The sequence below is a fragment of the Doryrhamphus excisus genome, linkage group LG17 (genome assembly GCF_037039965.1).
Source record: "Doryrhamphus excisus strain RoL-2023G ecotype Guam linkage group LG17, RoL_Dexc_Guam_v1.1, whole genome shotgun sequence".
Classification (NCBI taxonomy): domain Eukaryota; kingdom Metazoa; phylum Chordata; class Actinopteri; order Syngnathiformes; family Syngnathidae; genus Doryrhamphus; species Doryrhamphus excisus.
Window position 1 is genome coordinate 12,745,147 of NC_136373.1, and position 132,855 is coordinate 12,878,001.

General features: G+C 39.8%; 5 protein-coding genes across 8 annotated transcripts; 2 read left to right on the plus strand and 3 right to left on the minus strand.

Moving 5' to 3' along the window:
• Nucleotides 1-2,131: 2,131 nt before the first annotated feature.
• Nucleotides 2,132-8,414, minus strand: LOC131137216 (endothelin-1). The gene is made up of 4 exons (XM_058084899.2): nt 8,335-8,414; nt 6,576-6,732; nt 5,502-5,621; nt 2,132-2,678 (listed from the first exon to the last, which is right to left on the minus strand). Exons 1-4 carry the CDS (start codon nt 8,411-8,413, stop codon nt 2,648-2,650), a joined length of 387 nt encoding a protein of 128 aa, XP_057940882.2. The 5' UTR covers nt 8,414; the 3' UTR covers nt 2,132-2,647.
• A 5,910-nt stretch (nt 8,415-14,324) lies between these two features.
• hivep3b (HIVEP zinc finger 3b) lies at nt 14,325-86,013 on the minus strand. Of its 4 annotated transcripts, XM_058083364.2 has the most exons (11): nt 85,733-86,013; nt 63,787-63,838; nt 49,430-49,476; nt 37,553-39,901; nt 35,614-35,900; nt 33,704-35,536; nt 31,060-31,202; nt 21,965-22,140; nt 21,670-21,771; nt 17,541-18,190; nt 14,325-15,870 (listed from the first exon to the last, which is right to left on the minus strand). In XM_058083364.2, exons 4-11 carry the CDS (start codon nt 39,546-39,548, stop codon nt 15,223-15,225), a joined length of 5,835 nt encoding a protein of 1,944 aa, XP_057939347.2. In that variant the 5' UTR covers nt 39,549-39,901; nt 49,430-49,476; nt 63,787-63,838; nt 85,733-86,013; the 3' UTR covers nt 14,325-15,222. The 4 variants fall into 4 exon arrangements, with proteins under 4 accessions (XP_057939347.2, XP_057939348.2, XP_057939349.2 ...); XM_058083365.2 differs by lacking the exon at nt 63,787-63,838; XM_058083366.2 differs by lacking the exon at nt 49,430-49,476.
• Nucleotides 86,014-97,119: 11,106 nt separating this feature from the next.
• serinc2l (serine incorporator 2, like) lies at nt 97,120-103,382 on the minus strand. The gene is made up of 10 exons (XM_058083647.2): nt 103,252-103,382; nt 102,369-102,530; nt 102,025-102,212; nt 100,532-100,611; nt 100,310-100,447; nt 100,039-100,208; nt 98,573-98,663; nt 98,057-98,201; nt 97,751-97,960; nt 97,120-97,580 (listed from the first exon to the last, which is right to left on the minus strand). Exons 1-10 carry the CDS (start codon nt 103,288-103,290, stop codon nt 97,442-97,444), a joined length of 1,362 nt encoding a protein of 453 aa, XP_057939630.2. The 5' UTR covers nt 103,291-103,382; the 3' UTR covers nt 97,120-97,441.
• Nucleotides 103,383-105,193: 1,811 nt separating this feature from the next.
• LOC131136596 (stathmin-like) lies at nt 105,194-111,901 on the plus strand. Its single transcript, XM_058083649.2, has 7 exons — nt 105,194-105,347; nt 105,978-106,024; nt 107,765-107,934; nt 109,029-109,181; nt 111,081-111,233; nt 111,303-111,494; nt 111,561-111,901. The coding sequence occupies exons 2-7, from the start codon at nt 106,009-106,011 to the stop codon at nt 111,597-111,599; spliced, it is 723 nt and encodes a 240-aa protein (XP_057939632.2). The 5' UTR covers nt 105,194-105,347; nt 105,978-106,008; the 3' UTR covers nt 111,600-111,901.
• Nucleotides 111,902-114,971: 3,070 nt separating this feature from the next.
• Nucleotides 114,972-125,808, plus strand: paqr7b (progestin and adipoQ receptor family member VII, b). Its single transcript, XM_058083648.2, has 2 exons — nt 114,972-115,124; nt 122,002-125,808. Exon 2 carries the CDS (start codon nt 122,008-122,010, stop codon nt 123,064-123,066), a length of 1,059 nt encoding a protein of 352 aa, XP_057939631.1. The 5' UTR covers nt 114,972-115,124; nt 122,002-122,007; the 3' UTR covers nt 123,067-125,808.
• The last annotated feature ends 7,047 nt before the right edge of the window (nt 125,809-132,855 follow it).

Here is a 132,855-nt window from a genome sequence, read left to right on the forward strand (position 1 = left end):
ATGCATTCCGCTAAATAGGTACAGAAAATACAGATCATTTGTCCAGGTTTGGCCACCATGCTGTGGAAACGCCATTACAGCTTGACTCGAGTTTGCCATCTAGTGGACAACTGCCATTACAGTAGTTTTTAAACTTATTTTTCATTCATTCATTTTCTACCGCTTTTTCTTCGCAGGGGGTGCTGGAGCCTATCCCAGCTGTCTTCGGGCGAGAGGCGGGGTACACCCTGGACTGGTGGCCAGCCAATCACAGGGCACATATAGACAAACAACCATTCACAATCACATTCATACCTATGGACAATTTGGAGTCGCTAATTAACCTAGCATGTTTTTGGAATGTGGGAGGAAACCGGAGTACCCGGAGAAAACCCACGCATGCACGGGGAGAACATGCAAACTCCACACAGAGATGCCCGAGGGTGGAATTGAACCCTGGTCTCCTAGCTGTGAGGTCTGCGCGCTAACCACTAGAACGTTATTAACATTTTTACATTCAGTAGTTGAGTTTTCAACACTTACATGTTTAAAACCATCAAAACAATTAAAATATAAGTCAATGAGAATACAAATTGAACACAAAATGCCTTTTTTTTTTAAATAAACATTTTATTATTACGAGAGAAAAAAATATCCAAACCTAAATGACCCTGTGTGGAAAAAGTGATTGCCCCCTAAATCTAATTGGTTGGGCCACACTGAGCAGCAAGATTAACAAAATCAACAGTTTTTCCCAGAGTTATATACAATACAGTATGTAGATAATATGAGACGAGATGAGATATATGACTAGTCTATACACTGAGATCTTGTTAGAGAGTTAATATGAGGCATTATGGAAATACTTCACATAAAACTTAATATATTGCATTTAAAGCCCTTAATATTGCACATGGAGGTTGATCAGATATTGCACCGTGAATGGGGTCTGGATTAACTATACTGAGTATAAAGGTTCCATTTATTATTTAGCAAGTCTTCCAGGTCCTGAAGCAGCAAAACAGCCAGACCATCACACTACCACCACCATATTTTACTGTTTGTATTATGTTTTTTTAATGAAATGTGGTGTTACTTTATGTAAATTACATTATGATGTAATGGCACAAGGCGGCACGGCGGACGAGTGGTTACCGCACAGACCTCACAGCTAGGAGACCAGGGTTCAATTCCACTCTCGGCCATCTCTGTGTGGAGTTTGCGTGTTCTCCCCGTGCATGCGTGGGTTTTCTCCGGGTACTCCGGTTTCCTCTCACATTCCAAAAACATGCTAGGTTAATTGGCGACTCCAAATTGTCCATAGGTATGAATGTGAGTGTGAATGGTTGTTTGTCTATATGTGCCCTGTGATTGGCTGGCGACCAGTCCAGGGTGTACCCCGCCCCTCGCTGGAAGACAGCTGGGATAGGCTCCAGCACCCCCGTGACCCTTGTGAGGAAAGAGCGGTAGAAAATGAATGAATGTAATGGTACACACACCTTCCAAAAAAAGGGGGGGGGTCACCTTTTCCCACAGGGCCTCCCTAGTAACAAAAGGTTTCATTTAGAAACAATATTTTGTGTTCAGTTGTGTTGTAATTGACTGATATTTGATTTGATGATATGAACCATTTATGATTTGCTGGCCACCAGTCAAGGGTGTACCCCGCCTTTCGCCTGAAGTCAGCTGGGATAGGCTCCAGCATACCACCCCATAACCCTAATGAGGATAAACAGTATATGAAATGGATTCATGGATGGATAAGAACAATTTAAGTGGGACAAGTATGCAAAAAACATAAAGTTCCACGTTCCTGTGCAAGCATATCGCAGGGCGACAGGCCGCTTTGTACGTCCCTTTCCACCCCTTAAGCAATGTTACTAAACCGCGCATTCTTTGCCCGGGATCCTTGTGATAACAGCGTCTGCACTGGCTCTGAATAGCAAGTCAACTTATTATTGATTCATGCGTGCATTCCTGGATCATTCATCCATTCCGGGGCCTCCTTTTGAAGTCACAGATGTGTTTGCTCGTCCCCCATGAAGGTCCTATGGGACCCTGTAGGTGATTTTGCTCATTGACGCGGTACATTTTCCTAAAGCAAACACTAAAGGTCAAAGGTGACAAAACAAGCAACCACAACATGCATCAGGGCGCCGGTTTATTTCGGTAAACAAAAGAGATCAAGCCTACAGATTGGCTCAATTAGTATATGCAAAAGTATTGGGACAGGAAGTTTTTTTTTTACTCTTCTGGGAAGACTTTCAGTTCCAGGATGAACATAAACATACAAAGGGCCAGTTCTCAGTTTTGTGTCTTCTGTCCATTCGGTGTTGATGAAACCCGATCCATCATGCACCACCAGTCCCCCTGAGCAGGCAATGGGACTCCACGCTCTACACTATTCCGCCCGTTATCTCGTTCCGGTGACAGAATGACTTCGACGACACTTTGACAACTGGAGGCAAAGTGCTCTATTTGCGTGGTGTGTTCGCAGACCTCTGTCTTTTTGCACCGTTCACACATTTCCAGAACGGACGCACGTCCTTATGGTCCATCAGCCTCCCCTGATGGACGCGTGTCAGCTTGCTTCGCCATCTAAGGAGCATCATTGGGTTTTTTTTTTTGGTGCCGTTTGGTGGATGTTTGGCATATTTTGTTTCCTTTATCAATCAGTTTTGGACCTTCTTGCTGCACCTCTGTGGGGGGAAAATAACAAAATGTTTAAAGCTTGAATTTTTCTTTGTGTTATTACTAGAAAAATCACCTCAAGATGCTAAGTGTTTTGAACTGTCTCTTTAGGAATATGATTTCAAGGAACAGCAGAAAGGACACGTACCAGCAAATACAAATAGACGGTGTAGACATTGAAAGGGTGAAGGAAAATACATTTCTGGGGATCACAATAGATGAAAATATGAGCTGGAAACCTCATATTACAAATATACAACATAAGGTGGCCAGAAATATTTCAATATTGAACAAAGCTAAATTTGTTCTCAATCAGAAATCACTCCACACTCTTTATTGCTCTCTGGTTCTACCATATCTTACTTATTGTGTGGAAATATGGGCTAATAACTACTATAAAAGCAATCTTCACTCGCTAAATGTACTGCAAAAAAGGTCAGTAAGGATAATTCATAATGCCGCCTACAGAGAACATACTAACTCCTTATTTCTAAAATCACTAATACTTCAACTTGCTGATATAGTTCATCTTCAAACAGCTACAATAATGCATAAGGCTAAAAATAACCAATTAGCTAAAAATGTCATCCAATACTTCTCTACAAGAGAGGAGAAATATGATCTCAGGGAAGAAGTACATTTGAAACACTTCTATGCTAGGACTACGTTAAAAAGCCATAGCATTTCAGTATGTGGAATCAAACTATGGAATGGATTGAGTAAGACCCTCAAACAATGCACAACGATGAGCCAATTCAAGAAACAATACAAGCAGTTGATGTTTGCTAAATACAAGGATGAAGAGTCTTGAACCAGTCATGATGTGCTATACATATCACTATATTGACACTTACTATGGTACCCATTATGTCATTGGATGGTCAAATCACCTTGTACGTACTTCGGTACATGACAAAAATAAAAAATAAAATTAAATTAAATTAAATAAAAAAACTTGAACGATATTAAAAATTATACAAATAAAATATATATATTTATTTATTTTATTTATTTTTATTTTATTTTTTAAATAAAAAATATCTATTTTTTAATTCAGAAATATTTTTTTATTTAAAAAAATATATATCAGGAAAGAAGGAAGTGAACAAATGTAACAGTTACTGATTGCAAAAGTACCAGATGGAGGGGTAGGATTTAATAAGCTTTGCTTCTTCCTACTCCTTTTGGACATGTGGAACTATGAACTGATTATGGGATGCATTCAATTGTAATCTGATGCAGGTTCAAATGAAATAAAACCATTACCATTACCATTACATGCATGCACATGGTAATATATGGAGACCACCAAAATGAGTCAATTTGCATTAATCCTATGATTAATTAATACATTTATTACTATATTTTCTGAACAAGAAATGTCACATTTAAATCTTGACATCTGTGTCATCAGATCTCGAGAGATAGTTTCGAGAGATTGAACAATGGCGACTGCAGTGACAAACAAGTGGTGTGAAAAAGTGGTTCCCCCATTCCCGATGTTTGTCACACTTAAATGTTTTAGTTCAATTTTAAATATTGGTCATCGATAACTCAACTGAAAACAAAATGCTATTTTAAAATATAACTTTTTATTATAAAGGGAGAAAAAAAGTCCTGTGTGAAAACATAATTGCCCCCGACCCATTGAGCTCTTTTTGTAAACATCTTTGGGATTCCAGCAAACCACAATGACAGCCATTATCCACAAAAGGCAAAAAAACATTCACAGTGGTGAACCTTCCTAGGAGTGGCCGGCCAACCAAAATGAGGGCAGCGACAACTCATCCGAAGGGGGTCACAAAAGACCCCACACAGCAACATTCAAAGAACTGTAGGCCTCACTTCCTTCAGTTAAGGTCGGTGTTCATGACTCCATCATAAGAAAAACACTGGGCAAAAACCAAATGAAGACTTTGTAGTGGCCTAGTCCAAGTCCTGACCTGAATCCTATTGACCTTAAAAAGGCTTCATGCTGGAAAAGCCTCCAATATGGCAAAAATACAACAATTCTACAAAGATGAGTGGGCAGGAAGTCATCCACAGTGCTGTAAGACACTCATTGCAAGTTATCGGCAATGCTTGATAGCAGTTGTTGCCGTTAAGGTTTTATTTTTTTTCCCTTAATAATAAAATATTTAATTTAAAACCTGCATTTTGTGTTTACTTGTGTTTTCAGTGACTAATATTTGAATTTGTTTCATGATCTGAAACATTTAGTTCTGACAAACATGCAAAAAAAAAAAAGAAATCAAGCACTTTCTCACACACCGTTTTTATGAGTGCATAATAACGTGACACATTTCAATGTCAGTCACGGCCTAATAAAGTCATTAGTAATTACTAATGAGTAATTATCATAATAAGAGTTCCCATTACTGGAAAACAATGTCGGTGTTAGTCATGTTCCTCTGTATGCAATACAGATTAGAACTGAACTTTTAAAAAATCCAGATGTTTGTGTACATCAGGAAAACACCTTTACTTGTTAAAAGTATGTGATGCTGCGTTTTCAACATTGTCACACAGTCCCTGACACTATCCCGAACGCCTACATAATTGACACACTTACTGAGTCAACTTTATATAAATCTCCTCCCTGTGACCTCAACTGTTTTATTTTGATGATCCCGACCTGCAGGGCAAGTAGAAAGCACAGTAACACTGGCTATTAATAGACCAACAAAGGATGATAAATCAAAGCACCACTCCTTGGTGTCCCCGTTGGAAAATTGTGTTTACCTTTGGAAAACAACACACGCAAGCTCTCATACCTCATAGAGTAGGTCGTTAATGAATTCTTGGTATCATCTGATTGGTTTTGGACTTACTTGTGATGGCAGAAGCCGGCACAGGTTAGGTCATCCAGGTTTTCACAAGTACACCTGCCTGCGGATCTTCGTCGTCGTCGTCGTGATAAAGTACCACCGAGGCCATAAATTGTGGTTTTACTGCACAAAGACAAAGTCAATTTCTTCATTCGCTAAATGTACTGCAAAAAAAGGTCAGTAAGGATAATTCATAATGCCGCCTACAGAGAACATACTAACTCCTTATTTCTAAAATCACTTGCTGATATAGTTCATCTTCAAATAGCTAAAATAATGCATACGGCTAAAAACAACCAATTAGCTAAAAATGTCGTCCAATACTTCTCTACAAGAGAGGAGAAATATGATCTCAGGGAAGAACTACATTTGAAACACTTCTATGCTAGGACTACGTTAAAAAGCCATAGCATTTCAGTATGTGGAATCAAACTATGGAATGGATTGAGTAAGACCCTCAAACAATGCACAACGATGAGCCAATTCAAGAAACAATACAAGCAGTTGATGTTTGCTAAATACAAGGATGTCTTGGTACACATTATGTCATTGGATGGTCATATCACCTTGTACTTCAGTACGGGACAAAAACAAAAAAAACAAAACAAAAAAAACAAAAAAAATTTTAACTATATTAGAAAAGCAGGAAGTGAACAAAAGTAACAGTTGCTGATTGTAAAAATTAAAAAAAATAAAAATAAAAACTTAAACTACATTAGGAAAGCAGGAAGTGAACAAAAGTAACAGTTACTGATTGTAAAAAATTAAAAAATAAATAAAAAAATAAAAACTTAAACTATATTAGGAAAGCAGGAAGTGAACAAAAGTAACAGTTACTGATTGTAAAAGTACCAGATGGAGGGGTAGGATTTAATAAGCTTTGCTTCTTCCTACTCCTTTTGGACATGTGGAACTGTGAACTGATTATGGGATGCATTCAATTGTAATCTGATGCAGGTTCAAATGAAATAAAACCATTACCATTTCATATGTTGCATTCAACTACATTGAATATACCATGATAATGTGTGTCTATATGTTCTTTGGACTACCATGCTATGTTTTGCCCATGCTCACCTGGCAGTATTGACCCAGATGATGTCCAGGTGGCAGAAGTAATGACACTCAGAGTCCAGCACGCTGCTGCATGCACAGCGTTTGCTCCTCATCCTCGGCAGTGGGACGTCATCACTAGAATGCGCTTCCTGGGTCTTCAGCGGCGGGACTGCTGAACCTGTTAGTGACAAGAACGACACATTGAAAAAAAAGTCTAGCAAAGATTGATGTTGTTATGCAAAATAGACTTTGACTTCCTTTCCCTCCGTGGGTGTTGAATAGTCACCTACGACTAGTATAGTCGCATATGCATACATGAAATATTACAGTAAATTCATGACATTGATGAATGATAGAGGCATGATGTTGGTCTGCTATGATGGTTAAGTTAAAAAAAACTGTTATTGCACACTTCACAGACAAAAAGGTATAATTAAGTTAATTAAGTAGCTATTTATAATACAAAGAGCATATTTTTGTGACTTAAATGTGTTTTCTCCTTGCCAATTAGAGAACCAAGTAAATAATTATAATAATAATACAAATTATACAAAAAATAAAAATAAAACCCATAAGACAATTTTTTGTCTTATAAATAAGACAAGAAGAAAAAAATAAATAAATAAAACCCATAATAAAACCCATAAGACAATTTTTTGTCTTGTGTTTTTTTCTGAATTTTAAAATAAAACACATAAGTAAATAATAATAAATAAATAATAAGTAAATAATAAAAATAAAAATTCAGACCAAAATAAAAATAAAACCCATAATACATTTTTTTTGTCTTATGTGTTTTATGTTTTTTCTGAATTTAAAAATAAAACCCATAAGACAAAAAAATTGTCTTGGGTTTATTTATTTATTTATTCAGCATTTTAGCGTAAGACAAAAAAATTTGTCTCATGGGTTTTATTTTTTAATTTTTTTCTGAATTAAAAAATAAAAATAAAACCCATAAGACAAAATAATTTGTCTTATGGGTTTTATTTTTATTTTGTCTGAATTTGTATAATTGTTGTTTACTTGGTTCTCAAATTGGCAAGGAGAAAACACATTTAAGTAACAAAAATATGCTCTTTGTATTATAAATGGCTACTGAATTAACTTTTTTTATTTATTATTTTTTTATTTTTTAACAAAGACAATACTTATTATTGTTTTTTTTTAATAAAACCATAAATGTCAGAAGCTCCCATAGGTCATAAAAGCCCTTTTAAAAGTCTTTAAATTGTCCATACTATTTAAAGCAACGTGTTGTATTCTATCTACAGTCATGGAAACTATTCTTGGATCACTCTTTATTTACCTTTATTTGGATAAATATGATGATGACAACAAAAACTGCTCATATGAGTAATATATAGCTATAGTTATTCTCTAGAAAAGCATGGAAGTTGCTAGACATCAGCTCTTAAATTAAACTCATTAAAACTAATGTACATTTAGTTATACCAGGCATACGTTTTTTCCATGACTATTGTATTTATTCTATTTTTGCACAACTTGTTGGTCATTGGATGAGCTTGTTTGCAAAATGGTTCCTGTGCTCCTTGACCTGTCAAAAACATGCTTGCACACGGCGTGTACAACATGAAAGACAATTTATGCTGAGCAACCGCCACATTTGAAATAAATCAAGTGTCGCACTGAACAGGTGACACACTTAAAGGTGGATGCGATGCAGGTGAACAGCTTGTGTCATGTCGACTACATCCTCCCTGGCCTGAATGAGCCAATATGGTGTACGCATAAAACAGGATGCTAAAAGCACACTCACCATCTTGCACAGATGCCCAAAGCGTGATGAGAAGTAAAACAGTCACGTGAGACCACATGTTGTCCAGTTGTGTGGTCATTGCTGTGTTGTCACTATGCCGCTGTTCAGTTTGTGGGACTCTTTTATACTCTACCTCTCCCTGTGATGTCACAACAAAGGCTCCGCCCACAGTTGCCTGCCATGGAGCCTTCATGGGATGGATGGTTTGATAGATAGATAGATAGATAGATAGATAGATGGATGGATGGATGGATGGATGGATGGATGGATGGATGGATGGATGGATGGATGGATGGATGGATGGATGGATGGATGGATGGATGGATGGATGGATGGATGGATGGATGGATGGATGGATGGATGGATGGATGGATGGATAGATAGATAGATAGATAGATAGATAGATAGATAGATAGATAGATAGATAGATAGATAGATAGATAGATAGATAGATAGATAGATAGATAGATAGATAGATAGATAGATAGATAGATAGATAGATAGATAGATAGATAGATAGATAGATAGATAGATAGATAGATAGATAGATAGATAGATAGATAGATAGATAGATAGATAGATAGATAGATAGATAGATAGATAGATAGATAGAGAGAGAGAGATAATAATAATAATAATAATAATAATAATAATAACAATAATAATAATAATAATAATAATAATAATAATAATAATAATAATAATAATAATAATAATAATGTGGTGAATAAGTATATGACATCAAATATGAACAACAATGTACAGCGTGAACAGTAAATTGCACAAATAATTTAAATAATTTTTAATAAATAATAATAATTTAAAGTTTTGCGTGCTGCGTCTCTCCTGTATATGTCTAGAATCATATTTTATTTTCATTTTTATTCATACCATTATATTACATATTTGCATTGCATATATAATTTTTGACCTTTTACCCTCCCCTTTTGCTTTTCCCACTTTTCTGACCTATAAATATAATTAGAATGTTGTATTCTCGTGTTAAACGATGCCAAAGGTTCAGAAGTGAGCCCTGAAAGAAGTTTGGGATAGCTCAAAACGCTCGGTTTCAAAAGGCGTGGTAAAACTGGCCCTTTGTGATGTCACAGAGGAGTGGACACTGATTCCCGACCAGCAAAACAAATGCATTTTAATCAACGGCAGTTCACAATGGGCTGTTTTGGAAAATGGGTCAATATGATAAACTTGCTGAAGCCTAGAGCCTTTCCAATGTTACTTGGTTGTTTGGAAGTGTCAGAAGAGCTAAAGAACGCTAAAATGCTAAAGCGACTTACCATTGAGAAACGTCTTGAATTAACGTCTTTTCTTGAGAAACTTCGGACTGTCCAGTCTCTGCTTCTGGATCAGATTCAGGATCCAACACATACAGTATGGCTGCATGTTAAAAGCATTGTCTACATTGCCGTTTATTAGCAACTCCCATATTGTTTGCAGCTAGCGGCACAAACCGGACGTCCTTTTAAGTACTAATGAGTGTGACCGACCACAGCGGAGCGGCTGTGCCTGGAATACATTAAAACAGATCGTTTTCACAGGAACGGTGAAATCCAAAGAAATACAGCTGAATAGGTGCAGATTCTGGAAGAACTAGAAAGCTTTTTGTGATGCTATTGTGTGTAGCTGCTTTACAGGAGTCCACAACTCAATACAAAATGAACATCATAGGTCCCCTTTAAGGAAACGCTATTGTATTTGCTGGTATTGTATTATTGTATTTACTGTGTAGCTTAGCAAACATTCACTCAATATGAACAAAAAAAAACAGGGTCATCGACTCAAACCACTAGCTCACAATCAGCATAAACACAAATCATGTTGCTACCTTGTGCTTCCTGCTGGTGGCACCACATCACAGGAAAGGAGTGGCGGAGAAAGGTAATAATACTTCAGCGGATAAAGAAAACATTTTACCGCCATGAGTCGCATCAGAGACACTATATCACTTCAATGTTTGTAAAGTTTAAAGCAGGGGTCTCAAACTCAATTTACTTGGGGGCCACATCAATCAGTAATAAATAAATATAATAATAATAATAATAATAAAACGGCAAATAATAAAAACTTCAGAAACCACATATAGTTGGTGGGTAGACAAATTATTTTTTTCAGATTAAAATGAACAAAGCATTATTAGAGCCCTGTAGACATGACAAAACACGACTATAGTCACATTTATACTCTTTTTATTTACAACATATTGCGCAACTGCAGGGTCTTGAGACACATGCTAACTCGCAAGCTAGAGAGCTAGCGACCTAAACGGTAGCCTTCAAGTTATTTCCTTTAAACTTAAATCGCCAAAAACTTACCACTTCCACACGGATAGGGAGGATAACTATTAACAGTTATTTAACCTTTAACATGAACATTAATCAAACGTAATAATTTTTTCTGGGTACATGATACCATACAGCATCCATATCAAACTTGCGCGGGCCACACTAACATTAAACTTTCATATCAAGGCGGGGGCCTCAAACTAGTGTCCTGCGGGCCACATTTGGCCCGCGGGCCGCGTGTTTGAGACCCCTGGTTTAAAGCATCAGTTTGTGCTGCATCAGTTTGTGCTGCATTAATACAATAACAATAAAATCTGGACAATAATAAATCTCATAATGAATCTGATTTGCGGCATTCCGTACCTCCCATGTCCGTCCATACAGGAACCACAAGGAGGAAGTTACGTAAAGCTCAACCAGCATCACCACTGAGTGTGGCCCAGTTGTGGGACGCCTGCTGTGACGTGACATGACAGAGAGGGCTTCGCACAACATGCTCAACCAGAAGGTTACATTGAACACCTGCTTTAAAAAAAATCCATCCTATACCAGCTGAAGAGCTGCTTAAGTGATGGGATGCCTGTGGAGACCAGAACATCTGCACTCCTGCGGGAACTGAACTTGTAACCTCTGAAGCAAGAATGTGTTGTCAAATCTATACAGTGCTGATGCTGTGTGGCCATGTCACACATTCCACACATCCTTATGTTAAGAGGAAAATAATATCCCCTTCCCTAAGGAATTCGGATGGGCTATGCTTTTTACAATAACTCACAGTACAGTGAATGCCTCACAATAGCAACACAAGCCGATGCTTTATACAGTAATCCCTCGTTTATCACGGTAAATTGGTTCCACACCTGTCCGTGATAAGTGAATTGATTTCAGTGATGATTTCAGCATGGAAAATCTGTTTAAATGGCTTTTACCGTGATTAGAGACCAGTACACATGAAATAACACCCCTATGTTCATCTCAACATATGAGCTGGAAACCTCATATTACAAATATACAACATAAGGTATATAAATAAAAAATAAAAAATAAAAAATAAAAAATAAAAAATAAAAAATAAAAAATAAAAAATAAAAAATAAAAAATAAAAAATAAAAAATGAAAATGAAAATGAAAAATGAAAAATAAAAAATAAAAAATAAAAAATAAAAAATAAATAAAATAAAAAATAAAAAATAAAAAATAAAAAATAAAAAATAAAAAATAAAAAATAAAAAATAAAAAATAAAAAATAAAAAATAAAAATAATTAAAAAAAATAAAAAAAATAATAAAAAAAAATAAAAAAATAAAAAATAAAAAATAAAAAATAAAAAATAAAAAATAAAAAATAAAACATAAAAAATAAAAAATAAAACATAAAAAATAAAAAATAAAAAATAAAAAATAAAAAATAAAAAATAAAAAATAAAAAATAAAAAATAAAAAATAAAATGAAGAAAAAAAATGAAAAATATGGAATGGATTGAGTAAGCCCCTCAAACAATGCACTACTATTACAGTTGCATTACCTAATTATAGTCGACATAATAATAGAAAATAAGCCATTTTAGACATAAATATGTTAGCATTTACAGCGTACTTCCTAGTGGTTATAGCCTATATCACTAGTCACGTAGACATGGACCCAAATATTTCAATTTGCTCAAACGGAAAGAATGTAACCTTTGTATACACCTCATTCCAAAAGAAAAGTACCAATAATATAAACTTTTTCTCCTCAAAACAATAAAGTGGGTATTTTACATTTAAAATGTCCAATGTTAGCGACTCCCTTAGCTTATGTACAAAGATTGCTATGGGAACGGACTTGAACTGTCCCAACGATGACAACCACTCGCGTTGCTTTCGAGGAGGCGATCAGCCACCAGCTGCTTTCGGTAAGTGACTGAACGAGGACCTCTAGTGGTCATGCTGGGTTTGTGCTACACTGCATGTGTGTGTGTTACCATGACAATGATTCTTTCAGAATCAGAATCAGAATCAGAATCAGAAATGGTTTATTGCCATGTATGATCAAACACATACTAGGAATTTGTTTTGGTATAGTAGGTGCATACACATCTATTAAAAAAGAATGAAAAAGTACAAAATATGAAATACAAAATATGAAAATACAAGATATACAGAATAAATTTCTTTGAATGATGCTGCAAGAAATAGATAAGGGATCATATTTGCAACCATGAAGAACGTATGACTTCTTAAAATTATCATACCTTTTTTTTTAAAAAAACAGTACACAACCTTTTTCAACCTTGAAAAAGAAAACTAAAATTAAAAACTTTTCCCAGTGAAGGATGCATATAAAATCAAAGAATATGGGATAGATATGCTAACAAGTTATATATACTTCAAGTACATTGTGTAATATTATATTATTACACAAAAACTTTATTCTTTGTTTTGTTACTAACAATGTAAAAATTGTTGTGATACCCTCACAACGTTAAGATGGTAAAACAAATGTCATAATGTTACCATTCTTTATAACAATATCATGACTGTATTTCAATATTTCTACTTTATTCTCATAACATTACTGATAATTTCAATGTGTTGGTTTTCTTTTCATTTTTTTCCCCATTTATTGTTTTATTTTCAACCATTTCAACTTTTTTCTTGTGAATGATCTTGTGGTGGTGATGTTATTCTCATAATATTTGGACATTATTCTTTAAAAGAAAAATGGCAAACTTATTTATTTCTCACAAAACTACAACTTTAAAAAAAATATGTTTTTGTTCTTATTTTTTCTTTGTGGTACCAAAATAATTTTTTCCATAATTTTACAATATTCTTGGAAATTAATCACTTTTTCTTGATAGATTAAACCTTCTTTCCCCACATTTGACTTTATTCTTGTAAAAATTTGTGATTTTTAATTTTTTTTACTTTTGTTGAATTGTATTTTTAAAATGGAAATGTGCTGGAGACTTGCCCTGCAGTATAATAGTGTGCAGGAATTAAATAAAAATAATTATACAGAAATAAAAACATATAATGGTTTCATTAGTGTGTATACCATAATTAAACATCACTACTACAAATAGCAAACAGTCCTCTCTGTTCCGCAAATCCGACTACCTATGTGTAGTTGCTCTGAGCTAAAAATATTTTTTGTAAAATACGTTTTGGTCAAGAAACGTATTTAAATTTGTTGACAAGAGGTTTTCGGGTCGAAATAGGATATTTTTAGGTTATTTGGGTTATTTTGAAAATAGGGTTAGGGTATTTTATCGTTTCAGCCTTCTAGAGTGTTAGCTTCAGTGCAGCTAGGCTACACGAGAACGATGACGTCACACACGTCGTCACGTGACCAGAAGTGAGCGTTGACAAAAAATCCATCATATCTGAACATTTAGACGGACATAACTCACCCCAGTCAACATTCTTCTTAGATTTCGTTCCCTTATACTCCATAACGAGTTTGTGGAAGTAATAACACGTCCATAAGCGGTAGACAGCGAAGTTACGCGCGTTATTTCGTTCTTCTTCTGTTTTGGAAAGTCACTCGGTTCAATCTGCGTGGCTGTTCACAGCGCCAAACATAGGTGTATCTGGGGTATTACAAGTTAAATATACACATCACGTATCCTCATTGCTTGAGTATATGCAAAATTCCCTCACACACACTTCGGCCACTCTTACAAACGATACAAAAACTAAATAAAAAACACAAGCCAAAGACTGTTTGGTGCAATGTTTTTTTTTGTTTTATTTTTTTTCCCCAATGACTGCAAATTTGGTTGTGTGACAAATTTGCAGGGCACTTGATCCGTCGGTACCAGTCAATCCCTCATTTTTGTTCACCAGTTCAAATCACACGGACATCATGAAAAATAGTAAGAAAAGAAAACATGTTTTTCTCCAATAACAAAGAGTACAAAATAAAACAACAACGACCATTGTCATCAAATAGCAATAAATAAGGAGCGCTCGTCCCTGTAAAGACATACCTCATCCAAAAGTCTCTTACAATAAAAAATAGAACTTCAGTGCATTTCCTTTGACGGCTTTCTGCTGCTCCTTCAATATATCATCAATGTGACGCTTGGTTACCCTGGAATTAAAGCAACAGTATTAAGAACAAAAACAAAAAACACCAAATATAAATCTTCCGTAATGACACAAAATTCCAATATAAAGTTTTCACAGCCTTCTCATGTTCTATCTGTACTATACATCTCAAAACACAAACCCGGACAGAAAAGGCACAAGTAACTACAATTGGAGTAATACTGGAAAAAAAAACAACTTGATAAAGAAAAATGTAATTCATGATTAAAGATTTTGGTCATTTACAAATGCTCATATTACCTTGACGCATATTTAAACAGACAGTAAGATTACCGGTATCAATACAGATACAGGAACTTTATATTTATATATCATTTTCATATATACATTTACAGAAACATTATTTCACAAAGAAAAAAAGTGCATTTTTTAATGACAAACCTGAATATTGCCAAACATTTAAGTTAAGTTTTGAAAATGGTATAAAAAAAGAAAGCAAATTGTCTCACGACTGATAAAGCAAACTTGGAGATGCATCAAAGTAATCGACGCTATTAGGTGCTCTGGTGTCTTCTCGCCGCGTCTACTCTACTTCCTGTTTCCACCTGCTCACGCCCACAAGGTGGCTCCTCCCCATCTGGCCGCTGTCCAATCAGCCGCAGGGAACTGAACGACGATTCGGGGCGTCCGTCTTTGACACAACGCTCGCTCGTCTCATTAGCGGGCCGACATGTGTGGGCGGAGCTTTGTGAGCTGCCATATTGCTTTGAGTCTGTCGTCTCTAATTCCAGTTTGGAAGTCAGCGCTTGTGCGCCGACGCCGCTCTGTCCTGACTGACTGGCTCCTGCTGTTTGGAAGTCTGACCAGTCACTTCCGGGAGTCCTTCTCCCTTGGGGTCCTGGGGTCCCGCCCCAGAATAAGTCAAACCTGGCCGGTGAGGGCCCCTCCATAGAAGGAGACATAGGGGACAAGGGGGTGGAAGGATTGGACCGTGGCCTGGCTTGTACCATTTGAATTCCTCCGATGGGAATCATCAGATAAGGAACCTTGGCTTGCTGGGAGTGCATGGGAAGATGGCTGAAGATGTTGTCTGCTGCTGCTGCTTGGTGGCCGGGGTAACCTTCACACGTGGAGAGACGAAAAGCAGGCGGAAACAAGGCGTCTGACAATAGCTGCCCTTGCCCTGCAGTACCACTTCTGTCCTGTGGAGGGAGCACAGAATTCATTCATCAATGTGACTGATGACACACAAGCATCCATCCATTCGTTTTCTACCGCTTATCCTCAACGGGGTGGCTAATATGCTGGAGCCTATCCCAGCCAATCACAGGGCACATATAGACAAACAACCATTCACACTCACATTCATACCTATGGACAATTTGGAGTCGCCAAGTAACCTCACGTCTTGTGTGGAAGGAAAGCGTAAAAGGAAGTGAGAGAGCGTGGAGGAGTGTAGCGTGCAGAAGGTTACAGTAAAACGTTAACGTGAAAATGTGGAAATTGTAAATAGTTCATGGTGTTATATTTGTAAATACATTTATAATTTGATGTAAAACAACCCTTATTTGTGTTTATGTTGTGGCTGCATGGCGTAGAAGTGGTTAGCACGCAGACCTCACAGCTAGGGGACCAGGGTTCAATTCCACCCTCGGCCATCTCTGTGTGGAGTTTGCATGTTCTCCCCGTGCATACGTGGGATTTCTCCGGGTACTCCGGTTTCCTCAAAGCTTGTCTAAATGCTTGTCTATATGCGTGAGCATTCACTCTCTAGTAATTTGACAAATACTTCTGTGCTGTCCTCACAATATGTGTCTGTATGCCGCTAAACAGCCAGCGAACCAATGAAGAAAACTCCGCACACAAGGCTTGCTTTTCTTGCTTTATGAAGCTTTCTTGTAAAAAATAAGTGGTAACTGAAACATAAACAAAAAAAATAAAATAAAATTCCAATACTGCTCATGTTGCAGGCTAAATACACACCAGCTAACAGTTAGCTAACACACGTACATCAACTACAAATGCAAGCTAGCAGTAGCATGAAGTTAGCAAACTTGACAAAACAAGTACAACTTTTGAAATAGAAAATTTGCTTTAAAAGTGCTTTATACACCAATATACTTACAAAGACGATCATTTCCCAAGAAACAAGCGTTTAAAGCAACTTTCAGCGTGTTTGTGAGGTTTTCCCGTTTAGTTTCTGCCGTGAGGACAGCCTGCTTTTCACCGAGAGAAAACGACAAAGCTTGTCTATTATATGTGAGAGCACTCACTCTCTAGTGGCCCAAAAGGATACTTTCTAGAGAAGATGTCTCACTCTGTAAACTTTTTAACCTTAGCGTTTTTAACAGTATTTATTAGAACTTTTAGCTATTTATTACTTTCATTTTAACTCACTTATGAAACGTATGAATTATTAATGTCTTTGACCCAAAGACATGACAACTTCAACTCTCTTCTTGTCAACATTGTGAACCATAAAATCACACATTTTTCCTAACTTGATTTTTCACAAGTTACAATTTCATTCTTTGTTTTGTTACTAATATTGTGAACATTTTGTGCTATTATTATGAAAGTGCGCTGCATGGTGGACAAGTGGTTAGCACGGCTAAGAGACCCGAGTTCAATTCCACCCTCAGCCATCTCTGTGTTGAGTTTGCATCTTTTCTCCAGGTACTCCGGTTTCCTCCCACATTCCAAAAACATGCTAGGTTAATTAGCGACTCCAAATTGTCCATAGGTATGAATGTGAGTGTGAATGGTTGTTTGTCTATATGTGCCCTGTGATTGGCTGGCCACCAGTCCGGGGGTAAGACAGCTGGGATAGGCTAGAAAATGAATGAATTTTAAAATCCAGAAGCCGACTTACCACTTTCACGTAGCTACCCTTTGTACCGAGGTGTTCCCAGGGAAGATATCCAAGCGTCCTCTGCTGCACTCCAACCGGCAAGGGCGGCGTCCTCGCTTGTGATAACCTGTAGCAGCCCGACAAGATGGGACGGAGAGGAGAGATGGGTCTGACGGGAGAGGGTCCTCTTTCAGGGGACGGTGACACTTGTCGGCTGGGTGAGGGTAGCTCCGTCCTCGGGGAGAGGCTGTGGACGGGTGAGGACAGCTCCAGGCGCGGGGACAGACTCTGACTGGGGGAACAGCTCTCACTGCTGGGGGAGAAGGTTCTCGGTGATGCCTTCCAGCTCCGTCGGGAGAACAGTGCTCTTCTGCTGCCCGGTGAGGCGGCACGTCGACTGTGCCAAGTCCCCCTTAGGGGGGACTCCAAGCCGGGACTGGGACTTGGGCCTGCACGCTCGGGCTCTGGAGTACACTGCCGAGAGCGCCCGCTGCATTTGGAACGACCCCCTGTCGATACATGGGTGTCGGATGAACAAGAGGAAGGAGGGTCCTCTTCCTCGTCTTCGTCATCGTCATCATCATTGTCGTCTTCGTCCTCAGACTCCTCGACGTTGGAAAACTGGTGTTCTTCCTGCTCCTCTGAGTAACAGGCACGCTCCTCGCGCCCCCCTGAAAAACATAAAAATACTCTCCATTATTACTACATTAATACTCCATTACACCAGGATGGCACCCTACTTGACGTCAGACATTAGCGGAAGTACGAGCCATTTTAGAGGCCATTTTGCTCTCGGCCTTGTCACACAGTGACGACAAATAAAGTTGTCAGTTTTTGAAAATCGTGCAGAAAGTTATAATTATGAAATCGAATCAAATTGTGAAAATCGACAAGAAGAAAGTTTGAAAAAAAAGCAGCAAAAAAACAACAAAGAAAGCAAAAAAAATTTAAAAATGTGAAAAAAAACAGCAACAATTTTATGAGAATAAAATAGAAATATTTGAATAAAGTCATAATATTGACATGAATAAAATTGGAACATTATGACAAAAAACGTATGAGCATAATATTATAATATTCATTTTCTACCGCTTATCCTCACAAGGGTCACGGGGGGTGCTGGAGCCGATCCCAGCTGTCTTCAAGCGAGAGGCGGGGTACACCCTGGACTGGTGGCCAGCCAATCACAGGGCACATATAGACAAACAACCATTCACACTCACATTCATACCTATGGACAATTTGGAGTCGCTAATTAACCTAGCATGTTTTTGGAATGTGGGAGGAAACCGGAGTACCCGGAGAAAAGATGCAAACTCCACACAGATATGGACGAGCGTGGAATCGAACTCGGGTCTCCTAGCCGTGCTAACCAATCGTCCACCGTGCAGCCCACTTTCATAATAATTCCGCAAAATGTTCACAATATTAGTAACAAAACAAAGAATGAACTTGCAACCTTTGAGAAATCAAGTTAGGAAAAATGTGTGATTTTATGAGTCACAATGTTGACAAGAAGAGAGTTGAAGTTGTCATGTCTTTGGGTCAAAGACAATAATAATTCATACGAATCATAAGTGAGTTAAAATGAAAGTAATAAATAGCTAAAAGTTCTAATAAATACTGTTAAAAACGCTAAGGTTAAAAAGTTTACAGAGTGAGTCATCTTCTCTAGAAAGTATCCTTTTGGGCCACGAGCGAGTGAGTGCTCTCGCATATAGTAATAGACAAGCTTTGTCGTTTTCTCTCGGTGAAAAGCAGGCTGGCCTCACGGCAGAAACTAAACGGGAAAACCTCACAAACACGCTGAAAGTTGCTTTAAACGCTTGTTTCTTGGGAAATTGTTGTCTTTGTAAGTATATTGGTGTATAAAGTACTTACATAGATGCATTTTCTATTTCAAAAGTTGTACTTGTTTTGTCAAGTTTGCTAACTTCATGCTACTGCTAGCTTGCATTTGTAGTTGATGTACGTGTGTTAGCTAACTGTTAGCTGGTGTGTATTTAGCCTGCAACATGAGCAGTATTGGAATTTTGTTTTATTTTTTCTGTTTATGTTTCAGTTACCACTTTTAAAATTAAATTAACAACACAATTAAAAAACACCAACATCAATAATGGAAAAAAGGATCCGTGAAGAAAAAGTAATACAACACTTTGTCACCTATTACACAAAATCTTTAGCATATCTACCTATCTATTGACAGAAAGAACCTGAGAACGCCATGGTGTCCTCCTGGAGATGGAGGAGGTGGCTGGGGACCGGGAAGTCCGGGCTTCCCTACTGAGACTGCTGACCCGGTGACCCGGACCAGATAAGTGTTTGTTTACAAAATGTAAAATATCAAACTGGCCCCCCCTATACTTTGATTTTATATTATGCGGCCCTCTCTGGGGTAAGTAAACACACATAGGGCAACTACTACTACTATGGGGAATAATAAACAACTATGTTAACGCTAAACTTTAGCAACTTTTTACAAAACAGGGACAGCAAAGCTCTCCCTTCTCTTGCAAGGAGGCAATTTGGCAGAGGATTAGCAAATCTTGAGGCTCATACTCCAAACTTCACCGGCTGATCCAACTTCTGTGAACATCTTCAAGACAACTCATTAGAGTGTATGGCCTCCATCTGCCTGACTGCACTCCCTACAAATACTTTGGAACGGCCCTGACGAGACAACAGTTGGTCTCCTCGGGACGCCATTCAAGCCTGAATCATCACCGCTTGCATGTAACCATTCCTTAAAATGGGATCTCTCATTTACTGCTTCAACTTTCCATCTGTTATGTCACATTTTCACAACAGCAATCACAACACATTGACACTTATTATTGCTTCCTAACTATATATAAAATATGAGCTGGAAACCTCATATTACAAATATACAACATAAGGTGGCCAGAAATATTTCAATATTGAACAAAGCTAAATTTGTTCTCAATCAGAAATCACTCCACACTCTTTATTGCTCTCTGGTTCTACCATATCTTACTTATTGTGTGGAAATATGGGCTAATAACTATAAAAGCAATCTTCACTCGCTAAATGTACTGCAAAAAAGGTCAGTAAGGATAATTCATAATGCCGCCTACAGAGAACATACTAACTCCTTATTTCTAAAATCACTAATACTTAAACTTGCTGATATAGTTCATCTTCAAACAGCTAAAATAATGCATAAGGCTAAAAATAACCAATTAGCTAAAAATGTCATCCAATACTTCTCTACAAGAGAGGAGAAATATGATCTCAGGGAAGAAGTACATTTGAAACACTTCTATGCTAGGACTACGTTAAAAAGCCATAGCATTTCAGTATGTGGAATCAAACTATGGAATGGATTGAGTAAGACCCTCAAACAATGCACAACGATGAGCCAATTCAAGAAACAATACAAGCAGTTGATGTTTGCTACATTAAATAAAAAAAAGAAAAAAAAAATAAATAAATAACAAATGAAAAATAAAAAAACCTCATACTTCAATATGTGACAAATTAAAAAATAAAATAAATAATTAGGAAAAAAACTTAAACTATATTAGGAAAGCAGGAAGTGAACAAATGTAACAGTTACTGATTGTAAAAGTACCAGATGGAGGGGTAGGATTTAATAAGTTTTGCTTCTTCCTACTCCTTTTGGACATGTGGAACTGTGAACTGATTATGGGATGCATTCAATTGTAATCTGATGCATGTTCAAATGAAATAAAACCATTACCATTAACTGGACAGGTGAATATAAGTGTGTTGGAGTCACACTGTGTTGAAATGTTAAAACGAAAAGGCCAGGATGTAAATGAAAAGCAGCAAGCCTCTATTCACAAACGACATGAAGGAGTGAATGAATGAAGTCACGGTTTTAAACGCCGCGTCCTTGGATGTGATGAGTGCAGTCTTGTCAGCAAAGACGACATGATGGCGGAGGAGATCATGAGCCTTTGCTGCTAAAGTAGATGCATGAAAAAAAAAAACAAGAGCAATGTGGAAGGGCTCTTCTCACTTCATTATTTATATTATACTTTTTTCTTATGCAAGGGTGAAAGGTTGGGGGAATAGTACATTGTGGTTGCATAAGCTGTCGGCGCTGAGCAGCTACACTTCTTCACATTCAGTCACGTAACAGCATTTCCCTTCCTTTTTGAAGTACCTGTTTCCTCACTCTCTGGCTCATCCGTGGATGGTTCAGATACTCCCATTGCCTGGCACTTTTTCCCATGAGCTTTTGACTTCATGTGTTTGGTAAGGTTCCCTGCGAAGGAACATGAAAAGCACATTAAAACTTGCCTCCTATTTCCACAGGGCATAGAAGTAGAACTAGGGCATTTTTTTTTTCAACAACATTGATAAAAATGAAAAAAAGCAGACTTTAAATTGATGGATATCATTTAACACACAGAATAGTGGAAAACAAATCTGAAATATGTCGTGAACCGTTCCCTAACCTTTGGTTTTGAAGGCAAAGTTGCAGTGTTTGCAAATGTATGGACGGACATCAGTGTGTGTTCGGATGTGCTTCTTCAGCATGCTGGGCTTCTTACAGCGGATGCCGCACTCCCCACATATGTATTTTCCTCTGCCACGCCCTCGAACGTAAATATACTCTTCGTTTGACTTATACCTGACAGACAGACGGGATGGGCATGCGTTATTGATACAGAAAAAGAACCAACATAAAAAGGCACAAAATCACAAATTAAACATCCATTTTAATATACATCACTCATCTCGCTGCCTGGTAGATTGTGCACAACCATCATCAGTACCACACATGATTATAGTCAACATATCAATTGGGAGTTGCTTCACATTTGTATGGAAATAAAAAACACTAAAATTGGATTGATTTAGCAAAAACTTGCATTTTTATTATTATTATTACTATTATTATAATAACCAAGCAGACAGAGAGCATCAGTTCATCAGTGCAGGAAATAAATAGGCAAAAAGAACCATACTGTCACTGGCCACAACAATAGAAATAATAGATGCACTTTTGGTAACTCATTTCAAATACTTGCCATCGACTGCAATAAATATCATATTGACCCGAATATCAGAAGCCCCCCCCCACGACACTTCTTGGTTTGAAAAAGAAAGTTTGAAAGAAAGCCAAAATCGCACACACAAAAAAATGACAAAATTTAAAATTTTAAATAATTTTAATAATAATATAATTATTAATTATTATAAAATAATTATATAAATTTTAATTATATATTATAAATAATAAATTATAAAAAATTATTATTACAAATTATTAATTATATAAAATAATTTAAAATAAGACTTCCCCCTCAACGGACTACTTTTTCCAGCTCCTTTGGCATTGTGGGTCTTCCCCAAGTCCTCCTTATCAGTTGACATGCACTTATATTTTTCTCCACTACAAGCAAAACAAAGCAAGTGACGTCACGCTCTCTCGGAATCAGACGTGGAATTCAATGTTATATAATGCTTCTGTGCAGTTTGGGTTGTTTTTCTGCTTGTTGCTAGGCAGACTTTTGCTCGAACATGTGAGCAGACGGTGTTAAGTCTATTGACTTTTCCAAAAAATTACACTAGCTTATAAATTTTTTGTACTTGATCCCCCTCTGACAGAAAAGTGGCTGAATCATTTATTTTGATAAGATAAACTAAAAAATAGGCTGCATGGTGGACAAGTGGTTAGCACGCAGACCTTACAGCTAGGAGACCAGGGTTCAATTCCACCCTCGGCCATCTCTGTGTGGAGTTTGCATGTTCTCCCCGTGCATGCGTGGGTTTTTTTCCGGGTACTCCGGTTTCCTCCCACATTCCAAAAACATGCTAGGTTAATTAGCATGCTAGGTTAAATGAATGTGAGTGTGAATGGTTGTTTGTCTATATGTGCCCTGTGATTGGCTGGCCACCAGTCCAGGGTGTACCCCGCCTCTCGCCTGAAGACAGCTGGGATAGGCTCCAGCACCCCCCGCGACCCTTGTGAGGAAAAGCGGTAGAAAATGAATGAATGAATGAATAAACTAAAAATCAATTGATAAGTGTGCTGGTTAGCTAATGTATTCAATTACATGAAAAATAATATTTATATTTTTAAAATATTTAAATTGCACTTTTTTTTAACTGGTCAAGAAATATCTCATGAAAAACAAGCTAAGGTTTTTCATGCCAATTTTCAAGGCTAGCTAACAAGGTACCACTGTTCACTCGTCTTGTATCTTGCAGTCTCGGCATACATTTGTCATTGTTGATCATGTTGCCATGGCGCTTAGAGTGCGGATTCTGGAAGTAATGAAGATGCTAATACTACGTTTTGAAGGCTAATGCAACGATCGTGTAGAATGATGTTGGGAACACAGAGTGTAGGTAGGATTGCAAGGTTTATTGTGTGTCTTTCTGTGTATGTAACCTAAGTGGACACCTGCGATGTATAGACAAGTGAAAATTGCACAGTATATACACAAAAATGTGTTCTCCTGCGTCTTGTATTAAGTTGCGCTCAAGAGTCTGGAATTTATGGTTATGTACGTAGTAACATTGCACAATGTATTACCGTCACTGTCTGAGTGACAGGAAGAAAAGCTCTTGCAGTCTCGGTATACATTTGTCACTGTTGATCACTACCACTACAACAACATAGCTTTTGTGGCCATGTTGTTGCCATGATGCTTAGAGTGCGTATTCAGGAAGTAAGGAAGATGCTAATAATGCTAATGCTAATAAAAGGCTAACGCAACGATGGTGTTTTGATGAAGTGTACAATGACTACAGCTTCACTGCTGCAGCTGGTGAACTCCAATGATCTGCGCTGACGCATAATGTTGGGAACACTGAGTGTAGGTAGCATTGCAAGGTTTATTGTGTGTCTTTCTGTGTATGTAACCTACGTGGACACCTGTGGCGTATAGACAAGTGAGACAGTATATGCACAAAAAGTGTGTTCTCCTGCGTCTTGTATTAAGTTGAGCTCAATAGTGCGGAATTTATGGTTATGTACGTAGTAACATTGCACGATGTATCTGGTGAACGATCGTGTTTTGATGACGTGTAGGTAGGATTGCAAGGTTTATTGTTTTGTTACAAAAAAATTGTTACTGTTGATCACTACCACTACAACAACATAGCTTTTGTCGCCGTGTTGTTGCCATGATGCTTAGAGTGCGTATTCAGGATGTAATGAAGATGCTAATAACTAATGCTAATGCTAATAAAAGGCTAACGCGACGATTGTGTTTTGATAAAGTGTAGAATGACTACAGCTTCACTGCTGCAGCTGGTGAACTCCAATGATCTACGCTGACGCATAATGTTGGGAACACCAAGTGTAGGTAGCATTGCAAGGTTTATTGTGTGTCTTACGCGGACACCTGCGGCGTATACACAGTATATGCACAAAAAATGTCTTCTCCTGTGTTTTGTATTAAGTTGAGCTCAATAGTCTGGAATTTATGGTTATGTATGTAGTAACATTGCACAATGTATTACCGTCACTGTCTGAGTGACAGGAAGAAAAGCTCTGACTGGCTTAGGGACTAGTCGTCGGTTTGCATGAACAAATCTGTCAACTCTAAATTTGTCAGACTTTCTAGGGGGAAACGACCGTCTTATACTCGGGTCAATAGCGTAGGCACCAATTTTGGTTAAGATACATGAAAGTACACAACCAAGATGGTGTAATAGGTATACTAAATAATACTCAAAACACGATGGAGTGCAGTTCTAACACTCCGGTATCTAAAGTTGTGGCCAGTGAGCATCAATTCCACAATACACTGTTCAAAATAAGAAATGACATAAAAGTTAAAACAAAAAGGCACATTTAAAAAGCAATTAATTAGGAGCTTTGGTTAAGGATTAAAAGAGTAAATAAGAATAGCTTGTGTCGCTTATGGGACAGATGCAGACACAGCTGCTGGAGCTGATGACATTGTTTTTTTTTGTTGCTTCTAAAACACAATATGGTAATGAGGGACAACAAAACGTGCTGGTGGCGACGATGGATGAAAACGGATGTGGCACACAGCACAAACATTCAGCCAAAAAAACACACACACACACACACACACACCACACTGAAACAAGACCGTCTTTATGGGGGTGGATTGGGGATGCCCCACCAAATCCCTCGCAGCCCTCAGTCTCGTGCTGTTCCCTCTACTACACCCTTGGTACACACACACGCACACACACACACACACACATTATTAGCAATTTGTGTGCTTGTTTTCTCTCCCTCTCTGTTTAGCAGCAGCTAAAGGAAAGGGAAGCCTAGTCATTGCCACTAACCTAAAATAGACACAAACCAAGTCGCACATTTAGTTCTATTCTATAAAAAGTTCTATATACACAATCCTCATGTTTACCAAAAGCTTATTTGTGGACAAAAAAAACACAGACATATTTAATCTGAATGAACTAAAATTAAAAAGTCCGTCTGTCACAATCCATTCTGATGATTCCGTAAATAACCAATATTTAACTAAAGCAGGGGTCTCAAACTCACTTTACCTGGGGGCCACTGCTAGAGCTAGGGTCTGGGTGAGACTGGGCCACATCAGGTTTTCCAAAAAAAACCCCAAAAAAACGCATTTATTAAAAACAGAAAAATTAATAAAATTTGCTTTGGTTCCGATTTTCTACAAGAAAAGCTCTGATAAAACATTCCACTGTTCTCAAATATCTTACTTTTTATTTTTCTACACAAAATAAGATGAAAAATAAATAAACAAATCAAGAATAAAGAAAATCAACCAATCAGTAATAAATAAATAAATATAATAATAATAAAACGGCAAATAATAAAAACTTAAGAAACCACATATAGTTGGTGGGTAGACAAATTATTTTTTTCAGATTAAAATGAACAAAGCATTATTAGAGCCCTGTAGACATGACAAAACACGACTATAGTCACATTTATACTCTTTTTATTTACAACATATTGCGCAACTGCAGGGTCTTGAGACACATGCTAACTCGCAAACTAGAGAGCTAGCGACCTGAACGGTAGCCTTCAAGTTATTTCCTTTAAACTTAAATAGCCAAAAACTTACCACTTCCACAAGGATAGGGAGGATAACTATTAACAGTTATTTAACCTTTAACATGAACATTAATCAAACGTAATAATTTTTTCTGGGTACATGATACCATACAGCATCCATATCAAACTTGCGCGGGCCGCACTAACATTAAACTTTCATATCAAGGCGGGGGCCTCAAACTTAGTGTCCTGCGGGCCACATTTGGCCCACGGGCCGCGTGTTTGAGACCCCTGCTGTAGGCCATAGTGTACCAAAAGCAATATTAAAAAAAACAAAAACGGCAGCATAGTCTCAACAGTGGCATTGTGTTGAAGTGATTCAGGGGCGGGTTGCTGTTCACTGGCATGTATTTCTAACCACAGCTAAAAATATCCACCTACATCTCAGGAAAAAAACAAGGCAGAAGCTGTGAGACCACCGTGGTAGTTTTGTGGAGCCAGCATCAAATCGAACCAGCTCCCGATTGATTGCATAGGAAAGAAAAACTATTCTATCATCGTTGCCCCCCCCACCACCCCCCCAAAAAAACCAAACAACAAATTCCCCTGGTGTTGCTGCAATCTGTTTACAAACTTAGATAAATTTGTCCAACCCAAAATGAACACTTTCTCTTTTCAAAGACAGAAATAACAACTAGCCCTGAGTTGCCTTGATGCCACATGTACGTATTTGTGTATAGCACACATTGACAATTTTACACATTGCATCAAAGAAATAGAACGATAGAAATAGAATCCACACAACAAATCCATCCAACCATAGAAAACTGTCCAGAAAGTCACGGTTCTTCAACATTGCCTATTTTTATATTGCAGTATGTTCCATTTCGACTTTTCAGATTCTACTAGGGGTGTGTATTGGCAAGAATCTGGCGATACGATACGTATCACGATACTAGGCTTACGATACGATATATCACTGTTACTGATATTTTTTTGTTTTTCTTGTAGTTAAAGATTATTTCCTGGAAAAACTGAATTACACCATCAATATGCACTTACTAAACACATTTTTATTCCATTAGAACAGTATCTTATGCTGTATCACAAACTTTCCTAAGTGTAGCATTTGGATAAATAAAGCTTTAAATTCCAGGTTTAAATTTACACAAAAAAAAAACATAAAAACAAATAAATGAAATTATGTGTCAAGATCCAGCTCAAATGTTCACATTCTATTAGCTGTGAAAAAATGCAGAGTATACAGTCCCTGACTTATCCACCATCAGAACAGTATTTTTGTGGAACAAAGTAACTAACATCAGTAAAAAGTCCTTTTAGGATGCTTGAAATAACCATTATTTAACAAAATAGCGATATCAATTTGAAAAACAAAATACAGTAAAGTCTCGTTATATCGATATTCTCGGGAGTCGGAAAAAATACCGATATAACCGGACTATCCATATATCCGATCCTGCGCCGAACTGCATTAAAAGTGGGCGGATCTTTGATATGGCATGTAATTTTCTCCATGAGTTCATGGATTGCTTTTCATGCTTTTGTACTACAATACATTTTGTACTACAGTAAATAAAAATAAACTTACGCTGTAGTGATTACCGGTTACCGGGACATAATTCACCCCGGAACATAATTCACCCCGGAACTATCGATAGGGAAGGTGTTGCCACCCGGAGGGGTAGGCGCGAGGGACGGGTGTTTTCCGCTGTGTGTGCTGCACTCTGGTGGTGGAAGTGTGAAAAATAAAGTTGACTGGAAGCAGCCGTTCGCCGTGTTCTTTTTTGGTATTGAAATCCTTAAGCAAAGATTGATTTAAGCTGCTTTTGTATCGATATAAGCAGACCAAATTGGCTGGCGGGAGATGAAAAGGGCATCGTAGTAACCGGATTATCATAATAACTGTGTATCGTACTAACGGAGCTAATTATATCATAAAAGACTAGAAATTTGCCGGGAAATGAAAATAGTATCGTAATAAGTAGTAATTCGTTTTAACCGATATCAATATAACGAGACTTTACTGTACCTGCAATATCACAGTACTACTTTTGTAATATACAAAAGTACCTTCACATTGCTTGCTAGCGGCAGGTCCTCATGGTGTCTCGCAGATTTGTCGTGTTTCCCCGAATACTTTATTCGGGAAACACGACACATTTTAACAAACGACATGGGTTTGGTCAATTTCTGCACACCCTACTTTGTGTAGAAATCCAAAATGTGTCCACACTTCAGCCTTGTACGCCACAGGGGCTAAAAAAATCCATATCATACTTTTTAATATCGATACAGTATCGTGGAATGAAGTATCGTGATATATCGCCGAAATGATATTTTCTTACACCCCTAGATTCTACATGTGTTTTTTTCTCTTAGATTTTTTTAGTGGGGCAACCAAAGTATGATACCAATGATGGCAAAGTGTGATGATAACCATAGAACTGGAAAAATGATGACAGAGAAAAAGTGTGATGATAACCATAGACTGGAAATGAGACTTGCAAATGTAGGAAAGTAGCGTGCACGCCTCTGTCCTGGCTGCTCAGCGCAATGTGGCTATGTTGACAATAGTAAAGTAAAAACCCAAATAGAATTTTCTACAAAAGTAAATAATTAGCATCAACCATGTAGATTTTATGCCACGATATGGCAGTAGGAGGTGGTCAGTATGGAGCAGCTATATTTACATCTGCATGCGCTTTAAAATCTTGGTTGCTGGGGGAAAGCTGCACTGTAAACCCGAATGTTCAAAGTACTTAAATAAATGAAGTTACGCATACTCAAAGTTGTTAAAAAAGTTCTAATAACTTAATTATGTCAAGTTCATTTAACATGTTGTTCCATTTTGAGTACTTTTAACTAATATGTTTTGATTAAATTGAACTATGTTCATATATTAAGTAAGATTAACTTAAAAATATAGTTTACATATAACAAGTGGAATGTTTTATCAGAGCTTTTCTTGTAGAAAAGTGGAACCAAAGCAAAGTTTTTTAATTTTTTTGTTTTTAATAAATGCGTTATTTTTTTTATTTTTTTTGGGGGGGGGGGAATCTGATGCGGCCCAGTCTCACCCAGACCCTAGCTCCAGTGGCCCCCAAGTAAATTGAGTTTGAGTATGCTTACTCAAAGTTCTTAAAAAGTTCTAATAACTTAATTATGTCAAGTTTATTCAACATGTTGTTCCATTTTGAGTACTTTTAACTAATATGTTTTGAGTAAATTGAACTATGGCTATATTAAGTAAGATTAACTTAAAAAACATAGTTTACATACAACTTAAAACACTGTAAATCTGAATGCTGAAAATAATTAATTGGTATAAGTATAGTTAATTTCAATTATTCTTAAAGGTTCTACTTATAAAAGTTGATTGCCACCTGCATTGTCTGTCTTTTCAATTTATTTAACTTGTAATTTTTGATTAATATGAACTTTTTTTTGGGGGACTCCAAATTGTCCATAGGTATGAATGTGAGTGTGAATGGTTGTTTGTCTATATGTGCCCTGTGATTGGCTGGCCACCAGTCCAGGGTGTACCCCGCCTCTCGCCCAAAGACTGCTGGGATAGGCTCCAGTACCCTCGTGAGGAAAAAGCGGTAGAAAATGAATGAATGAATGAACTTTTTTGCAGATTTGTGTAACCAACTAAAAATAATTAATCGTAGTTAATTAAAAAGTAAATCAAAGCAAGAATCAATTAAGAATAAATCAGATAGATTTGTACTGTGTAGGTTACACATGCACACCTTCTTTCTATGGAAAGAGTTGAAATGAAAACGAAAATGAAAGAATGGAGAATGCATGGCAGAGAGAATACGAAAAAGAAAGATATTTCTCTTTTCACTCCAAAATTAAAAAAGTATATTGAATATCAACTCCAAATATTAAAGCACTGATATACTCAAATGTTTGAGTTTATGAAGTGAAAAAAAAATGTGGCAAATGTGGGAAAATGTCTTCTAAATTCAAACAAATCAGAAGTCTACCAGTATCCTGGAATGGAGAAGTTCCATTGTAGGAAAAAAAAAAAGTGTTTGGAAACATTTTGGTCATTACTCGACCCTTTCCATCTGTCCTTCCTCTTCCTTTTTCATCTTATCTATTTCTAGACTTGCTTTCTTGTAAATAGATCCACACCTCCTGGGCAAACCTTTTAACTCCAAATGGAGCAAAAAAAACCCAGGAAAGAAGACAGGCTCTACTGGAAAAAGATCACTGGGGCATTTATGGAAAGTACACAGAAGATAGGTGGATAACGGTAGCGAGCCGAGCAAACAGAAAAAAAACAACAAGCCAATCATCTGTCTTATGTAACCGGTGAATTCAGGTATTCATCATATTGTTAAAGTGAACATGCACATGCACTAACATGCTGCTAGATCTCCAAATGAACACCTCCAAAGCTCAGAAATGTATGCCAACTGAGAAGGAAAAACTTGGCTGGGGGTACAAATGAAATCCCTCTTTCAAGTCATTTTCTGCAATATTTTTCTGACTTTTTTTCTATTTTAAATGCATCATTCCAATGAAAAGAGCTGCAATGGTTCTTACCCTCCTTCAAAAATGCGGACACGAGATGTTTCGCTGTGTTTTGAGGTGGAAGGTGCCTCTTTTTCTCTGGTCTCTTTATTGTCCTCCTTTTCATGCTGGTGATCTGTGACATCGGTGGAGGAACTGGTCGTAATGGGATGGACCTACACTCCAAACACACAGTGGAAAAACACACTTACTTAAATACAGTAGTGTGGAAAAGTGTCCTGGTTCCTTTTTTTTGGCATGTTAGTCACAATTAGATGCTTCAGATCATCAAAGAAACGACAACTAAACATAAAAATAAGTTTTTAAAAAAGTTAATGTTTTGGACTATTGTCCAGCTTGAGGTCACACACATATTTTTCCTATCAGGATTTTTTGGTAGACAGCAAAATATATGGTTCCATTTATCACAGAAGGTCTTCCAGGTCCTGAAGCAGCAAAACAGCCCCAGACCATTACACTACCACCACCATATTTTACTGTGGGTATGATGTTTTTTTTATGAAATGCAGCGTTACTTTTACGCCAAATGTAATAAGACACACACCTTTCAAAAACTTGAATTTTTGTCTCATCAAACCACAGAGTATATTGCCATCAAGATATTTTCTTAATTATTTCTTGGAACGCTCCATGCAGGCCGTTTTTGTTCTGTTCATGTTTTCGTAATTTGTGGATAATGGCTCTCACTGTGGTTGGCTGGGGTCCTAAAGTTTTAGAAATCGCTTTATAACCTTTTCCAGAGTCGCTTTTTCACACAAGGCCATGGCGGTTTGGATTTTTTTCTCCCTTAACAATAAAAAGTTTCATTTTAAAAAAGTGGAAAAACACACTTACTTAAATACCGTAGTGTGGAAAAGTGTCCCGATTACTTTTTTGGCATGTTAGTCGCACTTAGATGATTCAGATCATCAAAGAAACGACAACTAAACATAAAAATATGTTTTAAAAAAATTTATGTTTTGGACTATTGTCCTGCTTGAGGTCACACACAGATGGCCGGATATTTTCCGATCAGGATTTTTTGGTAGACAGCAAAATGTATGGTCCTTCCAAGTCCTGAAGCAGCAAAACAGCCCCAGACCATTACACTACCACCACCATATTTTACTGTGGGTAAGATGTTATTTTTCTGAAACGCAGCGCTACTTTTACGCCAAATGTAATGAGACACACACCTTTCAAAAACTTCAACTTTTGTCTCATTTTGTCACCACAGAGTATATTTCCATATATATAAGATATTTCCTAGAAAAACTGACTAACCTTAATGTTCGTTTTTGGGCGTCTTGGAACGCTCCATGCAGGCTGTTTTTGTTCTGTTCATGTTTTCGTAATTTGTGGATAATGGCTCTCACTGTGGTTGGCTGGGGTCGTAAAGTTTTAGAAATCGCTTTATAACCTTTTCCAGAGTCGCTTTTTCACACAGGGCCATGGCGGTTTGGATTTTTTTTCTCCCTTAACAATAAAAAGTTTCATTTAAAAAATGCATTTTGTGCTCAGTTGTGTTGTCATTAGCGATATCCGTGGAACAGAATCTAAACCCTTCTATACGCCATTCACAAGTCCAGTTTTATTAAAAAAGAAAATACATATCTATATAAAACATGTGCCGAGCTTAATTATAAAATATTAGCAAGATTGAACTTTATCTTTTCCTGTTCCCGGGTGCGTTCTTTCAGCGAATGCTGAGATATGACGTAACACGCAGCTCCAGACGTTCTTCGATTTAAAAAAATGGAGGCGAGCAATCGGCACTGGACTGCTGCAGAAAGTTTGTTTTTGATTTTGACTAAATTTCAAGACTGGATGAAGGAAAAACTGGCAATACGGAGTTATTCCAACAAGTGAAAGAAAAACTGGAGGAAGTCGGTATCACGTGATGTTGGTGTTTACGCTTTACTGCGCATGCCCCATTGACTATTCTGGTTGATTATAGCGGCGCATGTAGACACGCCATTGGAATATTCCTTTCCATGTATACCATTGCTTTCGGAAAGGTCATTTGGAAAGATTCCATTCGGAGAAAAGAGAAAAACTTCTCATGTAAACGTGGCTATTGACTAACATTTAAATTAGTTGGATTATCTGAAACAAGTGCGACAAATGTGCAAAGAAAAAAAAAGGAATTAGGAAGGTGGCAAAACCCTTTTTCAAACCACGGAACATTGTTAAAGGGATAATGTGGATTTCGACAGCAGTGTAGTGCATCAACAGTGACGTTTTGACGAGTCGGTTGGTGATGAAAAAAGTAGTCCAGGTTTGCTTCAGAACAATATGCATTCAAAAGAGCAATACGTATGCATCCCAAAAAAGTGAGATGTAACACTCGTTCATATCAACACAAGCTGCCGCTTCTCAGCTGTTGCATGCCTTTAACACAAATGCTGACTCGCAAAACACCTTTAAAAGCCCAAACAACAGCTGTACTGATTGGTTAATGACCCAATGCAGGACGTGAGCTTAAACATACTAAGATAGTCACAGTGATGGCAATGATAAGATAGCTTTGTTTCTGATAAAACTGATTTTACAGGTCCTGAAAAAATATCGCCAGCTGGGATAGGCTCCAGCACCCCCCGCGACCTGACTAAAAACAATCTGACTAAAAATGTGTTGAACAAGATATTAACATCCTTCGTGTGTTCATTGGTTTTACCTCTGACACTCGTGGAGCGCTGCTACTTGAAGGGGGCTTTTTGATTTTGGATGGATTCGGAGCCATGGCGATGGTGTACGTCTCGGAGCAGTGCTTCTGTTTGGAGCACAGCAGAGACAACGCCACCTTCGTGCTGAGGCCTGGCAAGTTCGGATTGTGTCCGCTGACGCTCCAGGTGGAATAAACGGAGGTGTCGGGGTCCCTCTGTGCGGTCGGGTTGGGTTTGACATAGTTCAGATAGCACCAGTTGACAGAGGTGGATGTGTGGAGGTTGGGGTACGAACGGGTGTTTGGTCGCTCGGGTTTCTTCTCCTCCACAGGAGGTTCCTCCTGCTTTTGACTTCTGCTAGTCGATTCTTCTCCCTGTTTTTTCTCCTGTTTCTTCCCTTCTTCTTTTACAGTCGCTACCTCAAGCAGTTCTTTTTTCTCTTCCGCTTTACCTCCTCCATCTCTGCGTCCCTTGCCCTCTACGTCGTCCGAATCTTCTCCAGACTTGTGTTGCTCCCCCTCTTCTTCCTCCTTCACCCGTTTCTGGTGACGCTGAGCCTCAGTGCTGAGCTCCAGACTGGCTGCAGGTGACAGCATGCGTTTACTCCCCCCGGCGCCAAGTGGACCGTATTCCTCAACTGATGTCCCCTCTCCGGGAAGAGACAACGGAAGTATGCTCTTCATGTCTGGTGTGGGGACCTTCAGATAAGACCTCTGTAACATGCTTCGTTCTACTTGGCTCATGACTGTCATGGCTGTGCAAAAAATGGGCTCCTGTGGACAAGCGGAGGTGAGAATCTGGGACAAGGTGGTGTACATGGCACGGGCGTAGGTGGGTATATGGGTTTGGAGGCGGACTGGCACCACAAGGGACACAGCTGGTGTGAGCTGCGCCACACAAGTGGCAATGACAGGGCGTGGGTAGGGGTAAGAAATTGGAACAAGGGACTGCTGGGTAAGAGCAAACGACGCAGGTAAAACAGCATGTGTGGAATGTAACGGAGGGGAAGGCAAATACAGAGCCTGGCTAGCAGTAGTTATGGAGGGAAATTGGACAGGAAGTTGATGGAGCGGTATACCCATCTGTTCGGACATGTGGATCTGCATTGCGTGTACAGGTGGAGCGACGGTTTGTGAATGTAAAAAGCTTCTGCTAATAAACCGTGGAGCTGTGGATCTTGGAGGGAATGTTGGATGTGGAGGAAGAACATCTTGAGACAGGATTTGTAAGACATTCTCTGTGTCGTCTGGCTTGAAGGGGGAGCTGGAGTAGACCAAAGGGTGGCTCGAATGAGAAGGTCCAGGCTTTGGACTGTCTGCTCTGGATGGCTGACTCAAGCCGGCCCCGTCCTCTTGATCGGGGTCTCCTAAGGTAGCATGCTTCACGAGGAGACACTTCCTCCGTTCCTTCCACGACGATGCCGACTGCTGAGATGACAATGAACCCAAGTCGAAAGATTTACTTCGGATTTCGGAGACCTGTTCTGTTTTCTGAGGGGCCTGCTCCGAAGCCGAACGCCTCATCTCCTTGTGGCTTTGGTTGTGTTGGTGGGAGGTGGATGGCACCGTCAACATTTGGGTGCTTTGGCTACTGGACCCCCAGACTCCAAGTTCTGTCCTTGTTGGATCTTCAAAAGAAGCGGAAAGACTGGATGTGTGGGACATGCTGCTCTCTTGACTAGGGCTGCGTGGTAGGGACACGGATTCAAAGCTGGACTCCCCTGAGGACTGCGCTGCTTCGGCTAAGCGGAGTCTTTTCTTCTTTGGGGGTAGTTTCTCCGCAGGGAGTTGGGCCAGAGTCTGGCTACGTTGGGGCCACTGGAACTCCTCCACTTTTTCTGCCTCCTAGAAAAAAACAAATCGTTTTGAACATTTATCATGCAAGCTGAACAAAAACTGTTATAATAAAGTTATCAATAAACCTTAGAGGAGGATGCTGTCGCTGGTGGTGACACAGAAGTCATGTCAGCATCAGGTTCCACTGTAACAAGGATCTCCGGAACTTGGATGTTGTGCTGGCGGATGAGGCGTGATGTAGAGGGTGATGGTTTTGGATGAGGCTGTTGTGCTTGGTGAACCTCCTTGACGTCTGACACGCCGCCGCTTTCCATGGATGTCTCCTGCTTTTCGAAGGAGCTTGTGTGTTGGATGACAGACACGCCTTTTCTGTCTTGCTGCTGTTGTCCTGACTCCGTCTCTACAGAAGCACCTAAAACGTTCAAGCATAATACGTATATTATAAAAATCAGAAGATAATACACTAAACCGGCGGCACGGCGGTCTAGTGGTTTTAGCGCGCAGACCTCATAGCTAGGAGACCAGGGTTCAATTCCACCCTCGGCCATCTCTGTGTGGAGTTTGCATGTTCTCCCCGTGCATGCGTGGGTTTTCTCCGGGTACTCCGGTTTCCTCCCACATTCCAAAAACATGCTAGGTTAATTGGCCACTCCAAAAAGTAGTAATAATAGTAATATTAACAATAAAGTAGTAATAATAACAATAAAAAATCCAGCTGCATGGTGGACGAGTGGTTAGCGCGCAGGCCTCACAGCTAGGACACCCGAGTTCAATTCCACTCTCGGCCATATTCCGTGCATGTGTGGCTTTTCTCCTCCCACATTCCAAAAACATGCTAGGTTAATTGGCGACTCCAAATTGTCCATAGGTATGAATGTGAGTGTGAATGGTTGTTTGTCTATATGTGCCCTGTGATTGGCTGGCCACCAGTCCAGGGTGTCCCCCGCCTATCGCCGGAAGACAGCTGGGATAGGCTCCAGCACCCCTCCCCACGACCCTCGTGAGGAAAAAGCGGTAGAAAATGAATGAATGAATGAATACACTAAACCAGTTCCCATTAGAATTTAGTATAACTTGAAATAGTGGGGTTACTTGAAACAGATTTTTTTTATTATACATATTTTATGATCTCGCTCTTACACCGCCTCGTAACTACTCTTGAGATAATTGTGTTTTCATTGCCAAATATTGCATTTTTATGACATCATATGCATGGCATGTCAACTATGTCTATGCAGACATAATGAACATAAGTAAAAAAGTAATGATTACCTCCAGACATTCATTCATTCATTCATTTTCTACCGCTTTTTCCTCATGAGGGTCGCGGGGGGTGCTGGAGCCTATCCCAGCTGCCTTCGAGCGAGAGGCGGGGTACACCCTGGACTGGTGGCCAGCCAATCACAGGGCACATATAGACAAACAACCATTCACACTCACATTCATACCTATGGACAATTTGGAGTCGCCAATTAACCTAGCATGTTTTTGGAATGTGGGAGGAAAGCGGAGTACCTGGAGAAAACCCACGCATGCACAGGGAGAACATGCAAACTTCACACAGAGATTGGTGGAGGGTGGGATTGAACCCTGGTCTTGATTGTACAGTTTTCCGATATAATGTTGAGACCAAAGTAAGTAATATATGTAAAATCCTGTACCTAACTAAAACTAAGCAAGCAGATTATTTATGGTTCAATGTGGTCATAAATTGAACCCTGGTTTCCTAGCTGCGCGCGCTAACCACTCGATCGCCGTCCAGCCCCATCATAATTATTATCATCCCAATATTTATTGAGAACCCCTAATAAATGACATTCATTCATTCAATTTGGAGTCGCCAATTAACCTAGCATGTTTTTGGAATGTGGGAGGAAACCGGAGTACCCGGAGAAAACCCACGCATGCACGGGGAGAACATGCAAACTCCACACAGACGGCCGAGGGTGGAATTGAACCCTAGTCGTCTAGCTGTGAGGTCTGCACGCTAACCACTAGCCCGCCGTGCCGCCCTACCTCCAGACAATAATGTTTTTATTCCAATGTGGAAATATGTGAGCACACCTGAGAGTGTCTGGCTGTGTCCTTGGCTTGCCACTGCAATGAGGCCTGCAGGACCCCCTGACACGGCTACGGAACCGGGGCTTGGAAGATCCTCTTCTATACTTTCCTCTTTCCTCCTCTTTCTCACAGCCATAGCCAGTGCTCGGAATTTATAGTGCATCATCATCTGGGGGCGATCCTCTCTGCAGGTCTTACTCGCGTTGCCGCTGTCCTGTTCCAGTGTTTTCTGCCCCGCGCAGACGCCTGTATGAGCCCTGTAGTTGTCGCTATGCTGGAAACATGTCCCGCATACTTTGCATTCAAATGGGCTCATAGTGCTTTGCGGTGGTTGTTGCTGTGGCTGTCTGGCTCCGTCTGTGCCTTTGGCTGAAGAAGAGGACTCGGGGGTAGTGTCCTCCAGCATAAGCTCAGCTCCCAAGGGAACCTCGATGGCAGGTTGGCGCCTCAACATACGGTGGGCATGAACAACGTTAATCTCTGCTGCAGCGGCTTGCTGCTCGTCAAAAGACTGGCAGAGACGATAACCTCTGGCGGATCTGTTTCCGGACAACGATAACTCTTGCTGGCTCGTAGATGATGGCATCGAGCGACTTCTGAGCAAGGGCGCTGTTGACAATGTTTGGGTAGATGATCGATCTGTTTCAGGATCGTGGGAGTGGCTCAAGCCGCTGGGACCTGGGGCTTCTCCCTTTGGATCAAATGTGTAGGGGTCTTTTTGGGCGGCTGATTTGGGTGACTCGAAGCTACTTTTCCTCGACAGAGACGAGCGTCGAGGCTTAACGCTGTCAATCTCACTGGTATCTACCACTGCTTCATTGATAGTGATGAGCTTTGTGATGTGTTCAATGACTTGGGTTTTGGGTACAGTAAAAGAAATACTCTTATCTTCTGTCCCAGATAATGCAGAAAGAGGAGAATGAGAATGTTGGGGATGCGGACTCCGCTGCTGCCCTCCCAACCTTCCATATTTCCCAAGAATGATTTCTGCATAGGTTTTGGCACTGGCGCTCGGAGGACTAACTTGGGAAAGGTCAGTGCTGCCAGATCCAGAAAAGTAACCAGACTCTGTGCTGCCTTTACTGCCAGGGCCGAGAGATGAAGACGAGGTGGAGAGAGATGAAGGAGCATCATCAGGAGAAGCCATGGGTCCGCGTTTTCTTTCACTAAGCCTCAGCGCCAACCTTTGCTTGACAGCCTGAGAATCCTCAGGCCTCTGGCTTTCTTCCGACCCCCCGAGCAGCTCCTTGCCACCTTTCTTCTGCCGTGCCAAAATCTCCTTTGACGATTTTCTGTGTTGGCCGGTCTCATCTTCTGACTCTGTGCTTTCTCCCTCAGTGGGCTCCTCGGGTTCCTCTCCAATACCGCTGCAGTCTGGTCCGCTTAAACTGGGCTCATCCCGACTGGACATGAGACCTGCTTTAATGCGATGAGCATGGGACTTGCGGTGCTTGTACAAGTTACTCTTGGTCTTGAAAGAAAAACCACAAGGGGCACACGGATAAGGTCTTTCTCCTGTATGGGAGCGAATGTGTTTCTGAAGAACACTTGGCTTGGCACATGGACGGCCGCAGTAAGTGCACACATATTTCCCTGGTTTTTGGGGTTTCTTCTCGCCTTTTCTCGGAGAGCTAACCCCTTCTTTAATCTCTTGGCTTGACTGAGATGGGATCCTTTGACCGTGCTCAACCTGGGTGGAGGATGTAGAAGGAAGAGATGAGGTGGATGCAGAACCTGGTGTGAAAAAGCTGCCTCCTGAAGGACCCGGGGTGTCCGTTTGCTGCCATGCTACCGCTTGCTGCTGTAACCGAAGAAGATCAGCGCGTTTGGGCTGACGATTCTGCAGTCGACCCAAAGCTCTGTGCACGGGACGAGGGTTTGAAGGCTGCTGGGGCTGCTGCGGCGGACAAGACCCGGGTGAGGATTCAGCTGTCACATGCTGCTGCTCTTGTCTTCCAGAGCGCTCCCCATCAGCCGGACGGCTGGGCTCAGCTTCCATAGAGTGAGGAGGAGGCCTCACAGATGCATAAGCAAGGGCCCTTGGAGCCTCATGGGCCTAACCGCATGGCAGCAGGGAGGTCAGAGACAAGGGGTTGTGGACAGCGATTGTAAATCCCAACAAAGGGCCTTTTTCAGCGTGGGCCTTAAGTTATTCGAGAGGACCAAGTGAGGCATTGTTAAAACGGGCCCTGGAGCAGCACTGATGTCGGTAAACATAGATCATTTCTCAGTGTACAGCGGCTATACTTCTGTCCAGCTGCAGCCATCCTAACAGCCCGCTCAAGATCTTCTCTGCATCTCCTCTCCTTTGCTGGTCCTCAATTGTGTTGCCAGGTCAAACTCTCAATGGTTCTAGATCAAAACAAGAAAAACAAGTATGAACAGACAATTCACAATTATTGGTTACTGACTAAACCAAACAAAATTAAGTCTCTTGATAAGAAAATCCATATACCGTTTCATGTTGAAAAACATGGTCAGAAGAAATACAATTTCCAAATTGTCCTTGAACATAAGTAAAACTAAAATCATGCTGTTTGGTAACAGCAGAAAGGACACATACCAGCAAATACAAATAGACGGTGTAGACATTGAAAGGGTGAAGGAAAATACATTTCTGGGGATCACAATAGATGAAAATATGAGCTGGAAACCTCATATTACAAATATACAACATAAGGTGGCCAGAAATATTTCAATATTGAACAAAGCTAAATTTGTTCTCAATCAGAAATCACTCCACACTCTTTATTGCTCTCTGGTTCTACCATATCTTACTTATTGTGTGGAAATATGGGCTAATAACTATAAAAGCAATCTTCACTCGCTAAATGTACTGCAAAAAAGGTCAGTAAGGATAATTCATAATGCCGCCTACAGAGAACATACTAACTCCTTATTTCTAAAATCACTAATACTTCAACTTGCTGATATAGTTCATCTTCAAACAGCTAAAATAATGCATAAGGCTAAAAATAACCAATTAGCTAAAAATGTCATCCAATACTTCTCTACAAGAGAGGAGAAATATGATCTCAGGGAAGAAGTACATTTGAAACACTTCTATGCTAGGACTACGTTAAAAAGCCATAGCATTTCAGTATGTGGAATCAAACTATGGAATGGATTGAGTAAGACCCTCAAACAATGCACAACGATGAGCCAATTCAAGAAACAATACAAGCAGTTGATGTTTGCTAAATACAAGGATGAAGAGTCTTGAACCAGTCATGATGTGCTATACATATCACTATATTGACACTTACTATGGTACCCATTATGTCATTGGATGGTCATATCACCTCGTACTTCGGTACGTGACAAAAAACTAAAAATGAAAAAAAAAAACTAAAAAATTTTTTTTTAGGAAAGCAGGAAGTGAACAAATGTAACAGTTACTGATTGTAAAAGTACCAGATGGAGGGGTAGGATTTAATAAGCTTTGCTTCTTCCTACTCCTTTTGGACATGTGGAACTGTGAACTGTTTATGGGATGCATTCAATTATAATCTGATGCATGTTCAAATGAAAAAAAAACATTACCATTACCAACAGAATAAATTGGTTTAATATCGAGCTTCTGAAGAATCAGAAAACAGTTTTCATTCATTCATCTTCTATACCACTTCTCTTCATTTGGTGTCACAGGTGAGCTGGAGCCTATCCCAGCTGAGCGAAAGGCAAAGTACTATGCACCCTGACCTGTGTCGCCAATGGAATGGAATGGCCTTTATTGTCATTATACAAGATGTACAACAAAATTGGAGATGAATCAATGACAGGGTGCATATTATATAGACAAACAACCACTCACACTCACATTCACACCCTTGGAACATTTTTGGAATCTCCAATTAGACTAACATCCCTGTTTTTGGGATGTGAGAGGAAGCCGGAAGACATGGAAAAAAAACCCAAGCATGCATGGGGAGAACACACACTGCAATTTATTGACTATGAGACCGACATGCTAATCACTCGGCTACCGTGTGGTCAAAAGCAATTCAATTCAAAATCCTGATATGCTCATTAAAAATGCACAACAACCTGGGCAGAAATATGTGCAATAAAACACCCAAAGTGGGACCGAGAGTGACTGACAAATCCATGGCCTACTCAGCAGCCCACTTCCACAGCACAGGTACCAAACAGGAGACCACAGCGTTGGGGCACAGAGTCAAAACAAATATTGAAATTAAAGATTACACTTATCTGATCTGGCACTACCGTTTAAGAGTCGAAGTGGAGGTGGTTGTTTTCTTTTGGATCAGTGGATTTAACTGCAAGGAAGGTTCAGGCTCTGCTACTGATAACAGCCAGCAGGGAGCAGGGCTCAGAGTCAAAGTGTACTTTGTAAAACCTTTCAGGTATAACACAAATACCAAATACCGCTAAATAGATGTACGTGTGGAGAAAAATAAGGCTGATAACTCCATGTTAAAATAAATATATTCTCATTCATCCAGGTCATTGTGTTCTCAGGGCATCCATTCCAACTGGACTGTTTGGGTTGTCCTAGAAGATATTTCACTTCTCATCCGAGCAGGCTTCATCGGTTCATGATTAAAGACTAGGTAGGACACACACCAGTCTGACTAGATGGAACAGCTCTAGTCTAGTTCATGCTCAAAGACTAGGTGGGCTTCTCAGCAGTCAGACTAGATAGGACACTCAAACTAAAACTGAACTAGACTAGAGCTGTCCTATCTAGTCTGACTGGGAAAGCTCTAGTCTGAGAGCCTCACAGGGTAGAGCTGTCCTATCTAGTCTGACTGGTGTGTGTCCCACCTAGTCTTTGAGCATCAACAAGACTAGAGCTGTCCTATCTAGTCTGACTGGTGTGTGTCCCTCCTAGTCTTTGAGCATCAAAAAGACTAGAGCTGTCCTATCTAGTCTGACTGGTGTGTGCCCCACATAGTCGTTGAGTACAAACTAGGCAAGCTGTCCTATCTAGTCTGACTGGTGTGTGTCCCACCTCGTCTTTGAGCAAAAACTAGACTAGAGCTATCCTATCTAGTCTGACTGGTGTGTGTCTCACCTCGTCTTTGAGCAGAAACTAGACTAGAGCTGTCCTATCTAGTCTGACTGGTGTGTATCCCACATAGTCTTTGAGCATCGACTAGAGCCGTCCTATCTAGTGTGAATGGTGTGTGTCCCACCTAGTCTTTGAGCATCAACGAGACTAGAGCTGTCCTATCTAGTCTGACTGGTGTGTGTCCCACCTAGTCTTTGAGCATCAACAAGACTAGAGCTGTCCTATCTAGTCTGACTGGTGTGTGTCCCACCTTGTCTTTGAGCAGAAACTAGACTATACTGACTGGGACAGCTCTAGTCTGAGAGCCTCACAGGGTAGAGCTGTCCTATCTAGTCTGACTGGTGTGTGTCCCACCTAGTCTGCGAGCATCAACTAGACTATAGCTGTACTATCTAGTCTGACTGGTGTGTGTCCCACCTAGTCTTTGAGCAAAAACTAGACTAGAGCTATCATATCTAGTCTGACTGGTGTGTGTCCCACCTAGTCTTTGAGCATCAACTAGATTAGAGCTGTCCTTTCTAGTCTGACTGGTGTGTGTCCCACCTAGTCTTTGAGCATCAACTAGATTAGAGCTGTCCTTTCTAGTCTGACTGGTGTGTGTCCCACCTAGTCTTTGAGTACAAACTCGACTAGAGCTGTCCTATCTAGTCTGACTGTTGTGTCCCACCTAGTTTTTGAGCATCGACTAGACTAGAGCCGTCCTATCTTGTCTGGTGTGTGTCCCATCTAGTCTTTGAGCATCGACTAGACTAGAGCCGTCCTATCTAGTCTGGTGTGTGTCTCACCTAGTCTTTGAGTACAAACTAGGCAAGCTGTCCTATCTAGTCTGACGGGTGTGTGTCCCACATAGTCTTTGAGCATCAACTAGACTAGAGCTGTCCTATCTAGTCTGACTGTTGTGTGTCCCACCTAGTTTTTGAGCATTGACTAGACTAGAGCTGTCCTATCTAGTCTGACTGGTGTGTCCCCCACCTCGTCTTTGAGCAAAAACTAGACTAGAGATGTCCTATCTAGTCTGACTGGTGTGTGTCCCACCTATTCTTTGAGCTTTGACTAGACAAGAGCCGTCCTATCTAGTCTGAATGGTGTGTGTCCCAGCTAGTCTAGAGCCGTCCTATCTAGTCTGAACGGCGTGTGTGTCCTAGCTAGTCTTTGAGAATGAACGTCTTCTAAGACATCATTTCCCACAATCCCTGTAGTATGTAAACTCAATGTTTAGTTAGATTACTGTTGAGCAGCCAACGCTAATCCCGCCTATCAACACAATTTTTTCCAGACAGTAAAAATACTCCAGTCAGCAAAATGCTCATCTCCTGAAACACCGACAGCCTAAGCATCTCTCTAAAAGGAGGATTATCAATGTGTGCTCACTTGACAGCTAAACATGCAGCTAAGAACACAACCGCTAACTTTAAGGCTATGAATAAAACGAAGAGAAAGACTGTGACACGGTAAGGTAGGAGAAATGAAAACTCAATGACCCAATGAATGAGTAAACAGGCTCATCAAAAGGCTGCAGTTTATGACAGGGAAGCATAGACAGTTTTTTTTTAATGAGGCTCACTTCAGTACCCCTCCATATGTTTGAGGAAAAACATTCAGCCTTCATTAGAGTCAGTTTAGAGCGGAAGCATAATAATAATAATAATAATAATCCTGCTGTAATTCTCTAGGAAGTCACTTGAAGGATACTCAAAAGTGTAGCCCACTAGCAATAAGAGGGCGCCATCACCGAGGCCAGTGTGATACATCAAAATACCGTATCTCTCAAATTATATCCTTGATGCAGTGTTTTAATGGAGGCCATTGCATCTTGAGAAAATTATAACAATGCATCAGCGCCTATATGTTATTCAAGCCGTCCTTATTCCCAACTATTCCAGTGCAGTCAAATCAACACAAGCAGAATACATTTTTTTGCAAGCAACAAAGTGGAAAAAGATGGTTAAAAATGGATATATGGAGGACATGGATGAGCATACAAAAATAAAAGGAGTACTCCATAATAAAAGTATTCGTTCCATCGTTGTATAAATGTAACAATAATGTCACATAGCTGTCGATGCCGGCCTTTAAACACTGCGATTAGAGGGATTTTAAGGTTAGGGGAGAACGCTGCTTACATTATTCATGGGAGTCTAGTCAGCCGGCTCAGAGCAGGGGAAACACAGTGAGGGCTTTGCCAGAGAGATGAGGGGAAGGAATGCCTGAGTGGAGCCTCCGTGATGCCAAAACATACACTTGTACACACACACACACATATACACATACACATGCAGCATGCATACAGCGTATAGCACAACCCCCACGAGGCTGCTTTTTAAATTGAGTATGGCAGCCAATCAGCTGCAGCGTCCTGGGGTGACCTTCACCGTCTCTTTGATCCGAGGGTTTTCCTTTTTCCTCATCCCCATGCCACACCAACGATACATTATCAAGGCGCATTTTTAAATAGTGTCTAATAGATGTCGCTGCCATATATGTCAATTTTTAACATGCTACGCTAATTCTGCCTTGCAACAAGTGGCTGGGAAAACTCCTATACAGTCCATAGTTTATCACGGGTAATTACTTCCTGTGAAGTGAATTTCCACAAAGTAAGATTCAATATTAAATGTAATATTTTTGTAGTTGGAGAGCATATAAAACCTTTTTATGACCTTGCAAATATGTTTTAGCATCATTAAAGCTCTGTAGACATGGTATAACACCCCTATAGTCACATTTCTACTTCATTCATTCATTTATTTTCTACCGCTTATCCTCACAAGGGTCGCGGGGATGCTGGAGCCTATCCCAGCTGTCCTCGGGCGACAGGGGGGTACACCCTGGACTGGTCGCCAACCAATCACATGGCGAAGGTTACTTCAAATGTATTTAAATGTCTTTGTATTTAAGTTTCATAATTCACATTCATACCTACGGACAATTTAGGGTCGTCAATTAACCAATATGTCTGTTCCTGGAATGTGGGAGGAAACCGGAGTACCCGGAGAAAACCCACGCACACACGGGATAACATGAAAACTCCACACAGAGATGCCCAAGGAAAAATTCCAAGCCAGGTCTTCCCGATCTCCTGACTGTGTGGCCAACTGTCATTATACATTATATAATAATTTATCTCATTTATTAGGGGTGCTCAATAAATATTGGGATGATAATAATTATGATGGGGCTGGACGGCGGTCGAGTGGTTAGCGCGCACAGCTAGGAGACCAGGGTTCAATTTATGACCACGTTGAACCATTAATAAACATCTTGCTTGCTTAGTTTTAGTTAGGTACAGGATTTTACATATATTACTTACTTTGGTCTCAACATTATATCGGAAAACTGTACAATCAAGACCAGGGTTCAATCCCACCCTCCGCCATCTCTGTGTGGAGTTTGCATGTTCTTCTCCGGGTACTCCGGTTTCCTCCCACATTCCAAAAACATGCTAGGTTAATTGGCGACTCCAAATTGTCCTTAGGTATGAATGTGAGTGTGAATGGTTGTTTGTCTATATGTGCCCTGTGATTGGCTGGCCACCAGTCCAGGGTGTACCCCGCCTCTCGCCCAAAGACAGCTGGGATAGGCTCCAGCACCCCCAAGACCCTCGGGAGGAAAAAGCGGTAGAAAATGAATGAAAGAATAATAATTCTGATGGGGCTGGACGGTGGACGAGTGGTTAGCGTGCAGGCCTCACAGCTAGAAGACCCGAGTTCAATTCCACCCTCTGCCATCTCTGTGTAGAGTTTGCATGTTCTCCCTGGGCATGTGTGGGTTTACTACGGTTTCCTCCCACATTCCAAAAACATGCTAGGTTAATTGGCGACTCCAAATTGTCCATAGGTATGAATGTGAGTGTGAATGGTTGTTTGTCTATATGTGCCCTGTGATTGGCTGGCCACCAGTCCAGGGTGTACCCCGCCTCTCGCCTGAAGACAGCTGGGATAGGCTCCAGCACCCCCACAACCTTCGTGAGGAAAAAATGGTAGAAAATGAATGAATGAATGAATTAATATATATATAGCTATTTGTGTCACAAAAAGCCTTTTTTTCTCACAAATATTTTTCTGAAACTTACCGATGTTCTACTGCTGCTTACTAAAGAAAGGAAAACGGTAGAAACAAACTTTTTTTCTGATGAAAAATGAGTATATTACCATTTTAATATAGCCCAAGAACACAATATTCTGTGTGCCTGAAAAATCAGTCAAAATCGAGAGGGACGGCTTTTGAAAAATGTGTCCTGTGCCTTTTTTTTTAATATGTGCCCTGTGATTGGCTGGCCACCAGTCCGGAGTGTACCCCACCTCTCGCCCGAAGAAGACAGCTGGGATAGGCTCCAGCACCCCTGCAACCCTCGTGAGGATAAGCGGTAGAAAATGAATGAATGAAATTTTAAATAATCCAACCTCTTGTGACTAATATGGCCTGAAATGAAATGAAAATTCCATATGAGGTTGTAATTTTTGTGGGATCTTACTACAGTTTGTAGCCGGAATGAACGGAAGACGGAAGTACTAACTATCAAGGTCTTGGTGCGTTTGATGACTTCAAAATTCACAAAATAATTGCTAAAATTCTGTAGTGCTTTGTTGTGTGATGTCATCTGAGAGAATACAGTATATGTGCCAAGTATTTAGGAAAGCCCTGGCATGCAGATGTGCCGGAGTACACGCACACACACGCACACACACATTGAACACCACATCACCTCTCCTTTGTCGAGTCCAGACACTCCACTTCTAGAGCTGCGTGTCAAATAAAACAAACACTTAGCTCAACTCCTGCTCTCATTCATTTCCTCATCAATACACACATGCATCCATTGATATCAATATGAGCTAAATAATAAATTATGTTGCGCCCTGAGGACAGATAAACTCTCTCAAGTGCTTTTTTTTTTAAAAAAAAGCTTCTGTCATCCCCCTTCACCTCCCCAAACACATGCCTCTTTCTCCCGATTCTCTAACTGGTGGTAGCCTGGTGCTGGTTCCCATGGAAACAAACCTACTCTGAGCAACGGCAGATGGAGAGGGAGCTGTAGGTCTAAATTTATCTCCCAGCATCCTCTCTGACTACAAACACACACTGGCAGCAGGAAGTGAGAAGGGGAAATGCTTGGCCCGCCGCATGGATTGACAAGCTGGCATGACCTTTGACATCCGCTGCGTGACAGCCGGTTGATGTCCGTGTATAGTACTGTCATGATTAATACAACGTAGAATAACACCTGAGAGGCTGAAATGATCATCTGTCACAGTTACGGGGAAAAAAAGCATACCTTAAAGCAAAACCATGAACGAGAGTCTCATTCCTTGAGGGACGCCACTCGCTGATGAAACAACATACCAGAAGCCCTCGGTTAGTCTCTAGATGCTTGGGAAGGATCATTCAGTCTGAGACCAGAGGATTTTTGACAAGGATTTTCCTCGACTTTCAATACGTGACGCTAAATTCAACACAAGAATCAGAGCCAGGTAGAACGCCAAGACTCAGATGCGGCCATGCTGACGTTATCAAGTGTGAAACTTCATTTTGGATCATTTTGTATGGAACTCAAAATCGAGAGGGACGGCTTTTGAAAAAACGGCTGAGATTGAATGAGTTAAAGAGGCGTGGCTTACTAGGAGGCATATGCGTTAATTATGCTAAAACAATTTGCTAAACAATATGCTAAAACGTAATTAATAACGTAATTAAAAACTAATTAATTAGTTACCACCGTTAATGCGCATCATTCATAATCCCTAATAAATATACCCAATAAATAATACTTTCAGGTACGGTAAAATTACAACTATTTTATATCAAAATATCACATTTGTATTTTTAAAAAATCATGGTCAACTTTAAAATAGGGCTGCACGGTGGTCCGAGTGTTTAGTACGCAGGCCACACAGCTAGGATACCCGAGTTTGATTCCACATGCCATCTCTGTGTGGAGTTTACATGTTCTGTCCATGCATGCGTGGGTTTTCTCCGGGTACTCCGGATTCCTCCCACATTCCAAAAACATGCTAGGTTAACAAACCAATAAAATAAAAAAACATTTATGTAATAATTGTATTATTTATTATTATATATTATTTATTTATTATTATTATTAATATTATTATTATTATTAATATTGTTATTATTATTATATATATATATATATTATATTATTATATATATTATTGTGTATGATTAGAATTACTATTATAATTTTTAATGTATTTAATTAATAATAATTCATTATTTTTTCATTGGGGCAAATGAAAAATAACATTTGAATAAAATAAATATATTAACTACTCAATATACAACACGAGAAGTACAGTTTTCCGATATAATGTTGAGAGCAAAGTAAGTAAAATCCTGTACCTAACTAAAACTAAGCAGGCCGATGTTTATTTATGGTTCAATGTGGTTCAATTCAATTCAATTCTTCCACTCCAGCCCTGTAGGTGGCAGTGTTGCCAACTGCCAAACAAATGAAGAAAAAAAAAAAGTCCATAAATGAAACTATATGGAATCTCTCTAATAATTCACGCATCATTCTTTACTTTATGCCCCCCCCCTGCAAAGTTTTATCAGTATCGGTTACTTTTGGTGTGAAGTTGCTAACCCGCACAAACAAACAGTGAAACACGACATGAGCAAAGGCAGCTACTGCACCAAATGTTTACACAATTTCCAAGAGTTGCGATGCTAAGAATACCCTTTTTTACCTTCATCTGACAGGTACTGAAGAAGAACTAAAAAAAAAAAAAAAAAGTAAAAAGTGAGACAAGTGCAAGACAAAGATAGATTTAAATGAGACGGAGAGAAATGGGAGAGGGGCGTCTCTCGGAGACAAGAGTTGAGATTACCTGACAGAGCAGTCTGGTCTTCCCCCCTCAGAGACGCTTCACAGGCTCTGTGAGACAAGCATGGAGAGCCGGAGAGTGAGAGCGGATATGACTGCTTGAGTGGGTGTGTTTGCGAGAGAGGCAGAGAGGGTGGGGGTGAGGTAAAAAACACAGTGATGGAGAAATAAGGGGGGGGACACCAAATGAATGTTTCCACTGTACTGTATAAATGTTAGGAGGGGAGGGGGAAACGTACGGTAGAAAATTAAGGGCAATTTATATTCTCCAAGTCCAATGATTAATTGTCTTTTTTTTTTGGTGGCATACCAGGAAAGTGAAACTAAAAGCAGACACAGCCGAGAGATGAATATTATTCTTTTTTTCCCAAAAAATATTCAGTAACTCCAACTGAACGAGATACAGTACCTTGGTTTTTGTTATTAATTCCTTCCAAAAGGTCCAATAAAAACGACCAAGACTGAGGCGATTTTGATTCCAGACAATGTAAATTTTATAGAAAATAATATATGCAGAAAATTCGGCTGCATGGCGGTCAAGTGGTTAGCACGCAGACCTCACAGCTAGGAGACCAGGTTTCAATTCCGCCCTCGGCCATCTTCTGTGTTTGCATGTTCTCCCCGTGCATGCGTGGGTTTTCTCCGGGTACTCCGGTTTCCTCCCACATTCCAAAAACATTCATTCATTTTCTACCGCTTTTTCCTCATGAGGGTCACGGGGGTGCTGGAGCCTATCCCAGCTGTCTTCGGGCGAGAGGCGGGGTACACCCTGGACTGGTCGCCAGCCAATCACAGGGCACATATAGACAAACAACCATTCACACTCACATTCATACCTATGGACAATTTGGAGTGGCCAATTAACCTAGCATGTTTTTGGAATGTGGGAGGAAACCGGAGTACCCGGAGAAAACCCACGCATGCACGGGGAGAACATGCAAACTCCACACAGAGATGCCCGAGGGTGGAATTGAACCCTGGTCTATAATTAATATAATAATTAGCATTAATATAATAATTATAATAATCATAATAGTTCTAATAATAATTATAATAATCATAATAGTTCTAATAATAATTATAATAATCTAATAATAATTATTATTATTATTAATATGTGCTTGTGTCCCTTTTTTCAGGAGCACTTTGTAAACAACAGACCATGTCAAAAAACAAAATTGATAAAACCATCAAAAGGTTGGCTCAGGCCATGATGCCAGGTTGTATGTTGAGTTTAAATGAAATACTTTGGAAAGATTGGGCGGGCCGTATTCAAACACTTGGCGGGCCGGATGTGGCCCCCGGGCCGTAGTTTGCCCACCCCTGATCTAGACTATACTATACAAGCTGTGTTTGCACCAAGCATTTGGTCTCATTTCCATTGCAAAGGGTCGCAAAATATCCATACAATATTATCCCACTTTTTAGCACTCTTTTCTTGGGTTACCAGTTGCAGTGGTACAGTAGAGGATACTTGTAGAGAGTGAAGAACACTCTTATTCACTGACTGGTTGACAAAAGAATGGAATATAAAAACAATGAAAAAAGCCATGTGAGCACTTACGTAGTCAATTAATAGGCAAGAATTAGGCAAGAACGTCCTCACACATAAACACAGTTCAACATGGCAGAATGCCAGCACATAACAGCAGCCCCTGCGGCGTACAAGGCTGAAGTGTGGACACATTTTGGATTTCTACACAAAGTAGGGTGTGCACAAATTGACAAAACCCATGCCGTTTGGAAAATGTGTCGTGCCCCAATAAAGTATTCGGGAAAACACGACAAATGTGCGAGACACCATGAGGACCTGCCGCTAGCAAGCAATGCGAAGGTCCTTTTGTATACTACAAAAGTAGTACTGTGATATTGCAGGTATTTTGTTTTTCAAATTGATATCACTATTTTGTTAAATAATGGTTATTTCAAGCATCCTAAAAGGACTTTTTACTGATGTTAGTTACTTTGTTCCACAAAAATACTGTTCTGATGGTGGATAAGTCAGGGACTGTATACTCTGCATTTTTTCACAGCTAATAGAATGTCAACATTTGAGCTGGATCATTGAGACATCATTTCATTTATTTGTTTTTATGTGTTTTTTTTTTAATTTAAAGATGGATGTTAAAGCTTTATTTATCCAAATGCTACACTTGAAGTTTTTACATAGGAAAGTTTGTGATGCAGCATAACATACTCAGGGCTGGACAATAACGATGTACCGATGGCCCGGGGCAAGTTAAAACAAAATTGGGGCAAGTAAATCCAATCATTAATATTCCCGTCGGGCAAGTGCACTTTGGCATGCCATACTGCCAAGAGTTTTTTTAAAGCGGTTCTTGTTGGGTGTTGGTAAAACCCGGACTGCGTAATTCCGGTGGTAATTTGCAAACCAATCCTTGCAAATCTTGAAATGGACCAATCAGAATCGTTTATTTAGACCGCGGTCTGTAATCCACAATCCGCGTTTTACCCACACCCGTTCTTGTGATCAACCAATCAGCGATGGTTTGACTACGAAAACATCTATCATGGCGTCCCTGCCAACATGGTCTAATTCTTCAACAACTTGTGAAGGAAAACAGCAAAAAGTGATGAACCAGTGCCTCCTAAACAAGTATTTTATTAGCGGCAGCAAATCAAATGATGGCACAGGTGAGTGAATCACATTGCTGTGACAATTTGAAGTGGTCACAATGAAACACCACCCATTAGATCCAATACCAAGTGCTGATTTTGCACAAGCTGCAAAATCTAGCGGTTCCATTTCTCTGTGTATTTTTCTCACCTTTGCTTCACAAATTATTGTTTGACCATTGAGCATTTTTTTCTGGATTAAAAACACTTTACTAGTACACAAATGTTTAATTGTGGTGCACAACTTATAAATATCGCTGCTTACTACGACTACGATGTGTAAGGTAGCATGGCTTGCCATGTTAACATACATCTCCACAAATTTTCAGACATTCCTCCAAATACAATGCATCAGTACTATTATCTGATGAATTATCAGCATATATTGATATATGATATCATTATGGCAGTCTTTTCATTTTACATGGGTCATGTTCAGGAAAGTAGTTCTCACCTTAAGGATTCCCCATGGGCAAGTCATTTTTGTTTTTAACATAGAGCCCTGATACTGTTCTAATGGAATAAAAATGTGTTTAGTAAGTGCATATTGCTGGTGTAATTCAGTTTTTCCAGGAAATAATCTTTAACTACAAGAAAAACAAAAAAATATCGCCTTGTTAACAGTATCGTGATATATCGTATCGTGAGCCTCGTATCGTGATATGTATCGTATCGCCAGATTCTTGCCAATACACACCCCTAGTTATTACCAAACACTATAGTCAGGTAACCCAATCAGTGCTGAAAGAATCTTGAATCCTGTTGTGTTGGGAATATACTGCATATATATACTGCATGAGTCCTACTAGGTTTTTATTACAAAACATGCCTGTTTGTCTGCTTTCAGCTCCCGGCTGGAAGTCATTGTTGTCCAGCTCTGTCTCCCCTCTATCATGTCATCATACGACATCATCCGGGCTACTCTGTAGTTCTTTGCAATTAACATACTCGCATTCTGCCATGTTGAACTATGTTTATGTGTGAGGACATTCTTGCCTAATTGACTACGTAAGTGCTGCCACCTAACGATTGGAGGTTTGAATTCAAATCACAAATGAACCTTTGCCGTGTCTGCACTTGAATAAATACTATATACAGTCTATGATAAATACCTAAAAAATCCATATCATACTTTTTAATATCGATACAGTATCGTGGAACAAAGTATCGTGATATATCGCCGAAATGATATTTTCTTACACACCTGGAATCCAGCCAGTAGAAACAAATCAGATCACTGTTTACACTGTTTACAAACAAAGCCAACAGGTTTTTCCCTGCATTATTTGGGGCATCTCCTTGCAAGTATCACTTCCTGGCTACATGTTGGTACTGTAGAGGTGGGCCTCCTTCGTGACTAATGAACCTTCTGCCTACATGTGTCATTTACGTATAGCTTCCCGTTCCTGCCGGCGTGTGCTGCATCTGTAAATGAATTCCAGAGTGTCATCCATTCAAGCGAGCCCCCGCATTACGCAGCAGCGAGGCCCGGGCCTATCAAGGAGAAGGAGAGACACGAGCGGAGAAAGAGAGAATTGAGAATGAACGCGTCTCCCGCTGTTCCATAGAGCGTTGCCTCACTGGCAAGAGTACAGGAAGTGTGACTCACGCGGGCCTAAAATAAACACGCTCACACAGCGACGAGCCGCCACATAGAACGGGGCTTATCAGAAAAGAAAAGGAGGCAGGAGGGGTGCATAGGGCGGCAACACATGGTGGCCTGGTGGGATGACGGGTGGGATGAGTCACAAGGAGCCGCTAGCGTTTGTGTCTTACTCCTTTATGACGCTTTCTTCATCAAAATATCCAACACTATCTCTCACCTTCTCTCTCTTTTTTTTGTTTATCAATAGGAGCGTTGTTCTGAGCGTTGTTGCCGACCGCTGCAAGCTTCGAGGCATCGTATTGTATCTACGTGAATGTGCTCATTGTCGACCATTTTGCAGCACCACACCTTCAATACTCTACTTCCCAGTGAGGAACCTTCACCCATCTGTCGTCGCTTTGTCCCTTTGTCTGTTAGACTGATGGCTTCTGACGGGAAAACGGAGCAGGGTGCCCGGGAACAGGAACAGTTCTCCATATCAGATTAGCAACGCGGAGCACTTTGGAAAGCGTAGAAACAACACAACACCATCAAAACAATCCCGGTTGAAAATTGCAAACATGTGCAAACACCTTACTACGCAACCACACCAACATTACGCTGACGGGGGAAATATTTAATGTTGTTTCGGTGCGACCGTGACATGTAATTTGACAAAATGACTAGTTACTGCATTTACAGGCAGTCACACCGATGATATATTTGGGACATTTGTGCCATAAATTGCAAACACATGTAGTAAAATGTGCAAATAAAAGGAGTGCTCATAGAGGGGTGCTTCTGTTCTGAGGGCAGATTATTTCAGTTTTGTGCGGTCTTCCGGTAAACTGACACACTCTGTCCATACGTGTGTGGTGTGTAGTGACAGAAAGGCGATCTATTTAAAGACGGAGCCCACCTAGCGCACAAAAGACTACTCCAACTGCATGCTTTTGGAAAATAACACAGTGTGGGGGAGACATCTATATAGAGCAGGGGTCTCAAACACGCGGCCCGCGGGCCAAATGTGGCCCGCAGGACACGAGTTTGAGGCCCCCGTCTTGATATGAAAGTTTAATGTTAGTGCGGCCCGCGCAAGTTTGATATGGATGCTGTATGGTATCATGTACCCAGAAAAAATTATTACCTTTGATTAATGTTCATGTTAAAGGTTAAATAACTGTTAATAGTTATCCTCCCTATCCGTGTGGAAGTGGTAAGTTTTTGGAAATAACTTGAAGGCTACCGTTTAGGTCGCTAGCTCTCTAGTTTGCGAGTTAGCATGTGTCTCAAGACCCTGCAGTTGTGCAATATGTTGTAAATAAAAAGAGTATAAATGTGACTATAGTCATGTTTTGTCATGTCTACAGGGCTCTAATAATGCTTTGTTCATTTTAATCTGAAAAAAATAATTTGTCTACCCACCAACTATATGTGGTTTCTTAAGTTTTTATTATTTGCCGTTTTATTATTATTATATTTATTTATTACTGATTGATTGATTTTCTTTATTCTTGATTTGTTTATTTATTTTTCATCTTATTTTGTGTAGAAAAATAAAAAGTAAGATTTTTTAGACCAGTGGAATGTTTTATCAGAGCTTTTATTGTAGAAAATCGGAACCAAAGCATGGTAACACATGCTAACTCGCAAACATTAATCAAACGTAATAATTTTTTCTGGGTACATGATACCATACAGCATCCATATCAAACTTTCATATCAAGGCGGGGGCCTCAAACTAGTGTCCTGTGTGCCACATTTGGCCCGCGGGCCGCGTGTTTAAGACCTGTGCTGTAGGCTATGGAATCGCAGAGCCAATCTATGCTCAATGTTGATGCCTGTGTAGATATTTAAAGGGATGTGTGCACTTCTTATGGGTTGTTTGAGGTTTTCAGTAATTGTAAACACGTTGACCTCAAATATGGGTGACTTGAAAATTAATTTTAATGGATAAAAATCATTCATGCATTTTCTACCGCGTTTCCTCACAAGGGTCGCAAGGGTGCTGGAGCCTATCCCAGCTGTCTTCGGGCGAGAGGCGGGTTACACCCCGCACTGGTGGCCAGCCAATCACAGGGCACGTATAGGCAAACAACCATTCACACTCACATTCATACCTATGGACAATTTGGAGTCGCCAATTAACCTAGCATGATTTTGGAATGTGGGAGGAAACCGGAGTACCCGGAGAAAACTCACCATATTGATGTTTTCAAAAATTAAAAATTGCTGTTTTGTGGATGAATACAGCCTATTGTTTGTAAAAAAAAATGCACACATTCATTGCCTAAATTAAGCATTTTCAAGCATAAAAATAGCCACTGATCACTAGGGTCGCTATGACTGGTGGCCAGCCAATCACAGGGCACATATAGACAAACAACCATTCACACTCACATTCATACCTATGGACAATTTGGAGTGGCCAATTAACCTAGCATGTTTTTGGAATGTGGGAGGAAAGCGGAGAACCCGGAGAAAACCCAAGCATGCGGTCTGCGCGCTAACCACTCGACCGCCGTGCAGCCCGGATAAAAATCAGAATTGGACAATTGTTTTTGCTACAAAGAACACAAACCCTGCGAAATAACTGTGGCGAGAACCCAAACAAAAGGGTCACAAAAGCATATTTTGGATATGGAAACTCAAAATCATGATCATACCAGACTGAAGTGAGGTGGTGGGGTGTCAGAGAAGAGATCTTACACATGCAACCAAGCTGCCAGCTAATGGAGTCGAGAGCCCGGTCCTCTTTTGTTAATGCAGATCGATTTGTGTCCTCAGCAGATGTGATATCTGATCTTGCAAAAACACTAAGAGAGTGACCACCCTCTGTTTTGCTTGCCATCTCCTTTTCTTTATCCTCTTTTCCTCGTCTCTCTCCATTTTACAATTTCAGCCCCATTTACAGTAGCTATTAATGTCCCCTTACTCACTGTGTATTTTCATTTAGCTGAGCACTAAAGCCAAAACAGACATGTGAATGCCACATATTGCAATAAAAAAAAAAACATGACCTATTTGCAATGAGGATAAAAAGTTGAAAAGAGATGCATGTGGTATTGTCATAAACTGTCCTGCCTGCACCCACAAGTCTCACAGATGGATGTGAATGTGAAGGTTGGAGAGCAAATTCTCCCACACAGTTGACTGCGGCCGACTGTCGGCACTTTTAAATTCACTCTCTCAGCTATACTGTGCCTCTTTGTTGTAGATGATGATGATGATGATGCTGGTTTGCATTTATATAACACGCATAACAGGGCTCTACATTAAAAACAAAAATGACTTGCTCATGGGGAATCCTTAAGGTGAGAACCAATTGCCCAAACTTGCCCCATGTAAAATGAAAAGACTGCCATAATGATATCATCTCATTTTTGTGGCATCACATGAGAATCTCAAATAAAGATGAAATGATTATCATTTCTTGTGGTTGTTTTCCTACATAGATCATGATGTTGCATGGAAATCTGCATTGTCAAGAGACTTCTAGGCACTTTTATAAGTTGTGCACCACAATGAAACATTATTTAACTGACACATTTGTGTACTAATAAAGTGTTTTTAATCCAGAAAAAAAAGCTCAATGGTCAAACAATAATTTGTGAAGCAAAGGTGAGAAAAATACACAGAGAAATGGAAGCGCTAGATTTTGTAGCTTGTGCAAAATCAGCACTTGGTATTGGATCTAATGGGTGGTGTTTCATTGTGACCACTTCAAATTGTCACAGCAATGTGATTCACTCACCTGTGCCATCATTTGATTTGCTGCCGCTAATAAAATACTTGTTTAGGAGGCACTGGTTCATCACTTTTTGCTGTTTTCCTTCACAAGTTGTTGAAGAATTAGACCATGTTGGCAGGGACGCCATGATAGATGTTTTCCTAGTCAAACCATCGCTGATTGGTTGATCGCAAACAAGAACGGGTGTGGGTAAAACGCGGACTATGGACTTTGATTGGTTTGCAAATTACCACCGGAATTATCAATACCCAACAAGAAAAACTCTTCGTAGTATGGCATGCCAAAGTGCACTTGCCCGACGGGAATATCACTGATTGGATTTAATAGCCCCAATTTTGTTTTAACTTGCCCCGGGCCATCGGTACATAATTATTGTCCAGCCCTGCATAATCAGACATGGAACCTAATCCTTGGGGTCTAGTCTGAATTTTGAGCTCACAATCCAGATCGGATATACCGATGTCTGATGTCACCGAAATCAACTGCATGGTGTACAAGAAGAAGCACAAGCACCCGCAAGCAGCATCTGTGTTAACCCGCCGCCATGTTAATTGGAGTCAACAGGTGAAAGCTGGACCGCACTTTTTGGTCAAACACCCCAACCAGGCCGCAGAATGTATCAACACCACCCGAGGCTACCCCTCCGCTTCTGATTTACTCAAGGCCAACCCCTCCGTCCCAGTAATGGCTTAACCTCCGTGACAAACAACTCCATTCAGCCTACATGCCAAATTACAGTTTACTCTCACGTCGCCTCTGTGTGCCCCCGCTGGCCATTCTCCTCAACGCCATGCTGTAGCAGACATTCACAGGACACTGCAGACTCAGCCACCCTTTAACCTCAATGCACATATACCGACACTGTGGGCCAAAACACCCTTGTTTATGTGTGGAGGTGTGAGAGAGTGGAGAATAACAAAACGGGGGGCTATATACTGGTCTTAGTACAAATATACTGCAGTCTGAGTATCTAATACGTTATATGGATGTACACATGTATAATAACTGAGAGACAATCAAGTTTAGCTCAAAAGCTGGTAAAGTAATGAATGTGTGTTTGTGTTGTGTTGCTGTTTTGTTGGCAAATATTGAATTTAAGATGACGTGTGCCAAAAGAAAATCCACTACTATGGAGTATCTCCATAATATCATTGTAAACCAGGGGTCTCAAACTCGCAGCCCGCGGGCCAAATGCGTCAGAGAGCTGCCTATCCCAGCTCTCTGACGACAGGCGGGGTACACCCTGGACTGGTCACCAGCCAATCACAGGGCACAAATAGACAAACAACCATTCACACTCACATTCATACATATGGACAATTTGAAGTGGCCAATTAACCTAGCATGTTTTTGGAATGTGGGAGGAAACCGGAGTACCCGGAGAAAACCCATGCATGCACGGGGAGAACATGCAAACTCCACACAGAGATGGCCGAGGGTGGAATTGAACTCGGGTCTCCTAGCTGTGAGGCCTGCGCGCTAACTACCCAAATTTTTATTCATATATAAATTGTTATTTTGATGTCTCAAAGTGAAAGTTATGCTTGAAATGTAATTTTTCAGAAAAAGCTATTTTTCTTCTGATTTTCTCCCATTTCTCGTCTAAAATCAAGGGGGGGGGGAAGACAATTCGCACAACATTTATTTGCCCGTGGCCCTTGGAATTGTCTAAAGGCGCCCCTGAGAAATACCAATACCATCTTAAATAAATATAAATAATGTACGGTTAAACCATGTGATTGGTATCGGACGATCATACTACATGGATGATCGGTATCGGAATCAGCAGCATAAAACCCTGACCAGAGCATTCCCAGTAAAAAATAGTTCCACATAAAGTTAACATTCATGCCTTTAATTTTAACATGACCCACTCTACTGCCAAACCAAGTGGCCCACTTTTGTGTTACAGTCCAGCCAGAAACACGCTACTGGCTGGGGCTCTGTGTACAAGTCACACACACTGCCACAATCCTGCTGTGCATAAACACGAGTGACAAAATAATCAGACATTTTTATCTGGCTTGACCACCCACTCTGACACGGTAACCGAGCTCTCTAGTTAGGAGAATTAGCGTTGCATTCCTGCAGCTGTCGTCACATCATCAAGACGTGGTGGGAAGAAACCCGACTCCCCCTCTCTCCGGGGCACACCTCCTTCAGACAAGCAGCATCATCCTTCCAGTGAGGCCTCATCATTTTTAAGCAAAGCCTTTCTCAAAATAGACAATACGTTCAAAGAGGCAAAGTGCAGGAATGAAGCAGGAACAAAGAGAGTGAGAAGGCCTCTGGTGTTAACGTGAGACGGTGCATTGATGTGCTTGGAGGTGGCATCGATTTCCTGTTACACCTTGCCTGGCTTTGTATGGCTGATGTTTCTGAGCTGCAGCGTCACTAGCTTTACTGGAAGAACACACACACACACACACACACACACACAATCATTATGTTGCATTTGAGGGCTTCTCAGTCATAACAGACAGGTCACTTGATAGTGAAGCAGATCCTTTGTTTACTCAGGTAAGCAATTTGCTCCCCCCATGCGCTGCACGTTGGCAGTCACATGAAGAAGTCAATTGACCTCAATAAAGCAGAGCGCTCCCATAACCACCTCTGATTGAATCGGATCCCTACAATGTACCCTGCCAGGTAATTTCCAGTGAGGATGATCTCACTACGTCATGGGAAAGTAAAGAGACAAACGTTATTAAAGCAGGGGTCTCAAACTCAATTTACTTGGGGGCCACTGGAGCTAGGGTCTGGGTGAGACTGGGCCGCATCAGGTTTTCCAAAAAAAAAAAAAAAAAAAAACCCATTTATTAAAAACAAAAAAATTTTAAAAAACTTCGCTTTGGTTCCGATTTTCTACAATAAAAGCTCTGATAAAACATTCCACTGTTCTCAAATATCTTACTTTTTATTTTTCTACACAAAATAAGATGAAAAATAAATAAACAAACCAAGAATAAAGAAAATCAATCAATCAATCAGTAATAAATAAATAAATAAATAAATATAATAATAATAATAAAACAGCAAATAATAAAAACTTAAGAAACCACATATAGTTGGTGGGTAGACAAATTATTTTTTCAGATTAAAATGAACAAAGCATTATTAGAGCCCTGTAGACTTGACAAAACACGACTATAGTCACATTTATACTCTTTTTATTTACAACATATTGCGCAACTGCAGGGTCTTGAGACACATGCTAACTCGCAAACTTGAGATCTAGCGACCAAAACGGTAGCTCCAAGTTATTTCCTTTAAACTTAAAAAGCCAAAAACTTATCCTCCCTATCCGTGTGGAAGTGGTAACTATTAACAGTTATTTAACCTTTAACGTGAACATTAATCAAATATAATAATTTTTTCTGGGTACATGATACCATACAGCATCCATATCAAACTTGCGCGGGCCGCACTAACATTAAACTTTCATATCAAGGCGGGGGCCTCAAACTAGTGTCCTGCGGGCCACATTTGGCCTGTGGGCCGCGTGTTTGAGACCCCTGCTCTAAAAAGTTTCCTCAGGACGCCATGTCTGTTTATGCCATCCAGTACTTTTTTCCATTCTTCAGCAGTAAAACATAGGTAAGTTTCAGCACAATTTCAGTTTCCAAAAAACAAAAATGGAGTGGTCTACAGTGTAGTGGTCTACAAATCTACAGTGGTGTGAAAAAGTTTTTAACCCTTCCTGATCATCCAAAAAAATGTAAATATTAGTCAATGACAACACAACATTTGCGAAAAATGACATTATACCAACAGTAAAATACGGTGCCGGTAGTGTGATGGTCTGGGGTTGTTTTGCTGATTCAGGACCTGGAAGACTTGCTGTGATAAGTGGAACCATAAATTCTGCTGTCTTCCAAAAAATTCCTAAAGGAGAATGTCCGACCATCTGTTCAATGATCCAAAACACACCAGCAAGTCCACCTCTGAAAATGAAGACTATGGACTGGCCTAGTCAAAGTCCTGACCTGAATCCTATTGAGATGCTGTGGCAAGACCTTAAAAAGGCACCTCATGTTGGAAAAAAACCCTCAACAAAAACTGTTGTCCAAACCACTAAATTACATTAGTTACTTTAGTCTTTTATTTTTTTTACATTTTAAAAACAAAACTTGCACAACATGTTACACTGCAGGTCTCTTACCAAAAATAAACAGAAACCGAAAATGGCTGGTTACCCAATGCCATGTACTCCATAATTTTCCTTGCTCTTTTCACTGCTCATAAGCACGAACAGCAGCTTTAGCTTTAGCTTTAGCTTTAGCGTTAGCTCGATTGCAAGCTGAGAGTTGGCAGAGTAAAAGAGGACCTTTGCAGAGGTAGATAAAGATTGTTGGGTAAGATCATATGTAAGGATCCACCCATTGCCAAATCGGCACCTAGTAATCACACCAGCTCCAGGGAAATAAAGTCAGCTGAGGTTTTTTGTGGTCAGCCGACTATTTCCTCACAAAGACTAAATAAAGTTGATTACTTCCTATGACTTTCCAAGTTTACCATTCAAAACATTAGAGCTGCTGAACAACACTGACTCAAGAATAACTCCACCATCGACTAGTATATGTTACCAAAAGTGGCTTATAAGAGCAAAATATTTGTTATGCATACAAATTGGACAAATAAAATTAGTGTCTGGTTGTTATTCATGGGCATACACTACACATACATGTCCATAGCACGTCCGCACACACAAAAGCAGTCTTATAGAGATGATGGGCAGCCATAACTAGTGCTCGTGTGCGTGTTATGTTTAGTTTACATACTTTACATCAGGGGTCTCAAACACGCGGCCCGCGGGCCAAATGTGGCCCGCAGGACACTAGTTTAAGGCCCCCGCCTTGATATGAAAGTTTAATGTTAGTGCGGCCCGTGCAAGTTTGATATGGATGCTGTATGGTATCATGTACCCAGAAAAAATTATTACGTTTGATTAATGTTCATGTTAAAGGTTAAATAACTGTTAATAGTTATCCTCCCTGTCTGTGTGGAAGTGGTAAGTTTTTGGCTATTTAAGTTTAAAGGAAATAACTTGAAGGCTACCGTTTAGGTCGCTAGCTCTCTAGTTTGCGAGTTAGCATGTGTCTCAAGACCCTGCAGTTGCGCAATATGTTGTAAATAAAAAGAGTATAAATGTGACTATAGTCGTGTTTTGTCATGTCTACAGGGCTCTAATAATGCTTTGTTCATTTTAATCTGAAAAAAATAATTTGTCTACCCACCAACTATATGTGGTTTCTTAAGTTTTTATTATTTGCCATTTTATTATTATTATATTTATTTATTACTGATTGATTGATTTTCTTTATTCTTGATTTGTTTATTTATTTTTCATCTTATTTTGTGTAGAAAAATAAAAATGAAGATATTTGAGAACAGTGGAATGTTTTATCAGAGCTTTTCTTGTAGTAAATTGGAACCAAAGCGAAGTTTTAAAAATTTTTTTGTTTTTAATAAATACGTTTTTTTTTTTTTGGTTTTTTTTTGGAAAACCTGATGCGGCCCAGTCTCACCCAGACCCGAGCTCCAGTGGCCCCCAAGTAAATTGAGTTTGAGAACCCTGCTTTACATACTCAACGCAGGAAGAAGGTGAGAGTACGTTCAATCGTGGGCACCGTCTTGGCAGCTGTGACATCCAGCAGCTTTGATTCGGCTCACTATGCGTATGTTTTGGTTTGAGTCGGACCTTCTGGAAGAGATTAATGACACTAACGGAGGTTTTGTATAGTCATGATGTTATGTGGGGAAAAAAAAATCACATAATTTTCACACATTTTTGATGCGGCTTGTACTCATTTGGGTCGCAAAGATATGCTGGAGCCTATCCCAGCTGACTTGGAACAAGAGGCGGGGTACACCCCTGGACTGGTGGCCAGCCAATCACAGGGCACATATAGACAAACAACCATTCACACTCACATTCATAGCTATGGACAACTTGGAGTCGCCAATTAACCTAGCATGTTTTTGGAATGTGGGAGGAAACCGGAGAATTAAGTGATGGAGCGTGGAGGAGTGTTGCGTGCAGAAGGCTACCGTGAAATTTTAACGTGAAAATGTGGAAATCGTAAATAGATCATGGTGTTATATTTGTAAATACATTTATAATTTGATGTAAAACAACCCTTATTTGTGTTGTTTATGTTTTCTTACCTCTGAAAATGTGTTGTGTGGCACGTGCCCATTTCTGTTTCTCAACATCTCCTCAATATTATGCTTCCAGAACGATTTACTACACAATATAACTTTCTACAGCCTGTGCAGAGTATTTAACGGGAGTGTGTGACATCATTATTCCAGCTGATCAGACAATAAATTGCAGATAAAAGCCATAAAATGAAACAACTTTGCCCCATCTGAAAGGGGGACGTACCTGTAAATACAAATTCAAAGGAGTCGCCAACTGTGAACCTCACTGCATTTGGCTAGAAAAGAAAAAGAAAGGGAAATAATGACCAATGCAACTGATGCAATGCTACATCATTCATTTTGCTACAACACAATATTGGTAGAAATCTATCATAAATGTGAGTATGTTACCCTGCCACTAGGCCCATGTCTATGTACAGTTGAAATGAAAACAGCAAAGCATACAAGCGTATTCAACAGTCCAAATGTGTGAAAAATATGTACATGTTGGCAGGTCTTCATCATTCGGCACACTTTTAGTAGTGTGAGTGAAAATGTGTGACATCCAACTAGCCAGCAATCCCTTTTCCTTCCCTTTACAAGGAAAACCTCGCGTCCAGTTGCTAAATAGTTCCTACAGTACGTCACCCAAAAACACTCAAAACACACTGAAGTCATTTGGAGGCTGCCACAGCAGAAAAAAGATCTTACGATCTGCTTGTCAAACCAGGAATGCTTAAAAGATGACTGGTGTTTGATACATAAATAGCCACCCTCACTTGAATTCCAGTGTGGCTTAAGAGGAGAAGCACGTTGGTGAATATTCATAAAGGCATGTTTGACGGCAACCTCTAGACCTGGGGTCTCAAACACGCGGCCCGCGGGCCAAATGTGGCCCGCAGGACACTACTTTGAGGCCCCCGCCTTGATATGAAAGTTTAATGTTAGTGCGGCCCGCGCAAGTTTGATATGGATGCTGTATGGTATCATGTACCCAGAAAAAATTATTACGTTTGATTAATGTTCATGTTAAAGTTTAAATAACTGTTAATAGTTACCTCCCTATCCGTGTGGAAGTGGTAAGTTTTTGGCTATTTAAGTTTAAAGGAAATAACTTGGAGGCTACCGTTTAGGTCGCTAGCTCTCTAGTTTGCGAGTTAGCATGTGTCTCAAGACCCTGCAGTTGCGCAATATGTTGTAAATAAAAAGAGTATAAATGTGACTATAGTCGTGTTTTGTCATGTCTACAGGGCTCTAATAATGCTTTGTTCATTTTAATCTGAAAAAAATAATTTGTCTACCCACCAACTATATGTGGTTTCTTAAGTTTTTATTATTTGCCGTTTTATTATTATTATTATATTTACTTATTACTGATTGATTTTCTTTATTCTTGATTAGTTTATTTATTTTTCATCTTATTTTGTGCAGAAAAATAAAAATGAAGATATTTGAGAACAGTGGAATGTTTTATCAGAGCTTTTATTGTATAAAATCAGAAACAAAGCACTGAAAAAGTTTGTATATTTTTCTGTTTTTAATAAATGCGTTTTTTTTTTTTTTGGAAAACCTGATGCGGCCCAGCCTTGCCCAGACCCTAGCTCCAGTGGCCCCCAGGTAAATTGAGTTTGAGACCCCTGCTCTAGACTGTGGGCGATGACAGTGCAGAAAGCAATGCAACACAATGCCCGATGTGGAAAAAAAAAAAAACATTGAAGATAATCTGATCACACAGAAAAGCAATAAAGTGTGAATTACGCAGGTCGACAGGAGGGAACATTAACACAAGATATTTTCCCTGCAATGAAAAAAGTGCCGCTTCTGAGAACTGTGGCTACACTTGTGAAACGAACAGAACAAAATGTTCAGGAAGAAACCTGCCGTCTTACTTGTCTCGTAAATTTACACCGAGATTGGCACCAACAATATCCGTGACCAGTGAAGGAAACGGCGACAGTTTAACGAGGCCTAACCTTCCATCCATCTATCTATTTTCGATATCAGCTTATCCTTTGCAGGCCGCGGTACTGGACTGATCAGGGCTGGCACATTGGATTCCCTGGTGGGCCGTCTATGGCATCTTCAATGAGCTTACCATAGTTGTTCATAGAGCAGACTACTACACACACGCATATAGCGTATACAAACTCCAAACCACACACTGTTCTGTATAAACAGCATATGCCAGGGGTGTCCAAAGTGCCACTCAGGGACCCATTTGTGGCCTGCAGCTGTTTAAATTTTATTACACATTCTAAAAATATATTATAACAAAAAAAACAGCAAAAAATACTAAAAACAGCAGTAATTTTCCAAAAATAAAGTCAAAATATTACAAAGAAAAAATCGGACTCTCCCCCAAAATGTAGTATTTTTACAAGAATAATGTCATAACAGGGTGGCACGGCGGAGAAGTGGTTAGCGCGCAGACCTCACAGCTAGGAGACCAGGGTTAAATTCAACTCTTGGCCATGTTCTCCCCGTGCATGCGTGGGTTTTCTCCGGGTACTCCGGTTTCCTCCCACATTCCAAAAAACATGCTAGGTTAATTGGCCACTCCAAATTGTCCATAGGTATGAATGTGAGTGTGAATGGTTGTTTGTCTATACCCCACCTCTCGCCCGAAGACAGCTGGGATAGGCTCCAGCACCCCTGCAACCCTCTTGTGGAAAAAGCGGTAGAAAATGAATGGATGAATGAATGAATATCATAACTTCATTGAAACAAGTCATAATACCCTATTATGAAAAACAAACTTAAGTCGCAATTTTGGAAAATTAGGTTATAAAAAGTCATAATTATAAGAACAAATTTACCTTAAGAAAATCAAATAGTTACAAATAACTGCTGTTTTAACAAAATATTTTTAACAAAATAAAGTCAAAATATTAAGAGAAAAAAACGATGACAAAAAAATTCGAAAAAAGTCAATTTTTTTTATTTACGCATGCACGGGGAGAACATGCAAACTCCACACAGAGATGGCCGAGGGTGGAATTGAACCCTGGTCTCCTAGCTGTGAGGTCTGCGCCGTGCAGCCCGAAAAACAAACTTAAGTCGCAATTTTGGAAAATTAGGTCATAAAAAGTCATAATTATGAGAACAAATTTACCTTAAAAACATTGAACTAGTTAAAAAAATGCTGTCATTTAACAAAATAAAGTCAAAATATTAAGAGAAAAAAAATGACAAAAAAAATAGAAAAAAGTCAAAATTTTATGGGAACCGGCTGAGTGATTAGCATGTTGGCCACAGAATCAGGAGATCGGGAAGACCTCTCTGTGATATTTGCATGTCCTCCCTGTGCGTGCATGTTGTTTTTTTTCAGAGTACTCCAGTTACCTCCCACATTCCAAAAACACGCATGTTAGCTTAATTGGCGGCTCTACTTTAATAGGTATGAATGCGAGTGTGAATGATTGTTTGAGCCTTGGCTGGCGACCAGTCTAGGGTGTTCCCTGTCTCTCGCCCTAAGTCAGCTGGGTTCTAACATACCCCTGCAACCCTATTGAGGATAAGCAGCATAAGAAATGGATAGATAAACTTGGAATTAAATTCATTCATTCATTCATTCATTTTCTACCGCTTATCCTCACAAGGGTCGCGGGGGTGCTGGAGCCTATCCCAGCTGTCTTTGGACGAGAAGCGGGGTACACCCTGGACTGGTCGCCAGCCAATCACAGGGCACATATAGACAAACAACCATTCACACTCACATTCATACCTATGGACAATTTGGAGTCGCCAATTAACCTAGCATGTTTTTGGAATGTGGGAGGAAACCAGAGTACCGGGAAAAAACCCACGCATGCACGGGGAGAACATGCAAACTCCATACATAGATGGCCGAGGGTGGGATTGAACCCTGGTCTCCTAGCTGTGAAGGCTGCACGCTAACCACTCAACCACCATGCAGCCCAACTTGTAATTTATGAGGAAAAATTTGAAAGTTGAAATATTAAAGAAATAAATAATTTTAAAAAAGTCGTAATACTATGAAAAAGGCTGGACAATATTGGCTATTAGTAAGAAAGCCAATATCAAGCATCTCGAGTTAAAAATCAATATATTGACATGCACACATCAATTGACGTCCAGTTAGTTTTACGCAAAGTGACGCAAAAGGAATTGAAACAAAAAAGAATAATTCAATCATTCATTTTCTACCGCTTTTCCTCACGAGGGTCGAGAGGGATGCTGGAGCCTATCCCAGCTGTCTTTGGGCGAGAGGCGGGGTACACCCTGGACTGGTGGCCAGCCAATCACAGGGCACATATAGACAAACAACCATTCACACTCACATTCATACCTATGGACAATTTGGAGTGGCCAAAAAATAAATCATATCCAAGTTTATAAAACTTTGCCATTTTTTTTAGGTGCTGTAGCATATATTTATCTGTCCAAAACACAGAATACCCCCACCCCAGTATTTTTCCTCACCCCCCCTCCTCTGGGTAATTTAGGCATTCACACAGTAATGGACACCTACTCAGGGGCAGCGAATGGAAACCAGCCCTGCTGCTTCAGCTGCTGTAAGAGTCCAAGAGTCCCTATTAGCTACACAGATACCTCCTAGTTAGGAGGCTGTTAAGCGAAGGCAGAATCTGTGAGCACAGGCAGAAGAGAGAGTCAGGGGAACTGAACCCTCCACTGATGGCCACATGCTAACAGTCAAGCATCTCCTAATTTCCCTGTGGAAACAGTTGTCGGAGTCAGATTCATCCAAAGATAAAACCAGTACCCTTTTAATGACCTAACCTTGTTCTCATCAGAAGAAGCCAGGACAAACACGTCTTCAGAGGACAAAAAATGGAATCAACAATAGACCATCCATAGCACTGATGAAAATTCATACTCTGCAGTGACCTAGCCGGGGTTGCTCCTTGTTGTTGCTGACGCAGCAAAACTCGGGGACTACCTGGATGCAAACACCAGGACTGCTGACTATTTAAGGTTGGCGAGGACAGCAGGGTTACATAATCGAAAGCACCTCGGATCGAAGAAGCGCTTCCTTCAGCATTCTTTGTCCTTTTCCCAGAACTGTAATCAATTCAACATTATTTTTACATAACGCCCTAATTACCGTATGTATTGACATGAGTAACCATTCAGTTGGAGGAACCATTCAGTTTGCGCATTTTTTTTTCCCCTATCGGCAAGAGGTGGAGTACACCTTGGACTGGTCGCCACTCAGTCACAGGACTGGTAAATCATCAGTCACACTCACGTTTACACCTTTGGACAATTTAGAGTCCGCTGTTAAGCTAATGTTGGGTTAAATGTGGCAAAAAGCCATTTTAACCACATGGACCTGCTTGCAGCCTATTACTTTTTATTTTTCTACACAAAATAAGATGAAAAATAAATAAACAAATCAAGAATAAAGAAAATCAATCAATTAGTAATAAATAAATAAATATAATAATAACAATAAAACGGCAAATAATAAAAACCTAAGAAACCACATATAGTTGGTGGGTAGACAAACTATTTTTTCAGATTAAAATGAACAAAGCATTATTAGAGCCCTGTAGACATGACAAAACACGACTATAGTCACATTTATACTCTTTTTATTTACAACATATTACGCAACTGCAGGGTCTTGAGATACATGCTAACTCACAAACTAGAGAGCTAGCGACCTAAACGGTAGCCTTCAAGTTATTACCTTTAAACATAAATAGCCAAAAACTTACCACTTCCACACGGATAGGGAGGATAACTATTAACAGTTATTTAACCTTTAACATGAACATTAATCAAACGTAATAATTTTTTCTGGGTACATGATACCATACAGCATCCATATCAAACTTGCGCGGGCCGCACTAACATTAAACTTTGATATCAAGGCAGGGGGCCTCAAACTGGTGTCCTGCGGGCCACATTTGGCCCGCGGGCCACGTGTTTGAGACCCCTGTTCTATATAGTTACACAACATAACACAATTAACACATTCCACATGATAGACAATGATGACACCGACACAGTCTGAGCATGAGCATGATGGATGTGATCGAGTCAGCCTGAACTATTTGCCCACAATGACTCTCTAGCCACCCACTCACCCACAATATATCCCACCTCATCCATCCTTGCTCCCCAAACGGTGATGAAAAACTGGCCTCGACATCCTGCAGCTGAGGATAAACACAAAGTCCTATGATGGGCACCACATGCTTTTTTTTTTGCCATCATCTGTTTATTTTTTCAATTACACAATGGACGAGTCTGTGTCAGCAGCTCTGGGGTTTTGCTCTGGCAAGAGGAGGCACAAGGTGAATGAGGATGGGTGGGGGGTCAATATTGTGTCTAAGAAAGGCCTCTGTTATCATCGTGGGAGATGTCACAACATCTGCACCGATCGACAAATGAACCTAGCTTCAATCTGACTACTGAAAAAGAGACTGGAGCAACCAGTACATGATTCATCTTCAGAGGCGTGTGACCAATGGGATAGGACATTACTCACTGACTTGCAGTGATTCACTACTTCATGCTATTGTTTGGAGGCTGCGGGTACAAACCTGGGACATTTACACTGAAAAAAACTGTGTTTGGCCATTGACGTAACAATTAGATGCTGCAGGTATAAAATCCCAATAACTCAATAGTCACAAGAAGAACATGCAAACTCCACGCAGAGATACCCGAGGGGGGAATCAAACCCAGGTCTCCTAGCTGTGTGGCCAGCACGCTAACCACTCGAGCACCGTACAGCCTGGAGTGAGACAAAAACTTGGAAATGAGTAAGCTATTTATTGCAAACGACCATTAACGTGAAATAGGCTGTTCATCAGCTGATCAAAAATTTAAGGCCATAGCTCAAAAAAATGACTCAGTAATTAAAGTAGAGTAGTTTCACCATTCTTGTAAATTACCTCTAAAATCCGTTTGGGCATGCCGGATACCAGTGTATCCAGAAAGCTACAGGGAATATTGCTCCAGGTGGTGAAGATAGCTTCACAGAGGACATCCACTGTCGGGAACGCCCCTTGACATCCTTCCCCAAATGTCCTCAATTGGATTTAGATCGGGGGAACAGGCAGGATGGCCCAAAAGAGTGACGTTATTCCGGTTCTGTATAAACAGCATATGCCAGGGGGTGTCCAAAGTGCCACTCGGGGACCCATTTGTGACCTGTAACTGCTTTTTTTTTTATTTTATTACACATTCTAAAAATATATTTTAACAAAAAAAAAGAAAAAAAACAGCAAAAATACTAAAATCAGCAGTAATTTTTCCAAAAATAAGTTCAATATATTACAAGTAATCTCCCCCAAAATGTAGTCTTTTTACAAGAATAATATCATAACTTTGAAACAAGTCGTAATACACTATTATGAAAAACAAACTTTAATTCATTCATTTTCTACCGCTTTTCCTCACAAGGTGCTGGAGCCTATCCCAGCTGTCTTCGGGCAAGAGGCGGTGTACACCCTGGACTGGTGGCCAGCCAATCACAGGGCACATATAGACAAACAACCATTCACACTCACATTCATACCTATGGACAATTTAGAGTCGCTAAATAACCTAGCATGTTTTTGGAATGTGGGAGGAAACCGGAGTACCCGGAGAAAACCCACGCATGATTTACATCCCTAATTTTTACCATTATTTATTTTCAGAATTTACTGTATACAGTTAAGCCCAAAATTAACCACACCCAAATTTAGTGGTAAGTAGTGCTGGTCGATTTTACGATACATTTTATTCTTGACAGCGTACTTCCTGTGGTGGCTATTGTCTCGTCAATGTATTGTAGTTGTCTACACTCATAATCACATTCATACCTATGGGCAATTTAGAGTCGCTAAATAACCTAGCATGTTAGCTGGAGTACCCGGAGAAAACCCACGCATCCACGGGGAGAACATGCAAACACTCCACACAGAGATAGCCGAGAGTGGAATTGAACCCTGGTCTCCTAGCTGTGAGGTCTGTGCCGTGCAGCCCGAAAAACAAACTTAAGTCGCAATTTTGGAAAATTAGGTCATAAAAAGTCATAATTATGAGAACAAATTTACCTTAAGACATTGAACTGTCATTTCACAAAATAAAGTCAAAATATTAAGAGAAAAAACTACAAAAAAAATTAGAATTTTTTTTAATGGGAAGAGTGATTAGCATGTTGGCCACAGAGTCGGGAGATTGCATGCGCGTTTTTTTCCCCGAGTACTCCGGTTACCTCCCACATTCCAAAAACATGCATGTTAGCTTAATTGGCATCTCTATCTTAATAGGTATGGATGCGAGTGTGAATGATTGTTTGAGCCTTGGCTGGGCGACCAGTCTAGGGTGTTCCCTGTCTCTCGCCATAAGTCAACTGGGTTCTAGCATACCCCTGCAACCCTATTGAGGATAAGCAGCATAGGAAATGGATAGATAAACTTGGAATTTATGAGAAATTGTGGCATTGTGCTGTTGAAAACCCCGGTCATGCATTATCTCCACATAGCCAGCTGCCATTTGACGCCCCTGCACAACTTGAAAAAGCAGCCCAAATCATTATAGTGCCCTCTCTGCTGTGCTGTGATGTGGAAAACATCTCACGTTGGAAGCCGTCAAGGTTTTTATAAGACGTTCATTTACCTTTCAATGTCAAATGTTTGACATTGCACAATTACCAGAGTGGAAACGCTGATATATAAATACTCTATAAGCCACTTTCCAGTCTGCTGTGTCTGGTGAGTACATTTAGATCAACATGAACACACACACACAATTTTGCAATGCTTGACAGATGAATATCACTGAACTAAAACCTTATTGGTGGAATATAGGTTTCACATGTCTCCTCTGCAAATGTTTGTCTCTTGTCTCTAAAATGAATACACAAAACCCTAATCCTACAGGAAGATCTCTATGCCTTCTGAATTTAATTAGCCACGTGCGAGCGTTTCATGAGGGATCCGATGAGCTTTGCAAACTTTAATCCTTTTCGCGAATCTCACAAAAAAAAGGGGAGTTTCCATCCCTGTCAGTATAACCAACTTGCTTTTTTCACAGGGTAAACTTAGAAAAGAGGAATAAGTCTGGCGATGCGAGACCAGAATATGACAAGCCCTCTGATTTCACCAAAGCACATAGAGAGCCTGTGTTCTGTCTAGACCAAACCAGGAAAGTTGTCTGTGGGAAAACACTCGTGCAAATATTGACCTTCAATTAGTTGAAACAGTCGCCCTCGTTTTTAGGGGGCCGCAATATGGATGCATCAGCAAAAAACATCATACGCATTAAATGTATATAAACATGTAGGGGCTTGCCTGTGCAGTGTACATAAACACATGTAGTGTCAATACACCTTGCGGTTTGAGGAGACATCAAATGGAAAAAAAATAACGGTGTGTATCTTTAAGCGTGCCATATCGACAAAAATCAGCTCGGTGTCACTAAAAATCACACGATGCTGACAAAAAAGTCTTTGGAGTTTTCAAGCATTAATAGGTCGAGGGAACAAATGACCTTCCCGAGTTGATGGCGGTCGACCACACTGCTGCATAATTAACAGCTTCTAAAGTGAGGCGTTCTTTATGTGACCTTACCTGGCAAAGTAAAGAGACAGCTTGCCAACAGAGACACTGCGGTAAATAACAAATGTGTACATGTGTGCCACCCACACTCACACCACACATGCGGGGCCTACTTTTTGGTTTTTATAACGCATTTCACACATTTTATATCGGGATTATTTCATGTTGGTTTAAAAACAACACAACATGTACGACCCCCTCCTACACAGCACGAGTGGCGCGGAAGACAAAAGACCTCGACCGAAGCCTGTTCTGATTTCACAGGACGTGTGGTACTTAAAACACTTAGAACGAGAAAGGATTCAGATTCAGGATTCATCAGATGCACAGCAGGTCTGAAAGGACTTTCCCGAAATCTCTCTTAAACTCCCGCATACAAGAAATCCCCCCTGCAAACCCCCGAGTCGTGTTCCTGCAGGGACGCCTTACAGTATCTGCTGAGACAAAGGAAGAGGTGAGGGAGGGTGCAGAGTCTCCCACTCATCCATATGCATGTTCATAGGTTGCCATAGAATAGTCGTGAATCTCCACAGATGGACGTGCTGTGGGAAGCTGCAATTAGAGCGTGGTTGCAGGTCTGACGTAACGAGGCAGAGAATAGGGTGAGTACTTGGAAGAGATCCATCAAGATCGTAGTGAAATACATTGCCTCCACGGCATCATTGATCAATACACACACACACACACACACACACATGAGGCATGCATCTTCATCTGTCAACACGGTACCTCCACGGGAGGATCCCTTCAGTTGTTTTACTCCAACATTGTCATCAAATTTCAACAGCAGCTTCTTCTGCACAGAAACGCAAACATGGTGCTGTTCCTGTTTGTGAAAATACACATAGACATCCCATAATGTCCCGTAATCATACATGTGATTTACTTACATGAGAGTGACGTCATTTTCAACACAAACAGGACAGGAGAAGTTAGTATCAAGTGTAAAAATTCAAACATTAGCCACGTTTACATGAGGAGTTTTTCTCTTTCCGAATGGAATCTTTCCGAATGACATTTCCGAAAGCAATGGTATACATGGAAAGGAATATTCCAATCGCCGAATAGTCAATGGGATGCATTCAAATGTAATCTAATGCGTGTTCAAATGAAATAAAACCATTACCATGTATCGCAGCTAAAATGCCAACTATAGTCACGTTTACATGAGGAGTTTTTCTCTTTCCGAATGGAATCTTTCCGAATGACCTTTCCGAAAGCAATGGTATCCATGGAAAGGAATATTCCAATCCCGTGTCTACATGCGCCGCTATAATCAACCAGAATAGTCAATGGGGCATTCGCAGTAAAGCGTAAATACCAACATCACGTGATACCGACTTCCTCCAGTTTTTCTTTCACTTGTTGGAATAACTCCGTATTGCCAGTTTTTCCTTCGTCCAGTCTTGAAATTCAGTTTGAATCAAAAACAAACTTTTCGCCTCCATTTTTAAAACTGAAGAACGTCTGGAGCTGCGTGTTACGTCATATCTCAGCATTCGCTGAAAGAACGCACCCGGGAACAGGAAAAGATAAAGTTCAATCTTGCTAATATTTTATAATTAAGCTCGGCACATGTTTTATATAGATATGTATTTTCTTTTTTAATAAAACTGGACTTGTGAATGGCGTTTAGAAGGGTTTAGATTCTGTTCCACAGATGGCGCTAATGCACACGAAAGCTGCTTGCCAACCGCCAATAAACAACAGAAGAAGAAAGAACGCAGTCTGACAACTTTCCGTTTGAGCGGGTACAAGATACCTCAATCGGATTGGGGAAAGGAATATTCCACCCCTGGGAATCCCATTATATATTCATTCGGATTGGCACTTTTCTTTCGGAATGAGGTGTATACAAAGGTTAGATTCTTTCCGTTTGGGATTGGAATATTTGGGTCCATGTATACGTGACTAGTGTCCAGGAATTCTCATTTAAACAAGCATTGACTTTTTAGAGCACATTTTTACAAGGGAGATCTACTAAGGTGCTTTTTTGATAAGGTTCACTTACAGTCCATGACGCTTTCGAAATTATTCCCATTCGGACTTCAATGTTAAGGGAAATGCGGACGGAATTGTAGACTTGTAGAAAAAAAGATATCTACTGTTAAATGTGGAATTTCACAGCAATTGACAACATGTGAATAAAATGATGTCATTGTGAGAAGAAGGGACGTTTGTATTAACGGCAACCTGAAACACCTGTGAAATTAAGCGAAAAAAAAAACGTTAAAACTCTGGTTGTATGAGTGTTTTTATACATTTTTTCGACAGACCCCACCCCCCAACCCCCACTAGGTCCTGTGAACCCAGTTCTAGTCCCATTTTGGTGATGAAAAACCTACTTCTGGTTAGTTGCTGGGGTTACTTAAGAGTTTGGCTTCTCAAAAACAATATGAGTTCAAAAGAGTAATACATTTGCATGACAAAAAATGCCTCCTTGAAAAAAATGACTTTCTCTGATCGGCTGTCCATTGTTATGTGTGTGATGAAGATGCAACTGCCGCCGGCGCCGTAGCCACCAGAGTGTAAAGCTTGACACTCACTTCTCCCTCTCTGCTGATAACAATGTCGCTGTCCAATAAGTCAGGCTTGACAGCCAGGTACCCACTCGAGTCTATCAGTGGTATCTGACCCCACTGAAGCATGACGCACGGACACGCTACATCTTACAGATTGGAATGCGTTACACCTGCAAAGATTGACCAATCCTACAGGTGTAATGACGTGTCCAAATAGTTTTGTCCGCACGGCATATCGTGCGCGATCACACCAGGCAGGCAAGCGTTATCCTCCCCACTTATAACAATGACATTCTGACCAAGCCCTTCTCAGACATACCTGCGGTGTACAAGCACGAAAGCTTACAATCACACTCTTACACAACATTCGCCACTGTCGAAAGTCAACACATGCACAAAATAAGCCCCAGCGCTGATACACAGGGGAGAGATTATAACCAAGTGTACAAACCAGGAGCCAGACACATTGTGTGCTGCAAAACTACCAGAAAAGACTCAACATTACACTGTCTCATCAACTTAATTTGGAGTGTCGAACAAAAGCAAACGTACTAGTTTGCAACTGCACAGATGCAGGTAATGATTAACCGTCATGAAAGGATGCTTTGAATGAGTCACTGCTGCCTGTCTGCTTATACATCAATGTCCACACAACATTGCATAACCAAAGATGGCACATACTGTATGAAGGCTGGGCAGTCACACTAGCACACATATATTTTTCCTTGATTGAGATTGAATAAACACACACCATTGTTCCTGCCACACAAATTCAGGACTAACATTAAGTAGTGATAGCAACTCATTTCGTAAAACTCATGTAATAATACCTGAATTTTTGGTGTACATGTACTTTTCCCCATGCATGTTCAGGACAATCGTGATGTGGACACTCTGGAGTAAATTCATACAAATCCAAATAAAACTGCGTTTAACATCACCAGGTCAGCATATTGCACGAGTTCAGTGAATATAAGCCAAAGATGTAGATTTTTGTGGATTTTTTTTACAACATTTATTTGAAATGATTAGACTGTTACTGTGCATGACATCACACGTGTTGTCAGCATATTGCACTGGGACACAACATGCCCCCTTTAGGCTCCTTTGTGGCTCTTTATTTATTTCCAAGAAAGACAAACATGTGTGTGTGTTTTGGGTTGGGTTTTTTTTTTGGTGTTTTATTGTGGTTAACTTCTTTTTACACTTGTGTTACCGTTCTGAATGTCTCAGATGCTGCATACTGCGCTTTAGTCGAGAATGAAAGTAAGTAAACCAATTTTACGTCCACCAGTTTTTAATGGTGACAGTTTTCTGAGCATTATTATGTCGATATGGAATAGAAGTCATATGCTGATATATTTAGGTTGAATATCGATAGACAACATGGTTTGTTTCTTTCGTTTTTTTCCTGATTACAGAGTCACCACAGTGGATTTTTTTTTGATCCGCCCGTTATGTTCCAGATGCTCTTCCGGACGAAGACTGATGATGCTTACAAAGTCCAGAACGCTAACCACTACACTATGGCGGGCTCATCGATAACCAATCACAGGGCACATATAGACAAACAACCATTCACACTCACATTCATACCTATGGACAATTTGGAGTGGCCAATTAACCTAGCATGTTTTTGGAATGTGGGAGGAAACCGGAGTACCCGGAGAAAACCCACACATGCACGGGGAGAACATGCAAACTCCACACAGACATGGCCGATTGAACCCTGGTCTCCTAGCTGTGAGGTCGGCGCGCTAACCACTGTACCGCCGTGCTGCCACTGCAATGAATTAACCATTATTTTTTTTCCCCCGTAGCCATTTAAACCAATAAAACAGATAAAAGTGTCCATTGCTTACACATCATTCTCCAACCTGAGTTGTATTTTTCTTCGAGGTTCTTGCATGCTGTCTAAAAGAAAACAAAAACCTAAGCATGCTCACACACGCAAGCACATTCAGTGCTTTGAGTAATCAGTCGAGCGGAGCAGCCAGTCATCTCACATTCACTTTTTGTACAGTATTACAGAAACGCCGCCGTCTGTTTAACACCTTTAAAAAAAAAATTACATTTAAGAGATCACACCAAACAGTCTTTCAGTCTGAAAGGGCAACAAAACGACACATTATTCCCTTCCACCCGATCGTTTCATCAGTTATCGCAGTTTGTTATCTGTATGAAAAGGGCAGGTCTGAGGGAACTGGAACTCGGCACGACCTCTCGTCTGTTGGCATTTCGTGCACTTATATCAACACGTTGCCACCTGCATGGCTGAGTCAGCGTGCAAGAAGTGAAGAAGCGGTGGAGTGGATGCCAGGGGAAAGAAGGAATCTAGTGTGCAAGAGGGTTCCTGTGTTAATTGGCAGAAAAGTGCCCTTTTCCATCTTAAGTGTGGCACCAGTGGGAGGCATGGACACACAAGAGCACACCACACACACACACACACACACACATGACGGCCTCACACATTGACTCAATCCTCCTGTAATCACAGCGAAGTGCTTTTATTGTGTCTGAACAAACTCATTGCGCAAGTCTACTACGATACTTAATACTTTACATAATAAACTGGCAATGTAGAGAAAACCCGTTCTACAACTCTGAACGGACAACACTCTTGGATAAAAAAAAACATGTTAGTATACACTTCAGCCAAATTGCAATGAGGTTAAAAATATGGAAGCAACTCCGACCCGCAGCTTTTACTTTGGGATAAGTCCATACGTACCAGGCTATTTTGGAAAACATATATTTTCCTCACTACGGAGTTAAAAAAAAAAACTATTTCCACACCAGTGGCAATTTAAACAAATGTCTAGTCCACATAAAAACACTCACAGAATGACAAGTGACACTTTAGCCAATCAGAAGTAACATCATGCATTCTGACGGTGATTCAATATAGCGGGAAAGTATGCACATTCATGCTAAAACTAACACTGGAATGTCTGTCATTGCACAAATCACCACAACGTTTTGTTGTAAAACACTCTTTAACCCTCAGCCAGTGCATAGTAATACTTATTTTACATACATTACATACACAAAGATCCAATTCACGCATATGCAAGCAAGAGATAGAGATGTCAGAGTCAAGGGATTCTCCATTGGTGGGTCATGCATCCACGTAATGGGAAAAGAAGATGAATCAACTCTACGTCTGAATATGAATTTTGCTTTTTCTTAGTTTTTTGCGGCTTTTTATGCAACACGCATTCCAAAAGAAAGACTCCTTCAACAATAGGTGTCAAGACAGGAAGAATGTTGTAAGTGTAGAAGAAGATTACACACCGGAAATGAAAGCATAATGACTTCTGTGACAGGTCGGAATGTAAAAAAAAAGCACCTGTGATGCAAATAAACTTTGCAGATGCCACTCTCTCATCCTGACACGCACATGCTATACATTAGCCACGTTTACATCAGGAGATTTTCCTCTTTCCGAATGACGCACAAGAAAACAGTGTATACATGGAAAGGAATATTCCAATCTCCTGTCTACATGCACCGCTATAATCCAACGGAATAGTCAATGGGGCATGCGCAGTAAAACGTAAACAACATCACGTGATTCATCAAAGATGGCGGACGAGAGTGTGATTACCACGGTTGTTGGGACAGTTGCTACGCTTTTTTTTAAAGCAGCAACTTCTTTTAAAGTTTGTATCAAAAACGAACTTTCCTCTGTAGTCCAGTGATGACTGCTCGCCGCCATTTTCAAAACCTGAGAGACGTCTGCGTGTTACGTCACAAAGAACGCACCCTGACAACTTTCCGATTGAGCGGGTACAAGATACCTCAATCGGATTGGGCAAAGGAATATTCAACCCCTGGGAATCCGATTATATATTAATTCGAATTGGCACTTTTCTTTCTCGGAATGAGGTGTATACAAAGGTTACATTCTTTCCATTTGAGCAAATAAACCGAATGGAATTGGAATATTTGGGTCCATGTAAACGTGGCTATTGACAGGTTTTCACAATGATCAACAAAATGCCCAACATAATCACCAAACTTACTTCATATAAAGAGCAATAAAGAACTTCATGCACTCTCTCATTCCTTCTATCTGTTGTGACTGTGCATCTGCGCTGTGAGGCGTTCAGGCGTAAGTTGTGAATGTCAGGCACTAATTGTTTATCATTGTTATTCTATGTACGCATACCCCTCTTTGGGAACCTAAGCATTGGCTGCCCTGTTATTAAAGGTTTTATGACTGACAGATTAATCACAAGTTAATCACTTTATTCGACATTATCTCCAAGGGGAAAATCTTTTGTTGAAAGTCCACCAAAGTATATCAGTAAAGTTCATAACAACACAAATGCTGCCACCCTTAAAAGGTCAAACATTTTAAAGAAGTTTTATAAAATTATAATGTCAATGTTCATGCGGAGATGACCTTACTGAATGCAGAAACCATATATGGCAGTAATGCCCACACCCATTTAAAAAAAAAACAAAAAAAAAGTGCAAGCAAACAGAGCAGCGCTCTCCTTGGGTGCCTGCTGAGTTAGCACCTTTTTTCCAAGCCGGCACCACAAGTGGTCTCCATGCAGACAAGACCGACTCACCGTGAGCATGCCTCTTTGTGCTGATTCAATAAGAAATAATTGCATATTGGCCTTTCTCCACTCATCCCCCTTCACCGCTGTGGCCCCCTAAACATTACTGTATCGTCGTTCTGTACAGTCCTCTACAGAACAGGCTCCAAGGACTGGCTGGCTTTTACACAAAAATGCTTGGAACTGCATGTGGAGCTGCTTATATCTGGCTACTGAACCTCCGTGGATATACAAAGGTACTTCAACCAAACACTTTCTCATACACCTGAGTACAAAACACATGTAAACATCTATTCTGTCAAATTGTTAGCAAATCATTTTCATCTAAGATACACTTACTTGATGAGGGATATTTCATTGCTTATCTTATCTTATAGTCATTTTTCATAAGACAACCCCTTCTTTCATTCATTCATTCATTTTCTACCGCTTTTCCTCACAAGGGTCGCGGGGTTGCTAGGTTAATTAGCGACTCCAAATTGTCCATAGGTATGAATGTGAGTGTGAATGGTTGTTTGTCTATATGTGCCCTGTGATTGGCTGGCCACCAGTCCAGGGTGTACCCCGCCTCTTGCCCGAAGACAGCTGGGATAGGCTCCAGCGCCCCCGCGACCCTCGTGAGGATAAGCGGTAGACCCTAGTGAGGATAAGTGGCATAGAAAATTGATGGATGGATGGATGGATGGGTCATCAGTGGGGAGTGAAAGTTCTTAGGTTGACCTAGCATGATGGCATGATGTTGAGTTATATTCATAAATAATATCGCTTAATAACGCTAAGTGATTAAATAAATGCCTACCTCTGAAGTATGATAGCAGGAAGTGTCTGTTCATTCATCAAATCGCTAAAAATGCCAGTAAAAATGCTCATGTTAACATGCTAATGTTAGCATGTTAACACCTACATAATAGTATCGCTAAAAATGGCTAACAATTCTACTATACTAATGTTAGTATGCTGACAATGCTACCATGCTAACACTTGACTTTTGAGCAAACCCTGTCACCATGATGGCTAGTTCATTTAAAAACACACTACATTGACAGCATCATGAAGATACTGTAATAATAATAATAGCTTAATTCAATCCATTATTTTCTATACCGCTTGCCTTCATGAGGGTCACGGATGTGCTATCCCTGCTGACTTGGGGTGAAAACACACACACACACACGGGGAGAACATGATGCCCGAACAGTGATTCAAACCCTTGACCTCCTGACTGTGAAGCCGTAATAGCCTAATTACACAATTAAATTAATTACGGCAAGGAAGAGATGAACAAAAGAGACTATATTTAGGTAGGTTACTGCTTTGTGCATGGATTCTTAGAGGGAGACATACAGTACATTTTGACATTTGACATGTTATTCTGTTGATGATATTGTTGCCAGCGCCTTACAGAATGCTTGGGAATATTGAAAATACTGTAATAATGCCATCTTCACATAATTGGCATCTTTATTTTATAATGTAAGATGAATGTCTACATCAACAAACATTATTTTGCGTTTTTAAATGGTATCGGAACTTGTGTATTTACGTATCTACATTCGGATCCAATCGTCTATCAGAAAAAGATTTACATTCATTCATTCATTCATTCATTTTCGACCGCTTATCCTCACGAGGGTCGCGGGGGTGCTGGAGCCTATCCCAGCTGTCTTCGAGCGAGAGGCCAGCCAATCACAGGGCACATATTGACAAACAACCATTCACACTCACATTCAATACCTATGGACAATTTAGAGTCGCTAAATAACCTAGCATGTTTTTGGAATGTGGGAGGAAACCGGAATACCCGGAGAAAACCCACGCAAGATTTACATCCCTAATTTTTGCCATTATTTATTTTCAGAATTTACTCTATACAGTTAAGCCCAAAATGAACCACACCCAAATTTAGTGGCAAGTAGTGCTGGTCGATTTTACGATACATTTTATTCTTGACAGCGTACTTCCTGTGGTGGCTATTGTATCGTCAATGTATTGTAGTTGTCTACACTCATAATCACTCATATTACCCAATATATTAGACATAATAACAGCAAATAAGCCATTTAAGACGTAAATAAAATTCCTGTTTGTGTGTTGCTGAGCGGAACACTTTTATTATTATTATTATTATTATTATTTTTATTATTATCGCTGTTGTGAGATAATTTAAATCTTTTCTGGTAATTTTGTTGGGCCCGTGTCTCACTGAACACAGTTCAATGGCCAATGTAAAAGACTACATTCACAATTCAAAAGCTTCTTAAGCCTTGTATTGATATTTTTGTTCATTTAAGTAGTTAATTCAGCCATCTTTCTGCTTGAAAATGTTTAATTTAGGCAAGTGCATCTGTATTTTCATAAAATTAGGACTTTGTCTTGTTAGATTACAGCTTTGTCTGACTTTATTCTTGCAAAATTACTGTTGATTTTGTCCTTTTTTTTTTAGTTTTCATCATTTTTGCTACACTTATGTTTGATTATACTGCACTGTACAGTATTTGTCCCCCATTCAAAGGGTTGTAAGCCACACTTTGCACTCATTTCAATAAATGTTTCAATGAATAGAACTAATTTCCTCATCACATCTTTGTTTCATTTTGTCCAGAATTAAGCTGTTGACCGTCTGTCCAGTCAGAGTCATATATTACGTAACTCGTGCTTTCAGTTTTCAATTCATTTCACTCAATCCAAGTCAAAGGAACACTCACACGGTGCTACTAAAATCACACAACTCTTTCATAAAATGATTAAGCGCGTCAATTTTGTGATACGCAGTATATCGTATTGTATATTGCTTCTTCTCCACCGTTATTGCCGTCTTTGTCAACAAAGGTCTTCAATCAAGCTAAAAGTGACGTTAAATGTAAATTTTCTCAACTCTTAGTTGAATAAAACACACAAAACACTAATAGCTCACCTCTATTTTCTTTCAAAATAGTTTTAATAGTGCTGGATTTAAATTATTATCCTATCATGATAGCACAATGTACCAGGAAAGCTAAATGTCCTGAACAAGTGCTATGACCATTTTTTATTTTTGAGTTTTATTCATAAATAATATTGCTTAATAACACTAAGTGTTTAATAAGTGCCTACCTCTGAAGTATGATAGCAGTAAGTGTCTGCTTACGTTTATATTCATCAAAAAATCGCAAAAAATGCTGGTATGCTCATGTCAATATGCTAGTGTTAGCATGCTACCACCTACGATAATAGTATCTATGAAAATGACCAAAAATTATACTATGCTAATGTTAGCAAGCTGACAATGCTACCATGCTGACATTACCAGGCTAACACCTAGCATTAGCATGATAGTGCTAAATGTTCATATGAGTGTCACCTCGATGAAAATTGCTTAAAAAAAAGCTACTATGCCAATATTAGCATGCTAACATCTAGCAAGGTTTGTGGAGGAGCATGCACAAATACCGAAAATTGTCCTATCTTCCAGTATTAAAGAATCCTTTTTAAAAAATTCCTGGATCCAGATGGTGATATGGATCACCCCCAAAATTCAATCAGCTCCTTTATGTCCAATTTCTGACAATTCCTGAAAATTTCATCCAAATCCATTCAGAATTTTTCAAGTTAAGTTAAGTTGGAGGTTACTACATCACAAACTTTTTAAGAGTAGTACATAATGTACCTGCATAGTGCCTTCCTATGGTGGAATCGCTAACCAACCCAAGGTTTAACATACTGATATAGTTAATCTTCAAATAGCTAAAATAATGCATAAGGCTAAAAATAACCAATTAGCTAAAAATGTCATCCAATACTTCTCTACAAGAGAGGAGAAATATGATCTCAGGGAAGAAGTACATTTGAAACACTTCTATGCTAGGACTACGTTAAAAAGCCATAGCATTTCAGTATGTGGAATCAAACTATGGAATGGATTGAGTAAGACCCTCAAACAATGCACAACGATGAGCCAATTCAAGAAACAATACAAGCAGTTGATGTTTGCTAAATACAAGGATGAAGAGTCTTGAACCAGTCATGATGTGCTATACATATCACTATATTGACACTTACTATGGTACCCATTATGTCATTGGATGCTCATATCACCTTGTACTTCAGTACGGGACAAAAAATGAATTCATTCATTTTCTACCGCTTATCCTCACAAGGGTCACAGGGGATGCTGGAGCCTATCCCAGCTGTCTTTGGGCGGAAGGCGGATACACCCTGGACTGGTCGGGACAAAAAATTAAAACATTTTAAATTAAAAAATAAAATAAAAAACCTTTACGGGCGGCACGGCGGACGAGTGGTTAGCGCGCAGACCTCACAGCTAGGAGACCAGGGTTCAATTCCACCCTCGGCCATCTCTGTTTGCATGTTCTCCCCGTGCATGTGTGGGTTTTCTCCGGGTACTCCAGTTTTCCTCCCACATTCCAAAAACATGCTAGGTTAATTGGCGACTCCAAATTGTCCATAGGTATGAATGTGAGTGTGAATGGTTGTTTGTCTATATGTGCCCTATATGTCGCCTCTTGCCCGGAGGCAGCTCGGATAGGCTCCAGCACCCTCCGCGACCGTTGTGAGGAAAAAGCGGTAGAAAATTAATGAATGAATGAATGAAAAAAACTTAACCTATATTAGGAAAGCAGGAAGTGAACAAATGTAACAGTTACTGATTGTAAAAGTACCAGATGGAGGGGTAGGATTTAATAAGCTTTGCTTCTTCCTACTCCTTTTGGACATGTGGAACTGTGAATTGATTATGGGATGCATTCAATTGTAATCTGATGCATGTTCAAATGAAATAAAACCATTACCATTACTTGTTAAAGCAGTGTCTGTTCCATCATATATGCAATGTAAGCCATGTCTGCATCATCCTTACTTCAAGGCAGTGCAGCATCCGAGTGAAATTCGACTTTAACCAGCTCTGAAAATAACAGTCGTAAACTTCCAACAACTGCGTTGACCTATTGACCTGCCCTCAGGAGAGCAAGCCTCAATTATCCACCTGTTTGCCAGACAGATGTTCCTCTCAAATATGACCTCATGTATTAACATTAGTTTTTAAGGTAACACCCAGAAATACTAACAGAATGATGTTTTCATGCAGTGCTGCTATGTTGTGGGTGAGAATAAAGCAGTAAAAGCTGCTAGCATAGTCAGCTGGTAAGTATGATGTCATCATAGAAGTGTGCCATGTTGAAGTAGGTGAAGTCCATTACAAATAACTTCACAATGCTACATTTTAAATCCTGTTTGCATGCACTGTTGCTCGCTAGTGTGTGTGGGGCATCATTCAAGTGTATGTGTGTGTCCACTGTGGGGCTAAGTACTACCAAAGGCTGTGGAGCAGTTTGGATCGTCCAGTCAAAATTCGAAATAAGCGACCTACTATGCGGTGCCTGTTCTTGTAAAAATATTCATTTTTTTAACACAAAACAACCAGCGAGCCAACTTCACGTCACTGCCTTGATGTGGAAAACGCCATTCTGTCAGCAACTTTACACCCACAGTGACAACACGCTGCCATATTGACAACAAAAAAACACACCACAAGCCGTGTATGGAGCGTTGATATTTACCAGTTTGCTACTGTACGACAGCTGCAGCCATTTATCCGGTGGCGAATGAGCCAGCGGTCCGCATTTCCTGGATTGTGATGGAGCCGCTCGCCGAGCCCGCGGGTCCGGGAGGAGGGAACACCGAAGGGGTGGTGGTGGGGGGGGCGGGCGTCAGGGGGCTTCCCTCCGTGGTGTCAGAGCGGACAGAGAGCCCACAAATCAGCTTATGGCCACAACAAAACATGAAGCAAAACACTCCGAGGCGACGCACCACCCCGCACGGCAGGTCCGGTGGGCACCGCCCCCCTCGCTGCCTCTTCCAGTGGGCTGGCCCGCCTCTTGAATATTCATGAGTGGGATGGAGCAGCCACTGGCGGGAGGACCGCTTCCTGGTAGGGTGGGCGATACTGTAAATTTTGGTGCCGATTCGATATCAACACATTCAAGGACAGTTGCCGAAACCGATGCTAATTACTTGACATTTTTCAGCCTCCTTTAATAATGTGGTGATTTTTAAGTATAATTTACTAGTTACTACGATAACCAAAATGAACCCAAATACAAAGATTTTAGGCAAACTAAAAAGAAACACATTGAGTAATGTATGAATGTATAAATACAGCAGTATGAGACCATTATCACAATATCAACAAAATACTAAAATTATATTACATACAATTGTTTTCACACAAGCCGAGAACAAAATTAGTACTCAAAAGTAAAAATAAATATTTCGCCCTCCTTTATACAGAAACTTATACCCCAAGTTTGTAAAAAAAACTAAAATATCATTTCAACAATGTAACAATACAAATAGCAAAACAATATATTTTTCAGAAAAAAATAAACGCAACTGAAGAATATCAATCGCATCAGATAGTATCGATCCAATACTACTACTGTAATTGATATCAGTGGTATCGACATTTATTTCGATCCACTCAACCCTATTTCCTGTATAATACTGTAACTGACTGTACTGTAAATTCAATTTGTGAGCAGATGTTTTTTTTTCTGTTTCAGTTCTCTTCCAACTCCAGCATTAAAAATCACACAGTGACAAGAAAAAACACCCTTGGTTCATTTTAGAACTTTTCTGTTCATTTTCTGTTCATTTTAGAACATTTTCTGTTTCAGTTCTCTTACAACTCCAGCATTAAAAATCACACAGTGACAAGAAAAAACACCCTTGGTTCATTTTAGAACTTTGCAAATAAAATTATCAAAACAAAAAAAAAACTATAATAATATATATCTAGTTTACACAGGTAAGGTAAAACAGCAGTTACAAAAGACTTCATTTATACCACGTACATTGATAAAACAGACAATACTTTGTGTGTAAGTAATACACAAATACACACTTTAACAAACTAGGAACCCATCTTTAGCACCATTACTTCCTGGTAGCTCGAGGGCTCAGCCTTCTGGGTAATGTAGTACACATTCACATTAACCAGCACAATTAAAGTCTCTGTTTAATTTGCAGTTGAAATTGACTGCAGAATAAGTGAAATTGTGGGAATGGAACTCCATCAGACTGTATAACTCTTACCTTGTATTTTATATATAGTGGGAGACTGTAAATTGTCTAATAAACGGTCTAATGATTGCAACAACATCTGATATCATTTATCTACAATGACTGAAATGAATGATCACAAGGTTTAAATAATGACAGTGGGTGTGGTTGAATGTGATAACAATGTTTCGTGGCTATTGGTTTCAATTTATGGTGACTACTGACTGAGATAAGGGATGCAATTAAATGGTTCTTGGACCTTACCCTGGTCTGGTGCAGGCTAAGTCCGCAGACTAAATCGCCATAGTAACATACATCAGAACATTACCCACTTTTATGTAACTGGATCACAGATAAATTAAGCCAGAATGATCACGATATTAATCCCTTTTCCTAGTTTTGTGCAAGTCTGTGTTCAGACTTTAATGTTTCAGATCATCAAACAAATTAAAATATGTGTCAAATATGTGTAAACTTGGACCTGTGTGAAAAAGGGACCCCCCCCCCTTAAAACATAACCATGAGTAATTGAGCTCTATCAGCCTGGAAAAGGTTATAAAGCCATTTCTAAAGCTTTGGGACTCCAGCAAACCACAGTGAGAGCCATTATTCCCAATTAGCGGAAACATGGAACCTTCCCAGCCAACCAGCCGACCAACCAAAATGACCCCAACAAAAACAAAAATAACATTAAGGCTAGTCTCAATTTTGCCAGAAAACATCTTAATGATCCCCAAGATCTTTGGGGAAGTATGCTGTGTCCCACATTACATCAGAAAAAGAAACATCACTGTTGATGCACTACACTGCTGTAGAAATCCACATTATCCCTTTAACAATGTTCCGCTGTTTTTTTTTTTGCTCATTTGTCACACTTAAATGTTTCAGATAATCCAACTAATTTAAATGTTAGTCAATGACAACACAACTGAACACAAAATGCATTTTTTAAATGACATTTTTTATTGTTAAGGCAGAAAAAAATCCAAACCACCATGGCCTTGTGTGAAAAAGCAACTCTGGAAAACATGACAAAGCGATTTCTAAAATTTTAGGACCCCAGCCAACCACAATGAGAGCCATTATCCACAAATTGCAAAAAAAACATGAACAGAACAAAAACGGCCTGTATGGAAACGAACATTAAGGTTAGTCAATTTTTCCAGAAAATATCTTGATTGAAAGACAAAAGTTCAAGTTTTTGAAATGTGTATGTCTCATTACATTTGGTGTAAAAGTAACACTGCATTTCACAAAAAGAACATCTTACCCACAGTAAAATATAGTGGTGGTAGTGTGATGGTCTGGGGCTGGACCTTGAAGACTTGCTGTGATAAATGGAACCATGAATTCTGCCGTTTACCACAAAATCCTGAATGAGACAAAAGTTCAAGTTTTTGAAACGCATGTGTCTCATTACATTTGGCGTAAAAGTAACGCTGTATTTCATAAAAAGAACATCTTACCCACAGTAAAATATGGTGGTGGTAGTGTGATGGTCTGGGGCTGGACCTTGAAGACTTGCTGTGATAAATGGAACCATGAATTCTGCCGTTTACCACAAAATCCTGAAAAAAAAAATCCTAAACAACATCTCTGAGAGAGGTGCTGGCACCCAATCTCGATGGGGTTTGAGGTCAGGGCTCTCAAGTTCCTCCACACCAAACTCACTTAACCATACGTTGATATGAGCTTTGTATTTTTTAACATTGGGAACAAAAGTGTCTCTTTTGGCTAAAATAAGGGACATAAAACAATAGAACTAACGGGTCTAGATCTGCGCCTCAATACTTTAATATCTACTACTTCATTTAGTCAAAATTAGAGGATATTAACATAAGTTTTTAGGTGTTTTCCCACAGCCACACATGTAACAAGAAGTGAAACCAACAAACCTGACGCCATTGTTTTCAGTTGATTTAAAGTGGGTGTGTTATTGTATTAAATGCATAATAACATCCTTTTGTTTGGAGCACCCCCTATCGTATTTTGGAGAACTGCACCTGTTAGTTTTACCTCAGTTGACCCTGTGAAAATATGTTACTATTACATATGTACTATTGTAATTATGTACACATACTGTATGTCCCGTATGTACGCAGTTCAATAAAGCATACACGACTGCTACAGTCAGTTAGCATCTCACATTAGCCGCATCTGTGCATCTGCTGTATATTTGTTCCCGGTGCCACGGAAAGGGAAAGGAAAAGTGTGAGGGGCTAGAAAAATAAGCGAGCTAAAAAGGAAAAGACGCGTGGGAGGAAGTGAGAGACAAGAGGAGGCGGCGATGGGAGGCGTGTGCAGGAAGACGCAGCGGCGTGAGCGTTCCTTACTGCTACAATATGACTCTGACGGGCTTATGTAACCAGACTTGGCCTGGCATTTGGCTCTCAGCAGACGCCGGCTGAACTGACGGTTATATAACCGCATCAGCTGCGCCGCCGTGCAGGGGAAGGGGAGGTAGGGCGGGGTGGGGGGTGATTAGCATGCGTACTAGAGAGCGCTTTACACTGCTGCAGTCAGGGATGGCCGGGTGTCATGGGGTTGAAGGATGAGAAACACCCTCTGAATCAGGGAGGGTGACCAGTCTGGGTGGGCTATGGACCATGGACATGCAGTACACCCTGGATAAATCCCAACTTCTGCTGACCCTGCTTTGCATCCAAGATGGGACAAGATCTTGTGTTCGATGCCGATATCCCACATTCAAACCTACTTTTGGTAATGGTAATGGTTTTATTTCATTTGAACATGCATCAGATTACAATTGAATGCATCCCATAATCAGTTCACAGTTCCACATGTCCAAAAGGAGTAGGAAGAAGCAAAGCTTATTAAATCCTACCCCTCCATCTGGTACTTTTACAATCAGTAACTGTTACATTTGTTCACTTCCTGCTTTCCTAAAAAAAATTTAGTTTTTTTTTTGTCCCGTACCAAAGTACGAGGTGATATGACCATACAATGACATAATGGTTACCATAGTAACAATCAATATAGTGATATGTATAGCACATCATGCCTGGTTCAAGACTCTTCATCCTTGTATTTAGCAAACATCAACTGCTTGTATTGTTTCTTGAATTGGCTCATCGTTGTGCATTGTTTGAGGGTCTTACTCAATCCATTCCATAGTTTGATTCCACATACTGAAATGCTATGGCTTTTTAACGTAGTCCTAGCATAGAAGTGTTTCAAATGTACTTCTTCCCTGAGATCATATTTCTCCTCTCTTGTAGAGAAGTATTGGATGACATTTTTAGCTAATTGGTTATTTTTAGCCTTATGCATTATTTTAGCTGTTTGAAGATGAACTATATCAGCAAGTTTAAGTATTTGTGATTTTAGAAATAAGGAGTTAGTATGTTCTCTGTAGGCGGCATTATGAATTATCCTTACTGACTTTTTTTGCTGTACATTTAGCGAGTGAAGATTGCTTTTATAGTTATTAGCCCATATTTCCACACAATAAGTAAGATATGGTAGAACCAGAGAGCAATAAAGAGTGTGGAGTGATTTCTGATTGAGAACAAATTTAGCTTTGTTCAATATTGAAATATTTCTGGCCACCTTATGTTGTATATTTGTAATATGAGGTTTCCAGCTCATATTTTCATCTATTGTGATCCCCAGAAATGTATTTTCCTTCACTCTTTCAATGTCTACACCGTCTATTTGTATTTGTTGGTACGTGTCCTTTCTGCTCTTTTAATACCTCAAATACACTTTTACAGTCAAACATCCAGCAGGGCCTCAATCCCAAGTATAAACCACAGCCCCCGCCTGACACAACAGAAGGGATAACGCTCGCTTCAAGTGGGAAAGCTAAGCATACAGTGTCTTTAAGATGTAAAACTCCCAGGATACCTAACCAAGCACGAGTGCAGAGCTCCACTAAGTGGTCCTTAATCAGCGCATCGCAGCCTCTTGATCTTGTATTACTGTGACAAATTGCATCAGACCATAACAGAGGAAATGAAGGTGGGGTTTATGACAGCAGAGCCAATAGCCCAAAAAAAAAAAAAAAATGACTTCAATCTTTCCTGGGAGAGTAACTAAACTCACATTTGTAGATGTGGCGATACCAGTGGAAATAAAAGTCAAATTTATGACACTGAGATAATTCGTCCATGAATGCTGTTGGCTGTGTGCTGACATTACACTTCAAACAGAGTCTTATGAAACACTTGATTTGATTACAAAAACGGATATAAAAAATTAATTGTGGGTGTTTTTATGACAACAATAAAACTCAGACAGCAGGATTTGAATGGGGTTTGTGTTGGTCTTTTTTTTTTTTTTGTTAAGCATGCTTGCTACAATGTTGTTATGGTCTGGGGCTGCATGAGTGCTGACGGTTTCATTAGAAACATAAACTGTGATATTCTAAAAATAGAGCAACATGTCAGTTTTCCAACAGGATAACAAAACCAAACACACCTCCAAGATTACAAGTGTCTTGTTGAAGAAGAAGAAGAAGAAGAAGAAGATGATGGAGTGGTCAAGTGTGTCTCCGCACACGACACGGCCAAGACAAACTGTGCGTAGGCCCCCTTGATCCATGGAAGGGCCCTATCATGCGTGAGGCACATAAGATCATGTCATTAAAAGTGATGACAGCAATGACAGCAAACAGTACAAATAGTGAAATTCATCCACTCACTTGTCAGGCTTTGTTGGTGTAACAGTACAGCTGCTGCTTATTAAGATAGAGAGTAGGGGTTTGGTCCCAGCTCAGAACAGTTTTTTTTTAAATGTGTTATTTTGCACTAAAAATAATTTATTGAACAATTTGTTTCCCATGTTTTCATATTCCAGCGTCCCTCGTTTATCACTGTTAAAATAAAGTAAATATTTTTGTACTTATTACATAGAAAGCCTGTGTGAAACCTTCTAAGCTGTTTTTAAAGGTAGAGAGTAGGGATTTGGTCAATTTATTTGGTTAATTTATTGAACAATATGTTTCCCATGTATTCATATTCCAGCCTCCCTCGTTTATCACTGTTAAAGAACAAGGTTTTTTTTATTTGTTATTTTGCACTAAAAAGAATTTATTGAACAATTTGTTTCCCATGTATTTATATTGCAGCATCCCTCATTTATCACTGTTAATTGGTTCCAGGCCTGGCCTCAGTGTTAATAAATTCAATATTTTTGTACTTATTACATAGAAAGCCTGTGTGAAACCTTCTAAGCTGCTTATTAAAGTAGAGAGTAGGGATTTGGTCCCAGCTCAGAACAGTTTTTTTTTATTTGTTATTTTGCACTAAAAAGAATTTATTTAACAATTTGTTTCCCATGTATTCATATTCCAGCATCCCTCGTTTATCACTGTTAATTGGTTCCAGGCCTGGCCTCAATGTTAATAAATTCAATATTTTTGTACTTATTTTTTTTATTTGTTATTTTGCACTAAAAAGAATTTATTGAACAATTTGTTTCCCATGTATTCATATTCCAGCCTCCCTCGTTTATCACTGTTAATTGGTTCCAGGCCTGGCCTCAATGTTAATAAATTCAATATTTTTGTACTTATTTTTTTTATTTGTTATTTTGCACTAAAAAGAATTTATTGAACAATTTGTTTCCCATGTATTCATATTCCAGCATCCCTCGTTTATCACTGTTAATTGATTCCAGGCCTGGTCTCAATGTTAATAAATTCAATATTTTTGTACTTATTACAGTTTTTTTAAAACTTGTTATTTTGCACTAAAAAGAATTTATTGAACAATTTGTTTCCCATGTATTCATATTCCAGCATCCCTCGTTTATCACTGTTAATTGGTTCCAGGCTTGGCCTCAGTGTTAATAAATTCAATATTTTTGTACTTATTACATAGAAAGCCTGTGTGAAACCTTCTAAGCTGCTTATTAAAGTAGAGAGTAGGGATTTGGTCCCAGCTCAGAACAGTTTTTTTTTATTTGTTATTTTGCACTAAAAAGAATTTATTGAACAATTTGTTTCCCATGTATTCATATTCCAGCCTCCCTCGTTTATCACTGTTAATTGGTTCCAGGCCTGGCCTCAATGTTAATAAATTCAATATTTTTGTACTTATTTTTTTTATTTGTTATTTTGCACTAAAAAGAATTTATTGAACAATTTGTTTCCCATGTATTCATATTCCAGCATCCCTCGTTTATCACTGTTAATTGGTTCCAGGCCTGGCCTCAGTGTTAATAAATTCAATATTTTTGTACTTATTACATAGAAAGCCTGTATGAAACCTTCTAAGCTGCTTATTAAGGTAGAGAGTAGGGATTTGGTCCCAGCTCAGAACAGTTTTTTTTATTTGTTATTTTGCACTAAAAAGAATTTATTGAACAATTGTTTCCCATGTATTCATATTCCAGCCTCCCTCGTTTATCACTGTTAATTGATTCCAGGCCTGGCCTCAATATTAATAAATTGAATATGTTTGTACTTATCACATAGAAAGCCTGTGTGAAAACTTCTAAATACTTTATTAAACATTAGTCACCCGATAAACAAATATAGTAAACATAATACTGTAGTGTATTATGATAGAAAATACGACAGAAATTAAGCATAAATATTTTCCGCAGTGTAACAATGTAGGGTGAGCCAATCAGTGCTGAGGATACTGAACAACAACATACTGTACTGTATAGTATGTGCACCTAGGCCTTGTATTTTTCATTTAATATTTTTTATTATTGAAAATGATTTAGTTAGGCAGACAAGACATTAAATGTTTTTTTTAACAGAAAAACAGTGATATAGTGAGGGAGTGATAATCAATTGTGATATTGCAAGGGATTATTATACTCCAAAACTTGCATCTAACTAAAATACACTACACTGCTATATAAGCTTCACACTGACTACTCTAAGTTACATCCAAGTCTCATTTCTCTATTATTGTCCCTTAAGATATGATTGCTGAAAGAAATGTGAGGCATGTGCTGACTTAAGCTCTTTATCTCCAGTTCAGTGTTTTTGCACAAAACATCCACACTGCCCTACATAGACAGACACCCAACATCTTCACTATCTGCCATCCCTCAAAGTCATTTTCTTTGCACATGAAAGGGAAAAGTATCATTATACACAGTGTGATACAGTACAGGCTATTCCTATTCAGAACATACGTGGATTAGGTTGAGCGGTGGGTGGCAATGAGGGTTGCTGGGAGTCAGTCTGCAGAACGTAGTGTGTCATGTGCAGCGCCAGGCCTTGCCAAGTGGAGTGGGCCACTATTATGGCAGCCAGAAGCAACAGGAACCTGCCTCCTCAGCCAGGCAAAAACGGAAATAACACCGGAGAGGCTGGAAGCAGTACAGTACAATAGCCTAACAAAATAATACATAGCGTAGTTACAATGCTAACATGGTCATAAATGTATTTATTATTCAATCAGGCATCAGTATATAAAGGCTGTTGACAGGCTAAAGCAGGGGTCTCAAACACGTGGCCATTAGTTTGAGGCCCCCGCCTTGATATGAAAGTTTAATGTTAGTGCGGCCCGCGCAAGTCTGATATGGATGCTGTATGGTATCATGTACCCAGAAAAAATTATTACGTTTGATTAATGTTCATGTTAAAGGTTAAATAACTGTTAATAGTTATCCTCCCTATCCGTGTGGAAGTGGTAAGTTTTTGGCTATTTAAGTTTAAAGGAAATAACTTGAAGGCTACCGTTTAGGTTGCTAGCTCTCTAGTTTGCGAGTTAGCATGTGTCTCAAGACCCTGCAGTTGCGCAATATGTTGTAAATAAAAAGAGTATAAATGTGACTATAGTCGTGTTTTGTCATGTCTACAGGGCTCTAATAATGCTTTGTTCATTTTGATCTGAAAAAAATTATTTGTCTACCCACCAACTATATGTGGTTTATTAAGTTTTTATTATTTGCCGTTTTATTGTTATTATTATATTTATTTATTACAGATTGATTGATTTTCTTTATTCTTGATTTGTTTATTTATTTTTCATCTTATTTTGTGTAGAAAAATAAAAAGTAAGATATTTGAGAACAGTGGAATGTTTTATCAAAGCTTTTCTTGTAGAAAATCGAAACCAAAGCAAAGTTTATTCATTTTTCTGTTTTTAATAAATGCGTTTTTTGTTTTTTTTTGGAAAACCTGATGCGGCCCAGACCCTAGCTCCAGTGGCCCCCAAGTAAATTGAGTTTGAGACCTCTGGGCTAAAGACATTGTACCACCGTGATGTCATAACCAACTGATTCTCTAGCAAACTCCATCATCTGCCCTGAACTTTCTACCACATCAGTTCCAAAATTCTACATAGATAAGATGTTAGGTGCAATAAGTTGCAGCCATGGCTGAATCACTGGTCAAGTTGAATGTACACAAAACGGAAACCCTCGCAACAACTTGTGCCCTGTTGAAATGAACGTTTGTCATCCATACATTTTTTGGATTAATTTTAATTTAATTTAGGGATCCATCAGAGAAGTGTTCTTGGTCCCTTACTGTTCATTCATTCATTCATTTTCTACCGCTTATCCTCACAAGGGTGCTGGAGCCTATCCCAGCTGTCTTCGGGCGAGAGGCGGGGTACACCCTGGACTGGTGGCCAGTCCAGCCAATCACAGGGCACATATAGACAAACAACCATTCACACTCACATTCATACCTATGGACAATTTGGAGTGGCCAATTAACCTAGCATGTTTTTGGAATGTGGGAGGAAACCGGAGTACCCGGAGAAAACCCACGCATGCAACATGCAAACTCCACACAGAGATGGCCGAGGGTAGGATTGAACCCCAGCTGTGAGGTCTGCGTGCTAACCACTCGACCGCCATGCAGCCCCCTTACTGTTCAAATACCTGGAATGTTGTCATAGGTTCTTGTCATCCCAAAGAGCCCTGAAAGAGACAGACCGGGTGGTATTGCCTGTGTAGTCACAGGGGGAGGAGCTTGACGTGCACAGCTAAGCTCTCAAAGAGACGCCGCCACAGTAAAGATTGAAAGTGTTTAATCTTTAAAATAAAACCAATGTCCATACAATACTAACGTGCCAAAAGCATATGCACGCAATGGCTGACCTCTCACCGTGTGTAAGGCAAGATAAGCTCATACAGTATCAGCATGAAAGATTCTTATGAAATAATAAACAAATACAAAAAAAAAGGCACTCAACAGTGTTTTGAAATGTTACGTATTACAATAGAACACTAGCATTTCTGCTTTGATAATAATGCACGTGCGTGAGGTGACGATGAAAAACTGTACAATACTCAAATATTTCATACAAAAACAAAAACCATTCAAAAATTGTGGAGTTTTTAAATAATCAATGGATTTAACAAATACACTTTCGGGATTGGTACAAGCACCCGTTATAGTGACAAGCGGGTAACCGCTATTTAATCACAACAATTCACATGACCACCGAATTCGGATCAAAACACATTCACGCTCACACGCCATATTGGAAATGATGACATATGTGTGAGCACAAGGAGCCTGGTGCACCTCACGTGGGGTCGACTGCCAAAGATCAATATGTCTCCCTGCCTACTGCTATGCAGGTACAGATGGTTGAACATGGCCGAACACGGCCAAACACAGTCAGACACGGGGGAAAGGTGTTACATCGGGGACAGGTGACCTTGGTTTAAGTAGACCGGAATGATACCACGTTAAAACTAGTCACGTGTTTAGTCTCAAGACGTGTGTTGTGTGTACGGTCTAGTTGCAAAAAGGGAACCCTCGTCCTCATCTGTGGGCTGTGCCATTTTTAGTCTTATCTCGCTCGCACACTCTCCTCTCGCTGGGGCTCAAAAGAAGGTTTCCCCTCATTTCCCCCCACCTAATCAAAAGTACAAGGTTATCCACATGTGGCCAATCGGAACCGTTATGATTCTGGTTTTCGACACGTCTTCTAAAAATGGAACATTGGTTGCAAAAGTGTCTGGTCTATTTGATAGTCAAGTAAGTCAAGTTTAGCAAAGAGATAACAGCACATATCGGTAGAGTGGCAGGAAGAAGCCTATCAAGGTGAGTCACCAGCACACAGAATAACTTCTTGCGGCTTAAAGCTCCCATTAACTTAATGCTTATGTGATAGATGCAGCTGATTATCAGAATCGTCAAAAAAATGAGGAGTAAAATCCAAGAAGAACCAAATAATATATATTGCAATGTATTTCCTGTATTATTTCCATTCCATTCCCATTATGCCGCTAACAAAGCCAATTGTAGATAAAAGACCTGCTCAGTTGAAATCTCTGTCAGGGAACATGAGCGGGGCGATGAGGGTCCACAGGTACAGGCTTAGACCCAGCCAGCTGGAGCACACCTTCACCCAAACGGCTGGCATGCTGCTCCGCATGGCTTGGGTGGTGGTGTCGGGTCTGCGAGAGGCAACGACAACAAACTGAAACAAACTTCATGCATAAACATATCTATTATGTAAGCGTGGTGTGTGGATGGGGGCATTCATCTGAAATGAAAATAAGCCAGCTTCATACTGGGTGCCCTCTAGTGGCCACACTGAGGCAGTAGCCGGAAAGTCAGTACTTACTGGTACCAGTTTGTGAGTGTCATCATGATGTAGAGCGACGCCAGACACATGTGAAAGTGGAAGGCTGAGTAGTTGTAAGTGACCCCGTCCTCCTCGTTGTCCACGGCCCTGCGTATGCCGTCCTCTCCCACCTCGCCGTCACCGCTTGCTAAGCCGCCCTCTTCCGTTTGCAGCAGCTTGTTCACCTGGGTGTTGCTGGATGAGCGGATACTGGCACACAACGGGGGACAGACAGGAAGTACTATAAGCATTATGAAACAGGAACAAAATGAAGAATTGGTAGAGACATTTAAGTTTGAATCCTACCTGGCGTAGAGAGTGCACAGGAAGAAGATGATGAGGCCAAAAATGCTCTGGGCGTCCCACCACTGCAAATGACCCGTGTCAGCGGGGGTTGTGGAGGTGCTGACGTTTGACACCAGGCTCAACAGACTGGGGTTACACTTACGGTCTAAGATCACAAACACACACATTACAACACAATATATTATTAAAAACCTGCACTCATTAAAAAAATAAAAATGACTTGATGATTGCTGCAAATAAGTAAGTCTCTGTAGTAAACAGCCATCCCTTTTAACAGCGTATGAACCCACATTGTGTTCTGCGTCCTTGTGGTGTATTGGTGCAAATTTATCGGTGCTCTGTTTTATGTCTGTTATTGCATTTACTACTACTACCAGTAGAGGGAATTGTAAATGTGTGACAGTTGGAGAGGGGGAGGGAAAGGGGTCGAAGATCAGCATTTAGTCGGATAGAAAGTATGGGGATTGACACAAAAAAAAAACCTACAAGCTATGGTAATTGTTAAATGAGACTCACTTGGATTATTGGTCATGGCGGACCAAGTGATGTACATGGTGTACAGGGAGATAAGGGAAGCCTGCAGCAGGCCGGACTGGGGCTGGGCGTCCTGAAAAAAAAAAACAGACCATAAAAACATATATCAATACTGTGCTTCTTGTTGTAAAATTACACCAAAAACATCAAATGGACCTCAGTTTGTTGACTATTTTAACCATAAAACGATATCTGGCTAGATGCATGAAAATAGCGTTCTATTTCAAGGAACCTCATTTGGCAACATTGTTATGGTGTTTTCCATGTGTAATGGATATAAGTTGCAGCTATAGAGGGCTATACTGTACTATTCAGACATAGCTGCATGTCTTTCCCTGCATTAAATTGGAAGTAATTAAATTTTTTCATGGTAACTTAAATAGAAAGTATTTGCTGTAGAGGACCCCGAGGATGCCGCTTCACAAGTCAATTCATTCAATATTTTCCAGCAGGAAGATGATTTGACAAGACGTGATGTTGTGTCAATGTATGTTTGATACAATAATATATATTGTAGGCCTGTTTCTTAAAGGGGAAATGCAATGTTTTGGAATTTTGTCCATCATTCACAGTCCTTATGTGAAACATGAACAAATATTGTTTCCCTTTTCTGTGTATTATGATACTAGAAAATGGGTTACTATGAGACGGATGTTATGAAAAATACCTATTTTGACGCAATAGCCCTCACAAAATAAAAAAAACAAAACAAAAACACCAACAGTGTTCCATTGACATAACCGACTTGTATATTAACCCAGCTATAGTGATATTATTATTGTAGCAGCTAACATGAAAAACTATTTTATCTTGCGGACTAACACAACGCCTCGCTAACCGTTCATCTCAGCGTCACTCAAAGAGATACCAAGCTCAATCTCAATTTCCCTACAAAGATGCTGGTTTGTCATTAGCATTTTTTTTACCTGAGGACTGGAGCATGTCTTGTGCTGGAAGATACAGCCATCCCAAAGAGTAAATTGTAAGTGTTGTTGCTGTATCAATGCCACTGTTGTTAGCGGAATTAGCATAAGTATGTGTATCAATGTGCCTAGGAAAGAAGTTTTGGTAGTGTTTTAAATCCTCAAAATAAAGATCCTCACAAGATACTGTAACTATTACATGTTATCATCAGGGTATGTGTTACCTACCTAACTACTACTCATTAGTTACTCAATAACTATTACTGTATTGTATTTTTGTGTAGTTTATTGTGAAGGGAAATCGTGTTCGATAACCGAGTTTAGCATATGAAAATTTTTTTGAGGATTTTTTTGAATTAAGCTGTGTCTTGGACCTGCTTTGACAATACCTGTATAATAAAAAAAAACATATTAAAAATATATTAAAAATATTTTGCCGTCTAAAAAGGCTGCTGAAGAAACAAATGTGAGTTATTCTGGAGAGTCTTTTGGAATAGATAAAATGGAGAAGTACTAATCCATTACCTGAACCTTCGGTAGGATGGAGACAATGGAGACAATGATACAGAAGATCAGGTTGAGGCTGATGACAACCTTGTGCTCTGTGCAGTCATCTGGTAACGTGTAGTAAATGTAACACAGGACAACAGCGGTGAAAGCCAGAGCGTAGAACAGGACTGTGAAAATCAGCAGGCCTGGGAATCCACAGCAACAACACAAAAGACGGCGTGTGGGTAAATCATTGTTTTTATCACATGTATGCCGCATGACTTGCTCGACCAAGACGTTGCCATACCTGCATACCAGCATTTGTTGTCATTATTTTCAGCCTTTTCTACCCAGGATGCGTTCCAGGAGTGAGCAAAGTCGATGAGGAGAATGAGTTGGATCAAAATGAAGATGAAGGAGCCCACTACTCCAAAATAGTACCACACTGTGAAGTACACATCAGACATGGCTTATACCAACACCTTAAATAACAGCTGAAACTATAGAAGTGAGGAACTTATGGACATACCAGTGTGAAATGTCCCATCAGGGATGAAAAAGGCTCCCACTGTAATTCCAACTAAGATCAGAAATTTAAAGAACCAGAAACTGAAAAACAAACCAAAAATAAAGAAATACACAATTAGCACAGTAGATGGCTGACAGTTTTCTGAAAATATTGATAAAAAATTAGGGCTGTCAAAGTTAACACGATAATTAATGAGTTAATGGAAATGAACGCACTATTCTTTTGACATTCGATTAATGTTTTCAATTTATTTGCAGTATTATTATTATTATTATTATGTAATGGTTTTATTCCATTTGAACATGCATCAGATTACAATTGAATGCATCCCATAATCAGTTCACAGTTCCACATGTCCAAAAGGAGTAGGAAGAAGCAAAGCTTATTAAATCCTACCCCTCCATCTGGTACTTTTACAATCAGTAACTGTTACATTTGTTCACTTCCTGCTTTCCTAATATAGTTGAAGTTTTTCCGTTTTTTTTTCATTTTATTTTTATCTCAGACTGAAGTACAATGTGATATGACCATCCAATGACATAATGGGTACCATAGTAACTGTCAATATAGTGATATGTATAGCACATCATGACTGGTTCAAGACCAGTCTATTATATTAGCATTAGCAGTCTATTGTATTAGCATTTGTGTTTGAACTTCTGTGTTTATAAAAGAATAAAACACATTAACACTAACAGAATAAAACTTGCATGTCGCAAAACTTGTGGTGTCATATTTTATGTGTTGAGCCATTTACAAAACAGAATATTGAATAAAAAATAGCATAAAGCTAACATATATCCAGTCTCAGTGATCTTTTAAAACAAAGAAGACTATTTATAGATTAAAAACTTTATCTGGTGATTAATTCTGAATTAACTGTGGACAAAATGCATTTCTATTCCACTCACGGCCATTTTCGAGGATTTTGACTGATCATTTAAGACATATAGAATATTGGGTTGTAGGTCTATATAAACATGGAACCAACCAAAAGATAGATTAGACTCTTGTCTTTCATGAGGAAATGTAGAGGGGTTCTACAGTTTTCCGTTCTTTCGTAGTCTGCAGCAGAACATAGGTAAGTTCTCAACAACAACAAAAAAGGTAGAAAAACATCCTTATGTGAAAAGATACATTTGAAGCATAACTTTCACATTGAAATTGTGTGTGTGTGTGCACATGTGTGTGTGTGCATGCTTTAAAATTTCCCTTCAATACTTAACTTTGTGCATGCTACACGCTACCTTGTGCTCTTCCACTTCCTGCTTGCTGCGGCGTGTGTCAGATGCATGCCGAACTCTTATAGCGCACTAAACGTGCAAAAGCGCATATAAACACGCCTTCAGGATCGGGCGTTAGGGTTGAAAAAAAAATATTCGAAAACCTCTTTGGTTGCGATTGAGTTAAATATATCAATCGATTGACAGCCCTACTAAAAATGTAAGACAAGGATAATTCAACAATAAGTCAAATCTGTTTCCAAAATTTACCCATTCTGAATTGCAGCACGGGGGTCTTTGCTGCTACGGACGCGAATCATGATGATGAAAAAGAGGAAGAAGAAGCACGTCATGGCAAAGCACATGCGATACACAGACTTGTAGCCCACAATGACATCACAGTTGAACTGGTTTTCAACACCAGGGATAGTCGTCCCTCCTTGGCAAAATCCTGGAATCTGCAAGACAAAAACAAAAAACAAAAAAAACTCTGCATTAATTCATATGCTTCTTATCTGCAAGTGCAGAAAATATCAACCTCAAGAGGACAGTATAATAATAATTGCAAGTAAAATTGCAATATTTTAAAACAAAACATTTGTGTCTGAACTCACTTTGCGGAGCTGTGCTTCCATTCCGGGAAGGATCATGATGACTGCCACAAAGGTCCCCAGCAGCAAAAAAAAGCTGAAAACCAACCGTGTGACGGTGGAGTTGTTTGAGGAGGGACAGCAGCCACACAGCAGACATGGCGCTGAGCCACACAGACAGGAGGCCTGCAGTGATGGAGATAAGGGAAAACAACTATTTCAGCTTTGGTTGGACAGTTGACTCTTAACCTGCACAGCTTAATGACAGCTATCGATCGCTTGGTTAGTTTTGCAACAAATCTGCAATTTCATTTTTTTTTTTTTACACCTTTCCTTTTTTCTTAAGGTAAAAATAAAAGTAACAAATGTAGCACCAAAAAAAATTAAACAATAAATAGGTTTGAATATGTAAATACAAAGTAAAGAATAAAATGCAACATATAACAAAGACTAACCTGGTGGCCGCTTAGTCATTATTTGCTCATCTCTATCACATGATTTCCATTTACAACTACGCATATCGCCACCTGCTGGTCGTTCAACAGAACGCACTTTTAAGTTCGACTAAAACAGTAAACGACACAAGCCGACAACATGTTGGTTTGAATCAATCCAAACTTATATAATTATATTAATAATATAAAACATGTTATTGTATCTGCTCGTAGATGAATAATTAATATCCATGACTGTTCACCCGACAACGGCGGGCTTGCTAACTTCCTGGAAAAAAATAATGGCTTCGTATGAAGTAGCATAAAGTAATACACGGTTATACGTAGCCTTACGTAACACAAATTACTAAATTGACGTTTTAGGTGGCGTCAAGTCAATTTGCCGCGCTCGTAGTTGGATTATATGAGGAAGTAAACGTTGAGGTTACAGTTTGATATTGATGAATACTTACACAACTGGCTAAAGAGCATAAGGCCAAACAAGCTCCCATGATGACAGCCGAATGTTGGGATGTGTTGTCGCCCTTCCTTGTGTTGAAGCTGGCAGACGATAAACAGGAAATGTCTGTTTGGTAAAAGCAGCATTTAGATGAAATGTCGCCATCTAGTGGCCTGGCGACTCAATACAACTGCACAGACTACATGCACTGAAACCAGGGGCCATTGAATTGTGCATGTATGTACACACCTGAACAAAACTTGGGAATAAATGGCAAGTATTTCAGTTTGGATTGTGGATTGTAAGTATAAAATGCAAAAAAAGAAAAAAAACATGCAAAATACAAAAAATAGATCCTGCAGTTAGTTGAAAACTGTACATTTTGTATGCTGATTTTCAAGTCCACCTTGAACAGGTGATATTACATCTGTAGATACAAAACTCTGGCTAAAATGAACATTCATAAAAATTTTGATTCAGTGTTGGATGTGTAAATGAGATTTCCGGTGTGTTGGTTTCATTTTATTCATGAAACCAACAAGTGTGTATCCTTATAAAGCGTACAGGATATTAAAAAAAAATATTTCTTGGTTAAGGTTTACATGTTAATAGTAATGTACACATCATTATACATCTAAGCTATCACTAGAGTTGTCCCTTGTTTATCACGGTTAATTGGTGCCGGACCCGAGTGCAACAAATTAATTTCCACAAAGTAGTAGTCGTAGTAATAGTAGAAATAATAGTAAAAAACATGTTTACGATATTTTTAAATGCAGTTTCTAACATTATTAGACATGAAATAACACCCATATAGTTACCTTTACATTTGTATTACCCAATATAGTAGATATAACCAGAAATAAGATAACAAAAACTCACCCATTAGATGTTTGTTGTTTTTTTTTCTGGACAGCGTATTGTGATCTCAGCTTTAAATGGTTTTACCCCGTACAGAAGACATCCATCCATTTTCTATGTCGCTTCTATGCTGGAGCCTATCCCAGCTGTCTTTGGCCAAGAGGTGGGCTACACCCTGGACTGGTCGCCAGCCAGTCAATCACAGGGCACATATAGACAACCATTCACACTCACATTCATACCTATGGACAATTTGGAGTCACCAATTAACCTAGCATGTTTTTGGAATGTGGGAGGAAACCGGAGTACCCAGAGAAAACCCACGCATGCACGGGGAGAACATGCAAACTCCACACAGAGATGCAAAGATTTGTATATGTCATAATAAATGTGGAAATATTAAAAGTAATTAATCTTAGTGTCATATTACAACCTGGCATTTTAATGGTGTGTGCCAATGTTTTTATATCCACCATATACCACTGATTTTGTATGGTCTATTTGAGGCATGAATCATGCAATATACACTGGTGAAAGGTTTTATAACAGCCTGAATTAAAGGAGTTCATTTTACAGCAAGAGTCTGACAATGGCTTGTTTCAACCACATTTTGGTTCATAATTTGATTCAGTTGACCATTTTTATTCTTTCTTTTGTATGAAATATATTTTGGGTTTTAATCTTGCTGAATCCCTGAACAACTACATGCATGCAGGAGGGCACTAAATGGTTCTGGGAAATTTCTATGTTTTGATTCTGGGTGTTTTTGCAGGTTAGAGACTTAATATTTTCTGTATTGTAAGCCAAAAGAAGGTGGAGTCAATAAAAATATGAGGTGTTTTGCATTCAGTTAGCCTCACCTATATACAGTACTATGTAGTAGTGAACTGCGGTTTAAGCAAAGCCCATAAAATATGAGGGCTATCAACACATTAAGTTCAGGTTTCTTATACTTTCTTATACTTTCAATGCTGAAAAGTCACTATGCTTAGTTTTGAACAGGTTATGTCAGCTACGTGAACAACTTTTAGACAAATAAAGTGCCTCACGTGACGTCTCTTTGACAATGTTGTTTAATACAGTGGCAACAGACCCCCTGATTGGTGAAATCGGACCAATCAGCGTCAAGAAATGTAATGACGTCAGAGGTACAGATTTTTGCGCGAGACTGCTCAGGTTGGCGGGTTAAACACACACACACAAAAACTCGAGTGTAGGTCCTCAACCGAGCTCTTCTAACACACAAAGGTGAGTATTAGACTGAAGTAGTCGTTCAAAAAGGCTTTAACGTCGTTTAGATATCCAGTTGAGAGCCTGAGGGGTGTAATTGTATTGCTAGTAGCGTCCGAAGCGGGGTTAAACTTCACAAGAAGTCAAGTTGAGGAGTCAACGGACGCTCGACATGGCCGCTGTGCACGCGACCTGACTACATTGAAAGATTACACCTTCGGCAAAAGCTGAACTTTACATTTGTCAAAGTGTTCTAGCACTTTAAATATCACCAACTTTCTGAATATTTACATCTATTCTCTGTCTGTCGCAGTGTTTGCTTTCCGAATAATATATCCCCACGCATCTATTGTTTGCCTCACACTTGCTAACCTGTGCAAGTGGGGCCGTCAGTGAAGTGGAACCATGTTTTGACTTGTCTCAGATTATGTAACTAACTAACTGACACTGAATAGTTCCCATGCGTGTTTAGAAAATTAATTTCCATGTGGCTTTTGTCGGCATGCTAAATGCTGAACTCCAGTGTCCCGTATATAGTGCGTAGAAATTTATAGTAATATAAGTAAGGTTCCAGCCTCAGCATGTTTACCTTGAATCCACTGTATATTCACGTTGCAACTTGGTTTAATGTTTACTTTTTATTTCTAGTGGTATTGTTGCTGGCAGCATCTCTGCTGAAATGGCAAACATTGGAGGTGAGTGTGAGATTATGCAATGTGACATTTTTTCCCTCGATTAAATGAAGTCTCTCTGTATTTTGCAGAACAATAGCAACGTTTACATGAGAAGTTTTTCTCTTTCTGAATGACTTTTCCGAAAGCAATGGTATACATGGAAAGGAATATTCCAATGGCGTGTCTACATGCACCTCTATAATCAACCAGAATAGTCAATGGGGCATGCACAGTAAAGCGTAAACACCAACATCACGTGATACCGACTTCCTCAAGTTTTTCTTTCACTTGTTGGAATAACTCCGTATTGCCAGTTTTTCCTTCGTCCAGTCTTGAAATTTAGTTTGAATCAAAAACAAACTTTCCGCAGCAGTCCAGTGCCGAATGCTCGCCCGGGAACAGGAAAAGATAAAGTTCAATCTTGCTAATATTTTATAATTAAGCTCGGCACATGTTTTATATAGATATGTATTTTCTTTTTTTAATAAAACTGGACTTGTGAATGGCGTATAGAAGGGTTTAGATCAGGGGTGGGCAAACTTTTTGACTCGCGGGCCGCATTGATATGACAAAATTTACGGGGGGGGGCAGACTATATATTTTACACGTAACAGTCCACCTGGTATTATTGTATCTGTAAAATTGTAATGCAATCTGCTATTATTATTTATTATTTTATATTTATATATTTTAAAAATAATAAAATATTATAATAATTACAATAAAATAAAAATAATAATTATTATATTATGTAAAATATGCAAATATAACAATAATATTATATATAATTAATATAATAATTAGCATTAATATAATAATTATAATAATCATAATAGTTCTGATAATAATTATAATAATCTAATAATAATAATTATTATTATTATTATGTGCTTGTGTCCCTTTTTTCAGGAGCACTTTGTAAACAACAGACCATGTAAAAAAATGAAATTGATAAAACCATCAAAAGGTTGGCTCAGGCCATGATGCCAGGTTGTATGTTGAGTTTAAATGAAATACTTTGGAAAGATTGGGCGGGCCGTATTCAAACACTTGGCGGGCCGGATGTGGCCCCCGGGCCGTAGTTTGCCCACCCCTGGTTTAGATTCTGTTCCACAGATGGCGCTAATGCACACGAAAGCTGCTTGCCAACAGAAGAAGAAAAACACCATGAAGACAACTTTCCGTTTGAGCGGGTACAAGATACCTCAATCGGATTGGGGAAAGGAATATTCCACCCCTGGGAATCCCATTATATATTCATTCGGATTGGCACTTTTCTTTCAGAATGAGGTATATACAAAGGTTAGATTCTTTCCGTTTGAGCAAATAACCCGAATGGAATTGGAATATTTGGGTCCATGTAAGCGTGGCTATAGCTGCCTTTATTATTATTTCAAGATGCATTTCATGACATCGATGAAAAAAATGTGAAACTTCACTCCTTTTATGAGTATTGAGCCTTGCTGGTTTTGCTTCCTGGAAACACAAGCAGCTGTGACACAGCTTAGTAGATTTGTTTTCTTTTGACCTGTGTGACAAAAGCAGTGACCCCGAATGATAGCCAAAGACCATGTTAACCCCTTAATTACTCAGGCGGTCAGTGACACTCACACAATGGATGCTCTGTTGTGGCACCCGCAAGGCATGTTTCGTAATTGAACTGGTCAGTCCACAGCAACTGAAATGTTGGACATTCATCCAATGTATGTGTTGGTGTTGTCTTTGCACCAGAATTAGTGAGCATGTGTCTTTGTTTTGCAGACCTCCAAGTTAAGGAGCTGAACAAGCGGGCTTCAGGTCAGGCGTTTGAGCTCCTCCTGAGCCCCTCCTCTGACATCAAAACGCAGTTTCCACTGTCCCCACTCAAAAAGAAGGAAATATCACTGGACGAGATTATGCGGAAACTGGAAGCTGCAGATGAGCGACGCAAGGTATCTTTAACATTGGAAATAACTAATTGGAGATTAAAATCGTAACTCCTTTACAGTTGTACATAGTTTATCACCGGTAATTATTTAGTGTGAAGTGAATTTCCACAAAGATTCAATATTAAATGTAATATTTTTGTAGTTGGAGAGCATATAAAACCTTTTTATGACCTTGCAAATATGTTTTAGCATCATTAAAGCCCTGTAGACATGATATAACACCCCTATAGTCACATTTATACATTCATTCATTCATTTTCTACTGCTTATCCTCAAAAGGGCTGTGGTGGGTGCTGGAGCCTATCCCAGCTGTCTTCGGGCGAGAGGCGGGGTACACCCTGGACTGGTGGCCAGCCAATCACAGGGCACATATAGACAAACAACCATTCACACTCACATTCATACCTATGGACAATTTGGAGTTGCCAATTAACCTAGCTTCATTCATTAATTCATTTTCTACCGCTTTTTCCTCATGAGGGCCGTGGGGGGTGCTGGAGCCTAGCCCAGCTGTCTTCGGGCGAGAGGCGGGGTACACCCTGGATTGGTCGCCAGCCAATCACAGGGCACATATAGACAAACAACCATTCACACTCTCATTCATACCGATGGACAATTTGGAGTCGCCAATTAACCTAGAATGTATTGGCTAATATAAATAAGACGGTCACATGTTGGCATTAACAGCTCCTGTGGTGACTATCAATGTCCCATTACTGTAACATTACTGACACCTAGAGGCCAGTGTACAATACTGGTACTCTGCTGCTGTTTTGTAATTGAGACTCACAATGCATTTCAGTCGCAGAGAACACATGGAATGAACATCGTCCACTCTCTACACTGCTAACCTGCTGCTGGCACTAGCTAACATCACTTCCAAGACCCCAATTCTTAAAAGCACACACAACAGGTCACCGATACTGATCTGATGTTTGTGTGGCATGTAAATCCCTCGCTACATTGCAGTTCAAAGTACTTCCAGCTCTAGATCTTCTTCAGAAGTACAAGCATTCCAACATGAACACAGTTTATTGTCAGTCGGTGAAGCAAATTTAAACACCAGAGCTAACAATACTTTTTTTTTTTTTTGTCAGAACCACGAGGCAGAAGTGCTGAAAAACCTGGCGGAGAAACGAGAGCACGAGAAGGAAGTGATCCAGAGGGCCATTGATGAATGCTACAAATTTAGCAAGAACACCCAAGAGAAGCTTACTCAAAAGATGGTGGCTGCGGAGGAAAGACACAAGGTAACTTCATTTTTTTACCGCTTATCGTCATGAGGGTCACGGGGGTTGCTGGAGCCTATCCCAGCTGTCTTCGGGCGAGAGGCGGAGTACACCCTGGACTGGTGGCCAGCCAATCACAGGGCACATATAGACAAACAACCATTCACATTCTCATTCATACCTATGGACAAATTGGAGTCACCAATTAACCTAGCATGTTTTTGGAATGTGGGAGGAAGCCGCAGTCCTCGGAGAAAACCCTATTATGAAAAACACACTTAAGTTGCAATTTTGGAAAATTGGGTCATAAAAAGTCACAATTATGAGAACAAATTTACCTTAAGAAAATCAAATCGTTAAAAATAACTGCTGTCATTTAACAAAATAAAGTCAAAATATTAAGAGAAAAAAAAACGATGACAAAAATGCACGGGGAGAACATGCAAACTCCACACAGAGATGGCTGCATGAGGGTGGAATTGAACTCGGGTCTCCTAGCTGTGAGGCCTGCGTGCTAACCACTCAACAACCAACCAAATTAAAGGGAAAGACCAACGGATTTTAACCAGCTTTCAGTCTTTTCGAGTTGTTTTTTAAGGTATATTCGTGCCAACGACGCCAGAAAATAATTAACCTTAACTAAGTAATCATTTTAATTACCTTCCGGAAGTGACGCACTGGGTTCATCTCGCCCAATACAACAACAACATAACACACTGATCTTACGTGCAGCGGGCTACACAGTTGATCGATCGCATGCAAGTTTACTTCTAATATGCCTGCTTGCCAGGTGCCTGGCTGTGAGAACTACGAAAAAGCGAGATCAATAGGTGTTCCTTTTCATCATTTCCCAAAGAATCCAGAGATACAAGTGTCCCAAATATTCTGCTCATAAATGTGACAGCATGTAAATTTCATTTGTGTAACTGACTAGCTGAATAGGAACAAACAATTTGCTGATGTCTCACTGTAACCCTTTTTACTCTGAGACCCACACCAGTATGAGGTAAAATGCCATTGGAAGGTTGTTTGCCTGGGAGTTCCATTTAAAAGTCACTTGTAACGAGTGAGTGATCTTAAAACTTCTCATACCTATGCTTGGTTTGATCCAGAGTGTCCTGAACAAGTTACACGAAGAGGTAGAGTTCTGTAAATACATACGCATTTGTTAGAGTTCCTCTAGGTCCTCTTGGCTTTGGAAATCTTCTCCAGTTGTACTGGTGGCTCCTGAAGTAGGTGTCTAGCACAGCTTCATTTAGGTGAGCCACGAAATCTGGGTGCTCAGTCACACACTTCTGTACATAGCCTGGATGCTCGTCGTCTTCTTCCACATCGGTTGGCTCAGGGTCGAATTGGTCCACTATTGTTTGTGCTTGTTGGATTTCATGACAGCACACACATTCGTCTTCTGTCGGCATGGCTTGGCATTTCTGGCATGTGCACCAGTAGTCGCTGGTAACCCGGCCGGCTGGTATGGCCGCCATTGTGGTTGTTCTGTCCGCCTCTTCAGCCGCTCTTCTCCTGGCTTCTACTTCTTCTGCTGTCAAGTTTGGCTCAAATTGGTAAGGCCGAATGGTTCCTCGATGAAAAAATTCATCTTCAGAAGACGAACTATTCCCAGAAGACGCCATAGTCTCATATGGCAAGTGAAGTTGGTCGGTCGTGTGTAGCGTGTCAATGGCAGTCAGTGTGTTATGTTGTTGTTGTATTGGGCGAGATGAACCCGGTGCGTCACTTCCGGAAGGTAATTAAAATGATTACTTAGTTAAGGTTAATTATTTTCTGGCGTCGTTCGCACGAATAGACATTAAAAAATAACTCGAAAAGGCTGAAAGCTGGTTAAAATCCGTTGATCTTTCCCTTTAATTAATCAAATAACATAATATACATGTTCAACATTGCATTTTGCATTTTTGCCAGATCCACGAAGCGGAAGTAATGAAAAACCTCGCTGAGAAAAGAGAGCGTGAAAAGGAAGTGCTCCAGCGGGCCATCGATGAAGGCTGCAACTTCAGCAAGACCACTCAGGAGAAACTTAACCAGAAAATGGAAGCTGCGGAAGAAAGACACAAGGTAAATAAAAAAAAATCTACAAAAGAGCCGTGTGCAAAACCTAGTAAAAATTGTGCCTTTTTTTGTCAGAGCCACGAGGCTGAAGTATTGAAACAATTGTCTGAGAAACGAGAGCACGAGAGGGAAGTGCTCCAGCGGGCTATTGACGAATGCTGCAACTTCAGCAAGACCACTAAAGAGAAGCTCAATCAGAAGATGGAGGCCAACCAAGACAACCGCAACGCACGAATGGCTGCTCTTGATAAAAAACTCAAAGACAAGGTGAGAAGAATGACACAAGATCAGTGAGAACAGAAATCACGGTCTTGTTGTTATGTCTTGAAACAGGACAAGAAGATTGAAGAATTGAAGAAAACAAGAGTCTGAAGAAAGGATCGATATTTTTTTCATAAATCTTCTCAATGAGCATTTTTGCTTAACATTATTGCTGTAGTAGTGACTTCAATATTTAGTGTCCTTTTTGCATGAGTAGGTTCTTATGGCAGCTGATTACGTTGTAGTCTTTTGAGGTGTGAGGTACGGTATATTTCCTGTTTTGGAGGCATTATAACCAATACACTGGTCCATATATTCAGCGCTGTTTCCAAATTTCAGGTACTGTCTATATTCTCATCTTTTTGTACCTTGATTTACCTTGTTTGTATCCGTTGTTTCCAGTAAACTTGATATGAATGGAGCTGTTCTTTCTGCCCAATAGTTTTACACTACTGACATCTAGTGGCGGTTCACTCCAGATTTACTCCAGGCAAGTATTACTTTTTGTGTTTTCAAAATGCTTTGTCATAAAAAATAATGAAAGCTTGGATGAATATGATAGATGCTTGCAATCCTGTCACCGGAACCACTATAGATACCAAAAATAGTCATAAAAAGTGTGAAGTTGTGGCACGCCAGGCCATTCAACCAATGGGAAGTGCAACAGATTATACAACTGAATTTTTGTCCATTCATTCTGACGGAAGATTGCCTGCTGACACACAGGATGTCTGAGTTGGTAAGATATTTTTTGCAGTCATCACAAATAGGTTAAGGATCCGTTTCTTCTTTTTTTCTCCTACTTATTTATAGAGGGTGAAAACATCCATATGTTTTCTTTACCATTTGGGCTCATTAGGGTAACTGGTGAGCTGGAGCCTATCCCAGCTGACTGTTTTTTGTGTATAAAATGCACCTTTCCATTGTAGTCAAAACATGGTTTCTTTCTATTGTGCATGTTATACCGAGCAGCCAAACACTTAACAATTCACAATTAGCTGCATTTCTGGTTCTGTGGTCACCACCACATATTCCCTCTTTGCCCTTAGTGGTACCCCACTGTGGTGGCATCAAAAAAACCACACAGGAACCTCATCAAGTGTCTGTTTTTAGCTTGCTCATGATCAGGAGTGAGTTTTTTTTTTTTAAATCAGACTCCATATGATTTTGTTTTTGTTGCTGTTTTCTTGCCTCATGTTGCTTTTCAAAATGGTTAGGAACGCACACTGAGAACACATTCAACAGTGTGGGTGGGTGTGGGGGAAAAGAATTGTCACTGGCTTGAGGGAGAACACAATGAAGATCTCAGAGTCAAACAAAAGAGACTTTGTTAGTGGATTCCTAACATGGGAATGGCAAGCCAGTCCCATTGACTTGACAACAAAATGACATCCTGTAGGCTTCCAATGTCATCTGGATGGCACAGATAAATGTGTACATTTCACACCCCAATGTACAAGCCCCCATTTTTAGTTCCGCTTGCTTCATATTTTTTTTGGATTTCTGACCGATATTTTGATTGAACTTGAAGTCAGTCAGATAATTACTGGCCATTTAAAAGACTAAAAAGGCATTTAGCTCAACAATACTATGTGCCCTAATGCTGGATGGGACACAAAAATAAATAAATAAAAATTTAATTAAAAAAATAAGACTATAAATTTGTCAGACTTAATAATATTGTTGACTACCTACATGTCAAGATACTACATATATGCATCATAAATCTTATTTCTGTGATTGGGTGCTGTAAGGTGTGTCATTTCATTCTAGTGGATTTGCCAACATTCTACCTAAATACCTATAGATCGGGGTTGGGTTTTTTTTTTTGCCAAAAAAATCTCATCTAAGCTGTATTCGGCTGCTGTATACATTGTAGCTGTGCAACTGGAATAACAAGCTCCAAATAATGTGGGTTGCATCTAACAAAAAGTCATATTCGGATCATTCAGTTCTGCTTAACAGGCCAAGCAAAAATGAATGTCATGTCCCGAGCCCATTAAATGTTACCTTTACCTGTAAATGTTGTCTTTCACTGAACTTGCAACATTCCCCAACAATAAGCCATGCACTCATGCTTCAGTTGTACTTGACAAACATACAGTGAGGCCATGTGGGGTTCCACAGGATTCAATCCTTTGCCCACTAAGTGTTATTCTACTTTGGCCACCATCTGTTTTGTCGGTTGTCATCTTTAACTGAGTTTGCTAACATTCCACTGAGACAACTCTTGGTAAAGGCTGCTAAACATCTCGCTCACAAGGTTATGTGTACAGTCATGGCCAAAAGGTTTGAGAATGACACAAATATTAATTTTCAAAAGGTCTGCTGCCTCAGTTATGATAGCAATTTGCATATACTGCATGACTTCTATGATCTAGACCAGGTGTCTCAAACTCAATACCTGGGGGCCACTGGAGCTAGGGTCTGGACGAGGCTGGGCTGCATCAGGTTTTCCAAAAAAAAAACAAAAAACGCATTTATTAAAAACAGAAAAATGAATAAACTTTGCTTTGGTTCCGATTTTCTACAATCAAAGCTTTGATAAAACATTCCACTGTTCTCAAATATCTTACTTTTTATTTTTCTATACAAAATAAGATGAAAAATAAATCAAGAATAAAGAAAATCAATCAGTAATAAATAAATATAATAATAATAAAACAGCAAATAATAAAAACTTAAGAAACCACATATAGTTGGTGGGTAAACAAATAATTTTTTTCATATTAAAATTCACAAAGCATTATTAGAGCCCTGTAGACATGACAAAACACGACTATAGTCACATTTATGCTCTTTTTATTTACAACATATTGCACAACTGCAGGGTCTGGAGACACATGCTAACTCGCTAACTAGAGAGCTAGCGACCTAAACGGTAGCCTTCAAGTTATTTCCCTTAAACTTAAATTGCCAAAAACTTACCACTTCCACACGGATAGGGAGGATAACTATTAACAGTTATTTAACCTTTAACATGAACATTAATCAAACATAATATATTTTTCTGGGTACATGATACCATACAGCATCCATATCAAACTTGCGCGGGCCGCACTAACATTAAACTTTCATATCAAGGCGGGGGCCTCAAGCTAGTGTCCTGCGGGCCACATTTGGCCCAGAACTGTTTATTTTGAAAATGGATTTAGTTATGGTATGGTAACACTTGGTGCACAATTCAGGAGTCTTATCACAATTACTTGATAATTTACTACTTACTTTAATATACAGTACATATATATGCTACAAATTAATATGAGAGACATGTTCAACTGCAATAGGTGATGCACTTGATGACCTCCCCTATGATGGAAGTGTCATCTTAGTGCTGCAAATCATTTGGCTGTGTAAAAACGTCTCGGTTGAGTGGGCGGGCTGATTTAGCCAGACCCCTAAGTCTCATTGGCGGAAACGAAACATGCCGCTCACCTCTCATTGGTTGGATGAGCCGTGTGTCAAAAAAGCCTTGACATCCTTGCGGACGAGGAGTCTGCGCGGTGCGGTGCGGCCAAAGCACTGTCCCTCTCACGGCCATCCTCTATCCGTGTAACTCGTCGCACAATGTTTTTAATATTTCATCAGGCTGTATGTCCTTCGTAAGACTTTGGTTTGACTCCACCATTTTTTCAGGTAGGTGAGTCTTTTTTCTGGCTCGTTTTTACGCTCGGAGATGATAAAAAGGGAGAGCTCCGTTGAAATACGCCCGGAGCATTCCAAGCACAGACATGTGAAGGGTTATCTCGCCAGTTCCACAGTAAACTATTCATGTGCTGAGCGAAACCAGCACCGTTAAGGGATCAGATCTGGATTTAAAAAAAAAATGCACTGCATGTTGAATTTCTACAGTCGATCAGGTGCGCGATTTGCCAAAGAGTACCACCAATTCAACAGGCCCGGGTCTTTGTAGCTACGGTCTATGTTAGTATCATTCCTGGTTATATTCCACCATTTTTTCTTGCTTATAAATTATTTAAAAAGAGTGCACACAACCTTTTGTTGAGAAAAAAGGGTGTGGACGTCGGATGGATAATGTTACGTAATCTTCTACCATTCATCACTATACGCCTTTTCCTCTTGGTGCCCCCCAACACACACACACACATACCTCTGGGAAATCGAGTGCTTATTGCCATTGCATTCTCTTATGATCGATATTAAAACCGTATAAATATAAACTGTTCTCACCCCTTTAATTGAATGAGATCCTATGCAGCAACAGTTTAAAATCTGCTTTTAGGGCAAATATAAATGATATCTTCCATGCCCCTGGCCATACTCCTAAAGTTTATGTTGAATTTAGCCGTAATAATACCCATTACCCCACAACTGTGAATATAAAACAACTTTTTCCAAGCATTTCTAAGATTTTAAAGATAAGAGTTCTTTTAAATATGTAGCACACGCGACTAATGAATGTAACACGCTAGCTAAGTGAATGTGTAACAACAGAAATAGCACATTAGCATTTTGTCAAATGTTCTTGTTCATGTGATATTCCTTCTTCTACTTATTAAAATTATTCCAGTATTAGTATACAGTCCAATATACATCATACTAAATAGCACCTTTTCTCAAGTTTCACAGTAATAAGTGCATTTAATTATCAATTATGATACTGATAGCCATATCCGGTTAGCATTACAGCTGTTAGGTTAGCTAGCTTAGCTTAGCTAAATTCACAAGGTGTCATTATTTTTTTATTGTACATACAAGCGGTGTGGCTAAACGGCCAATATTCACACACATACATCATTGTATGCTACTCAAATATATCATACACAATTAACTCTCACCTGTAACAACAGAAATAGCACATTAGCATTTTGTCACATGTTCTTGTTCATGTGATATTCCTTCTTCTACTTATTAAAATTATTCCAATATTAGTAGACAATCCAATATACATCATACTAATAGCACCATATCTTACATTTCACAGTAATAAGTGCATTTAATTATCAATTATGATACTGATAGCATTACATCTGTTAGCTTAGATTAGCTTAGCTACATTCACAAGGTGTCATTATTTTTTTATTGTACATACAAGCGGTGTGGCTAAACGGCCAATATTCACACGCGTACATCACTGCTGCTACTCAAATATATCATACACAATTAACTCTCACTTGTAACAACAGAAATAGCACATTAATCGCATTTTAGCAATTAGTCTCACATGTGCTCTTGTTTAACGTGATACTCACAGAACTACATTATGTAGAAAACTCATGAGCTGTACGTTTTTGTCGCTGTGAGTCCGCCATCTTGTGTAGCACAACCTTGTTCATTTGCGACTTTCGACGTTTTTACTGATGGTTTCAGAAATTGTGGACGCGATAAGTCATTTAATGCCCTACTGTGCTACACAAGTTGTGCTACACAAGATGGCGGCGTGCAGATTTTTGGAGAACAGCACATGTTTTAACAATGCAACTGTTAAGTTTACATTTTCTTATATTTATATTTTCTTATATATCCTTATATTTGTTGTTAACTTGTACAACTTGTCCAGCGGGTATCGGCTACATCTCTTCTGGTCACTGTGGTGTATGAGTGGTACTCACTTGTTTAGAAGTTCATTGACGATCCTTCATTTATCACGTTTAATTGGTTCCAGGCCGGACTGATAAGTAAATTTAGTAAGTAAGTTTTAGTAAGTAACATTCCTTACTTTCTAAATCAAATATTTTTGTTGTTAAAACATAGAAAACCTGTCGCCATCTTCAAAATATGTTTTTTTTTTTAAATATTAGAGCCCTCTGTACACCCATATAGTCACCTTTACGCTTGTATTGCCCAATATGGCAGATATAATCAGAGAAAATAAGCCATTTAGCATGCTTTGCTGCACCAGTTTTGTAAATGGTGCTAAAATTACATGTTTAGTATTTACATAGTGATTATTTGCTTGAAAAGCATGCTGGGAGCTGGCAGCACTCTCGTCACTGGGAGTGATGCCAGCTTCTGTGCATGCTTTGTGTATGTGTTGTGTACCTGTTGAGTGTTAAGTTGCTGTGTGATGGTTTTAGCATTACTTTCTTTATGAGACTGTACGTCAGACTGTTATAGTAAGTAATGACCTCCTGTTGGTTGATGAGTTAGTTACTTGGTTGAATCATGATTCTGGACTGAATACTTGGACTTGGACCCGGACTCGGGGAGGTCCCTTTGAGTTGTGTTTGAGACCTCTGATTTAAACAAAACACTCATTGAACACCCATCTTTTGTGCCATGTGTGTACCCTTTATCCTCATTATTGTAACTGCCACACATGTAAAAAATATTGAAACATTAAATCAATAAACCCTCCATGTGTCAGCTAGCTAGCCACTGGCTGGCTTTTTAGTCATTGCCAAAAGTTTTGAGATTGACACAAATATTAATTTAATATTAACAGCAATTAATTACAAAGTCCATCTTTGTCATGAAAACGAACTTAATCCCCCAAAACATTTCCACAGTATTTCAGCCCTGCCACAAAAGGACCAGCTGATCTGTTAGTGATACTCTGGTTGACATAGGTGAGTGTTGACATGAACAAAGGCTGGTGAAGATGCTATCATCGTGATTGAGTGAGTAGGGGTGGTGCTTGAAATCTTTTTCTTTCGTCTGTTAGCCACGGTCGCCTACAAGGAAACACATAGTGCTTCACTTAAACCAACCATTTATGAAATTTACTAATAACTTCATAGAGAGAGGTTGATTTGCTTTGAAAAAAGGTTTCAGGGTCCCCAACAAAGTCCAGGAAGCATCTGGACAGTCTTCAAAATTTGATTTACGGGATTAGGACACCACCAGTGCGCGCCTGCTCAGGAATGTTAGCATATAGTAGGTATGAGTACATCTGCATGCGCATAGAAGACACAGAATGTTGTCCTGCAAAAGATACAGTCATTGGACACTTGAAGACTGGAGTAAAACCATTTTCTCTTATGAACTCCCTTTCTGATAGTTTGGGGGGCGGCCAGGAGAAAGTTTGTCCAGATAAGACAATGCGAGCACGACCATCACTCTTGTGTCAGACCAACAGTCAAAACATCCTGTGACATGCAGAGTTGCTTCTTTAGCCCAGGAAGTGGCCTCACTCACAATTTTGCCAAAGAAAACAAGCATGGATAAAGAATGGTACCAAAACAACACCAAAGCAGCTTCTCTCAACCATCCAAGATGAGTTTGGTGACAAATAATTCTACGTGATATATCCGTGGCTTTGGGAACAACATAATAACTATCTGAAAACTGAAACAGCAGACTTTGTGAAAATCAATACTCATGTGTCATTCTCAAAACCTTTGTACAGGACTGTACATCCAAAATGTCAGACATATTGTCACATTGATATTACTGTAAGAGTTGTGCAAAGACAAAGAAGTAGTATATTACTAATAGTATATTATTGTACGGTCACAAGAGGGCAGCAAATGGCAATACAATTATATGATGGCTCTTGGCCATACCTATATATGTTTATGAAATAACCAAATAATACAATCTAGTAATCCGATAATAACACCAAAATATACTGTACATATATTTGATACAATGTCAGCTATATGTTTTGTTGGTGTCCCATGCAGAAGCCATGTTTATATTAATGACTGAACCATTTGCTGTCTGGAACAGGGGGGAGGTAAACTCAAAATGATGATACATTTCGAATATATACATATTTCTATTTTAATGTCAACCAAACCTTAATACAGGGGTCTCAAACACGCACCCCGTGGGCCAAATGTGACCTGCAGGACACTAGTTTGAGGCCCCTGCCTTGATATGAAAGTTTAATGTTAGTGCGGCCCGCGCAAGTTTGATATGGATGCTGTATGGCAGGGGTAGGGAACCTATGGCTCGGGAGCCAGGTAGGGCTCTTTTGATGACTGTATCTGGCTCTCAAGCATTTCTTACCACAATAAAAATGTATTTTTGCTAACATTTTAAAGTAAACCATCACAGAAATGACTGTTAAAAATAATATTCAAAATCAACAACTTTCTTATGCATTTTAATTCGTCCATCTATATTCTGCTGCAATACAGCCAACCATATCTATCTTTCCTGATGATATTTTCCAGGTCAAACACCAAAACTTGATTATTACTGGGTAATGCTGTAGTCTACCTCGGTCATTGAGATGTCAAAAAAAAATGTAAATGTAAACTTTCCTCCTTTAGTCAAATAGCTAAAGCTGCAGAACCAAGCCTTCTGACAAAGATGGCCAAAAGAATGAAATACGTCTACGGAGTACGGTGCAAAACTATGCAGCAGCAGAAGTTGTATTAATGGCAACAAGTATTTGATTTATTATTAGACACTGCGCTGCTCACGAAAGTGTGCTGGCCACACCCCATTGGCGTGGGGTAGTGTGCCTGGTCTACACAATTAGAGCCCATTATATCTAAAACTGTTGGTCTTACATAAAAATGCACACATTTTATTGCATTCAATGTTTAAAAAAATGAATATGGCTCTCACAGATACACATTTTAAAATATCTGGCCTTCATGGCTCTCTTCGCCAAAAAGGTTCCCGACCCCTGCTGTATGGTATCATGTACCCAGAAAAATTATTACGTTTGATTAATGTTAATGTAGTTATCCTCCCTATCTGTGTGGAAGTGGTAAGTTTTTGGCTATTTAAGTTTAAAGGAAATAACTTGAAGGCTACCGTTTAGGTCGCTAGCTCTCTAGTTTGCGAGTTAGCATGTGTCTCAAGACCCTGCAGTTGCGCAATATGTTGTAAATAAAAATAGTATAAATGTGACTATAGTCGTGTTTTGTCATGTCTACAGGGCTCTAATAATGCTTTGTTCATTTTAATCTGGAAAAAAATAATTTGTCTACCCACCAACTATATGTGGTTTCTTAAGTTTTTATTATTTGCCGTTTTATTATTATTATTATATTTATTTATTACTGATTGATTGATTTTCTTTATTCTTGATTTGTTTATTTATTTTCATCTTATTTTGTGGAGAAAAATAAAAATTAAGATATTTGAGAACAGTGGAATGTTTTATCAGAGCTTTTATTGTAGAAAATCGGAACCAAAGCACTGAAAAAGTTTGTATATTTTTCTGTTTTTAATAAATGCGTTTTTTTTTTCGTTTTTTTTTGGAAAACCTGATGCGGCCCAGCTTTGCCCAGACCCTAGCGCCTTAATAGGTTCTTGTTATGCATGTTTGCTACTATCTTTGTAATCCAGAAACTGAATTATAGTTTCATTTTGCAGAACTGGAATGTTGCATTTATGTGTGAAATTAATCTGAAAAGTGGTGGGGTCGGACTGCGTGTGTGTGGGCGCCTGAAGTGTGGACGAAAGATGAAAAGCCCCATTGAGACAAATGATGAATGTGAGCGAGTGCAAATCTTTAGGGTCAGGGTTGGAATAATAGGAAACATAACTTTTTGTTATTTATTCAACCAACTCTACATTTGCAATTTTGCTCATGTTAATTGCTTTTTCTTGAAAAAGGCAGCAAGAAAGTGTTTTCTCCAGTCTAAGAATTGTGTACCTAAACTGAGAAAATGTCTTAAATGTCTTAAAACGCTTTAATGTGTTATTTTGTACAGACCGAGTGTAGTAGTTAGTGGTGTAGGTTTTTTGTCATGTGTATATAAAATTATTGTGATTTTTGGTTGCAATCTGGCACCTTTAATAAGAATGGTTGTGCAATTTGTGCGAAATATTTTATATTTTATATCTTTGGAACACCAGAGTTTTTTCACCAGTTTTTGTTTGTTTGCAATTTTCCAAACAGTTCGCGGGCTGGGCTCACACTGGCCAAGCAACCATTGGCCAATGAACTGCTCTGCTTGATGAAATGCACCAGGCAGAAGAAATAGAAATAGAAATAGATTTTTTTCTTATTTTAACCTTGTATTGGTACTTGCCTTGCACATTTCTTAAGGATATCTTGTGAGTGTTAAGTTGCTGTGTGATGATTTTAGCATTCTTTGTAAGATAACACTGTGAGTCAGACTGACCAAAACTCATATCCCGATATATTTAGGTAGAATATTGATATTAGGATGTAAAAATCGATATTTTTTTCCGTAAACATAATTTTGCCAAAGGTCAAAGCCAAATAAGTGTGCAATGTTTTATGTAAACAATATTAGAGATATTGGCCAATATTAGCCAATATAGAAAAAGTAAAAAAACTACTATTCAATCTTCAGTGCAATAGTGGTGCACTCACGATAGTCTCTGCAGCCGGGTTAGCGCCGTTAGCGCTTCCATCTCACGCTCCCCATGACGATAGCCGGTAGACCTTTATACTGTCTTTTTGCTGTTCTCTCCCACTATGCTGCCTCTCTACCTCCATAGTTTTGTGGGGATGTCCCATCATTTGACATAACGTGTTATAAGTTTAACGAGTAATAAGTTTATGGAATCAGCAGCATGTGCTCTGACAAGAACAGGGCAGGAAAAAGAAATAAAAAAAATGAAAAAATTGTGCAGTATTTTTTGCATACTTCTTATAGCCGTCTTCCCCTTTTTGTAGATTGCTATGGCGACGGTGGTGATGGAGCAGATCGGCCGCTTGTTCATCAACGCCCAGCAGCTGCGTCAGATCCCTCAGCTGCTCGAGTCGGCCTTCCCCACGCTGCCTTGCACCGTCAAGGTGACCGACGTTCCCTGGGTGTTCCAAGAGCGTCACATCCTCACCGGCTACAGGCAGCCGGACCAAAGCTGGCGCTATTACTTCCTCACCCTCTTCCAAAGGCACAACGAGACCATTAACGTATGGACCCATCTCTTGGCCGCCCTGGTCATCTTGGTGAAGTGGCAGGAGATCTCAGAGACGGTGGATTTTTTGCGAGACCCTCACGCTCAGCCCCTCTTCCTCATTCTCCTCGCGGCCTTCACCTACCTCTCCTTCAGTGCGCTCGCTCATCTCTTGTCTGCCAAGTCCGAGCTCTCCCACTACACTTTCTACTTCCTGGATTATGTCGGGGTTGCCGTCTACCAGTACGGCAGCGCGTTGGCACACTACTACTATGCCATCGAGGAGACTTGGCACGCCAGGGTGCAAGGGCTCTTCTTACCTGCCGCTGCTTTCTTAGCCTGGCTTACGTGCTTTGGCTGCTGCTACGGTAAATATGCTAGTCCCGCCTTGCCTAAGCTTACTCACAAGCTTTTCCAAGTGGTGCCCTCGGCCTTGGCTTACTGTTTGGACATCAGCCCTGTCGTTCACCGCATCTACACCTGCTACCAGGAAGGCTGCTCCGACCCGGTGGTGGCGTACCACCTCTACCATGTGCTCTTTTTCCTCATCAGCGCCTACTTCTTCTCCTGGCCCCACCCGGAGAGCTGGTTCCCGGGAAAGTGCGACTTCATTGGTCAGGGCCACCAAATCTTTCACGTGTTTGTGATGGTTTGCACCCTGATGCAGATCGAAGCGCTGCGAATAGACTTCACCGAGCGGAGGCCGCTGTACGAGCGACTTCACGGCGATCTGGCTCACGACGCCATCGCGCTCTTCATCTTCACCACCTGCTGCAGCGCTCTGACTGCTTTTTACGTGCGCAAACGTGTGCATGCTTCTCTCCATGAGAAAGACCATTAAAGAAGGCGACGTTATAACTCCCAAGTTGATCTTCGGTGACCGGTCATTTTTATGTTTTATCATCTTAACTGTTTGTGACGGTAGCCTCTGTAACAGAGAAATAACATCATCAGAGCTGGGACTGGAGTTACGGTGATAAGTCTCCTTTTACACAGAACTCAGCAAAAGTGGGATCTTTCAGGACCGGTTAGCATCTGGTTGCCGGATAGCAACACTAGCCACGTATACATGGACCCAAATATTCCAATTCCATTCCGGTTATTTGCTCAAACGGAAAGAATCTAACCTTTGTATACACCTCATTTCGAAAGAAAAGTGCCAATCCGAATGAATATATAATGGGATTCCCAGGGGTGGAATATTCCTTTCCCCAATCCGATTGAGGTATCTTGTACCCGCTCAAACGGAAAGTTGTCAGACTGTGTTCTTCTTCTTCTGTTGTTTATTGGCGGTTGGCAAGCAGCTTTCGTGTGCATTAGCGCCATCTGTGGAACAGAATCTAAACCCTTCTATACGCCATTCACAAGTCCAGTTTTATTAAAAAAGAAAATACATATCTATATAAAACATGTGCCAAGCTTAATTATAAAATATTAGCAAGATTGAACTTTATCTTTTCCTGTTCCCGGGTGCGTTCTTTCAGCGAATGCTGAGATATGACGTAACACACAGCTCCAGACGTTCTTCGGTTTCAAAAAATGGAGGCGAGCAATCGGCACTGGACTGCTGCGGATTTTTTTATTTTTTTAATTCAAACAAAATTTCAAGAGTGGACGAAGGAAAAACTGGCAATACGGAGTTATTCCAACAAGTGAAAGAAAAACTGGAGGAAGTCGGTATCACGTGATGTTGGTGTTTACGCTTTACTGGGCATGCCCCATTGACTATTCTGGTTGATTATAGAGGCGCATGTAGACACGCCATTGGAATATTCCTTTCCATGTATACCATTGCTTTCGGAAAAGTCATTCGGAAAGAGAAAAACTCCTCATGTAAACGTGGCTACTGGGGGGGGGAAAGAACGAGTGTCTGGTGTGAAACTTGTCCGACCATTACTGTATTTCCTTTCACACAGGGGCCGTCCTTCCTCTGTTACGTTCTTTATACTAACTCAGATGGCAGTCTATTGGTGGAACAACAGAGACGCAGACAAAAGGCAGAGAAAGTGGCGTTCACCCCATCTTTTTCTAATATTCAAAGTTTTAAAAATTCTTCATTATCAGTTAAATAAAAAATATAGAGAGGATATAATCATAATAGTTACCATTATCCTAAAAGTAGCATCATAACTTTTCTGTTTACCAACTTTCCCAACCTTTGAGTCACGGTCAACAGAGTTGGCACCCCTACAGGTTTATGGGTGCATGTGAGTGGCACAAAGAAAAGCTCTGATTTGCTTTGGGAGAAGTTGTTTAGCACCACCTTCTGGTTTGCTTGTGTAAAACTCTAGACCCCTAATAAGAGAAATGTTGTTAACTGAGAATGAAGCCAATTCCGTGGATTCACTCTCACTGTTTTTTAAAAAATATATTACTGAGTACTGGCTGCACGGAGGCCAAGTGGAGATCGGGAAGACCTGGGCATCTCTGTGTGGAGTTTGCATGTTCTCCTCGTGCATGTGTGGGTTTTCTCCGGGTACTCCGGTTTCCTCCCACATTCCAAAAACATGCTAGGTTAATTGGCCACTCCAAATTGTCCATAGGTATGAATGTGAGTGTGAATGGTTGTTTGTCTATATGTGCCCTGTGATTGGCTGGCGACCAGTCCAGGGTGTACCCAGCCTCTCGCCCGAAGACAGCTGAGATAGGCTCCAGCATACCCCACGTGAACCTCGTGAGGATAAGCGGAATAGAAAAAGAACAAATGGAAAAAATTGCGGAAAACCAATATTCCGATATTGTCCAACTCTCGATTTACGATACTGATATCAACCGATACGATACCAATACATGTAACATGACATACCTCCTGTGGTGGAATGAACATATGTGTTGTATACAGCATTTTTTTAAATATTGTTTTTTTATGATTGGGAAAAAATATCAACCGATATCAATTTTTTATGCTGTTATCGGACTGACAATTATCTGTACCGATAATTATCGGACACAGGCTAATTGTTGTAACCCATGATGTCACTTCCTGTCACTTTTCTCTGATCATGCCTCCTAAAGGTGATTATAGGGGTGTTATGTAATGTCTAGAGTGCTCTATGTTAAGGAAAAGGTATTTAGGAGGTTCTAAACAGGTTTTTTATGCTCTAACTCTTGATTTTTAAATAATAATTTATACATAATATTAATTATGAATAATTTGCCATGCAAAACAAGGGATTACTGTATTGTAGTTTTTTCCCCAGTCCCTAAAGGCCACATTTTTATATGTAATGTCTTTGTAGCATGATATGAGATCTCAACCTGGGCCAAAAATCGCATCACATCTTTGGTTGTTTCTCATACATTCAAAGTTATTAATTAACCTGAACAAAAAAAATTAATTCCTTTAATTCCATTGGAATTAGACTGATGGGCTTTTTCATATTGCCTGTGCTCATCCCAGACCAAATGAGGGCAAGTCTCGTCTTGACAAAAGTTGAAAACTTTTTGACAACCAAATATCGTACCTACTGAAAAGCTACATTTTGAGTGACATTGTCAAACGGTGTTGACGCTGGAACTCTCAAGAGAGGGATGAGAGAGACGCCTGATCTCTTTTTTGTTCCAACAATGTTGATATTTTTACTCCAAGTTCAGCTTTTGCCTTTTCACCTCCCATGATGTCAAGGCTTTCTGTGCACTGTGGTCTTTGTTAGTGTGTGATTGTGCTTTTTTTTGCTATGATTTTGTTACTGTACAAAGAAATTGTACGTGCCTCTAAGCATGTCTTTGGTATACAATGTGGATGTAATACTGTGGACGTATATAAAAGCTTTTGCTACACACGTATAAACGAGCTGTTTTCCTCCCCAAAAAACTCACCATTTATCACTTTGATCTCCACCTAATAGCACTCAGAGATAAATGCCTATTTTTCTGCAGGAATACAGCACTTTGCCATTTTGCCGCATCCTTGGAAACGTTTCATGTTTCAATGTCTTCATGCTTATCAGATTTAATAGCTACGAATACATCATTTCCTATTGCTGTACCGTTCCTCTGAAATATCCATTTGTTTTGGCTCACTGATAATGTTGCCAAGTTTTAGCTCACAAAATGTTAAATGCGATGTCAAAAAAAATATATATATATTTTCATTCACGGCAGCGCTCTCTGTTCTTGATGGTGTTTAATGAATGTGTTTTTGCAGCACTGATGGCACTACTGAAAGAATTTGGAAGATGCATTGAATGATGTCTTCATGGGAGTGCATGTCGTGGGATTTTAACCGACAATTTCATCATGCACTACCTGGATTAACACTGTATATACTGTGGCTGACTATGTTGGCTATGTTTACATGCATGATTTTTTTTTATACTATTACTGTCTGTACTTTTTTTGTATTCATATTTGATCACATCTTAATTCATTCAGTTGGAAAAGCGATTCTCTTTTGGTGCATCTAATACATACATTGGAACATTTTCTAAAGTTTAAGCCAGGTATTTATTTTAATTTAATTTATAAATGCACTTTTACCATTGTTTGAGTAATTGAGCAGATTTGTGAGCAGTATTTTTTTTTTTACTGCAAATACATGGTAACGTATTGTGTAAGTTGCATGCTGTGAAAATAACGAGATGTTAACTGGAACATGCAGCACTAGTATAAGTGAATGTGTAAACAAAGCCTCTAATGACGCCACCCAGGTTTGCCTTCATTATAGAAAGCAGGGTGAGAAGGGCCAGAATGTCTTCTGCGTCTTGACTCGGTGTGTGTGATTGACTGTACTAATGTTCTATATTCAAGAGAAATAAAGTGTTACATTAACTAATTAAAATGTCTCATACATTGATTTCAGTTAGAGAAGCAATAGTGACTGTAAATAATAATAATAAACAGTGACCATTTCACCAAAAAAGGTGAAATTAAGAAAAAAAAACCCAATTATTAAACTCCTGAACTAAATACCAGTACTTAAAGAATCGTTGGGGAACACGTGAGAGGAGGCAATGAGCTGATTGGCTGAAAAACAGGAAGTACTGTAACTAGCAAATGAAAAAAAAACTAGCTACAACAACGACCATTTATCAAATGAAGCCATCAAAACTTCAGCAGTGCAGGTGAAAAAAAACACGACGTTTTATAGTTGCTTGTTTATTTCTAATGTGTACTTTGAATTCCCTAATGAATAATTTGACTAAAACAATATAAAGGGCTCAAGTCAAAAATCAATATACGGATCAAAAACATCTGCTATGGCGACACCGTAAGGAAAATATCCGAATGAAACAAAAATGTAGATTTAGTATATAAATTAATGTTTAATCCACTACTAAAACAACTAGACTATCCTACTTTTAAGAAAACTATTACTGTTTCAAAAAGGTTTCTTTTCATTTACCTATAGATATACGTAGCTATACCAGTTGGTCCTAGCCGGAGTTTCTACATACTGTATGACGTACTGTTCAATGTCATTCGCGACTTGACCACTAGAGGGCAGCCTCGTACTTTACTATAACAAGTGATGTGTTTAATAGTAAAATAATAACATTATCTGTACTGTGTATGTTTTGCGGGGAAACAGCTGTCAAATCTTGCTTAGAATTTTATTTTATTCGTTGTTATTAATTACTAAAAATGTATTCCCTTGTGGATATTATAAAACATACCATAGATGCTTGAAATGAATGTTGACCAAGTAATATTGACTGTAAATGTTGTAAATATTTTCCTGGCAAATATATCAAATGTAAATAACAGGTTTGTTCATTAGTTTGGTAAATGTCATTGATTTATCACTGCGTTCAACTCGGCCATCTTTGTTTCTTGCAGTTGTATATTCTATATTATTGACACTTTTGTCTCAAATATAAGCAAAGAACAACATGCTATTAAATGTGTATACAAGGGGGACAAATGAGAACAGCATTCACTTATGCTGTTCTCTTGGGGGTGGAGCATCATGAAAGATCAGCTACAATTGAATGCAGTGCAAATTCATCACAATAACTTCAGTACCGGCTGTTTTAGACTACAATTTTGACTGATCTTTCAAGGCACACAGAAGATTGCATTCTATTATACATATAAGTATGGGAACCGACCAAAAGAAAGATTTGACTTCTGTGTTTCATCAGAGAAAAAGTTTGTTTCTACCTTTTTTCCATTTATTAATCAGCAGTAGAACATAGGTACGTTTCAGGAAAATATTAGTTCTGGACTAGAAAAGGGAACATAACCCAGAAAAGGGGTTGTTTCACATCAAAATTACCATATATTTACAAATATAACATATTTGGAACTGAACTTCTTCTTCTTTCTCTTTGGGCTTTTCCCTTCAGGGGTCACCACAGCAAATCTACCCTAATGTCCTCCTTCACTACATCCATAAACCTCCTCTTTGGTCTTCCTCTACGCCTCCTACCTGGCAGCATCTTTCTACCAATATATTCACTATCTCTCCTCTGGACATGTCAGAATCATCTCAGTCTAGCCTCTCTGACTTTATCTCCAAGGCCTCTAACATGTAATATCCCTCTGATATACTTGTTCCTGATCCTATCTATCCTGGTCACTCCCAATGAGAACCTCAGCATCCTCATCTTTGCTACCTCCAGTTCTGCTTCCTGTCTCTAGACCAAATGATCCCTGCCGTGCTTTAATCAAATGCACTTCTGCCCCCTTGTGGCCGTTTTTATGGCTTCAATTTGCTCTGAAGTGAAATGCATCAGTGGAGAGTTGCATCATCACTTCTTTTTGCCTCATAAAAATGTATAAATACATCTTTGGTATTGATTTAGCTAATTAACATCCATTCAATTCACCTTTAAAGACAAGACAGCAAATCTTGTCACATGTCACTAAGACACTTGAGTTCAGATGTTTTCTTGGCAAAATAAAAGTATCCTTAAATTCTTCAAATTAGAACTTATTAAGTCAAATGCTCCACTTAAGTCTAATTATAAAGAGTACTTGTACTGCAAGTATTGGTAGGCATTTAATGGGATATAATTGACTATGTTAGTGGGTGATGGGCTGTTGGAAGAGTCTAGTTCAACCTACCTCCCCCATGACACCCCCCTGACCCTTTAGTAAGTGCAAAATCATATGCAATGCAAATTTGAACATCTCTAAAACACATTTCCCAATGATGAAGAGCCACTGTAATGTAAGGCTCAGGAGATGGGCTCCTTTTAATGTATCCACCTTGTATGTGATTAGTTCACAATTTTCCACACTCGGTCCGAACTCTAATGGCAGAGATAGTGATAATTGCCTTACAGCCCGTTTCCTTTCCTCTGTCCATTGCTTCGTCTGGACTCCATCAATTTTCACACGTCTGCTTCAGCTTGTCTACATCCTTTCAGCTCTGTCTCGGCATGCCATGCTGAAAAACGTTTGCTCCTTTGCGTTCTTCAGTTAATTTGCTTTGTATGATGCGTTGTTTCAAGATTGCCGGGGTCGGCATGGTCTTGTATCTTTGTTTTTTTTATTGCAGAATCAACTCGCAAGACAAAGCAGCGACGGTATGTTATTTTATCAGATCTCCTCTGAGTTGTTTCCACTTTGTTTTTGTTGTTTTTAATGAAGTTGGAGGCATTTTCATGTGATGACACGATGACTTACACAAACCCGGGAAGAAACTAGCAGCTGTAAACACAAAACCTAATCCACCAGGCTATAGTTTCTACATCATGAAGGTGAATTGTGTATGTTCATACACTGGTCTGCTATGAAAATGCTTTACGGCATTTTTAACACACATCTGACCAAAAAAATGTATAATTAATCTTTGTCATTGGTGTAGGTATTGGCTGATTTCAGTCATTGTCAGTCACAGCATAAAACCCTGTAGCAGCTACACACATTAACCCACACAGAAAACTGTCTAGCTCTTCCAGAATCTGCACCTATAATAGCTCTATTCGATATGTGATTTGTGCTAAAACTCATTCATTCATTCATTTTCTACCGCTTATCCTCACGAGGGTCGCAGGGGGTGCTGGAGCCTATCCCAGCTGTCTTTGGGCGAGAGGCGGGGTACACCCTGGACTGGTGGCCAGCCAATCACAGGGCACATATAGACAAACAACCATTCACACTCATATTCATACCTATGGACAATTTGGAGTCGCTAATTAACCTAGCATGTTTTTGAAATGTGGGAGGAAAACGGAGTACCCACGCATGCACGGGGAGAAATGCAAACTCCACACAGAGATGGCCAAGGGTGGAATTGACACCGCTGGTGCTCCTCCAACCTTGTCTGCCAGAGAAGGAGCACTCAATGTCGGACACACTTTGTCAGAAGCACTGCTTCTGCCATGGAGCTCGGGAGAACCGGGACATGAGGGGGGCTGCGTCCACCTGCCTGCCCGAGGAGGAGCACTCATTGTCGGACACACTTTGCCGCTGGTGCCGTGGTGGTCAGAAGCCGGACATGAGGGCGCCGCGTTTATTAACTGCAGACAATCTTGGCGCAACATCGGTAGTGGGAATGTGGTCATTACATGTTTTTTTTTTTTTTACATGTTCATATCGGGATATCGGGCGGCACGGCGGTCTAGTGGTTAGCGTGCAGACCTCTCAGCTAGGAGACCAGGGTTCAATTCCACCCTCGGCCATCTCTGTGTGGAGTTTGCATGCTCTCCCCGTGCATGCGTGGGTTTTCTCCGGGTACTCCGGTTTCCTCCCACATTCCAAAAAAACATGCTAGGTTAATTGGCCACAGGTATGAATGTGAGCGTGAATGGTTGTTTGTCTATATGTGCCCTGTGATTGGCTGGCGACCAATCCAGGGTGTACCCCGCCTCTCACCCGAAGACAGCTGGGATAGGCTCCAGCACCCCCGCAACCCTCGTGAGGAAAAAGCGGTAGAAAATGAATGAATGAATGAATATCGGGATATCGCCCAGCTCTAAAATACCTTATTGTCTGATTGTATTACCTTTAATAGTAAGGCAGAATCTCCCTCTGAATGTTCTCAACTCCTGTTTCCATGCCAGAGTGTACTGAACAGAGTATTCTGCACATTGTGGAAGTCTTTGAAGCTCAACTTTCCATAGCTGATGTGCCGGTGCTCTTGAAACTGCAAACTGGTTGAGGCGGAATCAACAGTGCCTCTGCTGATTGAGGACAAATAATGCACTCCGTCTTTCCTCGAGTGATTCAAAATCCAGATAATAAACAATAAATTCCAAAGCTCAAAAACAGATGATACCCATTTGCAGCTGGAAAAGTCACAATAGTGCATGATATGCTGCTATGGTCCCTCCTTTATAGACGGTATCTTGTTATGCTATATTTCATACAGTCAGAATTTAATGCAAACATAATAAATTTGCACTCCCACCGAAAGACACTTTCTTACTTTATTTCTCTCTTTGCAGTTTGCCTCTGTGCTACTGGCATCACATTCAGCCTGCCTGCCAGTCAGGTCCATTTATCATGAGCTAGTGGAGGAGATACAGGAGGAGGGTGGAGGTAGGGGGGGGGGGGGGCACGTATCCCCTATGTCAATGTCTCTCTTTTGCCAAAACCCAGAGCTGCTCAAGGATAATGAATTCCCTCCTTGTGTCCCTTAACCTCCTCTTAGAGAACAGGGTTGGACTCCTAACGTACTTGGAGAACTACAAAGTGGAAAACTTCAAGATGTCTGGACTGTGTGAGTCCTTTAAAGCTGTGAGTTTGTTATGATCGGGAATTGTAAGAGTAAGTACATTTTGTTTAATTTCCGAGCACTTTTAGGCCATTCAATATCAGGAAAATCCCACATGACAGGAGGAGTGTAGCGTGCAGAAGGTTACGCATTGTAGGGAAATTTTAACACATACACACACGTCATTTCCAAAGAGGAAAACTGTAAATAGTTCATATTCACACCTTTTGGTGTTGTTTATATTGATATAGTTGTTTAGATATTTGAGTTGTCACAAAAGACTTGAAATGTTTCTTTTCACAAAAAGCTGTTTTTCTCTCTTTTTTTTAGTAGGGAACTAATATTTTCCTGAAACATACCGAGAGTATGTTCTACTGCTGATTACTAAAGAACGGAAAAAGGTAGAAACAAAGATATCACCACCGTCACTGGCGTTTGAAAAAAACAAACAAACTGGGATTAAGTTAAAAGTACCCTATTATGCTAAATGTACTTTTTAAATTATGTTTTACCAGTAATATTTGTCTATAGGCCTGGCATTGAGTTGTGAACTCCTATAGAGCAGCTACACACATTAACCCACACAGGAACTGTCAAGCTCTTCCAGAATCTGCACCTATTCTAGCTCTATTCGATTTGTTATTTGTGCTAAAACTCATTCATTCATTCATTTTCTACCGCTTATCCTCACGAGGGCCGCAGGCATGCTGGAGCCTATCCCAGCTGTCTACGGGACGAGAGGCGGGGTACACCCTGGACTGGTGGCCAGCCAATAACAGGGCACATATAGACAAACAACCATTCACACTCACATTCATACCTATGGACAATTTGGAGTCGCTAATTAACCTAGCATGTTTTTGGAATGTGGGAGGAAACTGGAGTACCAGGAAAAATCCCACGCATGCACGGATGATGCCCAAGCGGGAATATGAGTACCATATGTGAGAAAAATTTAGCATGTTCCTCTCTTGTTGGCAATCATAACGAAAAAGCCCACCACTTCCCAGCAAACAGCTTTGTTAA

Bases quoted from the DNA above. Each gene is read 5' to 3' on its own strand.
- paqr7b (XM_058083648.2), top strand. From the start codon at position 122,008: ATGGCGACGGTGGTGATGGAGCAGATCGGCCGCTTGTTCATCAACGCC.
- hivep3b (XM_058083367.2), bottom strand. From the start codon at position 39,548: ATGGAAGCTGAGCCCAGCCGTCCGGCTGATGGGGAGCGCTCTGGAAGA. The intron at 31,203-33,703 runs GTAAAACCAATG...TTTGGAGTGTAG, and splicing joins GCGCTCCACGAGTGTCAGAG to GTCCATCCCATTACGACCAG. The intron at 22,141-31,059 runs GTAAGAACCATT...TCTGTCTGTCAG, and splicing joins GTCCGCATTTTTGAAGGAGG to GTATAAGTCAAACGAAGAGT.
- LOC131136596 (XM_058083649.2), top strand. The intron at 111,234-111,302 runs GTAAATAAAAAA...TTTTTTTGTCAG, and splicing joins CTGCGGAAGAAAGACACAAG to AGCCACGAGGCTGAAGTATT. The intron at 111,495-111,560 runs GTGAGAAGAATG...GTCTTGAAACAG, and splicing joins ATAAAAAACTCAAAGACAAG to GACAAGAAGATTGAAGAATT.
- LOC131137216 (XM_058084899.2), bottom strand. From the start codon at position 8,413: ATGACCACACAACTGGACAACATGTGGTCTCACGTGACTGTTTTACTT. The intron at 5,622-6,575 runs GTGAGCATGGGC...GTCTTTGTGCAG, and splicing joins ATCTGGGTCAATACTGCCAG to TAAAACCACAATTTATGGCC. The intron at 2,679-5,501 runs GTAAGTCCAAAA...TTCCCCCCACAG, and splicing joins GCCGGCTTCTGCCATCACAA to AGGTGCAGCAAGAAGGTCCA.
- serinc2l (XM_058083647.2), bottom strand. From the start codon at position 103,290: ATGGGAGCTTGTTTGGCCTTATGCTCTTTAGCCAGTTGT. The intron at 102,531-103,251 runs GTAAGTATTCAT...CCATCACTGCAG, and splicing joins TATGCTCTTTAGCCAGTTGT to GCCTCCTGTCTGTGTGGCTC. The intron at 102,213-102,368 runs GTGAGTTCAGAC...TTTGTCTTGCAG, and splicing joins TGGAAGCACAGCTCCGCAAA to ATTCCAGGATTTTGCCAAGG.